The sequence below is a fragment of the Miscanthus floridulus genome, chromosome 8 (assembly GCF_019320115.1).
Source record: "Miscanthus floridulus cultivar M001 chromosome 8, ASM1932011v1, whole genome shotgun sequence".
NCBI classification, from domain to species: Eukaryota; Viridiplantae; Streptophyta; class Magnoliopsida; order Poales; family Poaceae; genus Miscanthus; species Miscanthus floridulus.
In genome coordinates this window covers 68,039,142-68,182,032 of record NC_089587.1, presented here as the reverse complement: position 1 = coordinate 68,182,032, position 142,891 = coordinate 68,039,142, and the positions used below count along the sequence as shown (strand labels likewise).

Here is a 142,891-nt window from a genome sequence, read left to right as displayed (position 1 = left end):
AAAACAAATTGAAGCAGCCATGCAGTGAGCGAGGATCAGAGCAAAAATTTCTCAAAAACAAAAACATCTTTATTTATACCAGTACGTACTTATTTGTTAACAGATGAAGGAAATATAAAGCTGGAATTTTGTTGCTACCTTTTGGTAGCGGTCGGTCTCGCCGGAAGGAAGGCGGTACTCGTTCATGATCCAGCTGCTCCTGAGCCCCTTGGGCGCCTTCCCGACATAGAACACCAGCGTCTTCTTGAGCCCGATCGGCCGCTTCACCTCAACGTACACCGTGCGGTCGGCCCCCGTGGCCTTCCAGTAGCCGGACGGCGTGACTCGGTTGGGGCGGTCGCCATTGCGGTACTTGCGGTCTCTCGGAACGTAGAAGTACCACTCCTTGTCCCCAATCGAAGCCAAAGCTGCGGTGGTTTATGTAGAGCATGAGATGAGAGCAGTCATGTAGTTAGTATAGACACAAAAGCGAAAAATAGACACCATCAGCGCATGCATGAAAAATAAAGCAAGCAGCAAGCAAAAAGCAGGCTGAATAAAGGCTCACATCAGATGAAAAGAAAAGAAAATAAAGGGGGTCGGTCACATGCATGAAATCATATATGCCAGATCCCCTTGATATTACTCCTTATTAGCAGGAGCTAGCTGGTATGGTAGCAGTTCACATGTTGCTTGCTTATGCGTCTTACCAGGGAGATCCCATGGGTCGTAGCGGTAGAGGTCGACGAGGTTGATGAGCTCGATGTTGAAGCGCTTGCCCTCCACCCTACGGCGGAGGTAGAAGTCGATGAGCTCTTCCTCCGTGGGGTGGAATCGGAACCCCGGCATCACCATGTCGCCTTCGCCTTGCTGCTGCTGCCCATCGTCGCCGCCGCCTCCGCCGTGCTGCTGCTGCTGCTGCTCTCCGGATGCTCCCCCCATGCTCGAGCTCGATCGACGGCGGCCTGCTTGTGTCATTACCTCCCCTCCCCGCAGCCAGCCTAGGTAGCTTCTTTATAGCACGCAGCCGCAGGACCAGAGGAGGAGGAGGACGACTAGTACAAGACCACCAGCCCTAACTACACCCACACGCCACACACAGAGACAGATCGATGGAGACCCAGCTAGATTTTTTTAACACTTCCTGTAAACTATTTTTAAATCTAACACTATTTAATTTTTTTTTCCAAAACTAATACTATTGGCCGTGCTTATTGTCATGGCGCGGCGAAATGCCTGTGCCGCGCCATGCATGGTGGTGCGGTGAGAGGGGTGACGTGGCAACGACCAGGGTGCTGACCGGTGACATGGCAGGGTCTGCCGCGCCACTGATCTTGGCGCGACAATGACGCGTCAAGGACCACGGCGCGGCAGGACCAGGTAAATATCGCCTGTGAGCCGCCCTCCCTCCCGCCTACCCGCGAGCCGCTCGCCCTCCCTCCTGCCTGCCCTCCTGCCTGCCCGCAGCGCCGCCCCCTCCAGCCGCCCGCCATGCCCCCCGGCCACACACGCCGGTTGCCCGCCGCGCCACGGACGTCCTCACTACAGTTCAACCCTCGCTGAAGTGAAATTTGATGCCTATTTCTTCATAATCAAAACCCTCATACCTTCATTACCCCTTTATATTAATCGTTAGTCATTAAATTAAGAGATTCTTTTAAAATATACTTTAGCTGTTAATTTATCTTATATTGTATTATTATTTATATACTTTAATTGTTAATTTTCTTACTGTGTATTATTAATTATAGCGAAAACAAATGTCTAATTAAAAGACACGTGAAATATAAATGTATTTATGTGTTTTTGTGCACTAGACATACATATATATAGCGACAAATTTGGTTGGTTGAGTTTTTATGATTTAAATTGTTATATGCTTGTTTTCTTATATGGAAACATTAATCAAATGATCATTTTACTCAAGCATATATTGAAAAGCACTAGAACCTCTAAAATCATGCACAACATTGTCGATATCGTACTGCTATCAGCATACATAAATCGTAGAATTTAGTGACCAAGGAGGTAAAATTATGACTATCCAAGCTATCTCATATTTCTCACAGAAACACCGGTGGACAGTAGGTCCATACATAGAAGTTGTTTATTTTCCTAGTGAAGATGTTTAATATGTCTATTAATGTTACTTTGAATATATACATGTGCTTTCATATTATGTTCCTACTGCATAACAAGTAGTTTAAATTTTGCAATGCTACATAATGTTAATTTGAAGATCGTTAATTTGAATACTCTAACCCTTTGTTTATCAATTTATAACAGGATGGCCCCTCCCACGCAGCACCCGTTGTACCCCTTCTTGAGGTGGAGTACGACGAGCCGCACCGAGCACACTTCTTGAGTGACACCGACGCAGAGGTGCCCTTGCCTCCTTTGAGGCCCCGCACGCACATCAGGGCGCACCAGTGGGACAAGCGTTACGCGCCGTATATACGGCGTGCTGGCTTCCTCAAGCTTCTCCGTGTTGTCAACTATGGTCTTCCGCCCCTTGACCCAACACTACTTACTGCAGTTGTAGACATGCGATTTTTTTTATTTTTAACACTTTTTATAAACTAATTTTAAATCTAATACTGTTTTTTTTTCAAAACTAACACTTTTGGCCGCGCCTATTGCCATGGCGCGGCAAAACGCCTGTGCTGCGCCATGCATGGTGGCGCAGCGGGAGGATGACATGGCGACGACTGGAGTGCTGACCGGTGACATGGCAGGGTCTGCCGCGCCATAGACCATGGCGTGGCACTGACGCACCAAGGCCCACGGCGCGACAGGACCTGGACGTAGACAGAAGACCAGCCTCAGCTGCTGTCGGTGAGAATCGGCAGCGACGCGACCATGGACCCCGGCTTCGTGTCGCAGCTGAACGGCACTTGCAGCTCCGACCCCAACGCCTTCGCCTTCCTCGACCCCTCGCCGGTGGGCTTCGACAACGCCTTCTACCGGAACCTGCAGGTCGGCAAGGGCCTCCTGGTCTCCGACTAGGTGATCTACTCCGTCATGAGGTCGCGCAGCACGGTCGACTACTATGCGTCCAACCAGGGTGCCTTCTTCGGCGATTTCGTGGCGGAGATGACCAAGCTCGGGAGGATCGGGGTCAAGACGCCAGCCACCGGCAGCGAGATACGTCGAGACTGCCGATTTCCGAACTAGTTGCTAGTTAATCTCGCCGGTAGTGCTCCCGCGACGCATTGAAACGAATATGAAGCAAATAAATGGAGTCAGTGCACAAGTTGACAAGTTGCCACATAACATTTTCATTGGTTCATGAGTCTGCAAGTTTTTCATGAACCAATGAAAATGTTATGTGACAACTTGTCAACTTGCGCACGGACTCCATTTATTTGCTTCATATTCGTTTCAATGCGGTGCGGGAGCACTATCGGTGAGATTAACTATCAACTAGTTCGGGAACCGACAGTTCCGGCGTATCTCGCCGCCGGTGGCCGGCGTCTTGACCCCTATCCTATCGAGCTTGGCCATCGCCGCCACGAAATCGGTGAAGAAGGCATCCTGGTTGGACGCGTAGTAGTCGACCGTGCTGCGCGACCTCATGTCGAAGTAGATCACCTGGTCGGAGCCTAGGAGGCCCTTGCCGACCTACAGGTTGCGGTAGAAGGCATTGTCGAAGCCCACCGGCGAGGGGTCGAGGAAGGCGAAGACGTTGGGGTCGGAGCTACAGGTGTCGTTCAGCTGCGACGCAAAGCCGAGGTCCATGGTCGCGTCGCTGCCGATCCTCACCGACAGCAGCTGAGGCTAGTCTTCTGTCTGCGTCCAGGTCCTGCCGCGCCGTGGGCCTTGGCGCGTCAGTGCCGCGCCGTGGTCTATGGCGCGGCAGACCCTGCCACATCACCGGTCAGCGCCCCGGTCGTCGCCACGTTATCCTCCCGCCACGCCACCATGCATGGCGCGGCACAGGCGTTTCGCCGCGCCATGGCAATAGGCGCAGCCAAAAGTGTTAGTTTTGGAAGAAAAAAAATTAAACAGTGTTAGATTTAAAATTAGTTTACAAAAAGTGTTAAAAAAATGCCCAGCTAGACATGTACAAGACGAGATGGATGGATTGGCCGGCCGGCCTAGCTGTACGGTTGTGCGGTTCGGTATTCTTCTCGCTAGCTCTTGGACGGACGAGGACGAATGAGGTTGATTGCTGCTTGCAAGTGGTGGTGGTGCTACTGGTACTTGTGTTGAAGGGGAGAGAGAGATAAGAGAAGATTATTTTCCTAATTAAAACTCAAATAAGACAGCACTCCAATTGTGATGAGGACCGGCCGTGTCGTCCTATTGATATGTGCTGGTATTAATGGCTCTTACTTTTAGCTAAGCAATATCTCTACATACATACGCATACGTCCAAGAATTGGAGAGAGAGAGCAAGAGATCACATCACAGTTTCTACAGCTATATATTCTCTCTAAGCACTCTCTCTCATGTATCTCTACATATGTGTCATCTTAGCTTGTAAGACCTTGTTTGGTATAGCTATTAGGTGCTCCGGCTCCTCGTGAAAAGTAAAGTAGTGGTACTGTTTGAAACAGTTCATGAAGCAATTTTAGTTTTCAAGGTGAAAAATAAACTAGGAAGAGAAAAAGTCATTGGTGCCACGTTTCCTAGCTCCACCAGCTCCGTGTTATAGTGCTACAGAATCAAGAGTCACGGAGCCGGCATCAGGTAAAAAGGAGAGAACTACTCCTAAGATTGTTCAACTGCTTGGAGGTTCTTTAGCCTATTCGGCTGGAGCTGAAACGATCGTATACGATCGTGGATTATTACTATTGGCTGGTTTGATGTGAGAGAAAAATATTGTTCTGGCTAAAAATTTATGATTGTTTACGACCAAGCAAACAGGGCGCTTGCATATATATAGTAATAGTTATTATGGAGTATACATATACTGCTGTTAGAGCACCTCTAGCAGGCTACCTAAACAAGCTACCTATCCTATATTTGACTGTTGTTAGAGCACCTCTAGCAGGCTACCTAAACAGGCTACCTATCCTATATTTGGGTAGTGGAGGCAAAAAAATGCACTCCAGCAGGCTACTTATCAGGCTACCTAAATTTGTTGGCCCAACAGATTCCCCTTCCCACTACCTACATCTGTTGGCTCAACAAATCTATCTACCTATTTTTCTTCGCTTCTTTCCTCTCTCCCGCACGTGTCTCTCTCTCCCGCAGCGCGTCTCGCCCCGACGCTGGCCGCGCGCCTCCTACCCGCCGGTGGCGCCCCTCCCCTGCGGGCCTCCTTCGCCAGCGCCGCCCCTCCCCGACGCTAGCGAAGTCCCTCCCGACGCCAAGCGGAGCTCCTCCCCGCTGCCGGTCGCACATCTCCTCCCCGCCGGTGGCGCCCCTCCCCCGTGAGCCTCCCTCGCCGCGGAGCCCCTCCTCGACGCCGGCCCTCCTCTGCCTCGCGTCCGGCCTTCCTTCCTGGCGGCGCTCCGGTGGTTCTCTGTGCCGCGGCCCTGGCGATTCCCTAGTGCGGCTTCCCGGCCGGGCACGGCTCCTGGCGGCGCTCTGGTAACTCCCCTCCCCGGCGAGACCTACTTCCGGCAACTTCCCTCCCTGGCGACAAGAAAGAGGACTGCTGGAATGAATTTAGGAGCCATATTTTAGGTAGTACTGCTGGAGTTGGAAGCAAAATATAGTTAGTATGCAAATAAGTGACTACCGAGAAATAGGTAGTATATTTTAGGTGGTACTATTGAAGATGCTCTTAGTAGCTATTGCCTACAGCTATGGAAGGACCTAGCTACAGAAAGGAGAGGGGAAAGACATGGCTACAGTGCTGTTATATATACTGCGCAGTTGAGCCTTTGAGAGAGTTTGAGGAAGGGCATACATGTACATGTTCAGTTCGGCTACAAAAATGTTTCTATTGTTTGTGTGTGTAGCTAGAAGCCACAGGGATTTTTTTTTTGCCTTTTAACCTTAAAGCAAATATTTTAACAAAAGCATGTATGCCAAATTAAATTTTCAGGAATTAGATTGTTTTTTTTAACTAGGAATTAGATTGTTGCCCTGTGTGACAAATGAATATATATGACAACACCACATATATTGCCGTGACTAAATGAACACGCTGGCATTATTGCGGACACTTTCCACGTGTGCCATTGACGTGGTATGGAGTTTGAGTAATACCATTTTATTTGTCGTGACCAATTGACAGGTCACGCCATTTTCCCCATCGTGAACAGTAAACTGAGTCATGCCATTTACTTTAGCATGGTGTGACGTCCATTCCATCCGTTCCAAACTTGCTTTTGTAGATATTTTCTTGTCTATCCAAATGAAGGGCGGTCTAAGAGCCTCCAAAGTTTTGAAATCAAGCCCAACCTATTTTACTTGGATGTGGTGGTAATAGTTTTTTAGTTTTTAATTTTTAGTTTTTTTCTCAGAATACTATATTTGAGTTTTGGTTAATTAAGCTACTATTTAGTCCCCAAAATAGTTTTCAAAATCTGGGAAAAATCATCTAAATTCACAGTTCGCAAAGTAGTTTTGTCATCTAACTTCCCAGCATATGTGTTCAAGTGAAATCCAAAGCTCCTTAACAAAAAATATGCTTAAAATTAAGTTCCATATTTGTATTAAAATTGAGAGTATTGAAAACACAAGCTCCATATTTCCATGCATTCAGAAGCATATATCTACTCTTGGAGTGACGATAAGGGATAGTTTCTGAACATGCATGCCTCTATTTATTGGTTTCTGAGTTAAGAGAAGATTATTTTCCTAATTAAAACTCAAATAAGACAGCACGCCAATTGTGATGAGGACCGACCGTGTTGTCCTATTGATATGTGCAGGTATTAATGGCTGTTACTTTTAGCTAACCTAGCTCTACCACTACAGGAAAACGCCTCTTTGCCGACTGCTTGCCCCGGTCGGCAAAGGCATAAACCCAGTTGGCAAAGGCTTTGCCGACCGCAAAGCCACGTGGCAGTCGGCAAAGAGAAGTCGGCAAAGCCTGGGTCGGCAAAGGCGGATTTGCCGACTGCCACGTGGCACACAGTCGGCAAAGCCTTTGCCAACTGCCACGCCAGCAGTCGGCATAGCCATGTGGCGCCGTCAGCCCTGACGGCAGGCTTTGTCGACTGCTGGTTCCTCGGCAGTCGGCAAAGAATTTTTTTTTCAAAAATTGTTTGCCGACTGGCCGCCAGCTCGGCAGTCGGCAAAGAAAGAAAATATTTTTTTTTTGAAATGTTCTTTGCCGACTGCTTTCGGAGTTGCAGTCGGCAAAGGTTTGACCTCTTTGCCGACTGCCTCCCATTGCAGTCGGCAAAGACTCTGTCCTAGGTTTTTTTGCCCAGCTTTGCCGAATTTTTTTTTTGCTTTTGTTTTCTGTTTTCTCGCATCAAAACCCTGCAAAATCACAAATTATAATCCAATTTCACCAGAAGCACCGGTAGCACCATTTATATCACAATTTCATCACATTTGTCGCCAACATCACCACATATATCACAATAACGCACAACATCACATATATCTCACATATATGTCACAATAACAACCACACAAGTGCATTACAACCATCACATGAAGTCCAACACGTCGAACACCACAAGTCGACGTCCATCACACGAAGTTCAACATAACAAGTCTAGGTCCATAACGAAGAAAAGAAATACATGACAACAACTTCGACGATACGGTGGATACATGATAACAGAATCAACAAGTACCTAGCTCGTCGCGCCGTCCCCGGTCTCGTCGTCCGCTCCGCCCCCAGAGCCCCTAGGGTTTGCCCACGGAAACCCCCTTGGACCAAACTGAGGCGCCTGCGCGTACTGCCACCCTCCGCGCACCGTCAGCCACGAGTACGTCGGAGGAGGGCCACGCGGAGGTGGATACGGTGGATAGGGTGCAGGTGGTGGATACGACATCATCTGATGGCCGGGACCTCCAGGAGACGGGTTCGAACCCGCCGACTGTACCTGCACAAGTTAAACGCCAAGTGATGTCATTAGTATCTGCAGCATGGACGCACAAGTTAAAGCAAGAGTCAATATACTCACCGGGGTCCCTCCAGGAGCGACAGGAGCAGGCACAGGAAAAAACTCTGGAGGAGGAGGCGGTGGAGCGAACATTGGAAGAGGAGGCGGTGTAGACGCCCTGGGCGTCTGCATGGACTAGAAGAAGCTGGCCATGTTCTGCATCTGAGTGTTGTAGTGCTGCTGCAGGCTTTGCTGGTAAGCCATCTGTTGCGCCATCATCTGCGCGTGCAATGTGGCGATCCTCTCCTCCATCTTGGCCTCCATCTGGGCCTGCAATATTACATCCGCAGTGTTGATTGTATGTACAGGTGCGAAACGAGTGAACGACGAACGAAACGACACTTACCTATGATGCTGACTGCCGCCGGGGCGCTACGGGGATGTCGCTGGAGCTCGTGGGCGTGGATCGAACCTGGGTCAGCGTAGGAACCTGGGATGGGTCGAGGGCGTTGTGGGCCATGTAGTAGCGTCCGTGCTGCTTCCCTGGTCCCAACCTCTGCAGGAGGTCTGTGTCCAGGGGCTCGGTGGTGGGGTCGAACGTCTCCCCGTAGCGCTGGCGAGCCGCGACGGTGTACTCGGTGGCCTTCTCGTAGGCGGTGGGGTTGGTGTATGCATCAGGCCCGTCCTCCGGGTTGTAGACGTTGTTCGGATCCGTCGCCTTGCCCTTGTGAGAGAGGAGGTACGCGGTGTACTCGTTGATTTCCTGCCCACCGTGCGTCTGCGTCTGCATTGAAAACACAAACTTGGTTACAAGTATTGACAATTGAGCGCAAGGATTAAGACATGAACGGACGCATACCCATCTTGTCGCGAACTGGGGGAGGGGCTGATTCCCTTGGTGGTGTGACACCCCTCGCATCTGCGCACGGCGGCCCTGACGGTCGGCGCGCCTCGCGTACGCCTCATCCGTGCGCCACATGCGCACAATCTCCGTCCAGCATTCCCTGTGGTTGTCGCACCACGACGGACACACCTGCATGACATCAAGTATTTGACATGCGAGAAGATTAGTGTAATGTTTCACTGAAGGAATCTGAACGAATGTTGTCATACTTAATTACCTGCTCGTATTGCGCTTGGGTGAGGTCGGCCTCCCTCGAGTTCATTCTCTGGCGGATTTGGGGCTTCTTGATGTTCTCTCCAAGCACGTTGGCGTGAAAGTCGCGGATGGCCTGTATGCGCGCCTCATGGTATAGGTCCTTGAGACGATCTTTGCAGACCACCTCCTGCACTCGCGCCGCCTGGGCCGCTTTACCCTCCTCGCACGTGAAGAAGTCCTGCACACAGACACATCATGTAGCATTTCCTTTTTGCAAGAAGTCCGACGAATGCGTACTATTTAGCAATGCGGTGCGATGAAAGACTCACCCAAAACTCCCTCTTTATCTTTGCCGCGATGGTCTCGCCACCCTCCTCGACGAGGTAGAAGTGGGACCACTTGGTGGGCACCTTCATCTCGCCGTTGACGTTGACAAGGCCAGGGTAGTACTCCTTAATCAGGAGGCCCTGGATGCCATTGATATGGCGTGCTTGACCTGCTCCACTCACAATCTTCCAGGAACTGCACGAGTCATTAAGAACAATTGTTAGTCTTCAGTTCGATTTTTGACATGTCATATGAACAAGTAGTGAAATCAATAATGGTTACTTACGTCTGGCCCACGGGTGTGATCACCGGGCGCTGGTGGAATTGTGGCCGCACCCTAGGAAGCTGCGTGGGCCCGCGCGAGTACACCTTGGCCACGCCTGACAAAGTCGAAGCCGTCTCGCCTGGTGTAGGCGCGTCATCGCCGTCGTCGTCGTCGTCGTCGTCGTCGTCGCCGCCGCCGCGCTTGTCGTCACGCGACGTCGTCCCCCCTTGCCAGGACAAGAACGGCAGCCTCCTGGTCGCCTGGCGACGTCCGCTGGGGGGCTGGGACCCCCTACTAGATGACCCGCGCACCAACACCTCCTCCTCCTCCTCGTCGTCGGTGGTCTCCTGCGGGGGGACCTGGTACGCCGAGCGTACTGCTCGATGCGGCCGCTGCCGCCGTCCGCCTGGCATTTTGCCGAGTGCCTGCAATGACAAAGAACAAAACTGTTAGCATAAATAAATGACAAGTACTTGTAAAGGAACATAATAATAACAATTAGTGAGAACAAAAAATTTCGGCAGCACCTCCCCTGTACGGGAAGGTTACCAAACCTGCAAGAAAAGACGGCACGATGGTCGACAAACACATATACATGTCAGGCACGATGGCCGACAACCACAAATGTATTTCCAATCCATGCAGAAGAATATAAGCAGGTATTAACAAAGTAAACCACTACTACTAGTAGTACTACTACCTCGTCGTCACGGACGGCGTCACCGGCGCGTGGAGCAGAGGCGCGCGCGAGGACGGCGAGGCGGGGACGGCGCGGCGAGGCGAGGACGGCGCGGCGAGGACGGCGACGCAGGGCCGGCGGACGGCGAACGGCGCGCGGACGGCGGACGGCGCGCGGACGACGGACGGCGGACAGAGCGGGGCACGCCGGATCGGGGCGGGGCAGCGACGGCGCCGGGGCGGGTCGGGGTGAGGCCGCGGCCGCTGCGGGGCCGACGCCGGAGCTGCACGCGGCGACGCGCCTGGCCGGGGCCGGATCGGGGCGGGGCAGCGCTGGTGAGGGGGCCTGGGCGGGGCGGCCGGCGCCGGGAGGGGCCCAACGCGGGGGGGCCAGCGCGGGAGGGGGGGACGCGCCGCGGGGGTGGCCCAGCGCGAGGGGGGGGGAGCACGGGGGGAGGGGGGGGCGCCGCCGGGGATGGCCACGCCGCGCGGGGGAGGGCGCCGCGCCGCCTGGGAGGGGGCGCGCGGCCGCCGGGGAGGGCGCGCGCGGCCGGGGGAGGAGGAGGAGGGGATCCGCCAACTCCAGCAGTACTACCTAAAATATGGCTCCTAAATTCATTCCAGCAGTCCTCTTTCTTGTAGCCACCTGATCCCAAGGTATGGTGGTATGTCTTCTGTTGGGCATTACGTTGGTTCTTTATCACCTGACTCATACCCTCTTCCGAAGTCTTGTACTGTACAAACTCATCTCAATAGGGCCTCTGCTTTGAGATCGGGCCTGGGACAGTAAAATCTGGTGCTATGTTCTTCTTGACATACGTCGTGTATAGGTGTTTCTTCCAAGTCTGAAACTGGGTGGCCATCTTCTTCATTGCCCAATCCCTAACTTGCTCCTTCAATTCATCACCATCTATTATATCATCATAACCATCTGTTTGGATCGTGAAATGTACCAAGACATCATTACAAATTAACGCCTTGTCACGATTAGAGATAAAACTGATATGAGGAGCATTGGTCTTCTTCTTCCATTCACGGGTACTAATCGGGAGCCGGTCCCGTACAAGGTAACCACAGTGGTGCACAAATTTCATTTTATTCGCCCCCCCCGGTTCTCCTATATCCACATTGAACTCCGAGATGATGAAGCGGCCCTCCAATGGCTTTTTGGGACCTCGAACATTTCTACTCTTCATTGTAGTTGTTGATGTCGATCCAGAGGGCTACAAAACATAAACATTATTTTTAATGTCATGAGCACACATAAGACATATGATAATATATATAGCTAATAATAAAAAATATATACTTGGCCAATCTGTTGTTGCTCATTTTGTTCAAGAGCTAAGTACTGACTCCCGTCATCTGCATCCTCTTGCACGTTATTTTTAGCACTATCATCGCTGGCAACTTGAGTGCCAGTGTTGATCAAATTCATCATCAACTCCTCCTCATCCATGTTTCTCGGGTCGGCCATCTAGCTTCAAAAAACAAAACCAATATATAGTACATCAACAGCGCGGTTTGCCCTGGTGTGATTGTTTAGCATTAACGATAACGATAATACGAATGTTGATCAACTAGGCCACGAGAAAGGGCGGTGTGACAAGAGTGATGGTGCTCCACTCCGCCGTATATATGTCTGTACACATGGGTGAACGAGGGCGGCGGTGCTCCGCCGTATACATAGAAACGCATGGACGAACGAGGGCGGCGGTGCTCTGCGACGTATATATACATGCATATGAATACAAATGACATATATATACGTGTCGGCATGGTGGCCGATGTGCTGACGACGACGACGTGAGGCGGGCCGGGGCGGTGTCGGTGCGTGATGTTGTGATCCTATGTACCATGTGAACCATGTAGTCATTCATCATATGAGAAAATTCTATGTTGATAATGTAAGTATAAGTCATTATGAAATGTAAGTATATGTGTCATTCATCATATTACTTTAGCAACATTAATATATTATATCTGTATATTCAAAGTTCACAAATAAAGAAACGTTGAAGTTTTCCTTCATTTGTCTGTAGCCATGCATGCAAGTCCAACCAAAACTGCTTACATCATCACATGTGATATTTTTTATAAACTAAAAAACACTTAGTTTACAAACTGGGTATCAAAATTGAGTTCCTATTTGACCATTATATATCCTACAACAAATCCTTCAAAAAAAAGACCCTACATGAATATATTTGGATAAAATTTCGTTAACAAACATTGATCTATGAAGATAGAAAAAATTCTTCTATTGAAACTGCATCTTGGAATAATGGCATATCATATAGTGATGAATATATGGCGGTTGATTGGCTGGATCATTTTCAGCTTTAGTGACAACGACAATGGTTTCCAAATAATATATAGCGTGTTTATTATACAAGCCATAGATTTACATCGATCTAATTAATTTCTAAAGTAATTTCATTGGTGGTCCTTAATTAAACTTGTCATGAGTTCAGGTCTCAGTGATCTTAAAATGTATTTTAGTACCATAAAATGTAGTTTTTGACACTCTAAACTTGCTAATTTATCCATATAATATCCAAATATTCAAAACTTGCGTTAAGATATGGTTTTGAGATGTGAGCTTGACAACTCCATCTTTCTCTCTTTGGCCTCGCTCGCTGCATATATAGAGTTCTAAATATTCATTTTCAGTTCCTAGATTTTGTGATTCAAAATTTGGAATTTTCAATCGACGTTGACATGGCTTCCACCAAAGTTGTAGTTTTCGACATGATCTATAACTCGGCAGTGGAGGGCTCGGGCGAATGTACAAAGAGATCGATGAACATATCACCTCGAGCTCGGCAGTGGAGGGCCTCGGGTGCGGTGGGGCCACGGGCGTGGTGGAGGGGCCTCGGGCGTAGAGGAGGGCGCGGTGGAGGGCCACGGGTCGCGCGGAGGAGGGGCACGGGCACGCGTAGTGGAGGCCGCACGAGGAAGAAGAGGGCGGCGCCGGTGTCACGAAAGGCGAACGGACACGGTGGAGGCGGCGCGAGGAAGAAGAGGGCGGCGGTGTTCGACGAGGAAGAAGACGAGCGGATCGATCTGCGCGAGGCGCTGGGGGTTATATATCAGAGAGAATTACTCCCAGTGACAGCCACCAACCGGGAGTAAAAACCCTTTACTCCCGGTGCGTATTACCAACCGGGAGTAAAGGTACCTTTACTCCTGGTGCGTGTTACCAACTGGGAGTAAAGGTATACCTTTACTCCCGGTTGGTAACACGCACCGGGAGTAAAGGATATTTTTGGCGGGCCACGAAACTGCAGCCCACCTTTACTCCCGGGTGGGCTTCCCACCCGGGAGTAAAGGTGGCCTGCAGTTTCGTTTCCCGCCTGTTTTTAAGCAATTGTCTTGTTAAATACAACAGAAATGCAATAGTTTTTGTTAAATACATAGTAAATTAAATAAAAGGCATAAAATTATTTTGTTAAAAATATGAATTTTCTTTTTATTTATTGCACATAGGAAAAATCTATAACCTAACTTTTTTATTTTTTGTTAGAATTATAAAACATAATGTAACTAATATTTATTATTTCGTTAATGCAAAAATGTAGTGTTTAATTAAAATTATTAAAACTATTGGTTTTGGACAGGAAATTTGTTTTCACATCATTTTAACGTTAATATTTTAATTTTTCATCACTCAGTATCCTAATTTACCTTTTTGAGAGAGAAATCCCACCAAATCAAACATTGATTTAATTTGAAACATGACATAATAAACATCTGAATTCACAATTATTACATAATATCTCAAACACACACTATATTAAATCACTATATCATCAAGTGGGCACAGCAGTGAACTTCTTCTTTACGTATGTCCCTTGGTTATGATCGCTTCGTAACCATGGAGTGTCCTCATTATTTACCAAGATGCTAGGGTCTTTGTTCACTTTAAAGGGCGGAATTCGGTCATCCTTTTCATATTCTTCTGACATGTCCGACTTGTCCTCAATTTCCACGATGACTCTTTTCCTTGAAAGAACTATGTGGTGCTTTGGCTCTTTGGTTGAGTCATTATCGTTTTTCCTTCTTTTTGGTTTGGTAGACATATCATTGATATAGAACACCTGATTTACATCCTTGGCAAGGACGAATGGTTCATCTTTGTACCCAATATTACTAAGGTCTACTGTTGTCATTCCATACTTGTTGTCTACTGTTACCCCGCCTCCGGTCACCTTGACCCATTGGCACTTGAACAATGGGATCTTCAAAGTAGGTGTATATTCTAGTTCCCATATTTCATCTATGCGTCCATAATATGTCTGCTTATTCCCATTCGGGTCTATGGCATCTATGCGGACACCACTGTTTTGGTTGGTACTCCTTTTATCTTAGGCTACTGTGTAGAATATGTTCCCATTTATCTCGTACCCTTTGTATGTGACGATATGCCATGATGGTTGCATAGCCAATAAATACAGTTGCTCATGGATGCTCTCATCACCTTGACATTTTTTTCGCAACCAACCGCCGAAAGTTTTCATGTGCTTATGCGTAATCCAAGCTTCAGTCTTCCCTAGAAACTCAGATCGTAAGAGATCCTTGTGTGTCTCAATATACGGATCTACCAAAGAGGAGTTCTGTAGAACTGTGTAGTGTGCTTTATTGAAATAATCATCATCCATACCAATATATGTTTTCCTCCATAGTGTCCTCTTTCCGCTTAGTCTCCCCTCATGTCTCGATTCAGGAACACCAATCGAGTCAAGGTCGGGAATAAAGTCAACACAGAACTCAATGACCTCTTCTGTTCCATAGCTCTTGGCGATGCTTCCTTCTAGGCGAGCACGGTTGTGAACATATTTCTTCAGGACTCCCATGAATCTCTCTAAGGGGAACATATTGTGTAGGAACACAGGACCGAGAGTGAAAATCTCCTTGACTAGGTGAACTAGGAGGTGTGTCATAATATCAAAGAAGGAATGAGAGAACACCAACTCAAAGCTGACGAGACATTGAACCACATCATTCTGTAGTTTAGCTAGATCAGTTGGATCAATTGCCTTCTGAGAAATTGCATTGAGGAATGCACATAGCTTCACGGTGGCTAGACATATATTTGGAGGTAGAATTCCTCTTAATACAACTAGAAGTAATTGCGTCATGAGAACGTGACAGTCATGGGACTTTAAGTTACAGAATTTCTTCTCTGGCACATTTATAATACCCTTTATATTCGAGGAGAATCCAGATGGTACCTTGATGTTGTTTAAGCATTCAAACATGATTTCCTTCTCCTCTTTGCTTAGAGTGTAGCTAGCAGGACGTAAGTAATGGCGTCCATCATCTGTCTTCTCTGGATGCAGGTTGTCTCTTTCTCTCAAACAACGTAGGTCCTGTCGTGCTTCAAATGTGTCCTTAGGCATTCCATACACACCCATAAAGCCTAGCAGGTTCACACAAAGATTCTTCGTCAGGTGCATCACGTCGATCGAGCTACGGACCTCCAGGACTTGCCAATAGGGTAGGTCCCAAAATATGGACTTCTTCTTCCACATGGGTGCATGACCGTTAGCGTCTTTTGGAATAGGTTGGCTTCCATGTCCTTTTCCAAAGACGACTTTCACATCATTGACCATATCAAGTACATCCTCACCGGTTCGGTTGCGAGGCTTGGTCAGGTGGTCTGCCTTCCCTTTAAAATGCTTGCCTTTCTTTCTTACGGGGTGATTTGCAGGAAGAAATCGACGATGGCCAAGGTACATGACCTTTCAACATTTTTTCAAGAATACACCTCTAATATCACCGAAGCAGTGTGTGCATGCATTATATCCCTTGTTTGACTATCCTGAAAGATTACTTAGAGCAGGCCAATCATTGATTGTTACGAACAACAATGCTCGCAGATCAAAGTGTTCCTGTTTGTACTCATCCCACACACGTACACCTTCTTTATTCCACAAAATGAGAAGTTCGTCAATAAGTGGTCTCAGGTACACATCGATGTCATTGCCAGGTTGCTTCGGGCCTTGGATGAGCACAGGCATCATAATGAACTTCCGCTTCATGCATAACCAAGGAGGAATGTTGTAGATACTTAGAGTAACAGGCCAAGTGCTATGACTACTATTCTGCTCTCCAAAAGGATTGATACCATCTGTACTTAAAGCAAACCTTAAGTTTCTTGCGTCATTTGCAAACTCCAGGAATTCTCTGTCGATTGCTCTCCACTGGGACCCATCAGCAGGGTGTCTCAACATATTGTCTACCTTACGGTCTTCTTTGTGCCATCCTAACAATTTTGCATGTTCTTTGTTTCTGAATAGACGTTTCAAGCGTGGTATTATAGGAGCATACCACATAACCTTGGCAGGGATTTTCTTACGCGGACGTTCACCCTCAACATCACCAGGGTCATCTCGCCTGATCTTATACCGTGACGCATGGCATAACGGGCATGCATCCAATTTCTCGTACTCTTTGCCACGGTACAGGATGCAGTCATTAGGACATGCATGTATCTTCTCTATTTCTAGCCCCATAGGACAGACAACTTGTTTTGCTTCGTAGGTAGTGGCGGGCAATTCATTGTACTTCGGAAGCATCTTCTTTTGGATTTTTAGTAACTCTCCAAATCCCTTGTCAGATACACCATTTTTTGCCTTCCATTGCAGCAATTCTAGTGTGGTTCTCAACTTTTTCTGCCCTGCATCACAAGTTGGGTACAACAATTTCTTGTGATCTTCTAGCATCCGCTCGAACTTGATCTTCTCTTTTTCACTTTCACATTCTCTTTGTGCGTCACGAATGACCTGGCAAAGATCATCAGCCGGCTCATCTTCTGCGGCTACCTCTTCTTCAGCTTCTCCCATTGCAGTATCATTGAAGCACGCACCATAAAGAATAATATCATTGTCGTCCCATTATTCTTCTTCACCTTCTTCCATTACAACACCGGTTTCTCCGTGCTTTGTCCAACAAATATAGTTTGGCATGAAACCTGACTTGAACAAGTGTGAATGAAGAGTCCTTGAGTAAGGATATTCCACCGTATTCTTACATATGGCACATGGGCAGCACATGAAACCGTCGCGTTTGTTTGCCTCGGCCGCACGTAACAAAGAATGCACACCGTCAATGAACTCTTGGGAGCGGCGATCAGCATTATACATCTAATGACGGCTCATCTGCATTACATGACATAAATATTATATTAAAACCTAGATCATAATTAATTATTTATACAACATGCGTGCCACCACAAAAGATACAAATTTATGAAAGCATCGCTACAATGTAGACAATCCCAACTACCACTAAAAGAACTAAAGCTAAAATACATTTCAGGAGCACAAGGATTTTGCGACCAATCTAAACTAAAACAGACAGATCCCCCGATTGTGCAACATCTTTGGGCTTCTTCGGCTGGATCACTGCCTCATTAGCCGCCGTATTTGCCTGTTGTGCAAGATATTTTTGCACGAGTTCAACATACTCTTCCTCCCAGTAGAAGCCTGAACATCGTCCACTGCCATCCCACTGAAATTAAAACAAAAAATTAGAACTTTAATCACAACCATCATGAAAATAGGTATAAATTAACCATAATCATTAAATACCCATAAAGCCACTCACATTGCGATCCGGACACTTGTAGAAGATACGATCCTTGTTGGGACCCTCCTTCTTCACTCGGTACTCCATCACAATCTTCGTCTCATCACGACGCTTGCCGCATGGAATGAGAGGAAGGCTTGGCCTAAGTCGCTTTGGAAACCCATGAGAGGTCGAGGACCCGGAAGCAGTTGCCATCTACTCTCTATACTCATTTTTTAATACACTATAAATTTCTCCTTTTATAAACAAATAAAATTAACAAACTATAAAATTATCTAGATCTCTAAACAATGATATTTTTAACGGTCATTGTGTTCTCGTCTTTTACTGCAGCAGGTAAGTAATTCACATGATATTTCCGTAAATTAACAGAAGAATGGGAGTGTACACACATAACAGACTACTGCGACGATATCGGGACATGTGAATAAATAACCATCTGTACTAGTTGACCTTGCTTACGTGATCATCTCGACGAGCATTTCTCCACCGGACGACACCGTACTTGGTCAAGGAAGAGCTCTGATTCTACGAGGAAGGGAACACGGTCTTCCATGACTGTTGCCGCTCTCTCTCATAGAATCAAAGCTCCTCCTTGACGTTCGTTACCGCTCGGCAGAGAACATGCTCGCCGAGATGAACACGGTCCGCAAGTTCAACTAGTACGGATTTTCTATAATTTTCTAAGTTTTTCATTTCATAAAAAGTTAAAATAAAAAGTACGGTGATTGACAAACTACTACGATGATATCGGGATATGTGAATAAATAACCATCCGTACTAGTTGAACTTGCTTACGTGATCATCTCGGCGAGCATTTCTCCACCGGACGGCACCATACTTGGTCAAGGAAGAGCTCCGATTCTACAAGGAAGGGAACACGGTCTTCCACGACCGTTGCCGCTCTCCCTCGTAGAATCAAAGCTCCTCCTTGACGTCCGTTACCGCTTGGCAGAGAACATGGTCGCCGAGATGAACATGGTCCGCAAGTTCAACTAGCTACTTTAACCTTCTTTCATGTAAATATGCAAGCTTGAAGTGATTTTGAGCTCAAATTGCTTACAAATGAAAAAAACCACAATAAAGAACCATATATATATATAGTGAACAAAATGAGATAAGACAATGGTGAAAAATGAAAGTATGAGATTGGTAACCTTTACAACTGAAGAATCGATGGAGAAATCAAAGAAATCGACGGAGGAATCGAAGAATAGATGGAGGAACAATGGAGGGAGGGAGGAAGCAAGAACACTACTGCAGTGAGCTTCAAAATACGCTGAGCTCGAGCTCGGGGAGGAAGAAGGAGACGGCCGATATATAAAGGGGGAACCTTTAGTCCCGGTTGGTGGATCCAACCGGGACTAAAGGTAACTTTCCAACCCCGGGCGCAGCCATGGCCCGGGAGTAGACCTTTACTCCCGGTTGGATCCACCAACCGGGAGTAAAAGTATACCTTTAGTCCCGGTTGGAGCCTCCAACCGGGACTAAAGGTCCCTGCCACCTCTGTTTGGCGCAGTAGCCGTTGGGCAGGGACCTTTAGTCCCGGTTGGAGCCTCCAAACAGGACTAAAGGTATTTCTAGTCCCGGGGGCAAAAAATTCCGGAACTACAGCCCATTTTAGCCGAGGATCAAAGGTCTGTTCTCTACTAGTGTATATGCACTCTAAGTACTTTCTCATGTATATCTACATATGTGTCATCTTAGCTTACAAGACCTTGTTTGGTATAGCTCCTATATGGTCCGGCTCTTCCTGAAAATTACTGTTGCGGTACTGTTTCAAACTGTAGCGTAGAGCCATTTCGTTTTTCAAGGTGAAAAGTGAACCAAAATGAGGAGAAGCCACCGGAGCCACGTTTCCAAGCTGCACCAGCTCGGTGCTGCAGTGCTATTAGGTGTGAGTAGATTTTGAATTATTTTAGATGATTTAATAGTATTTTATGAGAAAGAATAAGCTCAAACATGCTGGTGTTCAATAGTCACGGAGCCTGCCCAAGTAAAAAGAGGAGCAACTGCTTGGAGGTTTTTGTATATGTAGTAGTAGTAATGTTCATACACTGTTCCAACTAGTAGCTACTGCCTACAGCTAGGAAGGACCTGGCTACAGAAAAGGAGAAGGGAAGGATATCGCTACAGTGCTGCTCTATACTATGCAGCTGAGCCTTTGAGAGAGTTGTTTGTGTGTGTAGCTAGAAGCCACAGGGATTTTTTTTTGCCTTTTTAACCTTACAAACAAATATTTTAAGAAAAGCACACGATGAATTTAATTTTCACGAATTAGATTGACATGCGTGACAAATAAATATGACCACACCACATATATTGTTATGACTAAATGAGCACTTGCTGGCATCATCGTTGCAGACACTAGCTTTCCACGTGTGCCATTGACGTGTTATGGAGTTTGAGTTTTAATTAGGAAAGTGTCTATGCATGCGTTACACTACAAGTGAAAAATTCAAACCATATCACAAAGAAGTCCAATGGATGTAAACATGTTTGTGTGTGTGTGTGTGTTTTTTTTTGCTTTCAGTATCTGCAAAAGTCAACAAATCATCACAAAGAAGTCCAATCTTACTATTAGTAATTAGAGGCCCCAATGGAAACACCACGAGAATTCTCACTAGACGCGCTAGAAAAAAAAGATAAATCCAAGAAATTCTCACAATAATCAGAAACATCTGGCCTTTGATTTGGTAGACTCTAATCATCATAACCGATAATAGCAATTAGATCTATTGTAGTTTATTAAAAATTACCCACCACTGCCATTATGAAAAACACATAAAGTAACCCCTAATTTTACATATAAATTACCCACCTCTGCCATTACAAAAGATAATTCAAAATAACCCCCTATATTTATATGTATACTATCCACATCTGTCATTATAAAAAATAATTCAAAGTAACCCCTAAATTTGTATCTAAATTACCCACCTCGGCTATTATGAAACATAATTTAAAATAACCCCATAACATTGTGTCTAAATTATCCAGCTTTGTCATTATAAAAGATAATATAAAATAATCCTCTAACTTTGTATCTAAATTACTTACATCTACTATTATGAAAGATAATTAAAAATACCTCCTATGATTTTATAAATTATTCACCTTTATCATTATGAAAGATAATGCAAAGTAATATTCTAAGTTTTCATTTAACCTATCCATATATGTTGTCATGAAAGATAAAATAAGGTATTACCTTTATATTTGTATGTACCTTAGCCATTATAAAAAAATAAACAAAAATATCTAAAATCTACATGCAAATAGCAATATATATTAGTTCAAAAAATAAATCAGTATCCATAAAGTACGCATATATATTTCTAAATTACAGACTTATGTAGTCATGAAATAAAATAATTAAAATGTTATGTTCCATCATGTATATCAAATAAACATGTATATATTGGGATAAATATTTATCTTAACAACTTATGAAACATGGAAAAATGTTTGACATGTCTATATTTTTAAATAATCTGGTTTGACATGTCTATATTTTTTACATGTCAAACTTCATGATTATACTATAAATATATCTAAATGTTTATATCTAAAGTAACATAAATATATCTAAAGTAACAAAAATATTTATGATTATACTATAAATATATCTAAATGTTTAACGTGTCTATATTTTTATTACTTTAGATATACTTATGTATTTTAATTGAAATGTTTGACATGTCTATATTGGTATAATCATAACTATAAATATAATTTCTTGATAGGAAAATTCAATCATCTTGAGAAGTGTGGGAGACCATTGGTGGCTATATTTTCTTAGCCTTTTAAGAATACTTAAGTGTGAAAAATTGATCACTATAAGGTTTAAGTATTAAAATTCCGTTGAGGTTAGCACTGCTACCCCTAGCCGAGATATCACTTCAAGCTCTATGACTTATCTTAAGCGATATGGTGCATGCAAATAATGACTTCTATTATAGTACTGAACATGCTCTATGACCTAAAATCCATATTTTTTAAAAAGTGCAAAAGGGAGAGTTAATGAAAGATACAATAAGTACAAGAGTTTCAACTTAACTTGAGGAGAGAGAAAAATTCCATAGCAGTCGATAAGAATAAATTTAAAAAAACAAAATTTAGATTTATGACTTCATAAAATGCATGATGCAACAAGAACCACCATGATTAATGGTAAGGTGTCAAAGTAATTGCATATTAAAAATATATAGAGGTGCCATGTGAAGGAAAACATGAATATGGACAAAAAATATATGGATTAGTTCCTTGAAAAATAGTAATTAATAATTTTATGATAACTGGATATAGACTACGGAGTATCTACTATATCTTTTATGTTAGAAAACAAACAAAGAGAAAAAACATACTATTTAATATAATTAATTCTTTATTAGTCAGATGTACATTTACTCTTTTCATTCCAAATTATAAGACATTTTGAGTTTTTAAAATATATAGATTTTGCTATACACTTAGATGTACTGTCTAGATACATAGTAAAAACAATATATGTAGAAAAGCCAAAACTTCTTATAATTTAGAGTGAATGGATTATTAGACAGTACCTAATACTTATATATCTCCTAAAATTGTAGTCCGTGCGAGAGCACGGGTTAATGGACTAGTAGATGCAAATATGTGGGAGATCGGAATGCTTATTCCTTAATCTAAAAAAAGATGCAAATATGATAAATAAGCAAAATATGTTCCAAATTATAAGACGTTTTTTGGCTTTTCTAGATACATAAGTTTTGCTATGGACTTAGATATACACTATATCTAAATACATATTTTTTTGAAGAAAAATCTAAATACATAGTAAAAACAATGTATCTAGAAATACCAAAATGTCTTATAATTTAAAATAGAGGTAGTATGTATATGTTGTCTATTAAGTCGTCTTAAAATTATGTGGCACTACATTAGACCACTTATGAGATAACACCAATATGTACTTGCCCTAAAGAGGCACGCGCGCTCGACTTTGTACAAGTTGTCCTCTTGTGTTCACGCGTGCATGCATGTATATGGCACTGGAATCTAATCTGTAGGTAAGTACGTGTCTTTGCCTCGTGCTCCTTCTTACAAACAGTACATATTATTTGGCCGGTCGACGTCTCAAATCTCAAATCATGATGCTGGCCCAATTAATCCTTCAATTCCTGTCTATCTCAATAGATTCATACCACTTGCAAAACCTAGTCTATAGATATGCAGTAAGCAATTTTGACTTGATTGATCGTCCTGCGTGCTGCCAAGAATTATCGGTGCGCGCCTACTCCTGAACTGTTAAAAATTCAGAAATACTTTAAGGGCTTGTTTGGTTGCACTCTAAGTCTGCAATACACCCCCAATTCACATGGGTTGAGAAGAAGGATTGAGGTGGAAAATTAGACTCCATTTCATCCCAAATTTTTCACCTCAATCTCTCATGGTTAGTAATACCAGCTGTAAGCAAGATAATTTATCTATCAAGGATATTTTTTTGCTGAACTTATTTTTGGCGGTAGTCAAGAATATTGGCAAGATGCACACGGGTGGCAAACAGGACTTACATAACCATGGGAGATGAGCCTGTATCTTGCTCCAGGAAAACATCAAGCAGTGCAACATTATTCCTAAATATGGGGTGAATGAAACTAATAGAAGAGAGCATTTGCAACATACTTTGAACCCAACAGTTAACTGTTTTCACTCGAGACTGATCTGCACGTACCCTATATATACACACATATAGCTAGCTAGGGTTTACGCGTATGCATGCATGGTTGCGGGGCTGTGGACACAGGTTGGCATTTACACCTAGGATGTCCTTGTGGGGAATTTTTATTGCCATGCATGTCGGTAATTTAAGGCATGTGCCGCTGTTTGCTACGTACAGCTACTAGTGCGTCGTAGCACGTACAGAGCACACAATTAACAACACCTGTATGTGCGTAGAGTAGTACTTATGGTTTTTTTTCCTTTGGAGGAGGTTAGAACATCTCCATAATCTTGTTGTACGACCATGCATATCATATCAAGGGATACCCGTGACTTGTACGGTCTCTCTCTCTCTCTCTCTCTCTCTCTCTCTCTCTCTCTCTCTCTCTCTCTCTCTCTCTCTCTCTCTCTCTCTCTCTCTCTCCTCTCTATTTGTCAGGTGCATATGTGTGCATCGACTCAAGGGAAGTAGGTTTATTATGATCAATATGTGTACATATATATGATATTCAATTCCTTCATTTCCTAGACATGAATACTACTCAACTTAATCATGAGTCAAATCATAAATACTAAAACATATTCCTAATTAAGGGCTTATTTGATGCACATGTATTCACCTCAATTCACATGTATTGAAGTGGATTGGGGTGGAAATTAAACTAAGTTCCACTTCAACACATATATATTGAGATGTATACATTTACATCATCCAAACAAGGCCAATATACTAATAGTACTCTACTTGTCGAGTAAACTTGGTGCTAGATAGAGCTAGAGTGCTAGACTGCTAGATATTATATTCTTGTTTATTTTAAGCAAAACATGGATCTAAATCAAAGACAACTAGACACTTCTATAAGCATTTCTAGGATTCCCTACATCACTTGAAGCTTCTTGAAAGAACCTATTGGTAATCTTTTCAACAAGAAGCTTCTCCGTCCTACTATAAACAGAGACATTCTTACAAACACACACAAATGCACACATATATACGAACACATTCGAGAAACTAGGCTAGCAGATCTTGTGATTGATGGAGATTACTACAGGCATCTTGTGACTTATATATTGTCAATGGGCATATTGGCAACCACTAAAATGAATAATGGGTAGCCAAAAATGCAAGAACCCGTGGTAGCATTCAAACATATATTATTTCATGTAAGATTAAATGAAAACCATAAGGTAAATAGGTTCCTCCCATTGGTCGTTGACTATTGTTCAAAACATAATAGTCCAAATTTTAAGGCCAGTTACTATTATTGGATCAAAGCTGAAGTCAATGAATGCAGTGGGTAACTTGTTCGATCTCAACAACAATGCCCTGATAGGGTAGCTGTCACTACCAAAATGGTGGAATTCTCCTAGTGTTTTTAAGTAGTAATAAAACACTACCACTAGCATAGCACATGGGAATTTCACTAGGAGGCATTTAGTAGGAAAAATTTATACTAAATTTTGAATGCCAAAACAATAAGAGAACCCCACCTCACTAGGAGAAGTCTAAAATTCTGGTTGTGTGTACCTTTTGTACTTTATTTTATGTATTCAACGTGGAATGGTCCTTTAATTTGTTACGAACTATGAGAGCTAGCTACATATATGCATTCATTTTCAAGTAACAAATGTTTACACTATACTTTCTTCAACATTGGAATTTGGCTAGTTTTCATCTATCTAAAAGTTATAGAATCCAAAAAGAATAGCAATTGTTTCCAAGAAAATAACATGGTTGATCGAGCAAGTTGCGTACCAATCACTAGCTAGATTGAAGACATTCATGGATGATAAATTCTTGTTCCTTCTTCCACATGATGCACCTTTCAATTGAATTCGTCAAACGGGCTCCATACGGCAAGAATAGTCGCCACTCGGTTACGATATGCCAGGAAACATGTATGTGACAAAATATATGGGTGGCATAGATTTTACTAGATTAGTATAGATTGTTTAGAGGAAATCATGAAAAAAGTTTGCAACCTTGGAAATTTAATTAGTTTCTTTGACAAACCATAAATGTGTATGAAATGTTCAATGTATGTGTCAGTAATCTTAATTTACTTGAGATTGACCGATGTGAGCAATTGAGCCGTACATTGTATATGGACAAAGATAGCCAGGTAGTAATCTTGTGTACATTGGATTAATTAAAAAAAAAGTAGCGATGTGCCGACATATACATATGATGTAACATATATGGATAAATTTGCTCAGGATATATACTTTGTACACGTATAAAAAGTGCAACTACTACTTCCATTCCAAAATATAAGGGATTCTGGCTATGCACCTGTACAAGTTCAAAAAATATACTAGGAGCACCTTGATATAATCGCAGCTTAATTAATTACGCGCAAGAAAAATGTGCAGTCATGACCATTTTTCTCATTTGATGTGTACAAGTATCAAACTATACTAGCTAGGTTTGAGCACGCCTAACTTTGTTTTTCTTGCCAAATCTTCCGTTTCCACCAACATCTTCCATGACACTACACTAGAGCTTACTAAGAAGAGCATATAAGGAAGGAAAAAACTGAAATATATATAGATAGATCATATATAGACAGCTGATAGTAGGTTGGGTAATGCAATAATGCAACTAAAGCGCAGCAGCATGGCATGCATAAAGAAGCAATACATATCAGAGGTCGTCCATAGATCGGAGGTGTTGTACTAGACATGTATATATAATATATATTTATGTATTTATAATCATATTATGTACTGTATAGAGGAGCAGCATCGATCTGTGGGCGGCTGGCCGGCCGATCAGTCGGTGGGGGCAATTTAGTGAGTTCGGTGACTAGGTCCCACATGCAAGCAAGCAGGAGGGAGACGCTTGCATTTGCTTTTAATGTGGCACCGCATGCTTGCTGCGTGGAAGAAGGAAGGGATGCCCTAGCACCGAGGAAGAGTGTTCTTATTGGTCCACCCCTTGTCGTTGATAGAGATGGTTTTAATGCTGTCATTGCATGCTTTGCTGCGCATCCATCGTCTCTCATTGACATTGTCATTTTTTTCTCTCTTCGTCATTCATTATCGATCCTTCTCCGCGCTGAAGATCGATTGACGCAGTCTAGTATAATCCCAGTTTTAGTTAGACCCACTCTAATCTCTATAAGTTTTGCTACAAGTTCGTAAATTTTGGTATTCACGTACCAACACATGATGCAGGCAATAATCACTACCGGAAACGAGTGCTTTGCCGAGGGCCTGAGGATTTGCCGAGGGTCAAATCTCGGGTACTCGGCAAAGACACTCTTTGCCGAGGGCCAGCCACAGGAGCCCTCGGCAAAGAACGGCCCTCGGCAAAGAGGCCTTTACCGAGGGTATGGCCCTCGGCAAAGACAGGCCCACGGCAAATCAAATCTTTGCCGAGGGCCGCGGCCCTCGGCAAATTAGGCCCGTTCGGTGACGGCGGCCATTTCCTGTCAATCTTTGCCGAGGGCCACCCGTTAGGCCCTCGGCAAAGATTTTTTTCTCCTGTGCAATCAGGTTATTCGGCAAATTTTTTTAAGTCTTTGCCGAGGGCCCTAGACCAGGCCCTCGGTAAAGATTTTTTTAAAACCAATTTTTTGGCCAAATTTTTTTTTTTTATAAATCGCCTTTGCCGAGGGCCCGAGGCTAGGCCCTCGACAAAGAAGCCCTTTGCCGAGGGCCCAAGATAGGCCCTCGGCAAAGATTTTTATTTTTTTTAAAAAAAAATTCTTTGCCGAGGGCCACGGGCCAGGCCCTCGGCAAAGATCCCTCGGCAATTTTTTTTTTTTGTTTTTTAGCCCGGTTTTTTTGTAGTTCTACAATACATTGTTTTGAACTCAATTTTAAAATTTAGGCCGATTTTGATTTTGTTTTGTATATTTTCTTAATTTATTTCGTTTCTTTGATTTTTTTTCGAATATGTCAAATTTGAACTGCGGGTGCATGGAATATTGCAATGTAGTATTTCGAAAAATGTTATTCATGTTAATTGGTGCATGTTGAGTCCCTATCCATGAACTCGCATCAAATTTTCACGCATCTTGTTCGCGTAACATGACGACCGACTTGCCGGAAAAGTGTTTTAAAATTATATAAAATCCATACGAAGTCCGAAAATCATGAAACTTGGTGAGATGTCATGTTATCACATGTGTAGGCTGTGGTAAAAAATTGAGAAGGCTTCGAGCGAGTTGCGACGTCGGATGCCTGAAACCCAGACATCTCCACATGTGATGCTGGGAGATGTGGTGGTAAATGTCAAGGACATAGCAATGCTTGAGCGATTACTTCTAGGCAATGACGACGATGACAACATAGAACCTTCGGATAGTGTTGCCCATTTAGACAATTTTGACAGTGATGATGAGACCTATGATCCCAATCATGAAGATTATTCCTAATACATGTAATACTATGGTTTTTTAATTTGTGTTTTGTTTATATATTTTGAATCTATTTCTAATATATGTACTAATTAGTCTTGTTCATTCTTTGTGATTGCAGGTGATTGGACAAAGATGGCGAGCAGACGTCCACGCCACGACACGCCCTCGGTTTACGGGAGAGACCGCCCTCTCCTTCGAGGTGAGGGGTCGTCGTCCAGGGTAGCGTCCGCAGGAGGTGACGAGAGGAGGACCAGGGGCAGCCGCCGCAGGAGGCAGCGGTCTCCTCCCTCGACATGTGACGAGGTGCTGGAGGAGGAGCACGTGACGGCCACGGCCTCGTCCTCATCGAAGGACGAGAGGGGTCAGCAGACGGGCGAGGGAGACGAGGCGCTCGAGGGCGAGGGAGGCGAGGCGCTCGAGGGCGAGGGAGAGGTTACCGCTACCCGGACTCTCTACGAGCGAGGTCCCACGAGCCTCCCTCCGGCTCCGCTTCCTCACAACCGCTCAGTGATTCGGTCTATGGCAAAGAGGTAAGTAACTATGGATGTTATCGCAACTACTTCATAAGATATGTTGGAAATCTTAAGAGAACTGATAAATTTTCTTAATCACTTGTGCAGGGCCTGGTTGGTTTTGTCGGGTACTCCAGCACGCACCCCCGCGAGCATCCTTGGTGTTTTGTGCAGGAAATGGTACCCTGGCATTGTGCAACTGTCCGAAGAGCCGATGGTGCGGGAGCTGGCCTCCAACTGGGACAGGTACGCGCTGGTCACGGATGACACTTACCGCAACAAGCAGGAGCGAGTATTGGTAGAGTTTTGGGTAAGTCTCTCTCGCACAACATTGCTTAATACATCGCATTCATTGGTTAAATCTTTTATCAAAATAATGAATGGATACATCGGTTTTGTATGCAGAAATATTTCAAGGCCGAAGAAGGACTTGAGGCCCAGGCGGATCGGGCGGCTGCCGTAGCTTGTAGGAAGTACGTCACCGAGATGCACCACCATGGGCGCGTCCAGGTCCACATAGACTACTACAGGTCGGTACTTAGGCAGTCCCTCCCCAAGCCTCAAGCAAGACGGATTACGATGACCCAGGATCAGTACCTTGAGATAGGCGAATAACATTCATAATGATTCGTTTTGATATTAAGTAGGTTCAATTTCATCTTCTTATATGTCAAATACTTGATGACTTGTAGGTGATTCCCTAGTGGTGCCGATCGTATCCCGAATGCTGGGCCATGATCGTGGACAAGTGGTTATCACATGACTTTGTTGACACGCACGAGAGGCAGCGGGAACAGCGTCTGATGAGGCAAGGTCCAACTCACCATCAAGGCAGCCGTAGCCTCCCCGGATACAAACAAGCATACGTAAGTGATTTCTTTCATTTATTTTGACGCTCAATTCTGCTTGATTTCTCACCATCTTTCCGTCTTTCTCGCAGGAGGCTGCGCACCCGGGCGAGGAGGTCTCAGAGTTCTCTACGTGGGCTATGTCCCACATGGGCAAGGCATCGTCCTCTGTCTCCTTCGACCCGGCTGCCCCGCCCCAGGTGTACTCCGACCCGAATGTGTACACTAAAGTCCAAGAGTACACGTCAACGGTAAGGCAGATCTATGGGGAAGATTACAATGTGCGCACTGAGCCCATTGATGCAGAGGCGATCATGAGGCTTGGAGGAGGCAAGAAGCACGGGCGGCTGTGGATTGCAGACAGCGCCATCGACTCCACCATTGTTCCCTCTCTCGACGCTATCCGAGCACGGAGCACGAGCTCCAGCCAGTCCATACATCTACGGCCTTCTCCAGCACTGCAGCAGGTCCAAGCACTCCAGGTAATTCCTGTTTTACTCATCGTACGTAGATATTTACACACCTAAATTAGATTTGCATTACTGATACATTGGAGTGAAATATTGCAGGCCGAGCTGCAAGAAACAAAAAGGCAAAGTCAAGAGCAGAACGCGGATCTGACCGCACAGCTGCAGGCCCAGAAGGTCGCGTTCGAGGCCGCGCAGAAGCAGATGGCGGAGATGATGGTGATCATGCAAAGTCTTAGGCAAGCATCGGGTGTACCTGTGCAGTTTTCAGCTCCTCCACCTCCTACTCCTGTAGCTACTCCTGTAAGTATGAAAGTTCACTTTTCGCTTGTGCTTTGCATGTATGTCGGCGTTCGTGCCGTTGTGGATGTCGGCGTTCGTGCCGTCGTTTCTTGCAGGTTTTGGAAACCTCCCCGTGCAGGGGAGGTGCTGCCGAAATTTTCAATTGAGTCTAATCTTTTTGTATTTCTACAATACTAGATGCAATCTCTAAGTTCCAAAACTATTTTCTCAGATTACTCACACATGCAATCTCTGCTCCTTTGTGCAGCTTCCGTCCGCGGGTTCCAATCAACCCGCTAGTGCATCACCGGGTGATCCTGCTTTTCCTTCACCATCGTCTCATAGGCTAGCTTGATGAGGACTCGAGCTAGGTGATGTGGTTGGACTTTAGCGTGATTTGTGATTTATGGTTGTGACTTGTGCTTGGATTTCATTAACTTGTCGTAATAAACATGTGAATGATGATGAACATGTGACTTGTCGTTGTAATATATTGTGATTTGTGGTTCGCCATTATGGTTGTGATATATTGTGAGAAAATGGGTTTTGTGTGATATATATATGTATATATATGAAATGCTTGTGTCGATGGAATGCAAAAAACAAAAAAAAATTAAATTTCTGCCTCTTTGCCGAGGGCAATGACCAAGGCCCTCGGCAAAGAAGGGTCCTTTACCGAGGGCCCAAGCAATAGCCCTCGGCAAAGATTTTTTGGAAAAAAATCCTGACAATTTCTTTGCCGAGGGCCAAGGAGCAGGCCCTCGGCAAAGGGTTAAAAAAATTTCAAAAAAATCATTTCTTTGCCGAGGGCCGACCCTCGGCAAAGAATTTTTAAAAATCCTGAAAATTTCTTTGCCGAGGGCCAGGGAGGAGGCCCTCGGCAAAGAGTAAAAAAAAATTCAAAAAAACCATTTCTTTGCCGAGGGCCGGCCCTCGGCAAAGAATTTTTAAAAAATCCTGAAAATTTCTTTGCCGAGGGCCAGGGATGAGGCCCTCGGCAAAGGGTTAAAAAAAATTCAAAAAAACCATTTCTTTGCCGAGGGCCGGCCCTCGGCAAAGAATTTTTAAAAAAATCCTGAAAATTTCTTTGCCGAGGGCCAGGGAGGAGGCCCTCGGCAAAGGTTTTTAAAAAAAATAAAAAAAATTATTTGCCAACTTTGCCGAGGGCCGGCCCTCAGCAAAGGTTGTTTAAAAAAATAAAAAAAATTATTTGCCGAGGGTCGGCCCTCGGCAAAGAAACCGCCAACGGCGTCGGCACCTGACGGCTTCTTTTCTTTGCCGAGGGCCGTCCTGGCCCTCGGCAAAGGCTTTGCCGAGTGCCCGATAAAGGGCCCTCGGCAAAGACCCCTTTGCCGTCTAAAAATTCCCCGAGGGGTCTTTGCAAAGCATGCGCCTCCAGCAGTGAATACACATGAACCATTGCTTTACCGCTCTTAGATCTGCTCCCATAACTTCACTAGCCAAAAGAGGATAGCTCCAAAAACTCCCCTCCTCCAAAAAAGGTAGAGACCAACTCAATGTTTTTTTGTGGCAGAGCTACTCAACACTACTAAAGAAAGCTTTTTTTAGAGGCAGCTAGAACGGGTTTGAAGAGACGACTGCTCCACCCGCTCTACTTGTGTCTCTAGAAATCAATGATTTCTAGAGGCGACTATCCAATTGTCCCTAGAAATCGACTTGTAGAGGCAGGCTGAAACCCAACCGCCTCTAGAGATTGATTTCTAGAGGTGGGCTGAAATCTAGCCGACTCTTGAAAAGGATTTACAGAGCTACCAATCTAGTAAAACAAAATAACCACTGGAGAAGCCCACCAGGCAACCCCCACAGGTCAAAAGTTATGTGAATTTCGTGCACGTGCAGTTGTCATGGGAATCGAATTCACAACCTTTTCCTTTCTTACTACTACACCCCAAAGTCACTTGTGACCAATAGGCTAATACAAACCGACAAATATTGAGAACCTAAATGAATTCAAATGAAAATTTGTTTATGTTGTTTCTCTATCAGAGGTCATTTGAAAATTAAAAAATGAATTTCAAAATCTGAAAATAAAACATAATTTTTGGGTCTTCAATGATTTCAAATAAAAAAATTATCAATTACAAAGTTTAGATCTTTTTGAGATCTAAAACTTTGATATAAAATCTGCCTTCATCTGACTTGATTTGAAAAAGGTTATAAATGTCACTGTGTTGCACCTTTTTTCAGGGCGGACCACATCGTCAACTGCCTCTAGTAATGCCTTCATTTTTAGAGGCGGCTAGAAAGTCTAGCCACCTGTAGAATGACATTTTAGAGGTAGTTGGGCTTTTTAGTCATCTCTAAAAATAAGAGGGCATTTCTAGTAGCGTCTAGGATTTCCAGCTATCTCTAAAAAACAACTTCTAGGGCAGTGCGGCACAGAAACTTTTTTTAGATATGGTTCTTGATAGATCAATCTCTAAACTAAAGGAGAGATGCCTCTAAAAATGGTCTGTGTAGCAGTGAGAGGTATTCAAAAACTTGACTTTCTAAACTCCTCACGGTGTTGTCAGAAAATTACCCACCACACCACTAGTAACACACATAGTAGTTCATTTTCTTTTTTTTTCCCCTCCACACACCATAACTCTTCATGCACAAATTTTTTTCTCGCAATACCAAGCGTCATCGCCCTAAATCCTATAACCCTAGCGCCAACACTGCAAATCCAACTATCAAAGGCCCTCCATTGGCGAGGTGGTCACCGGAATGGACTAATCCAGTGATCTTTCACTAATACAGAGACGGGCTTTACTCCCGGTGGGGAACCCCCTCTAGTCCCGGTTCCCCACCCGGGAGTAAGCATCCGGGACTAAAGGTCCCCGGACTAACATCAACCGGGACTAAAGGTCCTCCCAGCTTTAAAAAAAATAATACCTCCCACCGCTGCGTCCCGTGAGATTCGAACCCAAGACCTCATGCATTGCCTCGCGCGTAGCTTACCACCCCACCTACACAACACATCTGACAATGGATGGGATGCTTCCCTTTTGAACTAACACATCGGGAGACCTTTAGTCCCGGTTGGTGGCTCCAACCGGGACTAAAGGGTCCTTTAGTCCCGGTTGGTGGCTCCAACCGGGACTAAAGGCTCCGACCAGTGATCTCCCCTCTCTAAATGCCCCCTCTGTCATGGCTCCTTGGTCATGGCGCCTCAATGAGCACCAACTGCACCATTGAGATGTTCTTGTGCAGGGTACGTGGTTCATCATATGATTTGTCATTTGTTACAGGGATGCAAATCTTCACTGATTTAAATAGGTTTCCTTTTCTTCCTTGTGTTTTCAGTTTGAAGATTCAAAATCAGTCAACCAACAAAATGAACTCTTTCCAGGTAATGTCTGTCCCACAATGCAGTTAGCTATTCTGCGAAATCATGTGTTCTTCTATCATCAAATCAATCAATTAGCTACCCATACTATAATGTGGAAATGGCAAGGACATATGATGCAAAGGATGAACAAGTAGAGATGCGAAGAGGTGGATGATGGATGGAGATGCAAAGGATGAAAACAAAGCCCAAGGCAAAGATATAACATAGGGTTTGTTTTTACCGGCCTAAGGTGATTAGAGAAGTGAATTGGCCGTGTTTAGAATATATAGCCGTACTATAAAAAGGAGAAAATCTATACCTGATACGGTTACATAATGCCACTACGCATGTGAGATTTAACTTTGCATATGTATTAGATTGAGTGGCGTGGTGAGGTGTAAATGAAAATCTTTTCAAATTGTTTAAAAAATGTTAACTTGGTGCTAAATGTGGTATTGGTTGTCCCATGGAAGACCTATCAGAGTTCGCCATTTGAGAAAGTTTGAGAAAAGAAGCTTAGTGGATTGTTTTCACAAGATAACTTGTATATGGATTTACAAGATTTTTAAATAAAGGTATGCTTGTTCTAAATACAAATAAAAATGGAAAAATAGAAAAATAGAAAAAAAAATTGTAGCCCACGCCAGGAATGGCCCAGGATGCACACGCACGCAGGAACGCTGTTTGCTCACCCTGGTAGTAGGCCCAATACATGAGTGGACGCGTGTAAGTAAAAGCGCGCGGTGGTTGGGTCCCCTCCAGTGCGGTGTGCGGTGCTCGCTCCCAATCTGGCAATCTGCCGCCAATCATATCAAGTGTGGCGGTCCAGTTGGTGCATGCAATGCAGCAGGCCTTGCCGATACATGCCGTGTTTAATTTAATTATTTACTCCGATATACACAGCCTGCACTGCACCTTATTACTGATGTATACGGTAATTTGTCTCGCTAGCTATCTATCTGCAGCTGATTAGCTGAAGCACTATGGAAGTTTAGCCTGTTCAGTGCACATAAATTTCTCCTCTAGCGGGCCTACCGGCCTGGGTTGAAAGCCCACGTACTCCACAGCTGGTCCAAAACCACGAGGAGGTTACAGTTACAGCCCATAATATCCCTATTGGGCTGGGCCAACTGCTTTCTTGCCTCCTGGACTTCACTTTGGTAAGACCGACCACTCAGCAGTGATCCTCAACAATTAAAAAAAATCTCAGCAGTTCAGGTAGTCACTCGTCAGGCACTTTGCGTACGAGAGTGCTACTAGCAAGTAGCAAAGCAATCTAGTAGCAGCGCAAGCATGGCGCTTGACGTCTCATCTCGAAGCAAGCACAAGCCTCCAAATGAAGCTACCTTCCCCTTTTAATTTTGCGCGTCGCATGCACTCTCACTCGCAATCGCAATCTCAAGCAACCCTGCATGCCAAACTGTAGACGCACGATCGGGAGTCAACGCAACGCAACGCAACGCAAGCGATCGCGAGCTTTTCGATGTGATCTAGTATTCTAGGAGTATCTAGCTCTGCATTGCCTCTCTCGTCTGTTCCTGCTTGCTTGCTAAGTGAGATCGATCGAGCTTCAACCACTAGCCAGCACGTACGCACCGATCGAGGCATCGACGATGGATGACGACGACCTCCACGGCGGCAACGGCAAGAACAAGCCGCCAACGAGCTCGAGGCGGCGCCGCTGCTACTGCTGCAGCGGCACAACGGCGGCCACGCTGCTCATGTTCCTGCTCACCAACGCCGTCTCCGTCGCCGTCGTCTCGTCCGGCGCCGGGCCCTCCCTCCTCCGCCGCTACAGCGGCGGCGGCTACAGGCCCGCCGCCACCATCGTCCGCCTCTGGGACGGCTCCGCGGCGCTCCACGCGGACCTCAACGCCACGCAGGCCGCGCTCGCCGCCGGCCGCGCCGACCTCGCCGACCTCCACGCCCGCGTCCGCACCGCCAACGAGCTCCTCCAGACGCTCCTCCGCGCCATGCAGGACCACGGTGGCCGGGACCTCCCTGCGACGCCTGACGGCGGATGGAAGCGCGAGCCAGCCGGCGAGCTCAGGCTGGCCGTCGCCCCGCATCACAAGGTGGGCGTGCCCGGGGCGGGGGAGGCCGTGTTCCCGGTGCTGGGCCACGCGTGCGTCCGCGTCCAGGACGACGTGGAGCGGTACATGGACTACGCGCCCGGCGGGGAGTGTCCGTCCGACGACCCACTCGTGCACAGCCTCATGCTCAGCGGCTGCGAGCCGCTGCCGCGCCGCCGCTGCCGGCCACGGTCGCCCAAGGGGTTCCCGCAGCCGTTGCCGCTTCCCAGGAGCCTCTGGACCACGCCGCCGGACACCACCGTCGTGTGGGACGCTTACGCCTGCAAGAACTACTCGTGCCTCGCGGCCGCCGCCCGCGGCGGCGGCATCAGCGGCTGCGGCGGCGACGGTGGCGGCGGAGCATGCTTCGACCTGCGGCGCGGCCGGGGGAATAAGCAGGCCGACAGATGGGCGCGCGACGACGGCGCGCTGTCCTACTCCATCGACGCCGTGCTCGCGGCGCGGCCCAACGGCACGGTGCGCATCGGTCTTGACCTCGGCGGCGGCTCCCCCACCGGCACGTTCGCGGCGCGGATGCTGGAGCGCGCGCGGGTCACCGTGCTCACCGCGGCCGTCAACTCCGGCGCGCCCTTCGGCAGCTTCGTCGCGTCGCGCGGACTGGTGCCGCTGCACGTCACCGCCGCGCACCGGCTGCCCCTGTTCGACGGCACCATGGACATCGTGCACGCGGGGCGCGAACTTGGCGGCGGCGGCGGCGTGATGCTGGAGTTCGCGCTGTACGACGTCTACAGGGTGCTCAGGCCAGGGGGCTTGTTCTGGCTCGACCACTTCGTCTACGCCGCCGCGCAGCTCAACGCGACGTTCGTGCCCATGCTGGATCGCGTCGGGTTCAGGAAGCTACGGTGGAACACCGCCCGAGGAAAGGAGAAGGGCCAGTGGTACGTGTCAGCGCTGTTGGAGAAGCCCATGGCGTGAGAACATTTGTGTGCGTGTGTTTTTTTACGGGGAAATTGTGGCTGCAATAATCCTATGAATTATGAATTATATCTTGTTCATTCTAACTTCTGGTGTACTATGACTTTTTGCCTAATTACAGAAAAATGCAATACATTACCGTACGTGTCAGACAATTGGCTGAGGTCTAAAGAAATTTCGCCGATTGCGAAATTTACTAGCAGTAGGAAAAATACTAAATGGATATTTTGCATTGGTAGCATAGAAAAAAATAACAGGCTATAGGGCGCTATAGCGGCCGGAGAGGCTTGACGCTATGGCCCCGTTCGCTGGTCTGAAACTTTAGCGTTAAAATAGTGACACTATTTCATATTTACCTACTTATCATTTGCTTACTAATTTAATTAGTTATTTTCTACTTATAATTTGCTACTAATTGGGTATTTTGAACAATTAAACACTGGAGTTTCATGAACCATGTTGTAATGTCATATTGGTAATGTTACCTAGACTTGTGGAATCTTAGAAACATATTTGTGTTCATCGAATTCCATATTTAACATGTTTTTTTTTGTATCAATTACTTGTGTTTTTCATGCTTATTTTATAAAAAAAAAACGCTATCTGTCGTAGAGTCGTTATAGCTTCATAACCGCTGAAAAAAGTTGCCGCTATTTTAATAGCCTGCTATTTTAAACTGTGATTGGTAGACAAATAATAATACTATACATTCTTTAGACAGGTTAGCATTGTATTAAACTACAATAAACTAAAACCACCGTCCGTAGAACAATTCGGATGGGCACGAAACCGAAGGCACGCACAGGCACAGCAACCAGCCTAGTATCTAGCCAATTCAGTCAACTCTTGCGAATTACAATCAGAAGCGCCTTATTATATCCCAAAGTAATATACTACCGATAATAAATTTGAAAGGGGTCAAAATTACGGTGCCTATATTGGAAAATTTTGAGGTGGAATTAGAATCAGAGATTAAAAAAAAAACTAGTTACATACACGCAAGACAGTGAGGCTAAAATGGCTCAACAGAAATGGCGTAGGAAATTGCTCAATACAACAATCAAATTTACTACAAATCTTATAGTGAGCATGTATGGCAGTCACAATGCTTACCTGAATATGCATGATTTGATCAGGGTTCCATAGAGAAAGATCAGATTTTTTATTAAAAAAAATTCAAAGGATCACTCTAGAGAAAATTTCGGCCCTCAAAAAAAAGTTTGGCTTCCATTATATTCTGGATCCTTTTAAATTCAATGTTACCTATTTGACCAGGAATCTAACTTGCCTTCTTTATATGGCCCTTCGGTCAAATTTAGCTACTAAAAGTGTTACGTAGGGATGAAATGACAATTTTACTCCACAGTAAAATAGGTAAGTTCAGTTTTCATATATTTTATTTTGAGGTTATTCAGACTATTTTTGTATGGTTTGAGGTCCTCATAATAGCACAAAATAAGGCACACATTATTTTCTGAACAATTACGCTGACCTCAAACCATGCAAAAATAATCTAAATAATCCTTAAAATGAAATATAACTATACTTACCTATTTCGCCGAGGGATAAATTGTCATTTCATCCCCGCCTAACAATGTTAGTAGCCAATTACGATGGAAGGGCCATGTAACGATGGAAAGTTGAATTTCGGGATAAATAGGTACTTCCTCAGTTCCAAATTATAAGTCGTTTTGATTTTTTTGGTACATCTATTTTACTATGTATCTAGACATATTATTTATCTAGATGCATAGCAAAATACATGTACCAAAATAGTCAAAGCGGCTTATAATTTAGAACGGAGGGAGTAACTTATATAAATTTAGTTAAACTTGAAAAGGCTTGACTTAGGACAAACCTAAAACATCACTTATTTTTGGACGGAGGGGGTAGTAGCTAATAGCTGCTACTTTTTAGCTAGCTAATTTTTTGTGGGGGCTGTTTAGATCTAACTAATTGGTGGTTGGATAGTGAATTGAAAGTGTATACGATTTCAAACCTGCTGAAACTAATAAAGACTGTCTACGAATCCGTTGACAGATTTCTGCTGCCGAAATCTGTCACATTTTTTGACCAATCAGAGAGTATTAGAAAAACTGACAGATAACTACATAAAAAAATCTATCAAATCTATTAACGGGCCGGGCATACAACAACAGAAATCCAAATACCCATGAAAACAACAGGCCCAGAATATGAAGATGTAAACTGACATAGCACAATATATGTAGTTGTAGTTCTAGCAGGTAGGCCTACCAAACAAACAAACAAAGGCCGGCATTATAAAGCCCAAAAACAAAAGGACATCTATAGAAAACGAGACAGAGAAACATAACATTAACTGATTCACAAATGAAGCTAAGACACGTACAAAAATCACACAGCCTTCTTACTGATAATTAGCTAACAAAAAAACATAATTCACCATTACAAAAAAAATTCAACTCAACTAAATTCACTATTATAACTATGGCCCCGTTCACTGGTTTGAAACTTGGTTGAAACTGGCTGAAAAAACACTGTTCCGGCTGAATTGTTGTGAGAGAAAAATACTGTTTCGGCTGAAAAAAGAAGCCGAACAAACTGAATATGAGGTAAGCCGAACATGGCCTATAAACATTACAGCTAAAACAACACAAACAAATACATTCAACTCAACTAAATTCACCATTACAACTCTAAACATTACAACTAAAAAATTACACGCAAACTAAAAAAACAACTCAGCTAAATTCACTATTACAAAACATAATGCTCAATTTCTAGTGGAGCGTGGACGGTGACCATTCGATTACATACACTACCAAGGTGCTAGCTAGTCACCTCGCAAAAAAATAAAACTGCTTGCTAGTCATATGTCAGTTTAATTTGTGCATCGACCGCCGTTGCGTTTTTTTTAATCGGCATTGCGTTTTGACTTCTACAATGGGCCTCGCATATGTCATCGCCATGCCTGCAGCTTTCTGGATGGCCACGGCGCGGCGGTGGCACCAATCTAGACCTGTTCGCGTGAATTTATCAGATTTATAAGTGTTTTTTTCGCACAACAAAATTAGCCGCAGAAAGAACCTGCCCGTGGTCAAGTGTCGCGCCGAAGCCAACGATGGTCCAGCGGCGGGTGAACACAAGCAACACAAATCTTAAAGCAAATCCATTGGTCCAAAATTCAACAGATAAATTTGTTGACAGATAAATAGCAAAAGTCAACTAATAATTAGCAACCCTTCCAACTAATAATTAATAGATTTATTAGCAGATCTATTATTTTGATCGGTACTAATTTTAGCTACTAATTTTTTTAATGCTAATGGATCAAACGGTCTCTAAAAGTGGTTAAAGAGCCACATCAAAGGTTTTGGATTATTCCTTTCCTCGTTGGTGATCAAAGCAACAGATTCCATGCGTGCACCCACAACAAGACCATGCGTTGACCTCCCTCTCTAGCAAGTCCTGGTCCTCGTCGCTCGGGAAATCGCCGGCAACCCTGCCACCCCATTGCTCGTCGCCTCACTGGGGAAATCGCCGGTCACTCTGCCACCCCCATTGCTCGCCGCCAGGACGATTTGCCAGATCTGCAAAGGAGAAGGCCCATGCCGCCGGCCGCCGCCAATCCAGGCCAGTCGCTGCTCCATCCAGCAGTGCCACTGCCCCCAACTTCTCCGCCACCCGAGAACTCGAGGTGAGGCCGTACGTCTCCTTCCAAGTCCTCCATTCCTAGCTGCTACTCTGCTAGTGCTAGCTAGCCCTCTCTCCATCTTCCATGGAAATGTGGCCAAGGCTTGCTACCGCGAGAATTTACTCTACTTTAAAATAGGCGATTTAGTTTCGATCAACTTAAAGACACGGGATAGGATATGCTATGTTGAATTTTCCATACCCTTAAAGGCCTTAATCCCCATTGTTATAGGAAGTTTCCATTAATTATACCTGACCAGATGGAGATGCTATGATTCTGTAATCTGTATTTTAATCCAAAATTTTAAGTCAAATAGGAGTATCATGCTTGATTAATACATTAAAAAATTCGCACTAAAACGTTGATTTATATTGAAGAAATTAGTAAATAATATTTAGTTCGCTCTCAAAGTGTGGTACATAGAAAGTTAGTGTACTAACCCTAGGCATGGCACATAGAAAGTTATGTACAGTACTACATAGAGTTCTACATGTAAGGTATTTGTAAACTGAAAGTTAATGTACTACATAGAGTTCTACATGTAAGGTGTTTTTCAACTGAAATTACTAGTATGTTAAGAAAGTATTCTAGGATGACAATTTTCAGAAAAACAATACCCCAAACCAATTTTTTTTCCCCCGAAGGGTTTCACATTCCTGCTGGTTTTTGGACCTTTGCTGGCGTTTTTTTTTCTGTTTTCAACCATATATTTTCTTTTTGGCATTTTCATTTGCTGATGGGTTTTCTTTTTAGATTGTGACCACATTTCTAGCGGCACATTCTTGTACCTGAGTCCACCAAAAGTTCCATATACCTCTGTTAATGCTACTTGTACCATCACGGCATCACGCGAAGCAGGTTTACCTATTCTTTTTTAGTTATCCAAGGAGGAAACCCTTTGCACTTCATATGTGAGCTGATGAGGTTGCAAATTAAATGCTTTCCATGTAGGAGTATTTGATTTGCAATCGGTGAGATAATAAACAATTACTAAGTTACATGTCGTGTCCAATTCCAGGCAGGGGAGCAATGGCTGGAGGGCTAGCTTTGTTTTGGTAAAAATGGGACATCCAAATTCTGGTGGTCCTGAGCTTCACCATGCAAGTCATCCTCCTCTTGTCTGCAGGGATTCGCCGGCGTGAAAGCTCGGCTTTGTTAAGGACCCTCCTCTGGCTGGCATACCTAATGGCTGACTACATCGCCATCTATGCCCTTGGCCATATGTCCATCAGCAGCAGGTCAGGCGGCCACCAGATCATGCCATTCTGGGCTCCCTTCTTCCTGCTTCACCTCGGTGGCCCAGACACCATCACGGCCTACGCCTTCCAGGACAACCAGCTCTGGCTGCGCCACCTGCTCACTCTTGTGGTGCAGGTGATCGGGGCGGCTTATGTCCTCTACCAGTTCGTTGCTTTTGGTAGGAACCCTGGTGGCACTCGGCAATAGAGCACTCGACAAAGAATTTTTTTAAAAAAAAAATTCAAACTTTGTCGAGTGCCGGCCGGGGAGCATTCGGCAAAGAATTTTTTTTTTAAAAAAAATTAAACTTTGCCGAGTGCCGGCCATAGGGCACTCGACAAAGAATTTTTTTTAAAAAAAAATTTAAACTTTGCCGAGTGCCGACCAGAGGGCACTCGGCAAAGATTTTTTTTAAAAAAAAATTCAAACTTTGCCGAGTGCTGGCCAGAGGACACTCGGCAAAGATTTTTTTTAAAAAAAAATTCAAACTTTGCCGAGTGCCGGCCAGAGGGCACTCGGCAAAGAATTTTAAAAAAAATCAAACTTGCCGAGTGCCGGCGAGAGGGCACTCGGCAAAGATTTTTAAAAAAAATTCAAACTTTGTCGAGCGCCGGCCAGTGGGCACTCGACAAAGAAATTTTTTTTAAAAAAAATAAAAATCTTTGCCGAGTGCCTGCAGGGTTGGCACTCGGCAAAGCCACCGTCAACGGATTCAGCGCCGTGACGGTCGCTTTTCTTTACCGAGTGCCCCCGGGACTCTTGGCAAAGTCTTTGCCGAGTGCCCGATAAAAGACACTCGGCAAAGAGGTCTTTGCCGATCAATTTTTTGCCGTGTGTTCTTTGCCGAGTACCGCACTCGGCAAAGGTTTTACCGAGTGTAATTTGGCCTTTGCCGAGTGTCACTCGGCAAAGAACCTGAATCCAGTAGTGGATGTTCTTCTCTGGCTGCCTCAAGTATGGGGAGAGGACATGGGCACTAAAGTGTGTCGCTATAGATAGCATTGCAAAGCTCTCTCAGCGACAAGGAAACGTCACCACAAGTCACTGTCCCTTATCATATGGGAGGGAGGGAGGGAAGAGGCTGGACACGGAGGAGGTCCTGCTAGGCGCCCACTACATTCGCAATGTCTGCAAGGGCATGTTGGCTGATCGGCTAGTGATGAAGAAGTCTGAATATGAAGTTGTACGCCAAGGCATCCAGTTGAACGGTGGCATGTACCTGGATGAGTTGATCGCGATGGAGCTCTCCCTCCTATATGACATACTCTACACCAAGGCAGCAGTGATCCATACGTGGTACGGTATCTGCATCCGAATCATCTCACCACTCTCTGCCATCGCAGCATTCTTGCTGTTTCAGTTCAGTAACAAGGATGCCTATGTTTTGCTGGTTGGAGCCCTGGTGCTGGAAATGGCGTCATTGCTCAGAGCCGCGGGCTCATCCTGGGCATGCGCGTCCTTCCATATATGCCAGGGGATGCCAACGGCTCTGCAGCATGGTAATGCGCCTTTGTCGGCTTCTCAAGGCAGGAGCAAGGAGGAGGACCTGGGACCTGGCTAGACTCACTTGGGCAGTACAGCCTGCTGGATGTCTGCACTGATGTGAACCATGATGACCTCAGAGGCAAGATCGCCAAGATGATCGGTCTCGGGGACCGGTGGCGGAAGCTGCATTACTCGACCACCGTCCCTGTCTCCGACGGCATCAAGGGCTTGGTGCTGGGAGAGATACGGAAGAAGAGCATGGAGGACCTGGGGAATGCACGGGGCAAGTGGGTACTCAAGGAGAGAGGCATGTACGAGGATCTCATCCGGATCGCTGACGAGACAGAGCTGGACCGCAGCATCATCGTGTCACATCGCCACTGATTTTTACCTCTCCATATGTGCCCCGAGCCCGAGGAGGACGCCGCCACCGAAGGCACGGTCCGGGACGACATCAGAGTGCTCTCCAACCATATGATGTTCCTCTTGGAGGTGCATCCCAACCTGCTGCCGGCGGGGGTCGTTCGCAGCGTCTGAAACAAGCAGAACTACATGTATTTCAGTATGCTGTGGTGGCGTGTCATGAGTCCACCAAGGAAGAGACCATGAGCTCCCCTAGGTCGACGATCATCAAGAAAATAGGCGAGTGGCAGCTCCCGGCCGATTCACGGGTGTTTTGGACACCAGAAAATCCGCCTCAAGCGGCTTGTCGTGGGGGAAAAAGGTGCGGGCGTGCCAGTGTACTAAGTACACAAAATAAAAAGATAGGAACATGCATTTTATTAACTATCACAAGTTTAACAATACAAATTCCAAGAAAATGCGCGCTCCATGGCCTGCTAGAGGCGATCTAACTTAGGCAATGTGGTCTTCATGGTTCCTGGGCCTCGAAAGGCTCCCAGTTAATTACCCCCATGAGCTAGCTCATGAAGTACCTCCGATTCTGCTACTGTGGTCGTCGTCTTCGATCTTCTCTTCACGTCTCCATGCATGGTGTTGGTGTAGATTTAGGTGGCGTCGGCGTAAGGGCGGTGTCGGTCCATGAGCCGGTACAACATGGCTGGAATATCAGTCATGCCCGCCTACGTCGTTCGCCTTGTCGATGTCGAACGCCACATGGTGTCATCGCAGTCGCACTTGCATGGTTGGTGTAGCTTGGATCGCTTCAAACTTCTTCAGCAGCATCGCCGCCGTGGAACCACGTGGAGTTGTGTACTTTGTAGTTGTTGGTGAAGACCGGACGTCGTGGTAGATGCATCATCACGTGGCTTGCACCTTGCTCGCTCGGGGCTTGTTAGATGCACCCGGTCTGGCCCATACGTGCATGCATGGTCTGTACGTGCATGCACGGACGCCCGCCTTGGCCTTGTTTGCATCTTGACATTGCTTGCATCTTGGTGTAGTACTTGCATCTTCAGGTTCTTGTCCTGGCGGCCGCGTTCGCAGCTCAGCCTCCAGCTCCACGTCGCGGGCATGTCCGACACCGGCAAGCCGAAGCCCGCCGGCGATGCTCTGTCTCCTCACGACGCGACGATTCTCGCAGTCCGGCGCCGTCTTGATCATCTGGCTGCCGTGTCATTCTCTTCTCGGCCGGAACTGTGGCACCGGCCAACGTGCATGCTGCTGTGCAAGATTGGAAGAAATAATGACTAGATTGGTTACTTACCCATGGAGAACGACGACGTGCACGCCATTTCCTCTCGCTTGTGACTTCCGGCTTCGGGAACGGACGCGCAGCGCCTTCTGGATGAAGTCCCCTGATCGCCGATGGACTCCTTCGCGGCCAGGCGTCATTGCGAATACTCGCTTCCTGCTGAGAAGCCTGGCGGCGCTACTCGCTTTGTCGATCCATGCAAAGTGTGATTAGCCTTTCCTGAGGTCCTGGGGCTCGTTTATCAGCCTGTTCGGTTGGCTGAAAATTTACGATCATTTATGACAAGCCATAACCAAACGAACAGGCTGTATATAGACAGCGTCTAGGGTAGCGTCGGGCTTGCTGGGCCGCACGCGCCGCCGGGAAGTTGGTAGCGAGCGCAAGATCCCCGGAGCCGCCTCTTTCCTTCGCACGCAAGGTCAAGCACGTACTTATCCACGTGCCGCAATGATCCCTTGTGATCCCGTTTCTAGTTTCTAGAAGGCTCTGCCAATTAGTTGAGATATTTGCCGGCCACGCGTACGCGTACACGGTGATTGCAGCACTGCTCTCATGCAGTCCATGACATGTGGACCTAGCTAGATGAGTTCCATTACATCACGTGTGTTTGAATCAACAGCTTACGGCCGATAGGCATACGCTACCTGGTAATCCACGTATTTGCTGGCCGTATACACCCGAGAGTTCTAGAATACTCTAGACTATGTTGTACCGAGTCGCGCCGCGCCGCGCCGACCCAGTTGGCGGGTCAGGAACCGGGGGTAACACCAACCTGGACTAAAGGTCCTCCCAGCTTTAAAAAAAATAATGTCTCCCACCGCTGCGTCTCGTGAGATTCGAACCCAAGACCTCACGCATTGTCTCGCGCGTAGCTTACCCACCCCACCTACACAACACATCTAACAATGGATGGGATGCTTCCCTTTTGAACTAACCCATCGGGAGACCTTTAGTCCCGGTTGGTGGACTAAAGGGTCCTTTAGTCCGGGTTGGTGTTACCAACCGGGACTAAAGGGTCTACCTTTAGTCCCGATTGGTGTTACCAACCGGGACTAAAGGTTGAGAACTTTTAGTCCCGGTTGGTGGCTCCAACCGGGAGTAAAGGTCCACCTTTAGTCCCAGTTGGTGTCTCCAACCGGGACTAAAGGTCCCCTGCCACTGTGCCGAGCGCAGTAGCCGTTGGGCAGGGACATTTTGTCCCGGTTGGAGACACCAACCGGGACTAAAGATCTCTCTAGTCCCGGACGCAAAAAATGCCGGGACTAGAGCCCATTTTAGCCTTGGATGAAAGGTCTGTTTTCTACCGGTGCGTACGATTATACAGAAAATACATGGCACCGACTGGCGTACATACGAACTCTACAGCCGGTACTGGACGTATACAGGCGCACGTATATATGGCTGTACCTGTTAGCTTCTTCTATTTGCACGTCATGAACACGTTCACGTGCATGCATGAACCTGTAGCACGTAGAAGCTTATTAGCTTCTTTCCAATACATGTACATGGACAAGCACGTACATTTTCCATATATTTTATTTACACACTAGCACACACAAATACAAGCATATGCGTGCATACGGAGGATTTTGAATTGACAAAAATCCATCAAAAACAACGGGGTAAGTACATTTCTGGCATCGGCGAGGAACGTACCGACGACGTCGACGACAGGCCAGCGGCCAGCCTATGCTATGAAGACGGATCTTGGCTGGCCGGGATGCTGCTCGGCAACAGGTGGTGCTTGCACACCGTGGACATGCTGCAGGTGATAGCCGGTGTGTGGGTGGAGCTGCTGTGCTACGCAGCCTACCACTGCGGCGAGGAGTCCCACGCCAGCGCCACCAAGCTCAGCACCGGAGGAGAGTTCATGAACGCCGTCTGGCTCCTCATGGGGCAGGCCACGGAGTACGACAGGTTCGCACCGTCTGCTGAGGCGTTGGCAGTGCTCACCAGGAGGCTTTTGCCCCTTGCACAAGCCCAAGCTCCCTGCCAGGTGGACGCAGCGACCATCGGTTTAGTCGTCTTAGCTTACTGATATAATAACTGTGTGGTGTCATGTGTGTGGACTCAGGTCATATTATTTGTACTATATATCTGTTGTTTGTACATGGCCGGCGTGCACCAAACACGCAAATATATTCATGTCTCGTTAATTTTCACATCAATCACCGAGTCCCGTTGTGATGTGTTTGATTCCGCTTATAACTGCAGTTTTGATCATGCTCACGTACAAAGGATACTTGAAACTTACTAGACCTATCTGTTTTAAATAAACGGAAAATTATGAGTAAGGTTCACATCGATCTTGATGACAACATCGGCTATGCATACAATACAGCTAACAGCGAGCTGTATTATTAGCCTTACTCTTAACTATATTTTGCAGAAGGGGTCATGAATGGACCTGACCTACATGGAATGCTAATCATGTCACTCGTCCGTCCTTGTTCACAAGCGTGTGTGACAAATGGACTGGACTGGACTGTTAATCCTAGTGGATAATTCTAGGCCTGCTGTTGTAACAACTAACTCAATCATACAACTTGCATGTTGCATCAAGACGTGCACACAAGAATAATGCACCTGCACGTTTTGTTTCTCCGTATGTTCCAATTCCAATGAATCAAAGACTGACAATCACAAGATAGAATCTACTCGCATCACTTGTGCACGAAGACGGCAAGAAATTGCTACGGATAAGGCATGCATTTCAAGGGCTTCTGCTGCTTTGTCCTCCAACTGAAAACTTGGCCATGCTCTTCCTATCGGTTGATGTTTAGATAATTAGATTGGTCACACACCACAAAGAGATAGAAAGCTCGGTAGAGGCAGGCAAAATCAGCCTAGCCGACTTTGCCATCACATAACAGCTTGTCCGCACAAACTTCACCCTTGTGCCTCCAGTGGTGACCGGTGAGTGCGATACGCAAACTAGAGGAGCTTTGTCGGGTGCGCGATAGGTAAAACATGTCGGTAAAATCTCTTTAAACTCAAAACCCCCCACATGCCCAAGAGGGACCTGTCGGGACGTGCGGGCCGCCATGTGCTGATTGGAATTAAAAGGAAATCAAGGTGTCCGTAGAAACTTTTCCAAAAAAAGGTGTCCGTAGAACAATTTGGACTGCAGGTAAAAAAAAAAACAGAGAGTGTACGCACAACAAACAACTTAGTATCTATGGCATGTTCGTTTGGGCTTGTTTGGCTGATAAGCCATGGCTGAAAGTACTGTTGGCTGGTTTGGTGTGAGAGAAAAAAACTGTTCGCTGGCTGAAAAAGTAGGACTTATAAGCCAAACACGACTAAGCGAACAGGCTGCTAGCCGATTCAGTCAACTCTTGCTAATTGCATTCAGAAGCACCTTATTATATCCCAAAGTAATAAACTGGCAATAACAAGTTTTGTAAAAAAAAAGTAAGAGAGGGGTCGAAACGAAGGTGCCCAAAAGAGGATTGCGTCAGGGAGAGATTTTTTTTTATAATGAATAATTGCAAACATAACATCTGAATTGTGAGAATTATAAATATAGTATATTGTCGGCTTCTGGATAGCCGACAGACCCCCTATTGGCAGGAGCACTATGGGCAGGCCAGTAGCCGACTGGTCACCCAACCAAGCCAGACATGACTGGTCAGGGTACCCTTATTGGCCCGATTGTCCTGTCGGCCCGTCGAGAGCCGATATGATCATGTCGGCCAACTGTGAGCCGACCGGCTACAAAATATCTACTGCGGCCTCTCTCTCTCGCTCGCCGCTCCCTCTCTCTCTCTGTCCCGGCTGCGCCGCCGCGCGGCTGGGCCGCCCTCGCCGGTGACCGCCGGATCTGGCGGTGGGCTTGACGCGCCCCCACCCCCTTACCTCTTCCTACTGGTGGTGGCTGAAACGTTGCAGCGCCTGATCAAAGAGGACGGTAACGGGATTCTACACCCTGTCACTGAGGAGTGCTTCAGTACGCCGATGATACGCTCATAGTGCTAAAAGGGGATCTGAATGGTGTGACTGCGCTGAAGACAATTATGGTATTACATATGGATGAACATCTAACTCAGAATTGTGTCCAACTCCTTGGATGCAAGCAAGAAAGCTTTCCTCAAAGCTTATCTTGGCTTACCCCTATCCACATCCAAGCTGCCAATCTCTGCATACACCCCTTACATTCAAAAAGCTGATAGGTATCTTGGATGCTGGCAGGCGCAACTACTGAACACCATGGGGAGGGCCGTGCTGGTGAATGCAGTGTTGGACAGTCAGCTGGTATACTTCATGAGTTCCCTGGCTTTACCACCGTCAGTCATACACCAAATGGATCGGAGGCGTAGGGCCTTCATGTGGGCTGGTGAACAGACTGGAACTGTGTCCCCAGCGAAATGCCTTGTAGCTTGGACTCAGGTGTGCAACCCCAAAGAGCTAGGAGGACTTGGTATCAAAGATATGGGCGTCCAAAATGTGTGCCTCCTGCTGAAACTCATTCACCGGCTTCATTTTCCTCAACATTCTGCATGGGCACGGTGGGTTAGGCAAGGCCTGTATTGCTAATCTGAAAGGTGACCTTCATGGAGAGCACTGGGAGGTGCTGCGCTCCATCCTACCGCTCTACCAAGCCATTACCACAGTCCAAATTGGTGACGGTGCATGCACCTCAGCTCGTTCTGGATGGACGTCTGGCTCGGCGATGAGGCGTTGGCAGAGGTCTACCCGGCGCTGTACAGCCACTGCACATGCAAGGATGTCACGGTCAGAGAGGTCCTGGATACTGGAATACAGACAATCTTCGCTCCAAGACTGACGACATTAACCAGTAGGGGCCAAAACCCCCTCCTGATTCCTCAAAAAAAAAAAAAAAAACTGACGAAATTGGCACTGGAGCAGCTGAGAATGGTTGAAACCAACCTGTCCGAGGTCACCCTTTCAGAGGATCAGGACCGCAGGCTGTCCCATTTCAGTACCGGCGAAGCTAGTCTTGACTCCGGGGGGGTATACAGGCTGCTCAAATCTCGTGGACAGGGAAGTGATGAAGGATCAGCGTTCATCCGGAAGAACGCAGCTCCACCGAGAGTACAGATGTTTATAAGCTCCCCCGGCCAAGCAACCTGCCACAAGATCAGTTCGGAGCGTTTGTCGCGCTGTCGTGCTGGCTACTTTGGAAAACACGAAATGCACTTGTCTTCAGGGAGGAGCAAACGTCAATCCAACAGCTACTAACTACGTGCAAGCGGGAAGCTGAACAACGGCGAGCTCGATTTCCACGACGGAAGAAGCAAGTAGCGGATCAATGGTGTTCAGTCTTCTCTGACGCGTTACAGAGCTAGGAAGGCCATGGAGTGGCCTGTAAACTCCAGTCCTAAAAAAAATCTTTGAGGTGGAAGTGGAAGTAGAATGAAGATCATAAAAAACTAGTTAGATACACAAGTGACAATGAGGCTGAAATTGCTCGACAGAAATGATGTAGGAAATTGCTCTAAGCACAATTCTTTTTTCTTCGAATGCTCTAAGTACAATCCTAGTCTTGGATATGATTATTATAAGCTCTTCTACGGTGGATGGATTTGATGATCCCTGTGAAAAAAAGCTACATAGGCTGATTTGCTAGAGTAAGAGCCCGATCGTGCAAGTCTTCATTGGTGCTGATCGGGAGTGTCCAGTTGCAAGTATTCCAACAATACTTCAATTGTCAAGGTCCCCTTGATGTCAGCCACCCAACTTCTGGCCTGTAAAGCTTGTGCCACCGTAGACCGTACGTTGTTTCAAGGCTCTCTTTGGGAATGACCTTGATCAGGTTGGGAGCATGCTCTACAATTGTTTTACCAAAAAGCCAGCAGTCTAGCCAGAATTTAGTTGAAGTTCCATTACCAACTATGGTTTGTACAGAAACACCCACGTTTGGGCAATACATGGGACTTGCACTGGTAAACCTGCCCTTTAGACGTCCCTCATCAGTCTTCTGTACTCACAGCCATCTGATACGGAGTGACCAGTCCAAAGTTTCAAGGTTAATGCCTAGCCCCCCAAACTGAATAGGGCGTTGAACCTTTTCCCACGAGACTATCAGCCACCCTGTCAATAAGAGGTAAGAGGTCAGACTTGGTGGGTTTGCGAAGAGTTAAAGGTAAGCCAAGGAAAGTACATGGAAAGTCCTTCAGCTCACATGGGAGTGTTTCTGAAATAGTTCTCACCTCAACATCTCCGCACTGGATGGGCAATACTGAACTTTTGTTCATGTTCGGTCCTGAGGTATGGCCAAATAATTCCACGATGTGATTAATAACCTCAAGGTCAGATCTTTCAGGTTTTAGAAATATTACCACGTCAGGACTCACTTGGGTGACAATAAGAGAAACAAATGGCAAGGAGTAAATGCTCCATAGTGAAAACCAACTCTTAGCACAGACAGTTCTAAGTTTCTGACAGCGTCTCTAATCAGCAATAAATATATAGGTTATATATTAGAAAAATGTGAAGAGATCTATGTCACTCCCATTACTATATGCATCCAAAATGTTGGCTATTCAAAATGTTCCAGTCATTGGGGCTTATAATTATTCTTTTCTAAATGTCAGCTCTAGCTCCTGCGTTTTTGAGAAAAAATAAATGCCAGCTCTAATGGCGGCTTTAAAAGAAAAGACTCCAAAAATCTATCAAAAGTTCCACTTGACCATGATGTGCTTTTACTGAACCAAGGAGATTGCTTTCTATGAAAATTACTTCGCATTCAGGCTGACAGAGCAATAGTGTGAACACAGACACAAGAAGAATAATCCAAGCAGTTTAGTCTTTTTTTGAACGCAATGGTAGGAGCTCTGCCTTTCAATTAAGATAGGGAAAGAAAGTTTATGTACAAGCAAAGACAAACGAGATTAAGGTTTCATCCCCCCACCCTCCATACACATGTGAGCTAAACGTGCTCAAGAGCTCTCTTCCTTTGTTGTATGTCTTCCTTTATCCTTGCAGCTACCTGCGGCACCCCAAGCAGTTTAGTCTTTAAAATCATAATACTACTTATTCAGAAAGACAGAGGTCAAGAGTCCGACATGCACTCGGACTGACTGAGTGACCATCTTCTCAACAGCACAAGCCTTGCAAACATTCAGATGTGATGTTGCCACAACAGGAACTATGAGAAAGTGGGTAAAAGATTGGCTTATGTTTGCATACATCAACAAGCAATGGAATCTTGAGGTCATGTTCATATCAACAAAAGGATACAGAAATGATAATGGGAAAGGTACGTGAAGCTAGACGATAATGCAAAGACAAGAATTACAGGTACCTGTCTCAAGTGCAGCAGCAGCATAATATCCCTTGCCAATTGATGCTAGCAAGCACAGGAATTAGTGGTTGCAATACGATCCCAAGATGGTCCAGTCGCAAGTCCAGAAAAATAGAAACTCTCTCTAACATGAAACCTGAACAATTTCAGATGTAGCAAAATTTTCAGATTAAAAAAGATTGAAGCTTTGCCTAATGAAAGCTCCAAACAAGACATCTATTTTGATCTGAGGACAAGCAGGCTGATAAAATATAACACAATTCATTCTAGCCAGGAAACAAGTCTCTGGCCAAAAATTAGAAAAGTCTTTACTAATTTATGTGACAGCCAATGATGAAAACAAATGCAAGCATCATCTTGCTTCATGTATCTGTATGCAGGCAATGCATACAGATACAGAGTCCTTCACGTGATAAAATTTAGCACAACTGACCAATCATTAAAAGGAGCAAGCTTGTTTCTATCCCTCTGCATCTACTCTATTTCACCGAAATTTTTCATTCTTATCTCATCATAACATGCTCCGTGTTACCAGAAGTATTCCACTAAAGCCTATATATTTAACAGATGTTGTTTTTGCCCCACTTTATTTTATCTCAAAATAGGAGATGAATGGAAATTTGAATTCACAACAAAATGTAGCAAGAAGTAAAAGGCAGCACCATTCAGGATGAGTGAGCTTTCTCACCTTCAGGGACATGTCCTCGAGGGCTTCAATAATCTTCCTGTCAAACATCATTGAATGTGACTTAACCGGCTGCCTGAGTCCATGCACCAAAAATTCAGGAAAAGATGCTATACTAGGCCAATCTCAGGCAAACTCGCCATCACCATGTAAAAAGTTTTCTGGTAAAGGGATTACCTTTGACTAAATCAAAAAGTGAGGGGTCGAATAGCACCCCATATTCAGGGTGCTCCAGCAAGTTCAAAATTTTGACCAGCTCAACCAGAATAAAGGCAACTGCCATAAATTTTAATGAAGCTTTAAGGCTCATAAGTTCTATTCATCGTATATTTGTAGCAGTGCAACCAAGAAAACAGGCCTTATGCCACAAGAATATGAAGTTGATTGTTCTTTATAAACTTACCATGCAAACACCAGCATCACAATCATTCTCAGCCAATATAACCCAAGGTGTACGACTCAATAAATTTAACAGCCCCTTGAATGCAGTAAACTTTCTCATAAGCAATAAGATAACCATTGTTTACCTGTCCATAACATAACAATTTATTGAGATGAAAACATGGCTAAAAAGGAACGAGGAAAAAACATAATGACTGATTGATACCTTGGCTTTTTCCATCAGACAGCCCCATTGCGCATTGGCATAGCAGCAGCCTTCTTCACAGCCTGCTTTGTAGAAGGGAACTGATTTCCACCAAGATTTGACCTTCTCTGTGCAAGAACACCCTAAGCACCAAGAAAACATTAGAAAATTGAACATGAGACAAGCTGCAAAAAAAACAATTTACAGTGTCATTGCAACATACTTGTCTAATGGTTGATCTAGATTCCATAAATTTATTGTCATTCCCTTTATTAGAGCTGCCATAAACCATAGGGGAGCTCTGCCTCTGTCCGTAGCAGGTAGCATTTGAACACCAATAAATTCAAGCTTGAGAGAAGTTAATTAAAGTATAGTAAGCCCCAGCCAAAGAAGATAAAGATATCTACTACTTCCGACTAAAAAGTAGCAATAAGACAACATTAGGCTTTTCTTATGAGCAAAACCAGCTATAGTAATTTTCCGTACCAATACAACCATGAACTGAATGCACTACATTCATACATGAAAAAACCAGTCCGGAAGACGCATACATGAACAGGACCATTGGTACACTTATATTAGTTGTATTCACCAATAATCTTCACAAGAGCACTTTCCATCCTTAAACTTGTGCAAACAATTTGAATCCTTGATCAGTATCTGCCGCTTGTATTTTTCTGAAACTAGCTTGGCAAAGATGTGACAACGGCTACACATCCTTAAGGTCTTTATTATCCGTATGCTTCTGAGAGGAGGGGAATTTGAAATTGCAAAAGCAATTGCTAGCTTCTCACAATGTATTCCAGATAATTCTTCTTTCTCTTCTTCAGCGTCAGTCCCATTACAGATGTTCAGCAATGACATTCTGATCTGAATCATAATCAACTTCAATTCAGCTACTGTACTCTCTAATGCTAAATTATCACTGGTTGAGAACAAATAGACCTTGTTCTTGATTTCAACCGAACAACTATCAACATCTTCCAACTCTCTTCCTTTGTTGTATACTGTCATGAGTGGCACATCAGCAGACTTTCCAGTTGGATCCCAGTAATTAAAAACCAGTCTTTGGATTCTAGGATCACTGGGATCAAGCGATGACAGCTCTCTTGCTGCCAGGTTTGCTAGCCTTGCATTTCCATGAATAGTTGCAGCAGTGAGCAATGCCTCCCAGACTGCTAAATTGGGTATGAGTGGCATATTATCAATAAACTCATATGCTTCTTGTAGACAACCTGAGCGGCCAAGGAGATCAACTATAGCTGCGTAATGATCTAAATCTGGAGTAATGTTGTAATCGTGGGTCATATTATAAAATATTTGTTTCGCCTCAGAAACCTTTCCCTGGAGACCATAGGCCTTGATTACAGCAGTCAAAGTTGTATGATCTGGCCGCACGCCTTCTTGTTTCATCTCACAAAAGCAATCCAGTGCTTCACTTGGAGAACCATGCAGCAAGTGTGCGAGAATTATACAATTCCAAGAAATAATGTTCCTTGATGAGTGCCTATCCAAAACAGCACAAGCACCAGCAAGATCACCAGATTTTGAATAGGCATTGATGAGTGCATTTGCTATTTTGCCATCCATTTCTAAATTGTTGTGAAATATGCAGGCGTGGATCTCCCGTACTTTGGAAAATGCAACTAGGTTTGCAAATGCTGGAATGATACTTAATATTGTGATGTAATCTGGTCTCACCAAGAGTGATTGCATCTGCCGAAATATTCTCAGGGCTCTATCAGAATGGCCATTGTGCACTGACCCAGCAATGAGTGCATTCCATGAAGCCGTGTCCCTTTTTACCCCGTAGCTTTCCATCATCTGAAATAGCTCAAAAGCTCTCTCATCATCCCCATTTCTTATGTATCCCGAGATCATTATATTCCATGTTATCACATTGCGCCGAACACCAAGGCTCTCCATCTTACAGAAAAGCTCATATGCTTTGCCGCAATAGCCCGCCTGTGCATACCCCGCAACCATTGAGTTCCAGGAGAAGATATCCTTCTCGGGTATCTCATTAAATATTCTCTTAGCTGCAACAATTTCTCCACATTTTGCATACATGTCAACCAAGGAGTTCCCTGAGAGCACATTGTTCACGCTCCCAACCTTTATTGCGTGGCAATGGAGCTCCATGCCCTGACTCAGTAACCTCAAACTAGCACAAGCTGAGATGGCACTCGCGATCGTCATGCCATTCGGTTCGACTCCAGCAAGACGCATGCGCATGAAACACCGAAGTGCCTCACCACCCCTATCACTGTAGACAAAACCAGACACAAGGCTAGTCCAGGTGACGACATCCGGAGCAACACCGGACTCCTCCATCTGCTCCAGCATCTCCATGGCCACATCAAGTTCCCCAGACCTCGCATAGCTCGAGATCAGCGTGTTCCACGTGATGACCCCAGGCTCTGTACCTTCATGCCTCATATCATCAAGCAGCCTCCGTGCCTCTTCCCACTCATTGGACTGGCAACACCCAAAAATCATTGAGTTCCATGTGCCCAGGTCCCGCTGCCCCATATTCTCAAACACCACACGTGCACGGCCCAGTTCTCCGCACTTGACGTACATCGCCAGCACCGAGTTCCCGACCGGCACGTCCCTCGCTCTCTCCACCATGAAACCACTCCGGATCGCCAGTGAATGCATCGCCACCCCGAGCTCCAGGTCCTCTGTGTACGCGCACGCCTGTAGAATCCGGGTGATCAGGAACCTATCCGGAATGACCCCCTCCCTGACCATGGTCACCGCGAGCGCGACAACCTCCTTGTACAGGCCCCTGATGGCGTATGCGCCGATCATGGCGGACCAGGCGAGCAGGTCCCTGCACGCCATTCCTTCGAACACCTTGCGAGCGTCCTCGAGGCGCCCCGCGCAGGAGTGCATCGTGATGAGCTTCGTCTCGGAAACAATCAGGGGCTCACTGGTGGAGGAAGGGGAAGTGCCAGGCAGCGGCGGGTGAGCTGTTGTTGGTCTCTGGGCGGGGGGACTGGGACGGGTACGTGGGCGTGGGGGCTGGGAGCTGCTGCTTCTTGTTGCTTCTTGGAAGTGGAGCGCAAGGGGAGGAGCCTGGGCGAAAGCAGCCATGATGGGCTCTTGGAGGCGGCCATGGCAGGGTCTGGAAAGAGGCAATTGGGGAGGTAATTGGTGGGGTCTAGGGAGGAAAGAGGGAAACGGAGCCGGGAGGAGCTCCATGGCAATGGGAGGGAAGAAGATGTCGGGATAGGGATACGAGCCAACCCAACGAGAGGCACAGACATGGGGCGGGGGCGATGAAGCTCACCGCGGGGGCCACCGGAGCTCTCGTTCCCCTCCCCTCGCACGGGCGGAACACGGAGCCGCTGCTTGCCGTCGCGCGCGCAGGAGCAGAGCACGCTCGCCTCGCAAACAGCTGCGGGGCGGTACCGCCGGTACGAGTGGCTAAAGGAGATAGAGACGACCGGATAAGGGCCCTGGCCCAAGAAGTCAAAAAAACGATGCGCTGCGCACCGGGATAAAACGGGAAGAAAATTCCGGAAAAAAAAAGTTACGGTGGTTCATTTCCGAAAAGATAAATTTTAATCGTGTTTCCGGGGCACGTGAATATTACAATGGCACCGATCCAAATAACTCTATTAGTATGCTAAAATTGTATATCGTATGTTGCAATAGTATATACGGTCACGTGGACATCTCGTATGTCAAAATTTATTAATAATCATGTAATATTCTAGTTTGTCTCGTAATCATACTTTGTGCCGTATCTGGACGTACTTTTGAGTCGTGTCTGGAGATGCGCCCTTCCGGGCACAAGAGTCTTGAAGATTTATTATTATTCAAATTGCTACACCCGTGGCCAAAATGAGAATGATGCTTATATTCTCTTTCACTGTGACTTTGCCAAATCAACATGATGGGGTCCAACAAATTTTGTCTACTATTATAACCACATCAGTATCTGACCTCCTTCAAAAAAAATTAACAAAATCTGTGGTACATCTAGAAAGCTAGAAATGATAAGAGATTTGACAAGAAAAATTGGACACCTTGGCAAGTCCACCATGCTGTAGCAGCAGACATTTCTATTGCAAATTTACCCACCAATAATGTAGATGAACAAATTCCATCCACCTAGGCAACGACAGCAGCAGATCCAAATCAGGGCCACGGTCCGGCTGGGCAACTGCAACACTCCATGCCAGGTACAAACTTTACATTGGCAGGAAACACAGTGCAAATGGGTGTTCAAAATAACTTAAACAGAAGCGACGCAGTACCACCACACCGATAGGGGCATTCTAAGTCCCCAGATTAAGGACGCGACAGTCCAATTAACCTCTCGACCGACTCCCAGAATTGGCCAAGGGCTCGGGGGCTATACCCACCGGTACCCTCAGTCAAAAAGATCATGGCTCGTCAGCCTGGGAAGCTAAGTGACCCTCGAGGAGGCCCTCGATGCTAGAGGGTTAAACCCAAGAAAGCGAATGCCACCATCGCTCAAGGCTCAGGGGCTGGGCCACCATGCGTGTGCTCCCGGCCAAGGGAGAACCCCAGCCTATCCTCTACCCGAGCAATAGTCTCAGCCTTGGCTCAGGCCCAACACGCCCTGAGCCAAGCACAGAACCTAGCTCTAGAACTTGCTAGGCACCCAAAGCCTGACAAGCGCAGAGGTACTAAACCTCCATCCCGAGCCACCACCGTGAGGCGCTGCCGGACATGCCCCCAACAGGGTCACGCTCGAGGATACAAAGGACTTCCCCAAGCCCACGGAGCTAGGGGCTTCGGGCCCACTCGTCTGGGGGAAGATCCTTGCATACCAAGGAAGCCTAGAGAAGGCTAACCCGAGGAGGCCCCGTGATGGCAGAGAACACCTTATGGATCAAGTGCCAGACTGCAGTAGAGGTGTCAAGGGGTGGTTGCAACATTGTTGGCCCCTCCTACACGACAAAGAAGTTCCCAGTGGTGCCAACCGGGAGAAGAGACTAGAAGCTCCAAGGTGAAGAACCCTAGGCAAAACCCCCCAATTTGTACCCCCCATGTCCTCCTCGGTATATAAGGGGAAGCATGGGCTCCTATAGAAAGGATCGGATCCCGAATCCTCCGAGACCGAGAAACCAAAACCCTTAGCACTGGGAGATCCCCGAAGGATCAACCAACTGTCCCTAGGAAAGTATCACGTAATCCCCTACCAATGTTCCTCTCTACCTCCATTATTGTTGTAAGAACTCTCAATTGGGCATTCCTAACACGAATAACACTATATTGTTGGATGTAGAGCCCAAACTAGGATAAAATCGCTTGTGTCCCTGAGTGCGTTTTGAGCATCCGAGCCACCTGAGACCCACACACCGACTTTCGTCGAATAACACAATGCATGTCGTGGTTACAAACCCACGACACAAAGGCAAGGCGACCAAATGGCTCATCTATTAGCAAAGCAAGGGTTTGTAGCGAACCATTCTCGGCCTTCTCATGTTTACATCACATGCACAAATATGGCTCATGCAAAATCAGTGCCCTTCAAGGAAGCACTGCAAAATGTAAATTGCAACCTTGTATCCCTCATCACGGCTTGTTACTATTGAAATGAAAGTATATGTTTGTTGTCAAAATAATAATATATCTCATTTTTTTCTTATAGTCAAGCTATGTCAGCAAATGGCTACATGGATGAGAGAGAAATTAGGGCTAGTTGTCTCAAGTTTTGATGTCGAGCGCTATCACAATTTCGTGTGGTTTGTGGAATCTGCCACCACCTGTGCTCCCATGAACCATCCCTCGAACACAACGAATGGCATCCACGCATAGACTGTCACTCCTAGCTTGTCTTCACCGCATCTGTGTTATGTGCCCTGTTGCTTGCCCACCCTCATCAGCTTTGCACCCCTACCTAGCAGGGCCAACTTGTATCACCATTGCTCGATCACTTCTGAGATTTCTCTGGTAATCCACTTCTGATTTAAGTAAGTAACATGTTTATATTATTCTTCTGGTTTGCGAGTCTCTTTTGAGTGCTTTAATCTATTGGCCTTAGGTTAAAGTATTATTCATAGTGTAAGCATGGTGCTTAGACTCGGCTAACTCATGGATGTACCCTACAGTCTAGATCGGTGGTAGCTCGCGAGGGTGACTCTTATAGCCTTGTTGAATCCTCTATAGTCCACCTCCCGTTTGTAGAACTAGTAGGATTTAGTTATTATAGGAAACATACCATGTCTATGTTTCCCTTAGTAATATCTCCAGTTGAACAATAGAAGACATAACTTTTCGAGATTAGAACTAGAAGACCTTAGCGATCTCCTCTACACTCCCGACTTTCTTAAGTCTTATTGCTACTCTAGGTTAAGTTGGACCGTAGTTAACCTCACACGTTTCCCTATGGATACAATACTTGAAATACCTCCGGGTGAAAGCTACAGCGATATCCGTGCGCTTGTGGATTTATTTGTGTACATTAAAATATACCAACAAGCTTTCTGGCGCCGTTGCCGGGGAAACGATTGTTGAATTAACTACGAACCTAGCTTAACCTTGTATCATACTCTTTTATCTTTTTATTCCTTCATTCTTTTCTTTTCTTTTCTATTATGAATTCTACTCCTATCTATCAATACACTAAACCCGCGAGCTCGAGCTTTGGGCCACCTAAGTCTGTAGAGCCTATCCTAACACCTGGCTATGAGTTGTGCCTGTGTTTAATAAAACTAATTCAGGATCAATCCTTCTCGGGAGAAGGCGGTGAAAATCCATACTCACACCTACGAGAGTTTGAGCAGACCTGTGCATGCTTGCGTATCGCTGGCATGTCTGACAAGACCTTAAGATGGAAGTTGTTTCTGTTCTTTTTTACAGGAAGAGCTAAACATTGGTATAGTCAAACCGTAGGAAGTATGCAAGGAGATTGGGAAACGTTATGCTCTAAATTTTGTTTATGTTTCTTTCCCATCTCTAAAGTAGTTAGCCTTCGGAAAAAGGTTCTAAATTTTAGACAACCAGAAGAAGAATCTCTTGGTACATTTTGGGATCATTTTAATGAACTCATCTTCACTGGCCTAGACCTTGCCATTTAAGACCCTATACTTCTTCAATATTTTTACATGGGTCTTAGCAAGGATTCTAGAGAATCCCTTGATGCAGCCTCTAGAGGAGCTTTTCTTCATTTGTCTACTAGTGAACCAAGGTCTATGCTTAATAGAATTAGTAGAACCACTCCCTGCACTAGCATTCATAATAAACTCCTCAAGAAAGAGAATGAATCACCCCCGAACAAGAAGAAGAAGTTTTGATAGCCAAATCACAACCACTCCGATCCTAGGATTTAGCTATTGATCCCGAACTATCAATACCCCAAAATCCCCCGAGAGAAGAAGGAATTTCATCTTTAGAAATCCCTATTGAAATTAAGGATGACCTTCTTGGTGCTGATTTTGGGAGAACATTAAATTCTCATCTTCATAAGAGACCTTCTAGCGAATATAATTCAAATCCTCTCAAGAATGGATCTCTTAAGAAATATTTTTATTCCCATATGGGACATTGGGAAGAATTCAAGGATGGCATGTCTAGTGATACCATAGAAAGAGAGCCAAGCTATTTAGAAGCCAATCCTATCTTCTCCCCTTCTATGCCCACATTAGATGTCTCATATGAACCCATCTTTCAACCCATCCTTGACCCTGATGATTCCTCTTATGCTCTTTCTCTTCAGTCTCATGATGACCTAGAAATCCACTCAGACAACCAAAGCATAGGAATCATGAAGGCCACAAGGAAGACCAAGAAGAGCAATAACAATGGCTAGAGGATATTAAGAACTTATGTGTTGTTACCATTGAATGGATGGACGAGGTTTTAAACAAGATCAACCCGAGAGTTACTAATCCAAGGGAAATCCTAGACAATAAAATATCCAATGAATGTCATAGGCATGGAATGATAGAGACAATGTTTTTGTCTATAGACATTCATAAAAAACACCCTTGGAGATTAAAAAGGAAGATTTCATCAGCGAACATGGAAGTTATTTCATGAACACTTCATCAAATCCATGCTCACATGAGAAATCTTCTGTACCAATTGGTAATTCCAACGTTGCCACACACGAGATCCTCAACCCCCTTATACTTTATGTTCATAAAGACTTTGAAGGGGTGGTTGTAGATGCATATGTTTATCATTAATATTGTAAATCTCATAGGCATGAATCTTGAGATAGGTACCCAAAGGTTAGTGTTGGAGGGGAAACCACTTCACCAATTAAAAACATAATTCGAAGGTTTCCCAAGGACAAGCTTCTATCCTAAAACAAGCATTTTTTGGAGATAACATGAGCTTTTACCCTTTTTGTTGTGATGCCCTTATGAAATAAGCATAGAAACATACTTGTGAAAATATTCCTTCGGGTATTATTATCACTAACCATTCCAGATCTAAAGCAAAAAGAATGAACGATGATGACTCAAGGTATGTCCAACCAAACACCATGCAACATTTAATCACATCCATCCAAACTTGATTTTTGCCTTGAAAAATTCAAGTGTGGGGAATGAACTTCTCTAAAAAATCTTATGCCATGTTGCTAATCCACATTGGTTGTTTCTACCTTTAAGCCATGCTCAATTTGCTAGATAATAATCATGCTCTTTCATCTTTATTTGAGTAAATCTCTATAGTGCTTTCATGCTACCTTTGTTTGCCATAGTAAGTTTTAGTTTGGAAGTACTTGACATACTTCCAAATGTTTTTTAAATTAAGCGAAGTGCTTAGGTTAAAATGCCTTCTTTAATCAAATTAAACATGGAGTCTAGTTTGGTTATTGAACTAAAAATTGCTTTAGTAGATATTGGATATTTTGCTGGACTAACCCCTGTAGGAAATTCTCAATTCAATTTGGGTAAGTCACGAGATAAATTCAAATCGAAGATGAAGCAAGGCACATGATGAACCCCAATAACATTGCACAAAGATGACACAGCTCATTCATCATGGATGAAAGAACTGTATAAAACAATGAGTGAGGCAGAAGGTCTAACAAGGTGACAAAAGATCGAAGAGCAGAAAGATGGCATGACAAAAGGATGAGAAAGAAAAGGTATGATCTAGGAAACAAGAAGCTCATGAATAGCTCAAGCTACGAGACTAGCCAAACAAGGAAAACTTCAAGCAAAAGGGAAGGACCATCATGAGTCATCTACCCTTCGTCATATGGTGACATCATGCCCCAATGACAAAGGTAACATCCTAAGGTAAATGGTCGTTATTTAAAAAGTTTTCCTTGATTCTGGTAGGCACATAAATAAGAAACAAAATATGTTTGAGTTACAATTTACCTGATCAAACCTGATTAGCTCAACATGTCTTGTTCTTTAAGCTTGTTCCTAGCACCACTTTCTTGATATCATTGTTTTAACCAAATGAGCTAAAACATTGCGCATCTTATCTCTAGAAGATGATAGTCATAATCATGTAAAGATTGATACATTATGTAGAGATAGACAATCCTTCCATGGGTTAAGCAATTCAACCCTTTCTGCCAAATGAACTTAAATACTACATTCCCAACCTTCTGATCTTATCACCCATATTATAATTGAAAAAAGCACACAACATCAACTTCATCTTGTTAAGTGTGCCTAAGGCTAGAGAACAATAAATGAACTTTTGGTTCTGTTGGTGTTTTCCCACCAACAGAGCCCATGTACTTGATCTCTACCTTGTTTGTATGAGCAGGACACACTTCAAGCAGAGTGTGGGAGAGTTATTGATTCCCCAATTTCTACAAGTGAAGGTTCTGAACCTGCTAAGCCAAAAATCAAAACTCAAAACCAAGACAGGTTTGATAGAAGAAGGTAACTATTGGTGTTTATTAACATGTCACTTGTTTGAGTACTTAACCACCTATTATAAACCTATATCCTCTAACTTTACTAGGTTGTCATCCCTAGTGATGATGCAAGAGATATGTGTTGGTACTACATAGTATTACTACTAGAATAACACTAAGCAGTTCTTTAGTAATTATGTGACAAGAGAGAATATATATAAATCTAGTATCCGCAAGCGTACAGATAATATACCATTGTAGCATTTTACCTAAAAGTATTCCAGGTATCGTTATTTATATTTTTACCACTGGGAAGGTCTAGCATAGATATGTATTGATAACTTATACTATTAAAGGAGAAATAAACCATAGCCATTACTCTACTCACAACATGGATAAGTCATAGGATAAGATATGTATAAATGATAAGTAATAATAATGATAAATCACTCAGAGCACTCCTTTCTATAGCGTTAGCATGGTCAGGTAGAATATTAGAGGAATAATTCATAAGTCATTCTTAATTACAAGTCAAAGCATACATTTGATTAGTGCAATTACACCTAGTAATCATGCCTATAATCATCATCATATCTACACATAAGGGATATTACTATGGAAGATTGAGGGTAGAGCTCATTCTACCTTTGTAATCGGACCCTACGTACACCTATATTAGGGGAGTAGACTACAAAGGACTCAATGGGAGTGTCACATCCGTGATCTACCACATGACCCAGAATATAGGGTGTATTCATAGGTAAATATTGTATAAGCACCACACTTACACAATGTCGACCACCCACCCCATGTACTTTAGAGTGAACGCTATACGAACTTGTGCATAAACTTAATGATAAACTAGCTATACTAAGTATATAATCAACGTTGATGTTGAACATCATAATGAATAACATAAATAAGATGAACACTGAGATTGTCATAACAATTGTAACTAACATATAAAAATAATGGAGAAACAAGAGAGAGGGGTACAAAGTTTATACCGAACCACGCTCTTGAGAAGATCGGGAATCCAAGTGAAGTCCTGCTTGCCTCCCTCTAGATCTAACCTAACTAGCTATGCTATGGAGGAGGAGCTATGAGGAAATTAGGGTTTCTATCTTTCCAAATGACTTGAGACTAGGGTTATGCCTGGGGGAGAGGCAGGGGCTGGATTATATAGCCCTGAGGGTCCAATATGAGCCCTTGGATCAAACCGACTTAAGCAACCACTTAGATGCATCCTAAAAGGCGATGGGAAACCGACATAGCGACCAGGCTGATAGGTCAAGCCCATAGGGGCTAGGCGGTCCCACCAAGAGGCTAGGAGGCCCCACCTGTCAGGGGGTGGCCCTCCGCTTTGATGACTTGGCTTCTGGACCCTTCTATAGTCTTCCCACGTAGGTACCATGGCAGAACTCTATATTTTCCTTTGACGATTAGGTCCTCCTTGGCGGTTTTTTTATTAAACCCTGCTGGAAACACAGATTCACCAAAACTTATGGAATTTATTAGTTTAAACCCCATAAACCTTTATTGGTGATTATATTTATGCCCTTATGCATGTTTAATTGATAGTTTATATTAGTTGTTAACTACCATCAACAACTCCCCCAAGCTTACCTTTTGCTAGTCCCTTAGCAAAACTAAACTTAGTAACTAAATCTGGAGTTTAAGGATTTTGAAAACATTAAAGCAACTCCTCAAAAGTACACATGCGTTCAAACAAGAATTCTCCTCTAGATTAGAATAAACTGATTTGACTTTCAAACTTACCCATATTACCTTCAACCATGGGGCTTCTCAGCCTTCACTTAGGTCTTGAGCAATTGAAAGACAGAACAATCAAGTCAAGCACTATGTCTCAAGTTCTTCGCTCAACCATTATTCCGTAGTTTTTATAGATTTTCAAAATAAACTCAAAGCTTTCCTTGTATGACACTCTCAAGTATCTCAATATATGTGATATTTATGGATCCTCACCAAGACAATAGTGGTGTTATGCCTTTCTCTTCCTACATCTAAGGCTTATGTGGAGCTCATAGGAGTGGAGAAAGCATAAAAGAGCATACTTGCAATACATATATTGTAAAGTCAAACCTCGGATCCAAAGAGAGTTGAGTCATACAATCAAATCAAGATGTGCATGTGTATGGATGTATATGGTGGATATATATGGTGGCTAACCTAATTCTACTATCCTCCTTGAAAACACATCTCTCTTTTGAAACTTGGAAACAACTTTACAAGAAAACATAGGCTATTTTATTCATCTTTTTTTAGGCGGGCATCTGAGTACCCATTGTTTTGAATATCTTGGACACTCGTCTATTTTTTCAATACTTTTCCTTTCTTTCTCTCTCTCTCTTTTATGAATAACTTTTACATAGCCACATGTTTCTTTTCTGCAACAAAACTTTTGAGAGATAACAGCAAGAACTTGGAGCATTTATTTGGTAGATATCCTATAGGGCATATTTTTGGTGTTTTCTCCCAGTGTAGGAGTAAAACATTTTTAGGTGAATCTAGACAGAATGGCATGTTTTTACGCCTACCCCCAGTGTAGGAATAGTGCATATTTAGGTGGTATGTACGTGATCTTGATTTTAAGAGCATGACAAACCTCTCATAAGGCATCAACAAAGCTTGAATAAACTCAATGCAAAACAAGCAGCATATATGAGTGGAAGTTTTCCTAATCTAAATATCATATATGGCCTTGGTAAGAATTCATGTTTTGTCATACAGAAGCTCATCATGTAAGATTTTCATATTTTTCAAAAGATAAATCTCCAGAACTTTAGTATCACTAGGAACAAGATAAACAATAGCTCAGGCCTTCTCATATCATATCCGTCAATTACTTAGACTTAGCTCAAGCATATGCTACCCATGAGTTTCAAGTTTAGAGCAAATTCTTATATCAAAATAGCCATATCCAAAACTCGAGAAAATTCAAGGCTGAAAACTAGGTACTTGAAAGGAATCGCGATAGAGCAACAAGTCATCATTTCCATTGCAAGAGATTATCCTCAGAGTCCTTTTATTTAACTCTTAAAAATAGAAAATTAGACACACTCTTTTATTTTATTTTTAAGATCACACCTTACTATTATATATATACAGCTAAGATAAACTTTTATTTTATTTTTGTTTATTATGCATCTTTTTATGACTTTAGCAAATATATAGAAAACTCAAAGATAGTAAAACTAAAAAGGGAAAGAAATACTTAGCTAGATACATGGGGGATGCTCCTCCCCCAAGCTAGATGTTGTCATGGTCTTTCTTAAAATCTCTCTCATCCTTCCAGAAGTTGTTTTCCAAATGTAGCGGGTGTAGCAGCGGCTCGGGAAAATGTACTTCGGATGGATGACTTTACTCTTGATCATCCTGTAAAATACTCCAACAAGAACACCAAAAACTCGTGGCATGAATTAAGATAAGGGGTTAGCGGTCAGCCATTCAGAGATTTGTTGTCCTTAGAGGCTAGACAGATTTCCTAATTAACAAAGTTCTAGCAGGATGTCTATTAATATATTTTTTGATTTTTTTATTTATATAATACAGAAAGAAGTATGTATGCATGTTTATTTTTATGCCACCACAGTGAATATTCCCTTGGGCTTGTACACACCATAGATCTATTCACATGAGGCTTAGGATTTTCCTGATGCAATGATGTAATGCAATAATGAAACTTTTTATTTTTCTTTTCTAAATGCAATGCTAATGTAGAAAAGTAAATATGCTAAAGTAAAAATAATTCATGCAATACTAAAAAGTAAATATGGATAACTACCAATGTTACCTCATGGCCAGGGTTCAGATTTTTAAGTCCTCCGGATAGGACTTTATTGGAGAAGAGTCCTTCACTTTTTGGGTGCATCATCAGGTCCCGAGGATGGAGACCCAGATGGCTACACATCTTGTGATGGTGATTTTGATGATGATGTCACCTTTTCTTTCCATACCTAGCTGGACTATGGACTTGTCTTAGGCGGAGTAGGTTCATCTTTCACAGGCGCTTTAGGTTCTTCATCTTCCCATCCATTCCATCGAGGTTGGTTCCTTTGATGTTGGGATGATCGACGTCTCCTCCTGGAGCGACTCTTCTTCAGCTATTCATAAGTAGTATAACTATTGAAATAACAGTGTACCTTTTCTCCAGGGAATTGGAAGTGGACTTGTCCAGATCCGACGTAGATGATCGCGTTGGTGGTGTTGAAGAATGGTCTTCTAAGGATGATGGGTGTATTGTCTTCTTCTTCTCCCATGTCCAGGACCATGAAGTTGGTAGGGGAAAAGTGGTCGTGTATTCTTACCATAACGTCCTTTGCTATTCCTTCTGGGAATCGGATTGATTGGTCCACCATCTGCAACTGCATATATGTAGGGTATAAGGGTTTGTTACCAAATAAATATTCATATGTTACCTTGGATATTATGTTGACACCCGATCCAATGTCACAGAAGGTCTTGTAGAAGATTCTTTTTCCAATGGTACACTCGATCGTCAGTACACCAGGATCATCCTTCTTAGCAAGGAATGGTGAAGCGAGGAGGTGGTCGTACTTAGATTGGAGTGTGTTGATCTTGTTGATTGTATCTTCTTGTGGCTGTCTAGCTCTATTCTTCCTTCTCCTATTGTTCTTCTTGGTCACTGTTGTCTCTTCAGGTAGGTACGGCATCTGTGGATATCCAGGAGATTGCAAGATACAATTCTTGAAAGAAAACTTCTCCTTTCTATCCTTGATTGTGAAGCAAATATTGACACTGTCTGCGTAGATGATGGCTTTAGCGGTGCTTAGGAAAGGTCGGTCCAAAATAATGGGTGCCCTTATATTTCCACCTATTTTTAAAACCACAAAGTCTACGGGAACATATGATTGCCCCACTCGAATAATAGCATATTCAAGAATTTCCTTGGGTTAATAGAGTGACTGATCTGCAAGCTGCAAACACATATTTGTATACAACAAAGTATCTTCATTAATTCGATCATAAATTACCTTAGGCATGATGTTGACACTTGCTCCGAAGTCACAGACAGCTTCCTAGAAGATGTGAGGTCCAATGGCGATGGTGATAACAGGTCTTCCTGGATTTCTTCTCAGGCAAGGTATAATCTATCCACCTTCCTGTCGATGGCTCCGTTTAGTAGTAAGCTGCATTATGAATATCAACAAGATTTACAGTTTCTAGATCTTCCGGTTGCCCTATAATCTTACCTTTATCGGACTTAGGAACAACAGCCCTAGCTGAGCTATTTGTGATTCTATTATTTTATTAAAGCTATGCTGGTTCTTAATGGCAGAAGCAAAGCTATCTTTTCTATTACTTATATTTTCTAGAATTTTATCATTAGAAGCTACCTTTCTAGATAATCCCTCCATAAGTTTGGATTGGCCAGCAATTAATTCTCTCAAGGGTGGTTGATTGAAATTATTAAAATTATTACCTTGATAGTTACCTTGATAATTACCTTGGTAGTTTGGCCTTTGTTGCTGATTCCATCCTTGATTCTGCTAAGGACAAGAGTAATTGTTGTTGTTAACAAAATTCACATCCTCATGGGTCTTAGGACAGATATTCCCTGAATGCTCAGTGCTTCCACACACTTCACATGTCATGCAGGAATCATGAATGTGCATGACTTCTTACTTCTCATTGGCTCGATCTTTGAGCTTCTTCATTAGCAGGTCCATCTTGGCAGACAACATGTCTACTTCCTTGAGTTGATGTATACCTCCACCTCTTTTGTGGGTTTGAGTACGTTCTTCATTCCAACCTTGATTGGAGGCCATATTCTCCACAAGAGCTGTCGCATCTGGTATGGTGAGTGACATGAATGCACCTCTAGGAGCAGCATCCATAGTCTCACTAGTATTGTTGGTTAATCCATGGTAGAAAGTCTGCATGAGTAGCCAATTCTCCATCCTATGATGAGGGCATTCCACAATATAATCTTGAAAGCATTTCCATGCCTCAGGGATAGATTCATTATGTTGTTACTGAAAGCTTGAGATTCTCCCATGCAGAGCATTGTTCTTGCCCATAGGAAAGAACTTTGCTAGAAAGGTAGTGGAGCAATTATTCCATGTAGTATTTCTATCTTTATTGGTGTAGAACCACTGCTTTGTCTTCCCCAAGAGTGAGAATAGGAAAGAGGCAAAGTAGTATGACATCCTGGGTTACTCCTTTGATGGTGAAGGTGCTGCAGATTTCCAGGAAGTGTTGGAAATGTGCACTTGCATCTTCATGTGCCTTTCCACAAAACTGATTTGCTTGCACCATATTGATGAGAGCTGGCTTGAGCTCGAATCCATTGTCTCCAATATTGATGGTTGGTCCAGTATGGATGTTGGCTGTAGGTGGAGCAGAGAATTTATGGAGAGTCCTATTAGCCATGGCTTCAAATTCTGGTGTTAAGCTTCGCCTTATATGGTTATCTTCTAATTTCTTAGCTGGAGTCTTCTTGAGTTTAGCTCTAGTTCTCCTGATTTATGCTTCTGGATCTTCAACGTAGTTTGTCAAAAGGTCAAAACCGGTCATACATTAACCTGCATAAGATACACGAGTAGATAAAACAAGGTTAAACCTGTTCAAGCAGAGGTCAATGGTTTTCCTCGATCACATCAATAAGTATAAGTTTATCAATACTTCCTTTGCTAGTTACCTTTCCCGGCAATGGTGCCAAAAATGCTTGTTGGTGTTTATTAATGTGTCACTTGTTTGAGTACTTTGCCACCTATTATAAACCTATATCCCCTAACTTTACTAGGTTGTCATCCCTAGTGATGATGCCAGAGATATGTGTTGGTACTACATAGTATTACTACTAGAATAACACTAAGCAGTTCTTTAATAATTATGTGACTAGAGAGAATATATATAAATCTATGAATGAAAAGTATCCGCAAGCGCACAGATAATATACCATTGTAGCATTTTACCCGAGAGTATTTCATGTATCATTATTTATATTTTTACCACTAGGAAGGTCTATCATGGATATGTATTGATAACTTATACTATTGAAGGAGAAATAAACCATAGCCATTACTCTACTCACAACATGGATAAGTCATAGGATAAGATATGTATAAATGATAAGTAATAATAATGATAAATCACTCAGAGCACTCCTTTCTACAGCGTTAGCATGGTCAGGTAGAATATTAGAGGAATAATTCCTAAGTCGTTCTTAATTACAAGTCAAAGCATACATTTGATTAGTGTAATTACACCTAGTAATCATGGCTATAATCATCATCATATCTACACATAAGGGATATTACTAAGGAAGATTAAGGGCAGAGCTCGTTCTACCTTCGTAATCGAACCCTACGTGCACTTATATTCGGGGAGTGGACTACAAAGGACTCAACGGGATTGTCACATCCATGTTCTACCACATGACGCAGAATATAGGGTGTATCCACAAGTAAACAATGTATAGGCACCATACTTACACAATGTTGACCACCCACCCCGTGTACTTTAGAGTGAGCGCTATACGAACTTGTGCATAAACTTAATGATAAACTAGCTATACTAAGTATATAATCAATGTAGACGTTGAACATCATAACGAATAACATGAATAAGATGAACACTGAGATTGTCATAACAATTGTAACTAGCATATAAAAATAATGGAGAAACAAGAGAGAGAGAGGGGTACAAAGTTTGTACCGAACCACGCTCTTGACAAGATCAGGAATCCAAGCGAAGTCCTGTTTGCCTCCCTCCAGATCTAACCTAACTAGCTATGCTATGGAGGAGGAGCTCTGAGGAGATTAGGGTTTCTGTCTTCTCAAATGACTTGATGACTAGGGTTATGCCTAGGGGGAGAGTCAGGGGCTAGATTATATAGCCCTGAGGGCCCAACGTGAGCCCTTGGATCAAACCAACTTAAGCAATGGCTTAGATGCATCCTAATAGGTGGTGGGAAACCGACATAGCGACGATGCTGATAGGTAGGTCCCACTGGGGCTTGGCGGCCCCACTAAGAGGCAGGAGGCCCCACCTATCAGGGGGTGGCCCTCCACTTCGGTGACATGGCTTCTGGACCCTTCTAGAGTCTTCCCACGTAGGTACTACGGCGGAACTCCATTTTTTCCTTTAACGATTAGGTCCTCCTTAGTGGTTTTCTGATTCAACCCTGCTAGAAACACAGATTCACCAAAACTTGTGGAATTTATTAGTTTAAACCCCTAAACCTTCATAGGTGATTATATTTATGCCCTTATGCATGTTTAATTGTTAGTTTATATTAGTTGTTAAGTACTATCAAGAGTAACATCATCATCAAAGACACCGTCACAAGACATGCAGTCATCTGGGTCTCCATCGCTGAGATCGGATGATGCACCCAAAAGGTAAAGGACTCTTCTCCAGCCGAGTCCTGTCCAAAGGACTTAAAAATCTAAACCCTGGCCGTGAGGTAACATCGGTAGTTATCCATATTTACTTTTTAGCATGGCATGAATTATTTTTACTTTTAGCATATTTATTTTGCTGCATTAGCATTGCAATTAGAAAAGAAAAATAATAAAAAGTTTTTCATTACTGCATTACATCATTGCATCATTAAAGCTTAAATCCCCATGTGAATAAATCTATGGGGTGTAAAAGCCTATAGGAATATTTACTGTGGTGGCATAAAAATATAAAAATACCATACATACACATTTCTTTCTACAAATAAGAAAATCTAAAAATATTAAATAGACATCCTACTAGGACTTTGTTAATTAAGAAATTTGTCTAAACCTCCAGTGACAACAAATCTCTGAATGGCTGACCGCTAACCCCTTATCTTAATCTATGCCACGAGCTTTAATGTTCTTGTTGGAGTATTTTGTAGGAAGATCAAGAGTAACGCCATCCATCCGAAGTACATTCTTCTGAATTGCTGCTACACCCGCTATGCGAGGAACACAACTTCTGGACGGATAAGAAAGACCACGACAACATCCAGCTTGGGGGAGGACATCCTTCGTGTATCTAGCTAAGTATTTCTTTTTCTTTTTGGTTCTACTATTTTTAAGTTTGCTTCATATTTGCTAAAGTCATAAAAAGATGCATAACAAACTAAAACAAAATAAAAATTTATCTTAGCTATATATATAGGGACAATTGGCCACGGGACATGCCAAATGAGCACCGACGGCTGGTGGACACCCCAAATCCGCAAAGTTGCTGCTGGACACTGTGTTTCCACTTTGAATTGCCAGAAGACACCGCGCCCCGGTTTCAGCCAAGAAAGGTGATGATTTGCCCAAATTGCCCTTGGCCCAACTGGTCAGCCCATTCTTCTTCCTCCCCCTTTCTTTCTCTGTGCCGGCCGCCGGCCTCCCGCCGTTGAAGGAGAAACGGAGGAGAGGGCGCCGGCAGCAAGGCAAGCTCCGCGCGGACGCGTCATGAATTTGGGGCAAAGGAGGCGCCGGAGCCCGCTGTTCCCGGCCGGAGGAGGCTTCCCGGCTACGGTGGCGCACACATGCGCCCATGAGGCCATGGCGGAGCCGTAGCTCACACGCGCGCCCATGAGGCCGCAGCAGAGCTGCTGCTCGTGCGCGCTGGCGAGGCCATGGCGGAGCCGCAGCTCGCACGCGTGCCCATGAGGCCGTGCGGACCGGCTGCTCGCCCGTGCCGGCGAGGCCGCGGCGGAGCTGCTGCTCGCGTGCCTACCCGCGAGGCCACGGCGGAGCTGCTGCTCGTGCGTCCGCGAGGACGCGGCGGAGCTGCTACTCGCGCGCGTGCCCGTGAGGCCACGACGGACCGGCTGGTCGCGCGCGTCGGCGAGGCCGTGGTGGAGCGGCTGCTCGCGTGCGCCCGCGAGGCCACGGCGGAGCTGCTGCTCGCGAGCGTCGCCATGCGTGGCCAGCTCAACGGCGGCGCGCGACGTGGCCAGTTCGGGAGCGGCCAGCGTGCTCCCGCAGAGCTGCTCGGCTCGGCTGGAGGTGGTCCGGCGGCCACAGGCACTGGCGGCTACGACCGCGTCCTCGCCGCGACGGGCTAGCATCGGCGGCGGCGACCGGGGAGGAGAGGCGCGGGAGCTGCGATGCGCCGATAGGGAGGCATGGTGCGGTCGTACGGAGGAAGGGCGCAGCAGCGGGGCGACGGTGTGAGCTCGACGGTCGGCGGCAGCGAGGGTGGGTTCGTCTAGGAGGCTGTCTGGCTCGCTGACGAGGACCGCGTCGCGGCGGATGGAATGGGCTGACCAGTTGGGCCAAGGGCAATTTGGGCAAATCATCATCTTTCTTGGCTGAAACCGGGGCGCGGTGTCTTCTGGCAATTCAAAGTGGAAACATAGTGTCCAGCAGCAACTTTGCGGATTTGGGGTGTTCACCAGCCGTCGGTGCTCATTTGGCATGTCCCGTGGCCAATTGTCCCATATATATAATAGTAAGGTGTGATTTTAAATCATGAAAACAAAATAAAAAGTATATATCTATTTTTTTGTTTTTAAGAGTTGAATAAAATAAAGAGAACTTAAAAAAATCTCTTAAATGGAAATGCTGAATAGATGCTCTGTTGTAATTCCTTTTAAGTACCTAGTTTTCAGCCTTGAATTCTCCCGAGTTTTGGGTACGACTGATTTGATATAAAGATTTACTCTGAACTTGAAACTCATGGGTAGCGAATGCTTGATCTAAGTCTAGATAATTGATGGATATGATATGAGAAGATCTGAGCTGTTGTTTATCTTGTTCCTAGTGACACTAAAGTTCTAGAAATTTATTTTTTTTAAAACACAAAAATGTTACATAATGAGTTTCTGTATGACAAAGCTTAAATTCTCACCAGAGCCATACATGTTATTTAGGCTAAGAAAACTTTTATGTATATGCTGCTTGCTTTTGTATTAAGTTTTGTCAAGCTTTGTTGACCCTTATGAGAGATTTGTCATGCTCTTAAAATAAAGATCACGTACACACCACCCAAATATGCACTACTCCTATACTGGGGGTAGGCGCAAGAATATGCCTTCCATCTAGATCCACCCAAAAATGTTTTACTCTTACACTGGGAGAAAACACCAAAAATATTCTTGATAGGTTTATCCACCAAATAAGTGCTCCAAAGTTATTATTGCTATCTCTCAAAGTTTTGTTGCAGAAATGTGACATGGGGCTATGCAAAAGTTATTCATAAAAAAGAGAGAAAAGAAAAAAATAGTGATGAGAAAAAAAATGGATACAAAAGTGTCCGAGATATTTAAAACAATTGGTACTCAGATGCCCGCCTAAAAAAGAAGAAGAGATGAATAAGATAGCCCTTGTTCTCTTGCAAATGTTTCTAAGTTTTAAAAAGAGAGATATATTTTCGAGGAGCATAGTAGAATTAGGTTAGCCATCATATATATCCACACACACGCACATCTTGATTTGATTGTATGAATTAACTATCTTTGGATCCGTTGTTTGACTTTACAATATATGTATTGCGAGTATACCCTAGCTTTCTCCCTACCTATAAACTCCACATAAAGCCTTAGTGGTAGAAAGAGAAAAAGGCATAACATGTTTATTGCCTTGGTGAGGATCTATAAATACCACATATATTGAGAGACTTGAGAGTGTCATACAATAGAATCTCTGAGTTTTATTTTGAAAACCTATAAAACTCCGAAATAATGGTTGAACAAAGAACTTGAGACATAGTGCTTGACTTGATTGTTCTGTCTCTCAATTGCTCAAGACCCAAGTGAAGGCTAAGAAGCCCCACGATTGAAGGTAATACGGGTAAGTTTGAAAGTCAGATCAGTTTATTTTACTCTGGAGGAGAATTTTTTATTGAACACCTGTGTACTTTTGAGGTATGAAAGCATAGTAGCAACTCCTGATCCATTGTTGAGTTTAGTATTGCTAAGGGACTAGCAAAGGTTAAGCTTGGGGGAATTATTGACGGTAGTTAACAATCATTATAAACCGTTAATTAAACATAGATAAGGGCATAAATGTAATCATCAATGAAGATTTAGGGGTTTAATCTAATAAATTCTACGAGTTTTGGTGAATCTATGTTTTCAGCAGGGTTTATTTAGAAAACTGCCAAGGAGGACCTAATCGTCGAAGGAAATTATAGAATTCCACCGCGGTACCTATGTGGGAAGACTCTAGAAGGGTCCAGAAGGCAAATCACCAAAGCGGGGCTCGACCCACTGCCATGTAGGGCTGGCCGGCCTATTGTTGGTATTTATTAACGCAAACAGATAAATCCACAAGCGCATGGATATCGTTGTAGCTTTCACCCGGGAGTATTCCAAGGTATCGATATCCATGGGGAACGTGAAGTGTACTAATTAAGGATCAAGGTCATCCAAGGATAAAGATATGTGTTTTTGTGGACAGAGAGGAATTTCCTAAAGTTTCTCTAGTTTCTCTAGGAATCGAAGTTACTATAAGTTTACTTACTTCGGGACATCAAAACACTAGCCTCAGACTGAGATGAGAAAGGGGCTAGGAAGTTTTGACTATGGTCCTACAAACACCAACCTAAACATGGTGGACTACGTCAGCCGTCAGGGCTGTCACCACCTGGGGCTACCATAACTATTCGTAGGGATGGGTGTAATTCCAGGTAATCGCAAGACTAAGCACCACGACTAATCTATTGATTACTACTCTAGTTTTGTAAAGACTAGAGCACTTGATGCAAACGGGAATCCAATAAATAACTTAAAGTAAATACTGAAATTAAGTAAATAGAGAACTTAAGAATAGTAATTGAAGAACCTGGAGATTACTCAAGGATGAATCCAATCTGTAGAAGTGCAAATTCGAGGAAGATTCGATAGATCTAGCTCCCCCTTAGCTCTCTCCTCTTCTCTCTCCCATGCAAATTCGAGGAAGATTCGATAGATCTGGCTCCCCTTAGCTCTCTCCTCTTCTCTCTCCCTATTTTCTATTTTACAACTAGATTAAAATCATCTAGAGGGGCACTACTACAAAGGATATAAAATTATGAAGCTCTGAAGCGTAGGGTATGTAGAGGTGTGTCTCATGGAGGGGGTCTAGGGTGCCTTATATAGGGGGGGAGCTAGAGTAGCAGACAAGGAATCGAGGTGGAGTAGAGGGCAAGGACTCTAGGTCGAGTAAGGGGCAAGGAATCACCATGTCATCGATCCGCATCAACTCTCCCAACCACCATTGGATAAACCGACCTAAAATTGCCTTAAAATCAACGGTGTAGATCATAGGAAGGAGTACGAGGTGGCATGAGGTGATGGGCCACCCCCATGGGCCAGGCGACCTCCCTAGTGGGCCGGCCGGCCCACTATGGTGCCAGGTGGGCTCCTCCTTCTAGTGGTGAGGCTTGGGCTCCGTCTTGAGTCGTCTTTCACAGGTTTCACGGGTTGAATCACTCGTTGTCTTCGGTTTGCTTGTTTAGAGTGTATGATAGTGGTTCTTGGAGCTGTTTTCTGGATAAATCCTCCTGCAGTCATGAAATCACCAAAGCTCGTGGAATTCATTAGTTTAAACCCTTATACCTATGTTTGGTGATAAAATTAAATATAAATGCAGGTTATGTTGATAGTTTATAATTGGTGTTAGTGACCATCAACAAGCTCTCCCACACTAGTTCTTTGCTCATCCATGAGTAAAGGTTAGAATAAAGTAAACATAAACATAGCCATTCAAGATATGGGACTAGCATATGGATTATTCCAAAATATTCCTTGTACCAGCGGGATATGTGGAGTGGCTAACATATCTCCTTGAGCGGTTGAAAAGTGGAACAGCTCTCAAAGCGAAGTCATCTTCCCAAATTCTCATCTCAGTAACTTGGAGTTTTTAAAATTTTTACAAGAAAAGCATAGTTCACTTTATACTCCTCAAATGATACTCTCGAATCACTCAATGGTGTAGATAGGCCTTTTCTCTCCATTCTTCAAGCTTAGATAGTTGCATTTGTCGATTCTTGCCAGCTAGGTGGAGATCCATGTTCCATTTCTTGATTGCCCAATGAGCCCTGAATTCCAATTCAACAGGCAAATGGCATGTTTTTTCGAATACAAGTTGATAGGGTGACATGCCGATGGGTGTCTTGTATGTAGTTCGATAAGCCCAAAGTGCATTAGGGAGTTTGTCCTTCCATCCCTTCCCAATTTCATCAACAGTCTTTTGCATAATATTCTTGATTTGTTTGTTAGATGTTTCTGCCTGTCCGCTTGTTTGAGGATGGTATGGTGTTGCGATGTTGTGACAAACTCCATGCTCCGCAAGGTACTTCTGGAAGACTTTATCTATGAAGTGGGATCCTCCATCGCTTATGACCATCCGGGGTGTACCAAAACGAGAAAATATGACTTCATGGAACATTCTCTTGGCATGTTTTGAATCGACAGTTCGACATGGTATTGCTTCTACCCATTTGGACACATAGTCCACTGCCACCAAGATGTACTCACAATTCCTGGACTTGGGGAACGGCCCCATGAAATCAATCCCCCACACATCAAAGAGTTACGGTTCAGCCCTATAGGGTGAGGCCAGGGTTTGGGGGTTTTCGCGGCTGGCTTCGTTGAGGTTTCTTCTTAGTGCAAAGCCACGGGGTGATGGGGGCGGTCTTTCCCCCACCGGTTCAGGTCTTTTTTATTCTCTAGATGCATCCACTGATTTTTTGTGTGCTCAATTTAACTGCTACATAATTTTTTTTCTCTCCAATGGCACAGGAGAACTGCTACGTAATCTCCTTCCAATATTTTCATTTCATTGGCTATAAATGTGTTCTATGTTATTTAATCTTGTCTTGTACAACCCTAATCTGTTTGCGGTAATACTAAGTAGGTATCCCAATTTGTCAGAAGAAGAATTTGCTGCAAAATGCCCATACTGTCGCAAGAACTGTAATTGCATGGCATGCCTACGAAAGCAAGGAGCTAAAGAGGTTTACACGTGGCATCCTGTCTCCTGTTTTGCCTTTTTTTTTAATTGAACACTCAAGAAAGCTGTGTATCATTAATATTAAGAAGATAATATCCTGTTTCGCCTTACATTTTTTTCCTTTCCTTTTTTCCCCCTAAATTGCCTGTCTAGACTTCCCTAATTACTATCCATTTCACATGCTGCAGCCTCCAAAGATGAACATTTCTGAAGTAAATCGAATCCATTATGCTCGTCATGTTCTGCACTTGTTGCTTCCCTTGTTGAGAAAACTGCTACAGGAGCAGATGGAAGAGAAGGAATTAGAGGCTAAAGTAAAAGGTACCATGTTCTGTTGTTGCATGACACATTCTGGTAACTGAGTTGCTTTACATGCTAATTTGTTTTTATCTGCAGGTGTTTTGGTAAATGAAGTGAGGTTAGAACAAGCTAAATGCAATCTAGACGACCGTGTCTACTGGTTCGGTCCTTCTACTTCCTCGTTTCCTTAAATGTTATTGCCGCAAGCATCTGATGTCTTATCTATACAATAGTATAATAAGCGTGCAATCCAAAACTCCGTCTCCTCTCATAAAACACTGTTACCGGCACCTGATGAACAGTAACGGGTTTTTGTAAACAGTAACCGTTTTTGGAACAGTAACGGGTTGCTATGAACAGTACTTACCCATTAAGGAACAGTACCACCCCGTTTTTTATCTTTTTTTTTTTGACGCAATACAAATCTTTTTTCCCCACTATTACCCGCGCAAAGCGCAGGGTTCCCTGCTAGTTATTCTTATTCTGCAGCAATAAGTGTAGAACTTCTATAGTTGATTTTCATAGAAGCTGCAAGTGCTGTCCTTACGATTTGTGCCTTGCATGCTGCTCTGAGATCCGCAAAGGTGAGATTCCGGAGAAGAGGTAGAGAGTGTGCGGATACTGCAGAATGAAGTTAGAGGCATCAATTGTAAGAAACTACTGCTTTCTTTGAACACAGCAAAGGAAGGCGGCGTCGAAAAGCCCACTGCTGTGATACTGTAGCCGCTGCAGGTGCAAGCGCCGCACGGCTCACCTGCAGCACTGTAGCCACATGCAGAGGTTGGCGCAGAGTCAGCCATGTATATTATCTAGTTACTGTTACAGCATGTGCGCTGTACTAGGACTAGATGGATAGAGTTGTATAAATAGATTACCACAGCAACTCAGTAAAGAGAGTTCAGATTTGTCATCTCACAGACATGGCTTTGGCCAACGCTAGTGTCTTGTATTGTACGTGCATGCTCTGTTCTCACTTCTTCCTCTAGCTCCAGCCATAGTGTGCGGGGACGGACAACGTCTGTTCGTGGTCGGCACGACTAGTGAGTGCTCGGCAACACTAGCGGGTGCTCGACAAGACTGGTGAGTGATTCACTCACCTTAGCCGGTGATCCTGTGGGCCAACAAGTGGTATCAGAGCCGTACAAGTACCGTCGCTAGACTAACCGCTGGCGATGACGAGCGGTTCAGAGTTGGGCGACAGCAGTGGCACTGCTGTGGCTGCCCAGCCACGACCGGAGGTCGTTGTTCGCACGGTGCGGGAGGTCAGCGGCACTAGTTGGCCGACGCTGACTCGCACCAACTATGGAGAGTGGTCGGTGACCATAAAGGTCAAGCTCAGAACCCGACGGGTCTGGAATGCTGTTGACAAGGGCACCGACAATGAGGAAGATGACATGTCAGTGCTGGAGGCTATCCTTGCGCTGTACCGGCGGAGTAAAGAGAGCCGTTGGGGGCGAAGAGCTTGGCTAAGGAGGCGTGGGAGGCTATTACGACGATGCGCGTCGGTTCCGACCGCGCAAAGAAGGCAACAGCCCAGCTTCTGAAGCAGGAGTATGCCAACCTCAAGTTCAAAGATGGTGATATGGTGGATGACTTCTCCCTCCGCCTGCAGACGCTCATTAGTAAGCTGAAGAGCCACGACGTCACCATCAATAAAGAGGAGGCGATCTCCAAGTACCTCCACTCCGTGTCGGCAAAGTATATCCAGATCGCTCTCTCCATAGAGACGATGCTAGACTTGTCCACCCTCACCATTAAGGATGTGACATGCCATCTGCGGGCGGTGGACGAACGCCTGGAGCAGGCGACAGCAACGAAGGACAACGGGAAACTCCTGCTGACGGAAGAGGAGTGGGCTGCTCGAAGGAACTCCAGGAAGGCAGCCTCCTCCAGCCGCGGTGGCGATGGCAAGCAACGTGGCAGGGCTTCTTCAGAGAAGAAGAAGCAAGTCGACCCCAACGCCTGCCGGCGCTGCGGGAAGATGGGCCATTGGGCATGGGAGTGCTCAAATCGTAAGCAGGAGAAGAAGACTGAGGCTCATCTGGCCAAGGCGATGATGAGGATGAGGCCACTATCCTGATGACGATGTTCTGTGCACTGCACGACGTCGAGGCCGAGGAGAAGGAAGAGGCGACGACGGTGGAAGGCCCTGAAGACTGTCAACCTCGACAAACCATACGCCCAAGTTCACCTCGGACATGTGGGCGCCGACCAGGAGCAGCGGTGGTATCTAGACTCTGGTGCCAGCAACCACATGACAGGCTCCAAGGCATCCTTCTCCAAGCTCGACGATGATGTTACTGGTACGGTGAAGTTTGGTGACGGTTTAAGGGTGGCTATCCAAGGGCGCGGCACCATTATCTTCAGATGCTAGAACGGGGAGCACCGCGCGCTAATGGATGTATATTACATCCCGCAGCTGCGTTCCATCATCATCAGCATTGGTCAGCTGGATGAGCGTAGTATCGAGGTACTGATCAACGACGGAGTCCTTAGGATCAGGGACCGGGAGCAGCGACTTCTTGCCAAGGTGAAGAGGTCCTTGAACTGGTTGTACCTGCTCGACCTGAAGGTAGAGCGGCCGGTGTGCCTGGCGGCAAGGCACTCCGAGAAACCGTGGATGTGGCATGCCCGGTTCGGACATCTCAGCTTCGACGCGCTTGATCGGCCGGAGAAGATGGTCCGAGGGCTACCCCACATCAAGCACGGAGGCGAGCTATGTGACAGCTGCCTGGCCGGGAAGCAGAGGAGGCTACCATTCCCAAAGGCGGCCAAGTATCGCGCAAAGGACACTCTCGAGCTCGTCCACGCGCGACCTCTGTGGGCCGATCATGCCAGCTACAAACGGTGGTCGGTGGTACTTCCTCCTACTCATGGATGATTGCAGTCGCTACATGTGGCTGCAACTCCTGACGAGCAAGGATGAAGCGGCGGCAGCGACCAATAAGTTCAAGATCGCGGAGGCCAAGAGCGGCAACAAGCTCCGAGTGTTGAGGACTGATCGCGGCGGCGAATTCACTTTGGTGGAGTTCACTGCATACTACGCGAATCAGGGTGTGGAGCGACACCACACCGCGCCGTACTCGCCACAACAGAATGGCATGGTGGAGTGATGGAACCAAACGGTGGTCGGCATGGCCCGATCCATGATGAAGGCCAAAGGCATGCCAGCAAGGTTCTAGGGGGAAGCGGTGACCATGGCGGTGTTCATCCTCAACCGCGCTCCTACCAAAGCCCTGGCGGGCAAGACGCCGTTCGAAGCTTGGTATGGGCGCAAGCCGAGCGTGTCCTTCCTCTGGACATTCGGCTGCATTGGCCACGTCAGAAAGACGAAGCCGAACCTCACCAAGCTGGAGGACAGAAGCACACCGATGGTGTTCCTAGGCTACGCGGAGGGTACCAAGGCATACCGGCTCTACGACACACGTGGAGACAAGGTGCTTGCCTCACGTGATGTCGTGTTTGACGAGGAGGCGGCTTGGGACTAGAGCAGTCCGAGCACGGGGGAAGCTGGCGGCTTCACCAGCACTTTCGTCGTCGAGCACTTGGTCATCCACGGTGGTGGAGACGCTGGGGAAGAGGTGCCGAGCACTTTGGGAGGAATGTCGAGCACTCTAGCGGTAGAGCCAAGCACTTCTGGGGCAGTGCTGAGCACTTCGGGAGGGATGCCGAACACTCCGGGAGGAGTACCGAGCACTCCTGGAGGGATATCGAGCACGCTAGGAGTGGTGCCGGGAGGTTCTGCAATGGTGGCGACCACTCTAGAACGGGTGCCGAGCACTCCCGTGGCGGAGCCAAGACGTATTACAGTGGTGCCGACCACTCCAAGACTAATGCTGGACACTCCTACAGTGTGGCCGAACACTGCAGGAGTTATGATGAGCTGTCCAAAAGTAGTGCCGAGCACTCAAGGTGCTGTGCCGAGCACTCCGACGGAACAGGGAACTCCATCGACACCGTTCGAGTTCGCCTCACCTCCAAGTGACATCACTGAGTTCGTGGACGCCTACAATGAAGGTGAGAAGGTGTGGTTCCGCAGGCTGGACAACATCATCGGTGGCATAAGTCCCTTAGATCTGGCGGGCAGGCTGCTCAATGACGCAGAGCTACTACTCGTCAGTACAGAGGAACCACCCATATTCGCGCTAGCCGAGCGCGATGGAAACTGGTGACGGGCGATGCTGGAGGAGATGAAGGCGATCGAGGAAAACGAGACTTGGCAGCTCGTCGATCCACCTCCAGGATGTCGTCCGATCAGCCTAAAGTGGGTATACAAGGTCAAGCGGGACAAGCTTGGCACCATTGTAAAGCACAAGGCGTGCCTCATCGCCCGAGGCTATGTTCAGCGCGAGGGCTTAGACTTCGAGGAGGTCTTTGCACCAGTAGCGCGCATGGAGTCGGTCTGTTTGCTACTTGCTTTAGCAGCAGCAAAGGACTGGCGCGTTCATCACTTGGATGTTAAATCGGCCTTCCTCAACGGCGAACTGGCGGAGACGGTCTTCATCAGGCAACCTCTAGATTTCGCCGTCAAGGGAGAGGAGCACAGGGTGCTCCGACTGCGCAAGGTGCTCTACGGGCTACGACAGGCCCCACGAGCATGGAACGCCAAGCTTGACGCCACGCTGGGCGAGCTTGGGTTTCAGTGGTGTACAACCGAGCACGCGCTCTACACGCGGTGATGGGGGAAGGAGGAGCTTGTCGTCGGCATGTATGTGGATGACTTAATCGTCACCGGCGCTCACGGAGAACATCAACGGCTTCAAGTGCGAGATGACGGCTTGTTTTTGAATGAGCGATCTCGGCGCACTCTCCTACTACCTCGGCATCGAGGTGAGACAAGGGAAGGAGGAACTCACGCTCGGTCAGAGCGTGTATGCCTCCAAGCTATTGGAGAGGAGCGGCATGGCTGAGTGCAAGCCATGCGTGACTCCGATGGAGGAGCGACGGAAGCTGACGAAGGCTAGCACCGCGGCGAAGGTGGATGCAACACTCTACCGGAGCATTATCGACGGTCTACGCTACCTAGTCCACACGAGGCTGGACATTGCGTTCGTCGTGGGCTACGTCAGTCGCTTCATGGAGGATCCCAGAGAGGATCACTGGGCTACGGTGAAGCGGCTACTGCGCTACGTCAAGGGGACGGTGGATCATGGAATCATCTTCCCAAAGACTGGTGGGAGTAGGCTGCAGCTCACTGTGTTCAGCGATGCAGACATGGCGGGGCACATCGACGGATGACGGAGCACCTCTGATGTGCTTGTCTTTCTCGGATCGACCCCAATCTCATGGCTGTCGCTGAAACAAAAGGTGGTGGTGCTATCTACGTACAAGGCAAAGTACGTAGCGGCGGCCACAGCGGCATGGCAAGTTGTGTGGCTATGCCGGCTACTGGGCGAGCTGACCGGCGTGGAAGCTCACCCACCAGCACTGATGGTGGACAACCAGCCGCCATCGCCATCGCCCAGAATCTGGTTCTGCACGACCGAAGTAAACACATCGACGTGAAGTTCCACTTCCTCAGGGACTGTGTCGATGGAGGGCAGATCGTCATCGAGTTCATCAAAACTGGTCGGCAACTCGCGGACGTCCTCACCAAGCCGCTCGGACGTCTTCGACTCACGGAGCTGAAGGAGATGATCGACATGGGGGGTACAAGGGATAGCAGTAGGTTTAGGGGAAGAATTGTTAAAATAAACTACTGCTTTCCTTGTGTGAACATAGTAAGGGAAGGCGGCGCCGAAAGGCCCCCTGCTGTGATACTGTAGCGCTGCAGGTGCAGGCGCCGCACGGCTCACCTACAGCACTGTAGCCACATGCAGAGGTTGGCGCAGAGTCAGCCCTATATGTTATCTAGTTACTGTTACAGCATGTGCGTTATACTAGGACTAGATAGATAGAGTTGTATAAATAGACTACCATGGCAACTCAATAAAGAGAGTTCAGATTTGCCATCTCACAGACAGGGCTTCGGTCAACGCTGGTGTTTTGTATTGTGCGTGCATGCTCTGTTCTCTCTTCTTCCTCTAGCTCCAGCCATAGTGTGTGGGGACGGACAACGCCTGTTCGTGGTCGGCACGACTAGTGGGTGCTTGGCAACATTAGCGGGTGCTCGACAAGACTGGTGAGTAGTTCACTCACCTGAGCCGGTGATCCTGTGGGCCAACATGAATTATGTTTTATCAAAGGATTGTAACATAATGGGTTCCTCAAAGAGGCACACTAGGTCCCAAACCACCAAGCCTTGCAATGACATAGCTGATAGTGAGGACCCAAATAACACTCGGCTACTGTGGAAAGTAAATAGTGATGGTAGCATACCTTGCCCACCAGAGGAGCTAGGAGGTTGCGGACGCTCAGTTTTGGACCTCAAACGCTTGTTCCCACAGAACATGCTTTCCGAGTTAGAAGAACGAGCAAACAGAATTGTTAGGAGTGAAATATTTGTAAAAGCAGTAGCCAAAAGAAATGATCAGTGCCCTTGCTATGATCATTGAGGAAAGGTAAGAAAACATGTTGTGAGAGAGGCTGCAAATAGGAAAGGACTGAGTGGTAACCACCTCTACTGTCCAGTTGCCACTGGTATCAAGGAGGATGACTTGGTGCACTTTCAGATGCATTGGGAAAAGGGTGAACCAGTTATTGTTTCTGATGTTCTCCAGTTAACCTCTGGTCTCAGTTGGGAGCCGTTAGTTATGTGGCAGGCAATGCGAGATGTAAAGAAGAGCAGCAACATAAAAGATGGTCACTTTGCTGTCAGGGTATTGGATTGCCTTGATTGGTGTCAGGTTTGGAGTTCTATTTCCCTGCATGTCTGAGTGCAGTTTAGTGGATTCTTTCTTATTCGAGTCGCGGTCTCCTCGCATTGCACAGGCGAGGGTAAGGCTTGCTACTAACACCCTTTCCCAGACCCCGCACAGAGCGGGAGCTCTCTGCATTGGGTACGCCCTTCTGTTTGAAATTTTCCTTGGAGTGTGCTGTTACTTTTCCTATTTATTGTCATTATATGGGGTGGGATATGGACATGTTCATGTCCCTGCATTGTCGATGCTTATGATCTGTTGTGCATCTTTTTTTCCCACGTCGATTTTCATGGTGATGGTATAGTTCTGTAGAAGTTTTGTTTACCATGTCAAGAAATAGGACATGTTTTTCTCTCCTGGAGAAGATCTCTCAAAGATGAAGCTCGACTTCAAGCATATAGGATTTCTGAAAACAAGCGATCTTTTTTTCTCTCCTGGGTTGATTCTTGTGTTTAGTGGTTCTTTGTTTTTCTTCTTGTTCTAGCATTGCTAGGGCTTAGCTGAAGTGTTTTCCTGTTTGTTTGGCTCAGTCTTTGTTTTTTGTGTTTTAATAAAATCTAACAGTGGGGGCTTCCCCTGCTGTTTTCCTGGTTCAAAAAAAAAAAGGACATGCCTTACAAGTAGTAAAGGAGCTCGTTGATTGATCAGTGAATTTAACTGCAATTTTAGTATTCAAAGGATGGTGTTATTTGTATGCTGCAGATAAACTATGTGATCTATTGTTCACAGCGAATAGTAAAGTATTAACCACTTTGAATCACAATTTATTATTGCAGGTGGACATAAGTCTACACCAGTTTTGTTTGAGATATAAGCAAGGCAGAACACACTCCACGACACACTGGCCTGAGATGCTTAAGCTAAAGGATTGGCCACCATCTAATTTGTTTGATCAGAGATTGCCTCGCCACAGTGCCGAGTTTATCAGTGCGTTGCCGTTTCCTCAGTACACTGATCCTCGATATGGTCTGCTAAATCTTGCTGTCAAGCTTCCTCATGGTGTCCTGAAGCCAGATCTTGGGCCAAACATTTGCATAGCTTATGGATTTCCCCAAGAGTTAGGCAGAGGTGACTCTGTGACCAAGCTTCACTGTGACATGTCTGATGTGGTATGTGTTGTGTTGTTAATGGTATTCCTTTTTTTTCAGTTTATAGCATTTGCGGATGTCTTGTACCTTCAAAGTAGATTAGAACTTATGCAAAGGTATGTCTTTATTACTAGATAACCTGCATCTTGCTTTCTTCATGTCTCATTGCTTTTGTTTCTCGAACACGCTTTATATTGCTTTCTCTGATCTGATCCTCAAGCTGTATGTGTATACACTAACAATTGATAGTTCTATATTTCTTATTTAGCAGTTGATTGGGTTTCATTAGTTTGTCATGGCAGTAATTGTGAGACTTGTCTGTTTTACCAGGTAAATATTTTGACACACACAGAAGAAGTGTCCTACGAGGAACATGAGCTTTGTGAGATCGAGAAGACCAGAAAGAAAATGAAAGAACAAGATCTTCGGGAACTTTACGGTGTTTTAGAAGCAGGCACTGAACATAACCTATCACAATCTTCTACTGAATCCAGTAATATAGCTTTTGATGAAACATCAAATACCTTGTGTAATCCTCTGATGCATAAGAGAACTGGTGGTGCTTTATGGGATATTTTCCGAAGAGAGGATTCTGATAAATTACAAGATTATCTTAGGAAACATGCCTAGAGTTTCGGCATATCTACTGTAATCCTGTGAAGCAGGTATGTTTCCCTGTGCACTTTTTTAGAAATGTATTTCTGATATTTTTCCTATTGTGACCAACCATTATGTTAATGAAGCAGGTGTTTCACCCAGTTCATGATCAGGCTTTCTACTTAACTGACGAGCATAAGAGAAAGCTCAAGGAAGAATATGGTTAGTGAACTTGTTTGTGTGACGTATTCAGACCTCACAAATGCAGTGTCTGTCTGGTGCTATTATGCATTTTCCCCTATGTGGTGGCATGCTCCTTTCAGGTTCTGAACCTTGGACGTTCGAGCAGAAGCTTGGTGAAGCTGTTTTTTGTTCCTGCTGGATGTCCTCACCAAGTCAGGAATTTGAAGGTGTGACATACTGACACAGCGTAGACTGCTATAATGTTTATTTTTAATACAAGTTGAAACCATATGAAGGGCGGGCCTGGTGCAAGCAGTAGAGTCTTACCGTCTGTGACCGGAAGGTCGCGGGTTCGAGTCGCGGTCTCCTCGCATTGCACAGGCGAGGGTAAGGCTTGCCACTGACACACTTCCCCAGACCCCGCACAGAGCTCCCGCACTGGGTACGCCCTTTTTTTTTTACAAGTTCAAACCATTTCCATTGTGCAGTCTTGCATGCAGGTTGCAATGGGCTCTGTTTCCCCTGAAAATGTTGGCGAGTGTATTAAACTGACTGGAGAGTTTAGATGGCTTCCATCTTATCATCCGGCAAAAATGGATAAACTGGAGGTTGGCATGGCATATTATGAATCAACTGGTTTCTGCATATGATGCTTTACTATTTGATTTGATGACTAACCAGGAGGCAAATGGTGTCATCAGATTAAGAAGATTGCCCTTTATGCTCTGAAGGAAGTGATAGGTTTCTTGGATCCTTCTTGCTCTGAAGGGTAAGCAATACTAGGCCAGCTTTAAATGTTCAATCTTGAAGGTCAAGAACTGTATGAAAACAGAGAAATTTCGGGGGATTTTGGTCAGTGGTCACTGATAGTTGCATGATTGATTGATCAGGTCAACGAGTGGGGCATAGCGATCATTCTGTCATGGATAGATTGATCGAGATCAAGTATCAAACGAAAAGAATGAAGAAGAAAAGGCTTGAATCTACCTGGATCAACAATTACTAGTTAGTAGGAGATCACTACTCTTGTTTCCTAATATATGTGGAATCCTAGATATGCATGTAGCTATCAGGTCAGAGGTGGTCTGTTGTGGGTGCCTAAACTGTAAACACTACTACTGATCTGCTTGTTAGTCGACTTAGAGCAGATTCGCACGCAAGAAGCTGAAGAAGATGGGTAGTCAGCTTAGAGACTTGCTTGTCAGTCGGCCTAGAGATATTAATGTTTGGTTATGCAAATCGAGCAATTGTAATTGGTTGTTTAGAGATAAGATAGCTATAGTTGCATTGCATGAGAGAGAAGCTAATGTAATCGTTCCTCTAAATATCGACACATCTGTATCAAGGCAAGCTAGCAAGAATTTTACTTAAGGCTTTGTCTGGCTGCACTTGGGTCCCAATGTACCTCGCTAAATAGAATTGACCGACTTTCTCGCCGGTTTAACCTTTTGGGTTGAACTGAATGCATACATAAATACACACACTAATCAAGTAACTCAATGAGAAGCACGGTAACACAGAAAGTTGCGAGTTGTGTGGTTCTCGGATACGTCCAGTGCAGGTTCTTCACCTCCTGGGCTTCTGGAGCAGTGCGGAGATGTACCACTCGTCCATGTGGATGCCCCTGTCGAGCTTCCTGCCGGCGTGCCACCGCAGCTTCTTGAACCCGATCCGGTCGAACATGGGCAGGTACGTGGCGTCCAGCTGCGTGCCGAGGCAGAAGAAGTGGTCCAGCCAGAGCACGCCGCCGGGGCGCAGCACCCGGTAGACGTCGAAGAGCGCCGACTCGAGCATGGCGTCGGGGATCCAGCTGCTGAGCACGTGCATGGAGTGCACCACGTCCAGCGTGCCGTCGAAGAAGGGCAGCCGGCTGGCCACGCTGAGGTGCATGGGCACCAGCCCGCGCGACGCGATGAAGCTGTTGAACGGCCCGTCGAAGTTCATGGACGTGGTCACCACCGTGACGCCGCGCTCCCGCATCCGCGCCGCGAACGTCCCGGACCCGCCGCCGATGTCAAGCCCGATGCGCACGCTGCCCTTGGGAAGCAACCCCAGCACGCCGTCGATGGTGTAGTCGAGCGAGTTCCGCTCGTCGTCCGCCTTCTCGCCGGGGCGGCGCACCCAGCGGCCTTTCTCCCGGCCGCGGAGGTCGAAGCAGTCCTTGCAGTCGTAGCTGCCCTTGGCCTTGCCGCGGTTCACGAGGCAGCCGTAGCTCTTGCACGTGTACGCGTCCCACACGATGCTGGTGTCCGGCGGGATCGCCCACAGGCTCGCCGGCAGCGGCGTGGGCTCCACGTACCCTGCCGGGGTGGGCGGCCGGCACCGCCGCCGCGGCAGCGGTTCGCACCCTTTAAGCATCAGACGCTGCGTGGACACCTCGTCGGAGGGGCACTCCCCTCCCACCGTGTAGTTCATGTACCGCTCCAGCTCGTCCCGGTACCGGTGGCACGCCTGCCCCAGCGCCGGGAACATCACCGCGTCGCCACCCCCGCCCCCGCCGGCGCCTCCGATCATCAGCCGCCGGTGCGGGAGCCTGTGCGGGCCGACCGCCAGCTTCAGCTCGCCGCCGAGGTCCTGGTCCCGGTCCCGCTGCCACAGCCCGCCCGCCGCCGCCTCCCGCTGCTCCTCCCGGGCCGCCTCCATGTCGCGCTTGGCGGCCTTGCCGCCGAGGATGGTCTCCATGACCTTGTTGGCCGCGGTGAGGCGCTCCGACAGGTCGACCACCTCCGCGTGGTTGGCGGCGAGCGCCAGCCCGGTCACGTTGAGCTCGCGGAGCAGCTTCGCCGAGCCCCAGGCGTGGACTACGGCCGGGTAGTGCCGCCCGACGTGCGCGTGGAGCGCCGCGCCGGCCCCGGAGAAGATGAGGATGGAGGCCGCGTTGGTGAGGACCAGGAGCAGGAGCATGGTCCTCGACTTCCTGATCTGCTGCTCCCTGGGCTTCTTGTCATTGTCGTAGTCCATGCTCCCCATGGTGCAGCAGCAAAGCCGCTCCAGTTCTTGCACGTACGCCCGCAGTGACATTTTGCCATGGTGGTGGTTTATAGGGGCGTGGTTTTGGTTAGTGCGTACTACTCCATAGGAGGTGAGGGTGAGGTGACGATCAGGGAAGGAGCAACTGAGCTGAGCTGTAGCTTCAGAAGTGAACAAAGTAGAGATGTGGCCTCAACTTGTCAGATTTCTTATCTGGAGTTGGAGGATTTCAGCGGCTGCTGACTGGCTGAGAGCTTGCATCGGTCCATGGTCATGTCACCCTACCAGCCTGCACTGCAGTACTATTCACTTGCAACATGCAGTGGTAGTCAACGCATACACCTTGCCGTTTTGGCACTCCCTCGCTGAACACGGCCATCCACGAATGAGACGCGAGGCTTTGCATGATGCCATGCCACGATGGCGATGGCTTTACGTATACAGGCAGTCAGCTGCTGCGTTGACAGGAAGACACACCCCTACGAGCCAGCTGCTGTTGTTTTCCCGGCTCAATTTAGCACTTCTCTTCACAACAACAACAACAAAAAAAACCCAGCAGATTCAGAACTGAGGATGCAACCAGGAATCAGGATCATGCATTTGTTATCAAACTCGTGTAACATAATCTCGCCAAGTTCCCAGTTGCTGGCTTCTTTGATATTGACACTTCTGTGCAAAGCCACAGCAACTGCAGCATGTCCCTGTTGCAGCCACCTGTGGTGGCAGCTATGATATTGACGAAAGGAAAATAAGCTCGTGTAGTCGTTTTTGCTTGCGAATGGGATTGCTTGGCAACCTCAACTAGAGGAGGCACCTTTTAGTAAATGACTCATAAACTTCACCAATCACGGTTCATATAATAAAAAGCATGGCATGATTGTGATGGAATCAGCTCGAATCACCATTTCCCCTCCCTCTTGGTTTACTAGTGGGCAAGCCGTTCTACATCTGATAAATCCTATAGAATTCTGTTGATTGCCTAAAAAAAACAGCAGTCAGGAATTCAGACACTCAACTTCACTTCCTTTGGTGTACTGTTTACAATTAATATCATAATAGCAAAGCATCTCATATGTACAGGCAGACCAACAACTGGCGAAGGTGAATCTGTACACAGCCATCCCAGATTAAAATCCACCCACAACAGTAAACAAAAATTCCCACCGTCAAATCTGACAGTAGCCAAAACCTGCATCGCTAATCTTACCTCCAACCCCGTATGTAAAGCAATCACCTAATCTTGTAAGCCCAGCCATGCTCGCTCAAAAATGCATGTACAGCTTCCTTGATGGCAAGATTCGGAACCAGCTGGTGAGGTTCAAGTGGCTCACGGGTCACGGGGTCAAACTTCCCCACCTATATAAATTATTACAAAGTTCATAAATTTGATATGTAAAACACAAGGGCTTTGCAAGAAACTGTCAGTGCTTGTGTCGGTTACCGTTTGAAGGTGGTCAAGAAGTACAGCCCTCTCATAAGTAACCCCACTTGGGGTGATCACCGGGTCTCTGAATATATCAAGTGTAATTTTGCAACAGATGGTCAGGAACCTGCAAATAAGATAGGCTGAGTGGCTAGACCAGACAAAACGGCCAGAGTAAATATTGTGTGAGGCAGTGTAGTACTTCTGCTGGAGTATCAGCTTTTGCAGCCTTCTTGAAAACTTCGTCGAGCTCATTTAGCTGTTCTACTGGTACACCTGCAGCTGGGTTATCAAGGCTGTTGTAACACCTTATGGCTTCTTTACATGCTACTCTGGAAAACACGGAACAAATACATTAGGGTACTACAGTATAACCCTGTCCGGCAAAGATAAATTCGTCACGCACTTTAGCTTTTGCAGTTGAGAAGTTCGCTCTCTTGATAAGCTCTCCCATTCGATGTATTTTGCTTTGGAAAGTTCTTGCCATATCTCTTCAACCATGTAGCTTGCAGGATGTGCACCCCTTCCAAGCTCCAAGGACTAGTTTTGAAAAGTTTGGTTCATCATTAAAAATGGAATGAAGAGAAATTGAATTCTAAATTTCTAACTCAAACAACATAATTTGTCCAAAGAGAGAACTGCACTAAAGGTGGTGGCACTAGAAATTATAGTTTCCCTGCTTTTTGCATGTGCTGTCTAATTGTCAGTTCAACTATTCGTAATTCAGACTCAGGTCAGAACTCAGAACTGTTGTCCTTACCAGTTGGAAAAATACAAGAACAGTGTATCTGGATGATAATATTTTGTCAAAAGTGGTGTTCTATGCTCTTTTACCAATCCTGTGCCGAGACAGCTAACATTGTATGTGACAAGATGTAGCAGGAGCAAAGACCAGCTTGAGGCCTTTATTTATACATAAAAGTTCGATGCTAGGACCAAAGAAATAAGATCGTCAGCCCACCTTCTCCAGTGATTTTATTCCTTCTGACAATCTTTGGCTGTTGACAAGAGCTAGCCCGAGCATGTAATGCGCCTGCCAACAAAATAAGCAAGTTATCATCTTAAGACGAGATTAGGAGTATTAACATTGTTGGATAGGATAAATGTGATGTTTTCCTCATCCAGGAAAGAAAAAAGAACTATGCTGAAATGCACTGCCACCTCAATTTCAACAGTGAATCAAGTCCAATTCAAAATGATTAAAGCCAGAGAGTCCAGATGGATTGAAGTTTGCAAACAAGTAAAAAAACAGATTCTATGGTGTTTGGTTTTATTTGGGTCATATGTTCCTTCCCTTGACACCATAATATCACATCCCAAGATGTACTTATAAACATACATTACACGCTCCCTCGAAGAAGTCAAAGAATCTTGGAATAAACCCTGTACATGTATGAAGCATATATCTTACTAAATTCGTCACCAGGTCATCACTAGACGTTGTGAAATTAAGGTCAGTTTCATATTGTGCTAAGTCGTACAATCAAGTTAGCATACAGAATCATAACAGGTCCAAAAAATAGTTTCGTTTTGGCTCTAAAATAGATATTCTTAGTTATCACTTGCATTGTGGTGTGCCCACGAGTGAATGTGAATAGATCATAAAAAATGCAATACAAACGGAAAATTCATGGATCAAATGTCTACAAGTTTTTACTTCACCTACTTCTTGAAAAGAAGTTGGTTCCCACAAATACCAAATGAAGCATAACTCAGCTGCTGTTGTTTTCCCGGCTCAATTTAGCACTTCTCTTCACAACAACAACAACAAAAAGCCCAGCAGATTCAGAACTGAGGATGAAACCAGGAATCAGGATCGTGCATTTGTTATCAAACTCGTGTAACATAATCTCGCCAAGTTCCCAGTTGCTGGCTTCTTTGATATTGACACTTCTGTGCAAAGCCACAGCAACTGCAGCATGTCCCTGTTGCAGCCACCTGTGGTGGCAGCTATGATATTGACGAAAGGAAAATAAGCTCGTGTAGTCGTTTTTGCTTGCGAATGGGATTGCTTGGCAACCTCAACTAGAGGAGGCACCTTTTAGTAAATGACTCATAAACTTCACCAATCACGGTTCATATAATAAAAAGCATGGCATGATTGTGATGGAATCAGCTGGAATCACCATTTCCCCTCCCTCTTGGTTCTTACTAGTGGGCAAGCCGTTCCACATCTGATAAATCCTATAGAATTATGTGGGCATTTATATATTTACCATTATTACGGATGACATCTTACACTGTGTGACTGACATGGTATTTTTTATACCACTCACACCATAATGATGGTAAATATGTAAATAATCCGTTGATTCCCTAAAAAAACAGCAGTCAGGAATTCAGACACTCAACTTCACTTCCTTTGGTGTACTGTTTACAATTAATATCATAATAGCAAGCATCTCATATGTACAGGCAGACCAACAACTGGAGAAGGTGAATCTGTACACAGCCATCCCAGATTAAAATCCACCCCCAACAGTAAACAAAAATTCCCACCGTCAAATCCGACAGTAGCCAAAACCTGTATCGCTAATCTTACCTCCAACCCGGTATGTAAAGCAATCACCTAATCTTGTAAGCCCAGCCATGCTCGCTCAAAAATGCATGTACAGCTTCCTTGATGGCAAGATTCGGAACCAGCTGGTGAGGTTCAAGTGGCTCACGGGTCACGGGGTCAAACTTCCCCACCTATATAAATTATTACAAAGTTCATAAATTTGATATGTAAAACACAAGGGCTTTGCAAGAAACTGTCAGTGCTTGTGTCGGTTACCGTTTGAAGGTGGCCAAGAAGTACAGCCCTCTCATAAGTAACCCCACTTGGGGTGATCACCGGGTCTCTGAATATATCAAGTGTAATTTTGCAACAGAGATGGTCAGGAACCTGCAAATAAGATAGGCTGAGTGGCTAGACCAGACAAAACGGCCAGAGTAAATATTGTGTGAGGCAGTGTAGTACTTCTGCTGGAGTATCAGCTTTTGCAGCCTTCTTGAAAACTTCATCGAGCTCATTTAGCTGTTCTACTGGTACACCTGCAGCTGGGTTATCAAGGCTGTTGTAACACCTTATGGCTTCTTTACATGCTACTCTGGAAAACACGGAACAAATACATTAGGGTACTACAGTATAACCCTGTCCGGAAAAGATAAATTCGCCACGCACTTTAGCTTTTGCAGTTGAGAAGTTCGCTCTCTTGATAAGCTCTCCCATTCGATGTATTTTGCTTTGGAAAGTTCTTGCCATATCTCTTCAACCATGTAGCTTGCAGGATGTGCACCCCTTCCAAGCTCCAAGGACTAGTTTTGAAAAGTTTGGTTCATCATTAAAAATGGAATGAAGAGAAATTGAATTCTAAATTTCTAACTCAACAACATAATTTGTCCAGAGAGAGGGCGTACCCAGTGCAGAGAGCTCCCGCTCTGTGCGGGTTCTGGGGAAGGGTGTCAATGGCAAGCCTTACCCTCGCCTGTGCAATGCGAGGAGACCGCGACTCGAACCCGGTACCTTCCGGTCACAGGCGGTAAGACTCTACCGCTTGTCCAAAGAGAGAATTGCACTAAAGGTGGTGGCACTAGAAATTATAGTTTCCCTGCTTTTTGCATGTGCTGTCTAATTGTCAGTTCAGAAGGGCAGGCCTGGTGCAGCGGTGAGAGCTGTCTCACTGAGTCACCAGGTCATGGGTTCGAAGCAGCCTCTCCGCAGATTTTGCGGGGGGAAGGCTTGCCTCGGTTTTTCCCTTCCCCAGACCCCACTGATGTGGGAGCCTCCGGCACTGGGTCTGCCCTTTTTTTTGTCTAATTGTCAGTTCAACTATTCGTAATTCAGACTCAGGTCAGAACTCAGAACTGTTGTCCTTACCAGTTGGAAAAATACAAGAACAGTGTATCTGGATGATAATATTTTGTCAAAAGTGGTGTTCTATGCTCTTTTACCAATCCTGTGCCGAGACAGCTAACATTGTATGTGACAAGATGTAGCAGGAGCAAAGACCAGCTTGAGGCCTTTATTTATACATAAAAGTTCAATGCTAGGACCAAAGAAATAAGATCGCCAGCCCACCATGAGAACATTATTTTTATTTATACACAGGCATGCACAGCTGAAGCAAGTAACTGTGGGAGCTCAGCTTGATAAAAGTTTTGAAGAGGGCAACTGTTGATGGTTGGTAAAGGTGTTCAAAACTGATTATAAGTTAAAACAGCAAACTAGAAAAGTAATACAAGCACACAGACACATGCTTGTGAGGGAGAAGGATACCTTCTCCAGTGATTTTATTCCTTCTGACAATCTTTGGCTGTTGACAAGAGCTAGCCCGAGCATGTAATGCGCCTGCCAACAAAATAAGCAAGTTATCATCTTAAGACGAGATTAGGAGTATTGACATTGTTGGATAGGATAAATGTGATGTTTTCCTCATCCAGGAAAGAAAAAAGAACTATGCTGAAATGCAGTGCCACCTCAATTTCAACAGTGAATCAAGTCCAATTCAAAATGATTAAAGCCAGAGAGTCCAGATGGATTGAAGTTTGCAAACAAGTAAAAAACAGATTCTATGGTGTTTGGTTTTATTTGGGTTATATGTTCCTTCCTTTGACACCATAATATCACATCCCAAGATGTACTTATAAACATACATTACACGCTCCCTTGAAGAAGTCAAAGAATCTTGGAATAAACCCTGTACATGTATGAAGCATATATCTTACTAAATACGTCACCAGGCCATCACTAGACGTTGTGAAATTAAGGTCAGTTTCATATTGTGCTAAGTCGTACAATCAAGTTAGCATACAGAATCATAACAGTTCCAAAAAATAGTTTCGTTTTGGCTCTAAAATAGATATTCTTAGTTATCACTTGCATTGTGGTGTGCCCACAAGTGAATGTGAATAGATCATAAAAAATGCAATACAAATGGAAAATTCATGGATCAAATGTCTACAAGTTTTTACTTCACCTACTTCTTGAAAAGAAGTTGGTTCCCACAAATACCAAATGAAGCATAACTCAGCTAGCATGTGGATATGCGCAAGAGGTGTGATACTGGTATACTAACTATATTACATGTTTGATCAATGAAAAATTTTGATCAAAATGAAATTCCTTTCCTTATGAGAAAACAAGGTATATAGAATGCACAGAGTGCTTTCTCGATAATTTGGTATATGCTCATAGTCAGATGGGAACAAAAATGCATACATGAATTAATTTAATGAAAGACAAGTCAAGGCACCCACTCACCTTAACAGACTGGCTGTCAAGCTGGATAGCCGTTCTGCAATCTTCCTCAACTTTAGCCCACTCACTGGCCATTTAGAGAGGAACATAATACAATGCAAACACTCAGATTGTGCACCAAATTATCAATAATACGAAACAATATAAAGGGCTAGCAATTTTATACTTCCGCTTCCTATAGCAAAGTGCTCGGTTGGTCCAGTATACTGCAACATTTGGGCAGAGAGTTATGGCCTGTCAACCAAAATAGGCATTGAAGTTAGCAAGGGATGTGCAAGATATACAGGGTTTCAACTACAGATGACATCTGTTTTACTAACATTTAGTGTTCATTGATTCAACTATGTATGTGCATTTACTACAACTGACATCAGTTTCTTGGAAATGCCAGACAAAAGCGGCTACCCAGGTAACTAGAGCAAGAGGTAGGCTATAACCTTAGCTGAGTGGCTAAAACCAACTCATCTGATGTCACGTTCCTTAATCTAGAATCAATTTTGCAATAAGTCCATGGTTTGCAAGGATAGGAATGTTATAAGCCTATGATGTTTGTACACCCTGGCAAAAGATTGGAAAAATCTCTATCAACGCTCCATTCAATTTTGTACCTCTCCCAGCAACCCCCTCTTAATCCATTTCCCTGCCTAACATTAAATGTCTAGCAAACTACAAAGGACAGCACATTAGCATTGCCTAGTCCCACAATAGCCTAAAAGGTAAAATTCTCTGCAACCTGCATTGTTGCACAGCAACTCTCAACTAGATAGCAAGTATCTCTGTATTAACTTTTAAGCAAACAAACTACTCCATATAGCAGGAAGCAATATTTAAAATCAGTAATCGAACAACCTAACCACTGCCCACAAATAAGCCTACATCAACAGCCAACAGGTAACCGTCTTCAATCCAAGTATTTTTCTTTAACACAAGAGGCAAAACATATCACGTGAACCATTCTGAACAGCTGTGCCAACACCACCAACCAATTCACCAGGCCATGGTTACTACGCAGTAGCATTCAGGAAGCAATCTCGGATAATTCAGCATAGATTCAGAGAATCTATCAGCGGGACGCACCAGACGCGCTGCCGCGCTCAGCAAAATGCTGCGCACCACACTTGTAACCCACTCCACAGCGCACCGATTGAACACGGGAACAGAAAGGACGCCTATATAACTGGTATTTGGAACGGCAAGCGCGCAACACGCGAATCAGGCGGAGAATCCGGCCGCCGGGAGTGGGGAGTCAGTCAGGCTTACCCCGGTGTAGGCGTCGATGGCGGCGCTGAGGCGTTCCTTCCTGAAGAAGGCGTTGCCCTCCTGCTTGAGCAGGTCCGCCTGCCGCTGCGACTCGGCCCCGCCGTCCGGCGCCGCCGGCGCCATATCCGGCGGCCCGGCTCGCCTCGCCTCGTGCTCCGGGGAGGATGGGAAGGGGTGCGTGCGCGGGGAGGAGGCGGCGGGATTTGCTCGTGTGAAACCGTGGCGTGAGCCTGGAGTCTTCCCTTCCGGTGGGCGCGGTGGAATGCAAGAGAAGGGAAGAACAATTGGGAGGGTTCCCCCGGGACGCGGGGATTTGGGGATTTTACATTGAGGTCCCTGGATTTGACTATCAGGAGCTTGGTTGCAAATACGGATAGATATATGAGTATATCAGGAACGGTTGAAGGTCTCCATCGCAAAGCAGATAAATGTAAAGTACAAACATCAACTTCTCGTTTATAAAAAACTTCTCAAATTCCAAACGTCTAGTCTACCTAGAATCTAGAACATATGAATTTCCACACGGAACTCACGTAGAGAGTGAATGAGTAGAGGATGCCACAAACAAAGCCATGATGTGACAAAAAAGTCAATAATGTTATTGTTGTTTATTAGATGATTGAAATCTTACCGCTCTTCGGCCCTGTTCGCTTATCTTATAATCTGTACTTTTCAGCTTATTTTTTCAGTCGGAACCGTGTTTTTTTCTCACAACAAATTAGCAGGAACGGTGTTTCGGCTCGTTTTTTCAGCGAAGCGAACGGGGCCTTTGATATGTTCAACGGTTGCAACCAAGTATGTATTAGAAATACAAAAAAAAAAAGGCTTTTTGAAATAGTCATCCATTGCACAGTATTTTACCAAGTTGCCCCAACCAGGGTTTCTTTTGATTACACTAGCTCTTATTCATGTTTATTTTCGCGGACAACTATCATCTCACAACACAGACATTAAAACAAATATTTCAATGATACTGTGTATGATATACATGAGCAATTCTAAGAGTGAAGCCTGAACTTGTATCATAGGTCCCCCAACTTTAAAAATCGACCAAAATCACCTAATAACCATTCTAAAACGATTTTATTTTGGATAACGTGGCATGTGAACCCCACACATTATCAATTTTTACCTATTTTATTTTTATTAAATATCTGAGCCCCTTAACGATGATCTAAGAAAAACAATAAGAAAGCTTTATATTTCAATACGTTTTTTTCACATGCTTTTGGCTAACATGGTTTGTGGACCCTATAAATTATGTTGTTTTAGCTATGTCATCGATTATTGAATATTTGAGCTCTTAAATAATCTAAAATGAAAACAAGAAACAATAAGAAAACTTTATATATCATTGAGTACTGTGAGATCATTCATAAAAAAAATTGAAGCAAGAAGTCACTGACCTATTTTTGTCAAATGGACAAGCAGCCTGTTCGGCTGGGCTTATACGATTGTGAATTAGAAGCTGAAACAATATTTCTCTCGCACCAAACCAGCCAGCGATAAATAATCTACTATCGTTTACGATGAAACGAAAGGTTCTTTCTGAAAAGAAATCAATTTGTGAACTGCCCTTGTCCGGAAATTATAGAATTGGGGAAAACGAATCGACCTCCACCTGAGATTGTACAGTCGAGCACATTGGCACACGGGCACGGACGAGAGACATGGCGACGGAAGAGGAGCTGCCGGAGGCGGCCGAGGCGGCCCCCGCGCCCGAGCCAGCAGGTGGAGGAGGCGGGGACGACGCGGAGATGCCCGATGCCGCCGCGCCCTCGGGCTCCGACTCGGACTCGTCGGACTCCGACTCCGACGACGAGGGAGCCGCCGCCGTCGACGAGCTCCGCATCCAGACCCTAGAGCAATCCCTCAGGGAGCAGCCACTCGACTACGAGACCCACGTGCAGGTATCCTTCGCCCTCCCTCCCGCGCTCTCCTCTCCGGCTGCCATGGCGCGCTAGGGTTTTGAGTGGGTTTAGCCACTAGTGTTGGTTTGGGCATTTGCTGGCAGCTTCACTAGGGTTGGAATTATTGCGTGCTCTTACGCATTGGGTCCTAGTATTTCTTAGTCTAGTTGGGGCCATTTGGATGCTGATTTTGGTCCGTGGCGTGAGCTCCATTTGAGAATTAGTGTGGAATCTTATCACTGGATTATCTGCCTAGTCATGGGTAACTGGAATGCTTCCCGATGTTAGTAGCTGTTAGTTGCTGCCTTGCATGGAGATGGAGTGGTCACTGTTGATTGCGATTTGAGAAGCTTCCCGTACCGTTAGCTTGCTGCTTGCTGTTGGTGAGTGTTTTGCATTTGTTGTTGCAGTATATCCAGTGCTTGAGGAAGTCAGGCAACATTGAGAAGCTGCGCATGGCAAGGGAGGAGATGAACAAGTACTTTCCTCTAACCCCTAAGATGTGGCAGGAGTGGGCTAAGGATGAGATCTCATTGAGCTCGAGGTTTGTGATTGTTTTCTACATTTACGCCTTCATGAAGTACCCAAATCGTGTGCAGTCTGTGCATAAAATACTGCTCTTCAATCTTGTGGGAAAATAAGTTTCATTCTGTTTTTCTTTTTCTGTCTTGTTTGTGTTGTCGCAGTGAGGAATCTTTTGGTGATATTGAAAAGCTCTACGAGCGTGGGGTGCAAGAATACCTGGTATGTTGGATCGTTATTGTGATATTGTAGTTAAACCATTGAGCATGTGGGCTGTGGAGTGCTAACTTATTGTGGTGGTTCTGACATTGCAGTCCATCAAGTTATGGCGGGATTACCTTGACTATGTTGAAGAGCATGATCAGTCGGTATCTCAATGTACACCATCTGGCCTCTCCAAAATGAGAAATTTGTTTGAAAGTGCTATTACCGCAGGGGGGCTGCATGTTACCGAGGGTAGCAAACTATGGACAGCTTATAGAGAATATGAGATGGCCATTTTGATCACCATCGCTGATGCCAATGCCGAGGAGAGGGAAAAGCAAGTTCAGCGTATACGCACACTATTCCACCGCCAGTTATCTGTTCCTTTGACTGATATGGAATCTACACTTTCTGAGTATAAGAGCTGGGAGGCTGAACAAGGGAATGCAAACGATCCTGGTGCAGATTTTGATGGTGTCCCCTCAAATGTCGCATCTGCTTACAAAAAGGCCAATGATATGTACAATGAAAGGAAGCAATACGAGGATCAACTAAGCAATGCAGGCACATCTGAAGCTGACAAACTGCAGGAATTTGTGGTATGCTGAACATAATTAATGATCTGTCATTGCTTAACTTAAACCTTGTTTACAGTTCATCCTGCTACTATTTACTTCATAGTTGAGATGCTAACCTATTAGTGTGTCATTTCGTTGCATATTTTTTAAATCAGGTCTGTCTGAGACTCTGAGCAGTTCTCTTGTCTCAAATCTGTGGTGAAAGTTACATCTGTGCCGAAAAACTTGTTTTCTTTGAATTTCCTTTTTTTTTTGGCTTGTTTCACTTTGTAGATTTACAATTTCATTTGATGATCTTGCTGGAAAAACATTTTATTCTTCAGTTCTTCCATTTGAGATTTATAGTTTCTTTATTCCAGTTGTTTATGCTTTGATCCGTGGCCCTGCTTGATAAATATTTTTGTGGAAAATTTTATTTGGAACCAGAAGGAATCAGTTTGCCCCTTGTATTGTGAATAACACTATGTGAGTTGTTAGGTACTTAGGTTCCTTGTGTTCTTTCCCGATTTTCTTCTGCTTAATATAATGATACGCAGCTCTTGTCTGGGTTAAAAAAAAGAGTTGTTAGGTTCCTTGCCACCTTACAATCTTCCCAAGCTTAAGTTTCATATGGTGGTTACTTTTTTTTTCAATTGCTATTTCACCAAATTCATTGCCATTTACTTCCCGATTATTGTTATTAGTAAACTCAATGTTTTTTTTGTGTGGGTGGAACAGAAATACATCAAATTTGAGGAGTCTTCTGGTGACCCTGCTCGTGTTCTAGTCCTGTATGAGCGAGCTGTTTCAGAGCTTCCTGTTTCAAGTGATATATGGATGGGATATACAAGTTACCTGGATAGAACCCTGAAGGTCCTTTTAAAAATTTCTTTGGCAATAGATGTAGATTCAGTCATCATGATATTTTTCTCTTTATAGTATCAAGAGATGCTCTTTTGTGCAGGTGCCTTCTGTACTCAGAAGTGTTTATTACAGAGCCACAAGAAATTGTACATGGGTTGGTGAGCTATGGGTCCATTATTTGTTGTCTTTGGAGCGTATTCATGCTTCTGAAGAAGAGCTGCAGCATGTAAGTTCTATATAACTACATTGTGTATCGTGAATGTCTAATGTGTTCACTGCATTTCTTTTGTTATATGTACTCTTTTTGTAGTTTTAGAAGATTGTTATTTGTCTTCATCTGTTTCTTTTATTTATAATTGGGAGCTAAGTGTACATGCTTGTATGTGCTTTTAGGTATTTGAACGGGCAATACAATGTTCCTTTTCAACCATACAAGAGGTGAGCAAGAATGTGCATGGTTTATTTTTGTTCTAGTCTTCTAGAGTGTTGTGGGTGTTTGTATGTGTGAGTGTTGGGGATTTCTTCCTTGTGTTTCAGACCTTTCTTCTTATAATGAAATGATATGCTGCTCTCCTGCATGTTCTAGAAAAGCTTTCTACGTAAAAGCAGACAACTCATCAAGAATCTGTTCTCTCCAACGTCTGTTGCTTGTTAACTGTTCTGGTGGGAAGTGGTTCTCATTTATCTTTATTGGGATGTCTGAACAATTGCAGTATCTCAATATTTATCTTACTCGAGTTCATGGTTTAAGACGGAGGATTTCTGATGGGTTGGATTTTCAACTGATTAGGCAGACATTAACGGTACATTATTTCTATCACCTCATCATTTACATATTTTCTTAATTCTTACTATAATTAATAATGTGATTTAATATCAGGATGCTGCAGAATTCCTCTCATCTCAACTGGATACCAAGGAGTTACTGCGCTTATATGCTTATTGGGCAAAACTAGAGCGTAGTCTTGGCAAAGATCTTTCTGCAGCTCGTGGAGTTTGGGAAAACGCAATCATGAAAAGGTTTATTTTTTACTCTGCAAATTATTCTTTTGTTCTTTTACCTGACATCCTTAAATCAGCTATTATTCTTCCAGTGGGTCTGTTTTTGAAGTTTGGGAGCAGTACATTTCAATGGAGATAGAAATGGGCCATGTACATGAGGCGAGATCCATTTATAAGCGTTGTTATAGCAAAAGATTTGCTGGTTCTGGATCAGAGGTAATCTATTCTCAAACAAATATGAGAATATGTATGGTTACTTTGACGCTACCTGAGCTCCTGTGTTATGTAGCTACTGATGTACTCCTGCTGCTTCCTATTCACCAGACTCTTAAATAGTAGCTTAAGTATTGATGTTTCAACATGATAATTCTCATTAATACTGATGATTTATTTTCGAATGCTGTGATCTGAAACTTGCTAGGAGGTATGTCACTCATGGATAAGATTTGAAGAGGAGAATGGCACCTTGGATGATTATGACCTTGCTGTAAAGAAGGTATTCTTCTGTTTCGCTTGTTCACTTGGCTTTTCTGGTTGCAAACTGGATTTTTTTCATGCAAACATAAAGTTAAACTGGCTTGGTGTGCCCTGCATGGTCCTTCAGCATGTGAGTGATTGTTTCTTCAGTTTGTCATCTACACATGAATCACTTATTTTGGTGCATTTGATAAAAAGGAGCAATACATAAGATCTGGCATACCAATTATTGATTAATAACCATGGGAACATAATTTTCTGACGATTCCTGGTTCCTTCTGCATAAAGTTTGATTAGTCATTGAAAGCTTTGACATCATTCAGATTTTCATGTGATTAAATCCTATGTGCAATCATCAGCTGTTGGCCCCTTGGGTTTGTTATTGAATCTTTGCAGGGATTAAAGTTCTAGCCATGATAAGTTGATATCTATTCAACTGTTTAATGTGTTTCTAACTGAACTGTGTACATTTGATGATAGCATGGGTTATCAACTTATCATGTCAACTATAGTCCGCCGCCTTATTATCCTTCTATTTGACCAGGTTACGCCTCGGCTAAAGGAGCTTATGACGTTTAAGTCTCAAGAGGAGGCTAAAGTTGAGGCTTACCCTAACCCCAATGATAATTCTAATGCAAATGATTCCTCTCAAAAAAGAAAATCAAGTAAGATGGCCAATAAACAGCAGCCCCTTGCTAAGAAAAGAAAAGAGAATCCACCAAAAAGCACCATGCCATCAAATGACCAAGGATCAAATCTACAAAGTGGGCACAGTGGTGCTGTTACTGCTGTAGAAGTTGGAGAGGCCAGCAGGGAGAAGGTCGTGGCATCTATGGAGATGAAAGTGGATGGTGACAGCCAAATAGGGAAATCAAGTTCAAATGAACCAAAGCCATCCTTCTATAATGACAAGTGTACAGTTTTTGTGTCAAATATTGACTTGAAGGTATGTTATTTTCTGTTTCTTAGATGCACTTAGCTCCTAAAATTTATTAAACTTACCCCTCTCTCTACAGGCAAATGAGGATGATCTCAGACGATTCTTCTCTGACATTGGTGGTGCCATGGCAATAAGATTGCTGAGGGACAGATTCACCAAAAAATCAAGGGTATATGTTACACTTAATTCTACTTTTTTTCTTTTTGCCTCTAGTATCCCATAGTGTAATATGCATTGCTTGTTTGTTGAAACCGGTACAGTGCATCTCTGCAGGCTGCAGTATAAAATAAGGCCCTAGTCGATTATTCTTGCTCCAGGATTAGTTCACTGGATGCTCTGGTAGTTTGTATTTCTTATGCTGACACTACAATATTAGGTTGAAGAGCGCATGGCGTATCAAAGTACAGATTTGAATGTATCTTACCCCTCCTAGTCTGCCTGAAAAACGCAGCTTTCATCCTTCTCCAGCTTTTGTGATTCTCCGCAGCTCCAACTTCCAGCCTGCCCAGGGACCTACATTACCAGCTGAGCTGAGGACCGACCCAAGCAGCACCCCTAGTCTGCCGATGATGGGTAAAGACATGGGGCTGTTGCTTGCTGAGAAACCCACTAGATGCTCTTTTAATTCCTAGGTCAAAATTGCAAAGTCAGGTTGCCAATAAGTGTTCTTGAAAATTGACTCTAGTGGACTTTTATGTTTCACCATTTTGTTACTGTATTTCCCAAATGTGCAAGACTATTTTATTCAAATAGCGAAAGGGCCTCTAGCTAAGTTGGTTAGGTGGCTCTAGTAGCACTCCTTAGGTCCTCGGTTTGACACCCCATGGGATCAATTTTCAGGTTGGGGTTAAAAAATTCCCTTTGTCTGTCCCACGCGAAAGCATAGGTCTAAGGTTCGGCCCCGGTCGTGGTTGTTCTCACATGGGCTATGGTACTGCTGTGTATGGGTGGGGCAGGGTTTGGGTGTTTTCTAGACCTGTGTGAGAATGTCTTAGCAAAATGCTCGGTGTGTGTATGGGTGGGGCAGAGTTTGGGGGTTTTCTCAACATGCGTGAGAATGTCTTCTTAGCAAAATGGTCAGGGGCTGTCTTACCCCGCTGGTTGAGTTTTTTCTTTTCTTCAAATGGTCCTTGTGAAGTTGTGATCAGCGCATTTTAAAGTGCCCCGTCGTTGGTGCTACCACTATCACCATCTTGCTTTCTGTTTATGTTCATGGGTATTGCTTTTAAGTGCAGAAAATCTGAGTTGTTGTGTTTTAAGGGTGTTAGTAAAGAATTTGAATTACACTTTTGTTGATTTGTCTTCCCTTATCATTTTTACAGGGGTTGGCCTATGTGGACTTTTCAGACAACAAGCAGCTTGAGGCAGCTATTAAGAAAAACAAGCAGAAGTTGCTTGGAAAGAAAGTGAGTATCGCGCGATCAGATCCAAGCAAGGGTAAGAAAAGCCGCGAAGCAGGTCAAGCTAGCCAGGGTACGTTGTTTGCCAGTGGAAGACATTCAGTCTGGCATTTTTTATATTTTCAAAATTGCATGAATGGATCAACCTAAAGCAAACAATTACTTTGTAGAACAAAAAGGATTAAGAACTTTAGAACTGCTATATTGTCCCTGGAGCGTGAAGATTGGTGCCAGCTCATTAACAGATGGAACACCTGACCTTTTACTCTTTTGCACTAAAAGTAGTAGGTAAAATATGGATGGAAACCACCAGGTAGGCTCCATAAGCTATATGCGGAAGTTTTGAAAATAAATCTCAAAAATACTAGTTAGCCACAGAAATTTGAAGATTGAATAAACTGCGCATATGGTTTTCTTTAGAAGAATGGTGTATCTTCTGTACATGTGCATCAGACTAGAAATAGAGACCTGCACCACTTCTGCATGTACTATATTGTCACTGATGGTCTGGGCTACATGTACATAGCTTCAGATTCTCTACTTATCCGAATCTTGTAACATATTCCTTTCTCCAGATAATTTACCTCAGAGTAGTGGTGATGATGCAAAAGCAACAGGATCCAGTGGACCAGACAATGAAGTACCCAAGGGTGATGCAAAAACCACGGGGAAGAATACCCTTTTTGCACCACGAGCTGTGGTTAAACCTCTTGGATGGACCAACAAGGATGAGAAGAAACCAGATGGCGCAGGGGAGTTGAAATCAAATGAGGAGTTCCGAAATCTGTTGCTTAAGAAGTGATATCAATAGGCAGGTTAGTTTGGTATCTTACAATGCAACTATGGCCTCGTGCTTGTCAAATAATTATCACTCACCATTTCACGTTACACTCTGGTGATTAAATTGCTCGTTTGACTTTTCCCCGAGTTATTTTTCACATTCACACATCACGAATATGTTTGGGTACTTTGCCTACTTTAGGCCATAAATGGATATATAACAGGAGGTCCTGCCATTCTGTTTTCTTTTTCTCAGCTGTAAACTTCAAGAATCTGACACATGCACAACCATACTTTGCCTATTGTATATCGCATATATTTCTTGGACTCAGCTACTCGCATTGTGTGCAGCCGTGCAGGTGCGTGGATCTCCATGCCTCATCCAGCTTGATCTGCCCAGACTTCTGGTGGCTTCATGCCTATGTTAGAATGATGGACCTGTAGTAGCAATTTGAACTAGGGATCTACATTGTTCGGTCTTAACCCGATGGAAGAAATGAATATTTCTTTTCGCCCGGAGTCTAAATCCACCTTTGCGGTGTGGTGAATGTGACGTTGCGTCCGCTTCAGAAAAACCTGCCCATGTAAAAAGACAACATCGACCTTACAATATGTACTGAGTTTTTCAATCCTATCCTCCGCAGTGCTGGTGAAACATCACAGCATCTCAAAGATGTGTAATCTACTCTACGTGGATTGATTGGAGATGCTGAAATTTTGATTGTACGTTGGACCTTGCAACTGCATTTGGTACCTGATATCTGATAGGCTAACATCTTTTCAGAGCGGCAGCCCAACAATACCTTGGCTACACGTTTTAAATAGTGATGGTTTAACTCTAAAACCATATGGTCGCTGAAGAGGGGATTTTGAACTTTTTGAGCGATCAGGGACTTAAAAACAGAAACTTGGTAGTGGGCTATAGAGATTTTTACGGGTTTTCAGGGGAAAAAAACTAAATCTCTAGAGAGATTTCAGCGGGTTTTCAGAAAAAACTGAAACCATGTCTACTGAGATTTTTGTGGTTTTTCATTAAAACCAAACCATCTTTGCAGCCAAGTCGAAGTGGCGAACAATATCTGCACATTGGAATCATACGGTCGATCAACAGAAGCCATTACACAATTGTACGTTTTTTTCATCTTAAGACGTTCCTTGAAAACTCTGAAAGTTGCATCGAAGGCATCAGATTACAGCAGCATTCCTCACACGACACAATGGAAATTTGAAGCTAAAAAAATATCCACCACGCATGCCAACATTTTTATTAATGCCCCGGGCGGAAAAAAATTGAGGACGTGGACGTCGAGGGGCGACGTGATGGAGCAGAGTGGCGGCGTGCGTGAGCGTCTAGTTGGCCTTGGCGATGAGCTCCTGGGCGGTGGCAACCGTGGGCAGCGCCGGGATGGCGCCCTTCTTGGTGGTGCAAATGGCGCCGCAGGCGTTGGAGAACTTGAGCGCCTCGCGGAGCTTCTCCTCGTTCTGAATAAAAACAGTACGTGATTGATCAGCAGCACGTTCTTGACGACATTTGTGATTGGTGAAAGCAGCAGATATATAATTAAGATGGAGATGGAGATCGATGTGTGTGTGTCTTACGTGGAAGATGGAGTCGTCCTTGGCGACGTTGACTAGCAGGGATCCAACAAAGGCGTCACCGGCGCCGGTGGTGTCGATGGTGTCCACCTTGAAGCCGGGCACGCTGCCCTTGAAGTCCTGAAAGCATTGGTACATTGGTGGACAATGTCAGTCAGCATTCCTTGGTTGTTCATTCATCCTCCAAAGAACAATCATCATCAGAAAGAAAAACAATATATATAAAAAAAGAATCCAACAAAACAAACCTTTGTGAAGTATCTGCACCCCTTATCTCCATCGGTAACAATGAGGAGCTTAAGCCCCTCAAACCAAAGCGACAGCACGTTCTTCTCATCATTCGCATCCCCCTTGGTAAGGAACGCGACCTCATCATCACTGACCTTAATAAAATCCGCCTCCTTCCAGATACTGAGTATCCCCTCCCTGGCGGCGTCGGGGGACGGCCAGAGCGGGAGGCGGACGTTGGGGTCGTAGGAGCAGAGGATGCCGGCGGCCTTGGCGGCGCGCATGGCGGCCAGGTGCGCCGACCGGACGGGGTCCGCGATGAGCGAGATGGAGCCGTAGTGGAAGATCTTGGCGCGCCGGATCAGGTCCAGGTTCAGCTCCGCCTCCGTCAGCAGCATGTCCGCGCTCGGGTTCCGGTAGAACATGAACTCACGCTCCCCGTTGTGTTTCAGGGTCACGAAGGCGAGGGCCGTGCGGGCGTGCTGGTCGAAGAGGCAGCCCTCGGCGTTCACGTTGTTTTGCTTCAGGATGTTCACCAGCATGTGCCCGAACTCGTCGTCGCCGAACTGCAGGTCAGCAGTAAGCCATTAGTTTTGCAGCATGATTAATAGCAGCAAACAAACAATGCGGTTGAATCGAATCGAAGAAGCAAAAAAAAAAAAAAAAACTACTGTGCAGATTATGAATTGAGTGTGTTTTCAATTTATATAATCAGGGATGAAGTAACAAGTGTTGGCTTCGTCCAAGTTAGTATATCAGGGCAGGTGGGACAATTACATCACGTACATTGCTTAGTGATTCAGTTTAATAACCAAGCAAACAGAAGGTAAAAACAACGTTTTTTTTAATCTATAATGTAATGTAATCTAACTGATTAATTAACTCTCTCGTTGGGCTGTTGGTTGGAGGATCCGATTCGGAAGACGACCCCAACTGCCAAGCGGGTGTCAGATCCGAGTCAGCCGGGCACTGAACGGAACGGCGCGCAGTGACACATCGTAATCCCAGAGGTCAGAGGTCAATAATAACGTTAATAATGGACCGTGCGTGTGCAGTACTAGCAAAGACACGACACCAGTGGCAGGCAGGCAGAGCGCAGCAGAGAGTGTGTGTACGTATGCGTAAGCGTACGCACCCACGCGTGACCCCAAAGGCCAACGACAACAACGACGAGCTGGCCTACTAGGTCAGGTCCGTCCGTGGAAAACCACCCCCACGGCTACCACGTGCTGGGTCCCATCCCATGTGTATAAAGAAACAACAACAAAATCATAGATTGCCTTTTTCAGATTAATTTTTCCTTTATAAAGAAACAAAACACCTTCTACAACTATTAGCATGGTGATTGAGAATAAATATAAATAAATAAATGGTTTTTTTTTCGGATCATCAAACAAAACGTAAGATCGAGTAAAGTTAGCCGGCTTCGGCTGCCGCCGTCGGCGATTAGAAAATGGTGCGAGGCCGCAAGGGGGGTGAGGTCACGCGGCGACAAGAACAAACGAGTCCTTTGTCTGGCTCCGGTGCCCGCCCGCCCACCCACTCCCTCCTCCCAACAAACAAACGCAGGTCCAAACATCTCCACTATAGTGGCATCCGTCGAATGACAAGGCACAGCTAGCTGCAACGATGTTGCCGCCCAAGAAATATAGTACGCATCGGCATCGGTCAACTTTAGAAACTGAAAAATACCAACAAAAATCATGGCATGCGCGAACTAAATACTGCAACGCAGCAGGTCAACGCCCGGACTTTGCCGGCGATCAGGAGGATCCGCGGCCGGCCAGGGCGCGGGCCGCGGGACGATCATCAGATCTGGGTCGAGATCACACACTACACCACCAGATCCGCCCGCCGGCCGCCGCGGCATCTAAGCTGGCGGCTGGCTGGACCGGATCTAGAAGACGCGAGGATCGAAGTACGTACTACGACTAGGAAGAAGCAATGGACGGACGGGGCGGGGCTGGATGGGGGTGCCGCCGTAGGAACGTACCTTGCCGAGGAAGGCGGAGGAGCCGCCGAGCATGGCGATGGCGCAGGCGACGTTGGCGGGGGCGCCGCCGGGTGCCTTGACGAAGCCGCCCGACTCGGCCAGCGACAGCCCGGCCACGTCGGGGACGAAGTCGATCAGCATCTCTCCGAACGACACCACCAGGTTGTTGGCCGCCGGCGCAGCTCCGCCATCTCCTAGGGGCGCCATTGCTTGGCTTGGCTTGGCTTGCTGCGGGGTGGACGCGACTACGCGAAAGATATGATTCTTCTGCTGCTGCACTGCTGCACGCGAGGAGAAGGCGATTGTGATGTGTTGCGGTGGAGGACGGAGAGAGGGAGGTGCTCGGGTTTTATAACGGAGTTCGTCGACGGGGATCAGATTAGGATTACCGTCTTTATCCGATAGTAATAACACCTCCTCCGCCTGTAAAAAAATACTAATAATTATCCTACTCGGAGTAGAAAATAGATAAATTCAGATATCGATTTCTTTTTCTGCACGCTGGGCCCCGTCTGTTGGTGTCAGTACTGCGTGCGGTGGCGCGGGGCCCACCGGTCGGTAGGCGCGGATTTCGGGCGCCCCACAATCTTATCCTATTCCTGATTTCCTAATTTCCTATCTTCTCCTCAAAACGCGCGCGGTAAATTTTATCTGGATTTTTATCCGATCCAATCCATCATCGCCTATATTTATCCCCTCCTTTTAAGGAAAAAAAAAGTCTACTTCAACCCCCGCCTTTCATACTTGGTCTACTTCACCCCTCGAACTATGAAACCGTCTGTTTTACCCCCTGAACTTTACAAAACCGTCTATTTTACCTCTGGGCGGTTTTTGGCGGCGGTTTTGCTACAGTAACAGCGGGTTTGCTACAGTGTCGCTGGGTTTTCTACAGTGTCGGCGGTTTTTAATTTCTTTTTTTTATTTATTTTTGGTGAATTTTTGAAAAATCATAGTAAATCATAGAAAAATCATAAAATGAAAAATCTAATTTTATTGGACTCCACATGAGTAGATCTACACAATGAATATATAATACAGTATGCTTTAGTACAAATTTTTTTTGTAGCTTTAGATTAATTGGAAAATCCAATTTTGTCTGTAATTAATTGGAATAATTCATAGCTGCAGCTTCTATGGTCCAATTGTGGTGAAATTTTTATGCTACGCTAATTATTATATGCTTGAACTATAGTAAAAATTTCGTACTCATTGGACTATGTATAACTTAGTTATAGATAAATTCTAATTAATTACAGATAAAATTGAATTTTTCAATTAATCTAAAGCTACAAAAAAAAATTGTACTAAAGCATACTGTATTATATATTCATTGTGTAGATCTACTCATGTGGAGTCCAATAAAATTAGATTTTTCATTTTATGATTTTTCTATGATTTACTATGAGTTTTCAAAAATTCACCAAAAATAAATAAAAAAAAGAAAATTCAAAACTGCCGGCACTGCAGCAAACCCACCGGCACTGTAGCAAACCCGTTGTTACTGTAGCAAAACCGCCGCTGAAAAGCCGCCCAGGGGGTAAAATAGACGGTTTTGGAAAGTTCAGGGGGTAAAACAGATGGTTTCATAGTTTGGGGGTGAAGTAGATCAAGTATGAAAGGTTGGGGGTGAAGTAGACTTTTTCCCTCCTTTTAACCTCTTCTTCACGCACACGTTTTTCTTTTTCTTTTTTTCCCTTCCCTATAATCTCTTATATATATATATATATATATATATATATATATTGGAATATCACCACAAAATGATCATGATCGTGATCCAAATCTTATTCGTCGTCCTTCGCGTTGCTTGTTGACAACAAATATTTTTTTTCCAAAAAAAATAAATTATTGGCATGCCTCATGCGGGCTAGGATATTATAAGGCTGAGTATACATGTTTTGGCAAGGCAGAGCATGGATAAATTCAATTCGATGCTTAGCAATAAATTTTCAGCCTTTGAGGCAACTAATGTTTATCGTAACTTTCAGATAACAAGCTCTAAACCTAGCTTTTATTTTAGATTCATTACGATAATGAATATGTTTCTAGACATTATCACTCAGATCTAGCACGAGTGCCTCCACCTTCTTCATTGGAAAGAACATTTATCCCTTTCCCGCTGCGCATTTCTCCGCCCTGAAAATCAAATCAAGCGGAGTCTGGATTCCTACGACTGAATTTACCATAAAATTGGACAGAAAAACAACTATAAAGATCACAAGAAACCCAGGTCAAAGTGGCCTCCACCATCTCCTTGGATACAGCAGTGCGTCGCCGCCTCTGTCGCGGCCCCCTATCGTAAACTACATAGATTTCTTAGTAATACTTTAATAATATATATATATAGTTCACGTGTTATTAAACTACATAGATTTTTGAAAATTAATTACTAAATCTAGTAATATTTGATTTAGGATAAATCGAAAAAGACATGGAGATCTGAGCTGACCTGGCGCTGCAGGGCGTCTTTGTTTGGGTTTGCAGCAAGCAAAGTGCACGTTCATCGATATGATCTGCCTGGGACTGCGAGTAAAGCCAGCAGCCAGAGGTGGTTTGGACAAAACCATCATTGACCAATGCAATACCGTCGGCGGCTCCCGCGGTTAGTTGGTTCGGTTGATATTATAAGTCGACTTATAAGTTATGATATAATATTTTTCTCTTTTAACAAATCAACAGTATAAATCAGTATAAGCGATTTTACGAGCAGCCGAACAGAACCATGCTCTCGATCACTTGTACTATACTTCTTTTATTTAATTTAATTAATTTCAATTCGACCCAAACAAATCAGATCTGGCAAAACGAATGAGGCGGCCGGGTCATGAGCCGCATGCATGCCGAGAGCTGCGCTGCTCACCACCAAGAAAAAACGTGGAGGAGATAAACATTTTTGTTTACTAGCAAACTTTTATATCTAAACTTAATCTGTCTCGGAACTGCACTCCATATCATTGTTGTACGTTGGTTGTTCTAACTTGTATAAACACAAGTTGCACATGTGGAACACGGAAGGCACAAGGACAAGTAAACAAATACAGTTGGAAGAATCCCTTCGGTCTTTAATACTCACTCCATTCCAATTGTAACTTTCTAAATACGTAGCTTTTGCTACACACATAGATAATTATGTCTAAATACTTGGTAAAAGCTATATAGAACGACTTACAATTTAGAACGGATGAAGTATTAGATATAGATAACACAAGCTGACAATTTTGTTTCTTTGGCCATCCAGTAAGCTAACAAAGTTGTTTTGGAACATTGTTGTATAAACTTGGGGAATCATAATTAAGTCAGATCATCAAGCATGCTTTACTTCTTCTTTTTAACTAATATAAAAACATGATTTACTACCTACACAAGTTCACACACATACATGTAAAACATACATAGGTAATAGGTTCATATAACAGAAGACTTATAGTGTGGGACTTGCAAAAAAGTATAATATCGTCAGCAATTTCTGACGACCAAAAACAATATAGGCCTCGTTCGCTTGTCTTAAAGTTCGGCTGGTTTTTTCGGCCGGAACAGTGTTTTTCTCTCACAACAATTCAGCCGGAACAGTGTTTTTCAGCCAGTTTCAATCAAAGTTCAGACCAGCGAACGGGGCCATAGAAACCATTACCAGTTTATCATCATATTTGTGGTTTATGTTCCCATTTCCAGAAGAACACATTAAAATTTAAAACCTAGGAAATTAAACAAGCACCAATAAAGAAATAAACGATAATATGTTCCATGTCTGCTTTCATCATCCCTAATACCACGACTTCTTGATTCTCTGGAACCGGGTTCCGTTCCAAGTGGCTGTCATCAGCAAAACGCACCAGGACGTACAGTTTTGAGATGGTGCCTGTCAATTCGTAATTCCATCCATTTCCATTCCATCATGAGGCGAGGCACAAACTTCTTGATACGATATATCACAATCCGTCCACGAATGAAAGCCAAAAAGTTGGGATCTGTCGTGTGGATGTTTAGTTTTGAGAGTTTTTGTATTCTAGAAAAAAAAGTCGTCCTCTATATATATCTCCCTTAATTATGTTGTAGACTGATTTACCTACTTAATATTAGAAAATCAGTTGTTTTGCCTTCACAAACTATTGAAACCGGTCGCTTTCTCCTTGGGTGATTTTTAAGGCGGTTTAAACCGGTCGTGACACCAACATCAAATGTCCAATGTGGCGCTATAATGTAGAGCATGATCTTAAACAAAATTTAAAACACTTCTAGGATTTTAAGATGATTTCAGGCAATAATCTTGTACCACTAACTAGTACAAATAAATTTTTACTTTTGTGATTTGTTATTTGTCTTTATGTAATAACATATGATTTTTTTGTCCTTGTCTATCTATAGAAATAATTGTTAATTGTTAATTGTCTTTGTGCCAACACAAAACAAATTTCGTCGGATTTGTAGTTTTGCCTAACGGATTTTTTATTCTCGGTATCAAAAAATTGTAGATTACGCCTACTAAAATTACAATGAACGAAATCTGTAATTTTAGTATAAAATATATGCAATAATCGTCGTCTGAAAGGAAACTAAGATTCAAGCACATGAATTTTAGCGAGTCCCAATTTAAAACTGATTTCATATCTTTGTAAACTAAATTAATTTACCTAGCGTACGTACAAAATGGTGCTCATGAACGTACCCGATCACGGTCATCGTGCACAAGTGAGCTGGCCTCCTGGACTAGAGGTTCGCTGAGTTTTTCTAGTTTGTTTGGAAATCTCTATCTCTACACCTAAAAAATACCGACGGTTATCGTCTGACCGCCCCGCTCACAGTCGCTCCTCGCAACGATACAGCCCCACTAAGAAATGACTACCCCACCCTGCTCGTAGCCTCCCCCATGATACGGCCCTGTTCGGAAATGAGTCCTAGAGCTCGCAGCCTCGCCCACGTCTGTGGGGCTCGTTTTCGACACTGACTCACCCATGTCCCACTCATTACATAATCAATCAATTACATATACACGTGAAAAAAAGAGGGATTACAACATCAACCCCACGATCAGCAGTTCCTACCGCCTGTTTCTCGGCCGGTGCCTACACACAACCCCGGCCGTTGATATTGCCGGCCTCTAGAGCTTTGAATCCTGCCCGCTTGGTGAACCCCCGGCCACCGTGACTCCATCATCATCTCATCTCATCTTGGTGTGGCTTGGCAACATGAACAGGTAAGTGCTGCTCACGAAATCTTTAGCTAGCATTAATTCAGTTCATGGCAAAAACCAATTGAATTGCTAAGGACCATATTTTAGTCTATTTAAAAAAGATCGGCAATATCTTTCAACTGGTGTAAGCCCCTTGTTTGTAATAATAATAGAGTAGTTCAGTGGCCTGCATGAGTTGTGCATAAATAGAAATATGAAAAATATGATGTGGGTACTCAAAATCACCCGGACCAACCTAACACACAATATGAACATGAAAAAAAACTCAAATTGGCCATGAGAGCACTGAATTACAAACTCGTAGTATCATTATCTGCTGCTACTTAATTACGTACGTACGCACTAGGCCGCATGCAAGCGTGTATGTTCGTTTTTTAGATTGATTGATCGTGCACTTTATATAATTAATAATTATTATTATTGTATATATACCCGCCCGACCCGGATTAGACTAGTGCACCGTAGCTCTATAATCTAACTATACAATGCTACTCCGGTCATAAAAAAACAACGGCCGGATCATACGGAATGACTGTGAAGGGAAACCAAACCAAAACAAAACGTAATGTGTTGGGACAAGCGTCCCGAACAGGGTTGAGAGGTGGAGGCTCCTTGGTGAAGGCCGGCGAGAGAAGGCTCCCGACGGGGGCCTGGCGGGAGAAGGCTCCCGGCGAAGGCCCAACCGGAGAAGGCTCTCGGAGGAGGCCGGCAGGAGAAGGCTCCCGACGAAGGCTTGGCCAGAGAAGGCTCCCTGCAGAGGCTGGCGGGAGAAGGCTCCCGGCGAAGGCCCACCCGGAGAAGGCTCCCAGCGGAGGCTGGCGGGAGAAGGCTCCCAGGGAAGGTCTTCGGACGAAGGCCCGGCAGGGGAAGGTCTCCCGACGGAGGTTCGGGGCGAAGGCTCGGAACGAAGGTCTCGGATGAAGGCCAGATGATTGTTTTGTATAAGGGCTCTACGGAGAAGGCTCCATGACGAAGGCTCTGCAGAGAAGGCTCTACAAAGATGGTCTAGTGCGGAGGTTCCACGAGAAGGTCCGCCGACGAAGGCTCCAACATGCTAGGGGGATAGTGAGGTGGCGGCTAGGGTTTGCGAAAAAATAGTGAGAGAGGAGAGCCCCCTTGCCCTCATGATCTTAGCATTATATAGGCAAGCGGAAATTTACAAGCGACCCATCGGTGGGGGTGGGTTTTACATGCCACTCCAATGGCGCTAGTTGGGCCTCTTCTAGGGGACTTGGCCCATATGAATATGGTATGTCCCAACATAATAAAACCCCCATCTGCTATGTGTGGCCAGTGCACGGTGCTCTGTAAAAGAGAAAAGAAGCTAGCACCGGCAAACGAACGCAAACAAGCAAGCGTTTTTCCGCTCCTCTCCACTCCCTCCCAAAACCCTCTTCGATATGTTCTCCCATCCAAGTCCAAGTCCAAGCCAAGCCATTTCCTCCCTCCCTCACTTTTTTTCCTCCTCTTCGATCCCACACCACGACCCTTCTTCCTCCTCTTGGCACCAATACTCTTTTTTCGATTTTGTCGCTAGCTGCTTGCCGCGGCAGCGAGGTACTACCCCAGCCCGACGAGCGAGGAGACCCTGCTAGCCACTCCCTCCATTTGATCGTCGCCATTTAGCACGGGCATAGATCGAACCAATGACACACGATGATGTCGATGGGTGACACGGATGAGGACTGAAGCACGCGACCGCACCGACCGGCCAGAACCTAAGCAGCCCAGAGCGTTCCTCGGCTGGCCACGTATGCCACCTTCTTCCTCTATAGCAAGTCGGCAACTTTCATTGTGAACAGCGACTTCACCGTGTACCTAGGCCACCATGCACTTCCACCAGCCCTGGCCACCCACGTCGATCGACTAACTGCCTGCCTTGCTCTCTAGCTACCTGCCATCTTCATGCTTGACGGTGAGCACGCCACGACGCCGTGCCCTTCCCCCCTCTTCCCTGCCTGCTACTACTCATTAACAAAGTTTTCTCAGTAACAGAGTTTTGGTAGAATGGAGGTACTCATCTGATGAAGGGCTATTCATTACATGTCAGAGGAAAGGCAATGTTGGAAAATGGGGTGTCCCTAAGACCCACTAGACTAACAACCTACACCTAAGACACACCAACTCACCCTAGGTCTTTTAATTTCGAGTTACACAAGAGCACACATCTTTAAGTGGCTATCCTAGCACCAATCACTCTTCTCACATCTACCATGCTCTTGGATGGTATGGCATGAAGGAGGGGTGCCTCTATTTATAGGCTACAGGGGCTCATAGTAGGATGACACATGTGTCCCCCCCTTCTAGTTAGTTCTATGATATAAATATCTATGTTCTACATTATTCTAATTTTCCATGGTGATAATAGCTAGTAGTTTCATGCCAAATATATAGCATCAAGAGATGTGTAGAAGCTTCTAGAAGTTTGCAATGTAGTATTCAACTCTCCCCTCAATGCAAACTTCCTTCTATTGCAGTCCTGCAGACCATGTCGAGCGCCTCTTGAATTTTTTCAAACTTGGCTTTGCTGAGTCTAATCCTTTCGTGAGTATATTGATAATTTGCTCATCTGTCTTGTTGGGAACCATTTCAATCTCTCCCTCAAGAACCTTTTCTCTTATGTAGTGGTAGTGAACTTCTATATGCCTAATCCTTGCATGAAAGATAGGATTTTTTGCTAGACGTATAGAAGATAAGTTGTCACAGAAAATTCTTACTTGCTAACCTGTCAGTTGGTGAAGGTCTTCCATTAATTGCTTGAGCCAAGTACTCTCGTGTGCTACAATTGCTGTTGATCAATACTATGCTTTAGTACTAGATATAGTACCACGATAGGTTGCCTCTTGTTGCACCATGATATGGTCCCTGATCCAAGAATGAAGAAGTATCCTGTGGTCGACCGCCGTGTGCCACAGTCTCTAGCATAATCGACATCATGATATCCATTTACCTGATAGTCCCTTGTCTTTTTATATAGGATACCAAAGTTGATGGTGCCCTTGACATACCTTAGTATCTGCTTGACTGCATCAAGGTGATGCTTCTTTAGATTGCTCATGTATCGACTGACGACTCCAACTGAGTAGGCTATATCAGGCTGGGTCAATGTGAGATATATGAAACTCCCAATAAGCTATCGATACATAGTGGCATCCTCCAAGTCTTTTTCTTAATTTATCCTCTTGTATCCCCACATTTGGATCCATAGGTGTGGAGATAGGTTTGCAGTAAAGTAGCCCATACCTCTGTATAAGATCCTTGGCATATTTCTGTTGTCCAAGAACCATCCCTTCCTTTGTACGCTCCACTTCCAATCCAAGGAAGTGCTTCAGCTCTCCAAGCTCTTCGGACAGAGACATATTCTCTTGCCCTCTGTATCTCTTCAGAGTAGTCTCCCATGATGATCGAGTCATCAACATAGACTAGGACTACTGCATTGAGAGAATGGGGCCTAACCTAAACCTTGCATTATATTGCACAATGGCTCCACCATTTACTTTGTGACATTTATTTTGGGTTGGGTAGCTTATACAGCTGTCTATACAAGTATATTTCACTACTACAGAACTGACCTTCACCGTCAGCTCATCACTGTCGGTTTCTTACGAACCAGCAGTGATAGTGCCTGTTGGCTCATCACTACCGGTTCACGGCTTGAACCGGTAGTGATAGGACCAATTGGCAGTGATATTGGAGTCATCACTACCGGTTCCTATTACTGCCGGTTTGGGACATGACCCGACAATGATAGACTGCATGAAAAATTTCATAACTTTCTCATATGATGTCCAATAAAGATGAACTTTATACTAAAGTTGTAGTACTTGACGAGATCTACAACTTTGTAGTTCACAAGCTTTTCATTTGAAGTCGCTTTGATGTCAAAATATTTGATTCACATGATTATATAGAGTTAATACCAAAGGAATTGATATTGTAGTCACAAGTGAGTGTGTAGTGGTAGTGAAGGATCTCATATGGAGAAACAACCAAAATAAAAGTTGTAGATCTCGAAAAGTTATACAATTTTGTAGTTCACAACCTTTTTAGTTGAAGTCATTTTGATGCCATAATATTTGATTCACAATATTGTATAGAGTTAATGCCAAAGGAATCCATATGCTCTATACTCATAAACTCAGTGTGTAGTGGTAGGGAATGATCTCAGATGGAGAAACGATCAAAACAAAAATGGTAGATCTCAAAAACTTATACAACTTTGTAGTTGACATCATTTTCATTTGAAATCATCTATCTAACGGAAGTTAGTTTGATTTCTCACATTTGGAATTCACATTTTTTAAACGACCTCGGATGGAGAAAAGATCGAAACAAAAGTTGTAGAACTTAAAAAGTTATGGTAAACAACATTTTCATTTGAAATCATTTATCCAAGAAAAATTACATGTGAACTTTTTTCATATTTGTAATTCAAATTCTTCAAATGACCTTGGATTGAGAATTGACTAAAATCAAAATTGTAGATCTAAAAAAGTTATAGAACTCTTATGGTTGATTTTTCATTTGAATCCATTTATGGTCCCAAATACTCATTTTAAAACCAAATGAACAAAAAATAGGGAGGACGAATATTCCAATTGAATAGAAGTGTCTTATGGATGGAGTAATTAGGGGACGAATGCGCGAAGCCTTGAGGTTGTGGGTTTGAGCACTGGCGGCCGCGAAGCACGAGGAGTAACTTGTGATTGCCCGTGAGGTCTCCCCTAGTATTATTTTTTTGCTATTTTTCAGCCTTTTTTGGTTTTCTGGAAATCTCATCGCTGTGGTTTTCCTACTGCCGGTTTAAAAAACCGGTAGTGATACTAGTGTTTTGTGCACATACTGTACGTACGTAGAACCAGCATGCATGCATGCGGTTTCTGTATGCCGCCAAGCTACCATGGCATGCAGTACCCATGTACCACCAGTACGTGGGCTTGTTCGCTTAAACTTATCAGCCGGTTTATCAGTTAGGATTTTTCTCTCACAACAATCAGTCGATTTTAATATCAGCCGAACGGTTTCTTTAGGCTGCATTGCATCGAGATCTAGGTTGTGCTGAGCTGGCACAGCGTGGCGTTTGGCGCCGGCCGTTGTTTGAGTTTGCAAGCAAAGTGCACGCTGCTGCTGCTGTCAGTTGGCCACACCCACACTTGACAAAATATCTGTTTATACAAATCAGATCAGATCTAGCAAAACGCAGGATATTATACAAACTTGGGCCCTGTTTAGTTCCCTCCAAAACGCTAATTTTTTCAAGATTCCCCGTCACATCGAATCTTTGGACGCATGCATGAAGCATTAAATATAAATAAAAAATAAAACTAATTACACAGTTTAGACGAAATCCACGAGACGAATCTTTTAAACCTAATTAAACTATAATCGGACACTAATTGCCAAATAACAACAAAACGCTACAGTAACGTTTTGCCAAATTTTTCGCGAACCAAACTGGCCCTTGATTCATGGACCAACGTAACCGGACCTGCAGGCTGCAGACGATGCAGCAATCCATCTGCCGATCCAGCTCCATGCCTCCATTCAGGTGCGCACTGATTACAATAGAGTTTTATCAAAGAAAAATTAAACGTGGAGATGATTAGAGACGTTTCCCCCCTTTCTTACGGGAAAGAACAAAGATGATGAGCGAATAATGCTGCATTAAAACAAAATGAAATTAATTAACATACCATCGTGAGGACTAAGGAGGAGTGACGTTTGAATTCAGTGGGAAGGAGGAGATGGATCATTCATATTCATATTCCATCTCAAATTCTCCACGACAAGAGGAGCGCTTAGCCTAGATTCATCATTCATATTCGATTCCATGCCCACGAGAAGTGGAATCCATATTATGTGTGGAATCTCTGGAGCCAGCAGTCAGGTTGAATTCCATTTTGAATGGGCGTCAGCATCGTGCAGCAGGACAGTTCCAAGCATTCCAATTCCATTTAGTTCAATTCCGTCACGACTCACGAGGCATTCCGTGCGCGCGAGCGCAATCGCCTCGCCCGAGACTTCTGAATCACGTGGAGTAACGGGGTTTGGTACCGGGTGTGGGAAGTGGCCGCTCGGAAGGCCCAGCCCATTTTGCCGCTTCTTTTCACCAACGGCCCGACAGCTGGTTTTGCATTTAGACGGCCAGCTGAAAGGTCTCACACTTCCCCCGCCTTCCTTCCATGCAAACTTTAGTTTAAGCGTTTATTAGGTGTTAATAACTTTTTTTGCCCACGACCCGCTGGTTGAGTGTCTTCCTTGGTAATTGTTTTGGCCCAGGGAGGAGAATCCACCTGACCGAGCCGAAAGCACACATGGACATGGTGCCTTTTAAGCTGAGTATATGGATGTTAGCAAACTACTAGTTGATATCACTTCTTTAAGATGTGATTACTTTATTATGCATAGTCTGTTTTTAATTCTATTTACACTGTTGTATTTTCTGCACTGAGACGTACACCATCTCCGTAGGAATTTTATGCAAACTACTAGTTGGTGCCTTCGAGGCTGGGTTTATGCCTGCTCCGTAGGAATTGATTTGTTTTTTTGAGGTTCCGGTGGGTGCGCGCGAGCGCACCCGCCGGGTGTAGCCCCCGAGCCCCTGGAGGAGTGAAGTTACTCCTCCAGGGGCTTTCTCCATTTTCGCGTTTGAGCGATTAGTTCTTATTGCATTTGCCGAGCCCATAAGCGTAAGTTTGGGTTGCGGGGGTCTCGGCGAGGCTGCAGAAAAAAGAAGCCCTCTAGCCTCCGCACGGAGCGAGAGGTTCGTCAGGGGTCCCCCTGACTTTGGGTATGTCCCTCACGCTTCCTTTCGCTCGGAAGGAGGGGTGGAATGTGCCAGGCTACCCTCGATGGGCGCGAGCGTGGACACTTTCGGTGAGCTGTTATCGGGCAGTCCGAGTGGAGGCCCGAGCCCCGTTCGCTAGGGGATGGCTAGCGGTCCAGAGACGCACTCCAAAAGTACCGGAGGGTTTCTCTAGTGGGTGCCGAGGCCGTTCGCTGGGCCTCGGTGGCTCGATGCCTCCCTACGGTGGGATCCCATTCGGATACTTCCCTGCTGGTCTCGGACACGACTTAGGACGCCCCGAGCGACTGTTTGCTCGGGCCTGGGCCATTCGTAGGCTCGCCCCGAAGTCGTCCCTGACTCTGTTGCCCTAGGGCGGCTGTCGAAACCTCTTGGAGGCCCAGCCTTCGAACCCCTGGACCGTAACGGGCTCGGTGCCCTTTATCGTGTTTTGTAATGAAACCTCTAGCATGGCTTTGAACCGTTTGTCTTGGTCTTTGGGTGCAAGAGGAGCCCCCGAGCCTCCGCCTGGAGCAAGAGGACGGTCGGGGGTCCCCTGACTTTTTCATTCGCCCCTCACATATCCTTTTCGTTCGGACGGAGGGTTTATTTGCCGAGCCCATTCTGGTCTCGGCAAGGTTGCAGGAAGAGCCCCTAGCCTCTGCGCAGAGCGAGAGAGCCGTCGGGAGTTCCCCTGACTTTTTATACGCCCCTCGCGCGTGAGGGTTTGTTTGCCGAGGCCCCTTTTGGGCGCGGGCCTGAGTTGTGGGGTCTCGGCAAGGTTGCAGGAAGAGCCCCCTAGCCTCTGCATAGAATGAGAAGGCCGTCGGGGGTTCCCCTGACTCTTTGTGTGACCCTCGCGCTTCCTTTTCGCTCGGAAGGAGGGGTGGAATGTGCCTCGCTACCCTCGATGGGCACGAGCGGTGGCACTTCCGGTGAGCTGTTATCGGGTAGTCCGAGTGGAGGCCCGTACCCCGTTCGCTAGGGGACGGCTAGCGGTCCAGAGACACACTCCAAGAGTACTAGAGGATGTCTCTAGTGGGTGCCGAGGCCGTTTGCTAGGCCTCGGTGGCTCGGTGCCTCTCTACGGTGGGATCCCATTCGGAGACTTTCCTCCGGTCTCGGACACAACTTTGGGCGTCCCAAGCATTTCGCTTGCTTGGGCCTCGGCCCTGTATGGGCTCGCCCGCGGTCGTCCCTGACTCTATTATCCTAGGGCGGCTGTCGAAACCCTTTGGGGCCCAGCCTTCGAACCCCTGGATCGTAATAGGTTCAGAGCCCGATTCCTTCATACGAAAGGAATAGGCCGCAGGGAATATCTTCCCTATTGGCTCGGTACGGGCGGCGCGCCTTTTGAGGCAGTTTCATTGGGAGTCGAAATGACACCTGCTGCCGTAGTGGCCGAGCGTGGCGTGGTGGATGGGACGTAATTGTCCTCGCATTTAATGCGGGAGACGTGGGCGCGTGGGCCGGCGAAATCGGCTCGTGGTTAACCGCGCCGGATTAGGGGGAAACTTCCCTGATTTCATCGCCATAGACCAGCCACCGCTCCAGGGCCGAGGCTGATACGCCCGAGGCGCGGGCGTTAGGCAAACGCGCTGTCGGCCCGGTAGGCTCGGTGGTCGTGGTGGAGCAGGTGGCGGCGGAGGCGACGCCACCGCCCCTACAGAGGACCGAAGGGGCGCCGGGGTCCGCTGTAGACCGACCGACGTCGATGGATACGGAGGCGACGCCTCTGCCGCCGCCTCCGCCGCTGCGGATGAGGTTTGCCGTGGCGAAGCGGGGGCCGCCCCGATCAAGGCAAGTGTATTCTTGGCAGGGTCATGGTGTTTTTCAGTCGCTTTTTTAGTTTTGCGCTGACCCTGTAGGTTAATTTTCCTTAGTCAGAAGCGGCCTGCGTACGACCTCCCCTTGGCGCCCCTTAAGGCGCTTAAGGCAAGCCCCGGCTCCTCCGCACACTAGGTGGCGGAGGCACAAGCCGCTATCCAACGCGGCGTGGCATCGGCGAGGGTCGACCCAAAGGGGCCGGCCGCCCAAGGAGGGGCTGCCGAGGCGGCCCCTACACAGACGAGGGAGGGAGCACTTCCGCCTCGTGGGGGCGAGGCTCACAAGTCGGATGGGGCCGGCGTGCCCTTTGTTGCCGAGGCTCCCGGGGTCTCCGAGGCTGAGGCGACGGAGGCTACGGCGTCCACGACCGCCGAGACCGCGGTGGCCGTGGTCGGTGTCTCTGCGTCTGCCGAGGCCACGATGGCGGAGGCCGGAGCCCTCGAGACCGCCGAGGCCGTAATTGCAGAGGCCGGAGCCCCCGAGGTCGCCGAGGCCATCGTGATGGCGGCAAGGCCGTCTGTGCAGGAGGCAGAGATGCAGGCGGCGGAGGCCTCTGTGGTGCCCTTGGTTCAGGGCCTGCCGCTGTTGCGAGAGAGCGCCCGGGAGGCGGTGGTCTATCCGATCTCCTCCGACGATACTTCCCGGGCGCGGGAGGTGGTCGACGCCGAGGAGACCGATGCCGTGGAGCAGTCGGCGCCGCTCTTGGGCGAGGGAAGCTCGGCCCTCGTGCGGGTCCGACCCGAGCCTTGCGGGTGGGATCACCCGTGGGTACTGTGGCAGAGCCAGGACGACCCTGAGGGGGAGCCTCTGTTCGCCCTTGAGGACGCGGCCAAGGGCGGGCGCTGGAACACCTTCGAGCAGTACCGCCAGCTGGCGGAGCGGTCGCTATGGACGGCGCTGTCCGTGGTGGCCGACGAACTGCCCGGAGTCGCCCAGGTTCGTGTTTTCCTTTCTCGCGCGACGTTTCCTTTCCTGATTTTGTTGCGACCAATGACCCTCATTCTGCTTCCCCAGGAGCTCGAGACCCGGTCGCTTGGGAAGTCGGTCTTTCTCCGACGGGAGAGGGGCGTCTGGGACCAGCTTCAGCGGCAGAGGGGCCTTCTTGCTGACGCTAACGAGCTTCTGTCGGCGCGAAGCGCGGGGGTGGAGGACCTCTGCCTTCGCTGTGCCGACATGAAGGTCGAGGCGGCCACAGCCCAGACGCAGCTCGCCCCCTTGGTGGCGCGGGTCAAGGAGCTGGAGGAGGAGCTTACCCGCGCGGTCAGCAATCGGGATGCCTTCAGGTCCCAGGCCGAAGAAGCGACGGCCTCGGGCAAGGCCCTCGCCGGGCAGCTGGGGGCAGAGGAGAGTGCACACCGGCTGACCAAAGGCGCTCTGAACGAGGCCCTTGCTGCGGTTGAGGCCTCGCAAATCAAGGCTGTGGTTTTGAAGGGGACGGTCGAGGGTGAGTTCCAGTCCCCTTGTTTTGTTTCCTTTTCCTTATGTTTGCTCCCTGACTTCCTTGTATGATGCAGAGCTGGGCAGTGAAGCTTCCAGGGCGGCCGAGGCCTCTAGGTTCGAGGCCCAGCGGTTGAAGGAGAAGGCCGAGGCCTGTCAAGCCGAGACCCGTCGCTGGGAGCAAAAGGCCAAGGGTGAGTTCCGTGGGCTTCCGTCCCCAACTTAGGTTGTCCTTTCTCTCGCTCGACCTCATTCCATCTTCCGCGGTGCAGAGTCGGAGGCAGAGATCATTCGGGCCGCCGAGGCTTCCAGCGCGGTGCAGACGATGCTCGAGATTGAGATCGGGGAGCACGAGGCGCTGAAGCGTGCTGCCCTTTCCGCCTGCGAGGCCTTGGAGGTCGAAGGGGTTCAGTCAGGCAGCTCCCTTGGGAGCCGCTTGATTGCGCTGAGCAGCCAGATGCGCGAGCGGCTTCGAGGGGCACTGCACACGGGTGTCAAGCGGGCGCTGGCCGTCATCTCCTCTCACTACCTTGGCGTCGACCTCCCGGCCATTAGTGATGGCTATGTTCTACCTGATGATGACGAGGAGGCCGACGCGGCGGTGACGAAGCTGATAGAGGTGGCGGAAGGCCCTAGCACGGCGCTGGCGATGCTCTTCGAAGAGGAGGTGGTTCCTCCCTTACCATCTGCCGGTGCTGAAGGCCTTGAGCCTTGATCTGGGCCCCGGGGGCTATGTAAAAATAGAATAGGAGTTATTTTTTGTATCGTAACGCTTGTGGCCGTCGAGGCCTTTACTTTTGAAGTACTTGTGTTTCCTAGTTGTTTTTCTTGTGTTTCCGAGCCTCTGCCCTCTGTCACTCCTGATCGGATTTCGTTTGCAAAACACCCCCTTGGGGCCTAAGCCGTCCCTTGAGCGAGAGGTAGTGAGGGAGTGTCGTAGCCCGGAGGCGTAGGCCGTCTCGCGACTCTACCGGCCTCTTGCTTAGGAAACAGACCTTGGTCCGAGGGGTTTTTACAACTGATTCGTCAGAGCCTGCTAGGGACTTGGCGTAGGATTTTTTGCGAAAAACAACTGAAGAATGGTGCATGGGACCTAGGGGACGCCTAGGGAGGGGTCCCCTATCTAGCCCCCGAGGGAGGCTTGGTTCTGCTGAGGCAGAACCGAGTTTCCCTTGCCGTGTTACTATATTGCCGAGGCCTATGATGGGCTCGGGGGGTTTCTCGAAAAGTTAGACGAACTAAAGAACGCTTTTTAATTGTACTTCGAGAAATGATATATACAATGCTTGGAAATTTAGGGATAAAAGCGACGTAGCTGTTCTATGTTCCAAGCGTTGGTGAAGACTTCGCCCTTCTCATTGTCCAGTTTGTAGGTCCCAGGCTTCAGCACTCGGGCAATGATGTACGGTCCTTCCCATGGCGGGGTCAGCTTGTGGCAACCCTTGTTGCTCTGTGCTAGCCTCAACACCAGGTCGCCTACCTTCAAGTCTCGGCCTCAGACGCGTCGGGCCTAATAGCGCCGCAGGCTCTGCTAGTATTTGGCCGAGTGTAGTAGCACGACGTCTCGGGCTTCCTCCAGTTGATCAAGGGCGTCCTCTCGGGTGGTGCGGTTACTTTGTTCGTTATAGGCTTGCAGCCTCGGGGAACCATATTCCAAGTCGGTGGGGAGGATGGCCTCGGCCCCATAGACTAGGAAGAAAGGCGTGAATCCCGTGGCTTGGCTTAGAGTGTTCCTCAGGCTCCAGATGACCGATGGGAGCTCGGCGAGCCATTTCTTGCCAAACTTTTTCAATCGGTTGTGAATCCTTGGCTTGAGGCCTTGTAGGATCATGCCGTTGGCACGCTCTACTTGGCCATTGGTCCTTGGGTGTCCTACGGCCGACCAGGCCACACGGATGTGGTGGTCGTCGCAAAACATCAGGAACCTTTTGCCGGTGAACTGCGTCCCGTTGTCGGTGATGATGGTGTTGGGGACCCCAAACCTGTGGATGATGTCAGTGAAGAACAGCACCGCCTGCTCGGATTTGATTTGATTGATCAGACGAGCCTCGATCCATTTGGAGAACTTGTTGATTGATACCAATAGATGGGTGAAGCCCCCGGGGGCCTTTTGCAGAGGCCCGACCATGTCGAGCCCCCACACGGCGAATGGCCACGTGATGGGGATGGTTTGCAGGGCCAGGGCCGGGAGATGTGTTTGCCGGGCATAGTACTGGCATCCTTCGCAGGAGCGTACCAGCTTGGTAGCGTCGGCGACTGCCGTCGGCCAGTAGAACCCTTGGCAAAAAGCGTTCCCTACGAGCGTCCGAGGCGCCGCATGGTGCTCGCAGGCGCCTGCGTGTAGGTCCCAAAGCAGGGCTTGGCTCGCTTCGGAACTGATACACCGTTGGAGGACACCTGAGGGACTTCGCCTGTACAATTCGCCGTTGTAGAGGGCGTAGGTCTTGGCTCACCGCGCAAGCCGTCGTGCTTCGGTTCTATCGTCAGGAAGCTCCCCCCGATCGAGCCAATCGAGGAACGGGACTCGCCAATCCGCGTCCTGATCAGTCTGTGGAGGCTCGGCGTTGACTTCCATGACCTCAGGCTTGGTCGAGGGGGTCTCGGCAGCAGAGGGGGCGTCGAGCTTCGCCGCGGGTTCCACAGGTGGGCCCTCTTCTGTTGCCGAGGTGTATCCAATGGAAGGTTTGTGGAGGTCTCTAGCGAAGACGTTCGGGGGGACCGGGACTCGTGCTGAGGCCATCTTTGCCAGCTCGTCGGTGGCCTCATTGTACTTCCGCGCGACATGATTTAGCTTGAGACCATCGAACTTGTCTTCTAGGCATCGTACCAGCTTGCAGTAAGCCTCCATTTTGGGGTCGAGGTAGTTTGACTCCTTCATCACTTGATCTATGACGAGCCACGAGTCGCCTCGGACGTCGAGGCGTCGCGCCCCAAGTTCGATGGCGACTTGCAAGCCGTTGATGAGGGCCTCGTATTCGGCCACGTTGTTGGAGGCGGTGAAGTGGAGCCGCACCATGTAGCGCATGTGTACTCCGAGGGGCGAAACGAAGAGCAGACCCACGCCTGCCCCGGTCTTCATCAGGGATCCGTCGAAGTACAGGGTCCAGCACTTCGTCTGAATTTGAGCGGGTGGCAGTTGGGTATCTGTCCATTCAGCCACGAAATCAGCCAAGACCTGAGACTTGATCGCTTTTCGAGGCGCAAAGGTCAAGGCTTCCCCCATAAGCTCGACAGCCCATTTGACTATCCTACCCGAGGCCTCCCGGTTATGAACTATTTCGCCCAGGGGGAAAGATGATACCACAGTCACTGGGTGTGACTCGAAGTAGTGACGCAGTTTGCGCCGGGCCAGGACCATGGCGTAGACCAGCTTCTGGATGTGGGGGTAGCATGCTTTAGTCTCGGAGAGCACCTCGCTGATGAAATAAACAGGTCGTTGGGTGGGCAGAGTGTGCCCCTCTTCCTGCCTCTCTACCACTATGGCGGCGCTGACCACTTGGGTTGTTGCGGCGACGTAGAGCAAGAGGGTCTCGTTCATGGCCGGGGATATCAGGACGGGAGGATTCGTGAGCAGTGCTTTGAGTCTGTTGAGGGCTTCTTCGGCCTCGGGAGTCCAAGAAAAACGCTCGGATTTTCTCAAGAGTCGGTACAGAGGCAAACCTTTTTCGCCGAGGCGTGAGATGAAGCAGCTCAGGGCCGCAAGGCATCCCATGACCCTCTGTACTCCCTTGAGGTCCCTGATTGGTCCCATGCCGGTTATGGCCGAGACCTTCTCTGGGTTGGCTTCGATGCCGCGTTCCGAGACTATGAATCCCAAGAGCATGCCTCGGGGAACCCCGAACACACACTTCTCAGGATTGAGCTTGATGCCCTTCTCTCTAAGGCATTTGAAGGTTATTGTCAAGTCGTCGACGAGACCCTCGACCTTTCTGGTCTTGACCACGATGTCGTCTACGTAGGCCTCGACGGTCCACCCAATGTTGCTGCCAAAGACCTGGGTCATCACCGCTGGTATGTGGCACCTACATTTCTGAGGCCGAAGGGCATCGTCACGTAGCAGTACATGCCGAATGGTGTGATGAAAGAAGTCGCGAGCTGGTCGGACTCTTTCATCTTGATTTGATGGTAACCAGAATACGCATCAAGGAAAGACGGGGTTTTGCATCCCGCAGTGGAGTCAATGATCTGATCGATTCAGGGTAATGGGAAGGGGACTTTTGGACAGGCTTTGTTCAAACCAGTATAGTCTACACACATCCTCCATTTCCCACTTTTCTTCCTAACTAACACGGGGTTAGCCAACCACTCCGAGTGGGATACTTCCTTGATGAACCCGGCCGCTAGTAGTTTCTGCACCTCCTCACTGATGGCCCTACGCTTTTCCTCGTCGAAGCAGCGCAGGCGTTGCCTCACCGGTCTAGAGCCGGCTCGGACGTCCAAGGCATGCTCGGCGACTTCCCTCGGTATGCCCGACATGTCCGAGGGACTCCATGCAAATATGTCGGCATTCGCACGGAGGAAGTCGACGAGCACAGCTTCCTATTTGATGTCGAGGGTGGCGCTCATCCTCAGCGCCCGGTCGTCGGGGCAGGCGGGGTCGACCGGGATGAGTTTGATGGTTTCCGCGGTCTCGAACGCCCCCATGCGACGCTTGGAGTTAGGCACCTCACCACTGAGTTGGTCGAGGTGGGCGATGAGGGTCTCGGCCTCCGCAAGAGCCTCGGCGTACTCGATGCATTCAACGTCGCAGTTGTATGCATGTTCGTACGTGGACTCAATCGTGATGACACCACTAGGGCCTGGCATCTTGAGCTTGAGGTAGGTATAGTTGGGCACTGCCATGAACTTGGCGTAGCATGGCCACCCCAGAATGGCATGGTAGGCTCCCCCAAACCCGACTACCTCGAAGGTGAGGACTTCCTTGTGGTAGTTGGAGGGGGTGCCGAAGCAGATAGGAAGGTCAATGCGCCTGAGGGGTCGCGTGCGCTTCCCTGGCACGATGCCATGGAAGGGTGCGACGTCGCCTCGGAGCCTCGACCGGTCGATCTCTAAGAGCTCCAGGGTGTTGGCGTAGAGGATGTTGAGGCCGCTGCCTCCGTCCATCAACACCTTGGAGAGTCGGGTGTTGCCGATGATCGGGTCGACAACCAGTGGGTACTGCCCGGGATTCGGAACATGGTCAGGGTGGTCATCTCGATCGAAGGTGATCGCCTCTCGAGACCAGTCAAGGTACTGGGGGCTGGCCACCTTGACCGAGAAGACTTCTCGGCGTTCCCTCTTGCGCTGCCGCGCCGTAAGGCATGCCGAGGGCCCACCGAAGATCATGAAGGCGTTGCGTACCTCGGGGAAGCCATTGCCCTTGTCCTCGTCCCGGTCGCCGGCGCCCTTCTGCTTGGCGTCGTTGTCGGGGAGCCCGAGCCTGGCATAGTAACGTCACAGCATGGAGCAATCCTCGAGGGCGTGCTTGACCGGGCCTTGGTGATAAGGGCATGGTTTCTTGAGCATGTCGTCGAAAGGCCTAGGGCCTTTGGGGCCTCGGGGATTCTTGCATTCTACGGCCCTGACCAGATCAGCCTCCATGACCTCCTGCTTCCCTAGGCGCCCCTTTTTCTTTCTCTTGGGGAGGTGGGGGGCTGAGGCCTTGGGTGCCTCGTCCCTCCGCTTACCCTTGGTGTCGGTGTCGGGGAAGATGGCTCCAACAGCCTCTTCACCTGAGGCGAAGCTGGTGGCGATGACGAGGAGCGCAGCAGCGGTGCGTGGCACGTTCCGACCTAACTCCCGAACCAGGTCTCAGCAGGTGGTGCCGGAGAGGAAAGCCTGGACGATCTCCGAGTCACCGACGCTGGGCAACTCGGGGCACTGCTTGGAGAAGCGCCGGATGAAATCTCGGAGAGACTCGCCTGGTTTCTGGCGGCAACTCTTAAGGTCCTAGGAGTTTCTGGGACGTACGTATGTGCCCTGGAAATTCCCAACGAAGACCCTAACCAAGTCGCGCCAGTCGTGGATTTGTGAGGGAGGGAGGTGCTCGAGCCAGGCTCGCGCCGAGTCTGACAAGAGCAAGGGGAGGTTGTGGATGATGAGCAGGTCATCATCCGCGCCACCTAGCTGGCAGGCCAGGCGATAGTCGGCAAGCCAAAGTTCGGGGTTGGTCTCACCGCTGTATTTTGCGAGGTTGGCTGGTTGCCGGAAACGGGCCGGGAACTGGGCGACACGAATAGCTCTGCTAAAGACTCGAGGGCCAGGTGGCTCAGGAGAAGGACTGCGGTCTTCCTCGCTGTCGTAGCGGCCACCTTGGTGCACATGGTAGCCTCGGGCAGGCCCCTCACCATCGTGGCGTCGTCGTCGGCCGACCACCTCATGGTCTCCCTGCACCTCGTGTCGATTGTCGAGGCGGTCAAGAAGCACGGGGACCCTATGGGCTATCGGTGCTCGAGCAGGTTCGGGGCGAGCCGAGGCTTCCCTATCCTGCCGAGGCGGTGCCGCGGGTAGGTTCGAGACGCCCCCGTGCCGTCGGGAGGCGAAACTCTCGGCCTGCTGAACCGCGGCGGTCTCTAGGAGATCTCGGATCTCACCGCGGACCCGCCGCCCCTCCGTGGTAGAAGGCTCGGGCATTGCGCGAACCAGCATTGCCGTAGCCGCGACGTTCTGGCTAGCGTGATTGAAGACCGGGGGTTGCTCACTCCCTTTGTCGTTATGGATGGGGTGATGCATGTCGAGGGCCCTCCGTTGGGCTCCCCCGCCTTCGCCACGACCTCGCTGTTCCTGTTCGAGAGAGTCTCGAAGCTGCTGCAGAAGGAGTTGGTCTTGCTCGACCTTGGCCTGGAGCTCACGGAGCTGTTCTAGGTCTGGGCGCTGAGGTCGCGCAAGAGCGACGTTCTCATTTTGTGCGGCCGGCTGGACGGCGCGTGGAGGTGTGACGGCGCCCGCGCCTAGGCGAAGCGGGGAACGGCTACCTGCCCCCTCGTCCTCCTCACCCGCCCTTGGCATCCCGAGCTCGACGTGAAAACACTCGCGAGTGGGGTTGTAGGTGCCTTCGTCGTCGGAGTCGAAGTAGCCGAAGCAGTAGTTGCTTGCGGCCAGGAACTGGCGCAGAGCCCCAGGGTTGTTGAGTCCGAAGAAATCCACTCCGGGCCATGCCTCGTTCTCATCCGAGGAGTCGGCATGGGTGCTCAGGTCGAGGGCGAAGCGCTGGCTGCGTTCCGAGGGGTGCTCGTGAGCGGCAGTGTAAGCGTAGGCGTAAGAGGCGGTGGCATTTCTCAACCCAAAGGGGTATGGGGACGGTGCCGTCGCCAGATTCTGCCCCGCCGGGGTCGGCTCTTCAGGGAGTGGTGGAGCGGAGCTTGACGACTGGGCATCGCCGTGTGCCACAGGTAACTTTCTTTTGTCCAAGCTCAGGCTAGACAGGTCCCCAGCCAGGGACCCTGTGCCAACAGCTGGTCGTAGGATATCGGCGGGGGGTGGTGTGTCACCCCGGATTCGCGTAGCGTCGGGGTGGCCTTGTTCGTGCCGTGCTTAGCGAGCGCGGCAAGAGCGGCCGCCCGGATGCCGCCTGCGCCTGGGCTGCCGGGGCGTAACTTCATTGTCAGATGGTGGGGCTCGAGGAGTGAGGAGTACCATGTCGTACTCATGCCCTAGAGACATGAACTCTAGGCTCCCGAACCAAACCACGGTGCCGAGACACAATAGTCGTACGGGGTCTGCCATCCGGAACCTGCTGGGATGACGAAACCGACACGCAGCAGCCCCTACCTGGCGTGCCAACTGTCGGTGTTTCGGACCGGGGGGTCCTCAACCAACCAGTGAATTTGTTCTGCGTGCTCCCGATTCTGGATGGTGATGCAAAGAGACATAAGGTTTATACTGGTTCAGGCAATTGAGGCCCTACGTCTAGTTTGAGAGATCGATCTTGTATTCCTTGTACCGGGGTGCTCGTAGTAGGGGGTTACAAGCTAAAGGAGAGAGGGAGCTGGTCCCAGGTCTCGGCAGGGTGTCGTGCGAGCCGCTTGAGACGTTGCTCTCAGGCGGCAGGGATGTGCGTGTGTGTGTTACCAGGTGTTCCTCGCCCCTCTCAAAATAGCCCAAGTCCTCTCCTTTTATAGCATGAAGGGAGGACTAGGACGGTACATGAGCTAACTATACGGCGTCGTGTGAACAGAGGCGGCGTGCCCGGGCCCTGTAGCCTATTCCTGTGGCGGCGTAGTCGTCGGAGTGGTCCGTCCTTGGAGAACTGGGGCGGCGTGGCCGTCCCATCAGATTCTGTGCATTGTGGGAGCCCCGGGACTGCCTCGGAGTGGGTGCGGCGGTGGACGTGCAAGCCACTGTGGACGGACTGCGCGCGAGGCCGAGACTTGGTCGGTGTCGAGGCTGCACCGTGGTGGAGGGGTCTTGGCAGGCACGAACCCCAAGATAGCCGAGACCTTGGTGTACAGTGCCGAGGCCTCGAGTGGGCGGCTGATCATGGGTACAGTGTTAGGACACAGTGGCCGGTAATCCCCGCCGTACCCTGTCCCAGCCGGTATGGCGCCGATCGTGGACACAGCGTTAGGACACAGTGGCCGGTAATCCCCGCCGTACCCTGTCCCAGCCGGTATGGCGCTGATCGTGGACACAGCGTTAGGACACAGTGGCCGGTAATCCCCGCCGTGCCCTGTCCCGGCCGGTATGGCGCTGATGCGACCTCGGGTCGCGTCGGCCATTCTGTGGCGTTGAGCCGTCGTCCGGCTGAGATTGCGGGAGTGGTTGAAGCATTAATGGGACATGACGCGTTGTCTGGAGGGTCGGTCGAGGCAGGGGGGTGACAGGCTGTGGGCGACCCGGCCTCGAGCGACACGAAGACTGAGGCCTCGCGCGAGACGAAGATCGGGCTCCTTGCCGAGGCCTTGCGTGAGACGCCTCGCGCGATACGGAGAATGTACCCCCCGCCGAGGCCTTCCCTGGAGAGCCTCGGGCGAGACGGAGACGGCGCTCCCTGCCAAGGCCTTCCCTGTGGAGCCTCGCGTGAGGCGGAGTTTGTTCCAGGATGCCGAGACCTCCTGCTCGAGGCTCGAGGCGAGGTGGAGGAGGACCCAGTGGGCTCGGTCGTGGCAGGTGAGAGGCCCACGGCTTACCTTCTAGCTTTATTTTTTAGATGGGATTTTAGCAACCCATTTGATGTTTGCTTGGGGTACCCCGTTCTAAGGTACCCGACAACTACCAACAAACTACATGCGTAAATTGCTACGAAGGATAATTTTTACTGGTTTATCAACTAAGGCATTTTCATAATTTGCCACACTATATTCCTAAAAGTGATCAACGCACTATAGGTTGTTGCAGGTACTCCATAGTTTCTTCGAAAGGGATCCTATATATATCATGCCCTTGTATTTAAGAGTCGATAGAGGTTATCAATATGTGTCCTGTGGACTTTTAAATTAAGGTTTGCAGTATCCATATTGATTAGGGACCGTATCGTCCATACTAATTAGGGTTGTAGCACACATACCATCTCCCTCTCGTGCCGCTCACGACTAGCCCTGGCATTCGGTTAACCGAAATAGATCGGTTCGGTTCCTCGGTTCTTTATAAAATTCGGTTAGCATAAACTAGGAACCGATCGGTTAGCTAGGAAACTTGAAAACAAGGAAATTCGATCTCGGTTAGTTCGGTTCGGTTTCGGTTAGAACCGAACTAACCGAGCCATACATTACATCAGCGAAATAGAAGGGAAGAAAAGGGAAAAAATGAAAAAAAAACGGCGGTAGTCGCCCCTTCGTCCAGATCCGGCCTCCCGAGTCCTTGCCGGCAGCAGAGGTAGAGGATTCCTGGCAGACGCGACCGGAGGGCTTTCGCGCGTAGGGGGTGAGTGGCGGCAGCTCGGCGCCTCGGCCTCCAGTCTAGGCCGCACGGGCCATGGCCCCGCGCCTCGGCCTCAAGGCAGCGAGCGGCAGCAGCTCTGCGCCTTGGCCTCTAGGCAGCGAGTGGCAGCGGCTCTGTGCCTCGGCCTCCAGGGCAGCGGGCACGCACCGGATTCGGCCTTGACCTCCAGAGCAAACACCAACGACAGGGGAGGACCGGGGATAGGGGAGGAGGCGTCGTGGGGCTAGGGACAGGGAAAGGTCGGGTGGGCGCCTGGGTGGTTAGGATGGGAACTGAGGGGCTGTGTTATATACCTAGGGTTGGAATTTGGGATGGGCCTCTTTTGCTATTGGGCCAATATGTACAGATTCGATTCTTTGGTTTTGTTTGGTTAACCGAGGTCTGGAACCAAATTACCCGACATTATTTCGGTTCCTGAGAACTGAGAACCGAACTAGGAACCAAAATTTTCGGTTTCGGTTAATTTGGTTTCGGTTCCAGTTATTTCGGTTTGGTTCTCGATTCTCGGTTATTTTTGTCTAGGGTTACTCACGACAAGCATGAGAACATAATAATTAAGTGGATAAGACACAATATAGGTGAAGTTTTTCTTTATTTCACCTAATCGATATCTTATATTACTGTGTATATATACTTCGAACCAAGTCTAAAGTTTGGAAAGAGCCCACAAGCAACCGGGGATAAGGATTATAACTTCTAATCGTCGTTCCTTCTGGACTCTCCTTCTAGAGACTAGGACCAAGTCGACTGTTTTAGCGCTAATGCTCACGCTCGGGCATCCCTCCGTCTGGACCCGAAAAAAACTCAAACTCCCCCACGCCGCGTCGGACCAGAAAAAAAATCAAATCTCCCCACGCCGCACTTGTCTCCCAACTCCGTGCTCATCGGTCGTGTGGCTATCTGCCCGCCCCGCTCCGATGTGTTGCCTCTGCCACCCCCGCGGCGCGTCCATCCCACAGCACGGCCCACTCTGGCGCGCCGCCGCTGCCATCCCTTGTGGCGCCCCATCCCCCGCGACATCTCCATCCGTCGTCGTGCCAATGTAGTGCTTGTCCTTCCTCTGCACCCAAGCCAGGTGGCCAGAAGAGGGGGCATCGCTAGCCAGGCCTAGTCCAGGCGCAGGCGCAGCTGGCCGCTGCCAGGCCTCACCACCATCCTTGGGCGCCGGGTGGCCGGAACCGGCCATTTCCCTGCTCTACGCTGTGTCATGTGGAAGAAGGGTGAAAAACGCATGTTGCAAGCCTTATGTTTCAAGTATTTCAGATGTTTCATAGGTATGTTGCAAATGTTTCATATGGATGTTGCAAACGTGGATCGGGCTGTTGCATATATTGTAATGGTTGTACACGCATGGTACAAGCTTCTGTTCCCAATATTTCATTGGTTTTTATACGTATGTTGCAAGTGTTTTTATTTGGATATTCCATATGTTTCACACATATGTTGCAAGTGTTTTTATTTGGATATTCCATATGTTTCGCACATATGTTGCAAGTGTTTTTATCTGAATGTTGCATATATTTTGCAATGACTTCTCAAGTGTTTTAGGTATTTTTGCAATTGTTTTAGATACATGTTTTAATTGTTTCATCTATCTTCATACGCACGTTGTGAATGTTTCATCTAGATGTTTCAAAAGTAGATCGGGTGTTGTACTGCCACAACCACCTAATGCAGCTGTTGGGGCACCGTGCATGCGTGTGGGAAGCAGATAGAGCGTCGCGCGGCTGCAGGCGTAGGAAGCGGAGAGGAAGCATGAAGAGCGGCATGGGCGATCCCCGCTTGGCATGGGCGTGCAGCAGCCGTGGGCATCCGAACGTCCAACGCTAGCACTGCCCTTGTTTTAGAGCACTTCTATCTATCCTCTCTTAAACGGCGGTGCTCCTGGCTTTACCTTACAAAAAAGAAATAAAGCACTACGAGTCCATTTATAGTGTGTTGTGACTAAAGATGGCCATTCGGGCCGCTCGGCCCGGCCTGGCACGGGCTCATGCCAGGCACGGCACGGTAGAGCATAATGGGCCGCCGGGCCGTGGTGCCCCAGTCCACTGTGCCTAGCCGATAGCCCAAGCATGGCCCATCGGGCCACTTTCTGTGCCGGCCGGGCCTAGAAAGCACGGCCTTTTTAACAGGCCAGGCCGGTCTGAGGCCCGCATCAACACGGGAAGGGAGAGAGGACGGAGGACGAGGTCAAAATAGCGGCAGCGGCTCCAACGGCGGCGGCGGTAGCTGGTAGCACGGAGGGCAGAAGGCCCATCTCCTGCGTCGCGTGTGGGGAGAAGTGGGGTGCGAGTGCGGACCGAGCCATCTCGAAGCCCGCAACCATAGCCCAAGAGAGAGAGAGAGAGCGAGGTAGAGGAGGGGAGGCCGTCGGCGCGAGCTGCTCGAGTTGCGGGAGGTGGCGGGCTGGCGGCGACCGCTGGATCCGATGGTAGAAGCCAGGAGGAGGATGGAGGAGGCCGGATCCATGGAGGATGGAGGAGGCCGCCCGCTCGACGCTGCTGCTGCTGCCGAGCTCGACGCTGTGGTAGAACCTCCTAAGAAATCGGGCCCACGTGCACCTATCGTTGTCTTACCAGACCTCGGATAGCGTTCACGAGTTCCCAACAACTCAACAGGTCTGTCGGGTGTCATCGGGAAACCCGAATCATCCACGATTCTCTTTTCAAACAAGATCCCAATCACAGACATTGCAGATTACAACAGTTTATTCAAATATATACATCAGAGTAAAAGATAGCGGAAGTCTTAAGATAACATAGTTTACAAACCAGTTGTTTTCAAACTTACAATACCATAAGTGTCATACAACCATAGTAGCGGGATAATATTACATTAACTTTATTTATCATACAAACTAGTGCCTTGTCCAAAGGCCATTCATCACTCCTCATCGTCATTGACTTCAAACATAGACATGCAGCAGGGACCAAAACAAGCCTACGCATGCGACTCACCTGCAACAAGGGTTAACAAACCCTGAGTACAAAAGTACTCAACAAGACTAACCCGACGTAAAGGGGTGTAAGACTTTTAAAGATGCAGGTGTTGGGGCAAGGTAAGGATGTAGCAAGATTCAAAAAGTTCTTTGCCAAAAGCTTACTATTCTTCATCCTATTTCCACGTTTTATCCCTAAGTCCTTTTAGTTCATTATCTCAAACTAAATGTATATTTCCCATATTCCATTCCTTCTCATTCCATTCTTTTCTCATATTTTAGTAATTCACCAGTCCTGCATTGCTTCTGTAATGAATCGAGTCTCCATATCCGCGGAGCACCGGCAATTCGAATTGATTCAAGTCCCAGCTGGGGATTCCTTATCACACGACATATGTAGAACTTAATCTTGCATATATCAACCTCGCTACCGGATCCTCCTATACTAAGCCGTCTCCACGCCACCCAAGAGCACAGCACACCTCAAATCCGGCCACATTCCAGCCACGAGGGTACACGCTACTCCCGCCATCTCTCCACTCCCAGTGCATGGGCATTCGTCTTAGTATCGGATTAGCCGAAGTAGGCTTACCGGAGTATGTGACCAGTGCTACAAAGTGTCTCGTTCAGAAGATCCACAATGAGTGGCCTTTAAGCGACATAGTCGGCAACATTACCCAAAATTCAAGATAAGTCACCCGACTAGTCTGTAGTTCATTTCTAGCTTCTTTCTTTCTTTGGCCAGCATGCCATCTTTGATTGTATCAAAACTTTTACTTTGAAAACCTACCATAAGCATACTAAGCATACTACGCCTTTGTAAATGAAAACATCTTCAAGGATGGTAAACAATTAACAAGGTAGGCAATGCATCAAGTAGGTAACATTTGAATTAATCAACTTAATGCAATAAGTAACATAGGTGATAAACTTTTCAAAGTAACAAGGTAAGGGTTTAATGCATAAACCGGGGCTTGCCTTCATTGACAATCTCAGGTTCCAGAGCAGTACCACAATTATCGAATCCCGTGACAACCGAGGATTCTTTCAGAACTTGCTCAACTAGAATCGTTTCACTCTCGGATTCTACACGAAATAATAGCATATGCTTCAACATGATGATAATGTAAACATGATGCTTTCATGGTGCGTGAAATATAACAACACCTTGAATACAACTTTCCTACATGGTACAGTTACAAGCCAAACTAACCAAACCATATTCATAATGGATGTGACCATGCCAGCACCGACCACTTCGGTGAGCTCTCTGACCACTTCGATGAACTCTCCGACCACTACGGTGAACTCTCCGACCACTACGGTGAACTCTCCGACCACTACGGTGAACTCTCCGACCACACTGATCTTGAAACCCTACTGGTCACAAAACATGACCAAAACAAGATCAAACACTAATCAAACACTTAGGGTTTGCTTTTATTTATTTTTGAATTACTTTGGAAATAAGCCCAAAAATGAACTTGTTCCAAATGACCTCAAAATTTTATTTAAGCTTCCTTATGCCAAATTAGTGTACCAAAACAAATTTCATAATTTTTGGAATTATACAATGGCCTACAAAAATCATGGAAATTACATTTATCAATTAATGGACTGAATATTTGAACATTAAAAATATATTCAAATTTCAAGTTTCAAATTTTTGAACCATACTTGAGCATGTACAGAGGCTACACACAAAATTTCAGAATTTTTGGAGCTATGATTATTTTCCTACAAATTTCCAAAGATTCAGCACTATTTAAAATCAGAAAATAATAAAACCTCACTGTTCTTCTCCTTCTTTCTCACTGACAGCCCGACCCCACTAGTCAGTGACACATACAGGCCCGAGCTCACCACGGTGCCAGCTGCGTCTCACCGCGCGAGAAAGCGGTGAAGAAGGTCGGCGGCGAACAGTAGCGTGTCGCCGGTGGCAAACAGGTGATGTCGATTTGATTTTTGAAATATTTACAGAACTACCACTGAGTCTATTTTTCAAATTACTCTCAAATGTTCTAAAGAAGTTGAAAATCTCCAAAAATGAAAGTTGCTCAACTTTTCAAACTCTACAACTTTGCTTCAAGGAACATTTTCAAATTCTGGCTCCATTTTGAAATTTGATTTTGGGGTGCATTTGAGCATTTGAATCATTTCAAAATTACTCCAAATTTTATATGTAAACTTTAAAAACTTTGAATACCAAAGTTGATCCTTATAAAATAAGCTTCAACTTTTCTTTTTGTCACAACCCCAAATTCCACATGGATTTTGAATTTAGACATAAGGGGCAAAAATGACCTTTATGATTTGAATTTGAATTCAAATTTGATTTGTTTACCTTTTTACTTTAACTTTGATTTTTGACCAGTAACATGGCCCATTAGGGTTATTTGAGTCAAATGACACATGGCCTCACATGATTACATGAAATTTGACCCTTGTGGTCATGATCTTTATTTAGAGTTTTGAATCACTTCACATAAAATAACAACATTACGAAATAAAGCTTATTTAGGGAATGCATTCAAAATTTTCTACTTTATGAATGCTTTGCAATGCATATGATGACATGTCAAATTTTAGTGCTAGGTCAAAACACCAGAGGTGTTACAACCCTTCCCCCTTAAAGAAATCTCGTCCCGAGATTTAAAATCTAAGGCTAAGTAATGGAAAAGGAAGTGTGTCAAGCAAACACATCATAACTTTATTCAAAAGGCTAGTGAGGGGGTTTTCCATTCCGTTGACAAATGAGACAAGTTACAATATAGACAAGGTATTGCAACTAGATAGAAGCGAAGAAGTCAGGAAAATTTTCTTCTAAGTAATCATCGGACTCCCAAGTAGCTTCATCTTCAGTGTGTTGATTCCATTGTACTTTGTAGAACTTGATTGTACGTCTTCTAGTGACTCGATCTTTTTGATCTAAGACTCTAATAGGGTACTTGGCACAAGTCAAATCAGGTTCTAGTTCTACATTACCAAAGTCGACCACTTGGTCAGGTACTTGAAGACACTTCTTTAACTGAGATACATGAAAGATATCATGCACCACTGACATGTGATCTGGTAGCTTGATGCGATAGGCGATCGGTCCACATCGTTGTTGGATTTGAAAAGGACCTACTAAACGGGGCGCCAACTTTCCCCGAATCCCAAAACGATGAACTCCTTTCATCGGTGATACCTTGAGGTAGACATAATCTCCCACTTTGAATTCTAGCGGTCGTCTCCTCTTATCAGCATAGCTTTTCTGTCGGGATTGAGCTACCTTCATATTGGCTTGTATGAGTTTAACTTTCTCTTCAGCTTCCTTGACCACATCTGGTCCAAAGAACCAACGTTCTCCAGTTTCTGACCAATTTAAAGGTGTCTGGCATCTATGGCCATACAATGCTTCGAATGGTGCCATTTTAATGCTCTCTTGATGGCTATTGTTATATGAGAATTCAGCTAAAGGAAGGCATTCATCCCATTTAGCACCATAGGAAAGGACACATGCTCTTAGCATATCTTCAAGAATTTGATTTACCCTTTCAGTCTGTCCATCTATTTGCGGATGATAAGCAGAACTACGGATAAGTTTAGTTCCCAAAGACTCATGTAGACTTTTCCAAAACTTGGATATGAACAATGACCCTCTATTAGAGACAATGGTCTTGGGTGCCCCATGTAGACTGAAGATTCTATCAAGATAAAGCTTTGCATACTGTTCTGCTCGATATTTATCTCTAACTGGTAAGAAATGAACTATCTTGGTTAGGCGATCAACAATAACCCATATTGAATTGTAGCCTGTAGATGTCCTAGGCAATCCCACGATGAAGTCCATACATATATCTTCCCACTTCCAAGATGGAACTGGCAATGAATTTAATGGACCTGCAGTCTTCATATGAACCGCTTTGACTCTCTGACAAGTATCACACTTGGCTACATATTGAGCTATTTCTATTTTCATTTTGGTCCACCAATATCTCTTTCTCAGATCATGATACATTTTGTTGCTACCTGGATGAATGGAGTATCTTGTAGAATGAGCTTCATCAAGAATCTGCTTTCGCAGCTCCAGACTTTTGGGTACTACCAATCTATCTTTGAACCATACAACATCTGATTCATCAACCTTGAAACATGTTGGTTTTCTAGATCTGACTTTATCTTTGATATGGGCTATGCCCTTACTTTTCTGTTGAGCAGCAATGATCTGATCTTTGATAGTGGACTCTACTGTAATATTGGATAGGGAACCTTGTTCTATGATTTATAAATTCAGATGCTCCATCTCTTGACACAATGTTTGTTGCATAGGTTCTACAATCAGACAATGGCAATGCCTCTTGCGACTCAGGGCATTGGCAACCACATTAGCCTTACCCGGGTGATAATGCACTTCTAAGTCATAATCTTTGATAAGTTCTAACCATCTTCTTTGCCTCATATTCAACTCTGACTGAGTGAAGATGTATTTCAAGCTTTTGTGATCCGTATAGATATGATAGATATTGCCCAATAAATAATGTCGCCAAATCTTGAGTGCATGAACAACAGCGGCTAATTCAAGATCATGGGTGGGATAATGTTCTTCATGTTTCTTGAGTTGTCTGGAAGTGTATGCTATGACTCTGCCTTCTTGCATCAGAACACAGCCAATACCAATTCTGGATGCATCACAATGGATATCAAATGGCCTCTCGATATCAGGTTGTGCTAATAGTAGTGCAGTTGTCAACAACTTCTTCAATGTCTGAAAGTTCTCCTCACATTCTGTCAACCATACAAACTTAC

The 142,891-nt window shown here is 46.1% G+C and overlaps 8 protein-coding genes, 1 non-coding gene and 4 pseudogenes across 22 annotated transcripts in view; 6 read left to right on the top strand and 7 right to left on the bottom strand.

The window, feature by feature from the left end:
* The window catches only part of LOC136472439 (NAC domain-containing protein 35-like), a 2,881-nt gene extending 1,843 nt beyond the window's left edge, over positions 1 to 1,038 (bottom strand). The window contains exons 1-2 of the mRNA XM_066470147.1: positions 690 to 1,038; positions 139 to 407 (exon numbers count right to left, since the gene is read on the bottom strand). Of these exons, the coding sequence (XP_066326244.1) occupies positions 139 to 407; positions 690 to 957 (537 nt within the window). The 5' untranslated portion in view covers positions 958 to 1,038. The remainder of the gene's footprint in view (positions 1 to 138; positions 408 to 689) is intronic.
* A 33,990-nt stretch (positions 1,039 to 35,028) lies between these two features.
* Positions 35,029 to 36,423, top strand: LOC136469302 (probable methyltransferase At1g29790). The gene has a single exon (XM_066467543.1). It carries the CDS (start codon positions 35,029 to 35,031, stop codon positions 36,421 to 36,423), a length of 1,395 nt encoding a protein of 464 aa, XP_066323640.1.
* Positions 36,424 to 41,128: 4,705 nt separating this feature from the next.
* Positions 41,129 to 43,176, top strand: LOC136473301 (uncharacterized; annotated as a pseudogene).
* Positions 43,177 to 43,222: 46 nt separating this feature from the next.
* Positions 43,223 to 46,515, top strand: LOC136469301 (uncharacterized; annotated as a pseudogene).
* A 2,578-nt stretch (positions 46,516 to 49,093) lies between these two features.
* On the bottom strand, positions 49,094 to 56,448 carry LOC136476609 (pentatricopeptide repeat-containing protein At1g19720-like). Of its 14 annotated transcripts, none has more exons than XM_066474511.1 (8): positions 53,239 to 56,448; positions 53,037 to 53,158; positions 52,833 to 52,956; positions 52,607 to 52,705; positions 52,433 to 52,505; positions 51,745 to 51,880; positions 50,651 to 51,429; positions 49,843 to 50,531 (listed from the first exon to the last, which is right to left on the bottom strand). In XM_066474511.1, the coding sequence occupies exon 1, from the start codon at positions 56,220 to 56,222 to the stop codon at positions 53,604 to 53,606; it is 2,619 nt and encodes an 872-aa protein (XP_066330608.1). In that variant the 5' UTR covers positions 56,223 to 56,448; the 3' UTR covers positions 49,843 to 50,531; positions 50,651 to 51,429; positions 51,745 to 51,880; positions 52,433 to 52,505; positions 52,607 to 52,705; positions 52,833 to 52,956; positions 53,037 to 53,158; positions 53,239 to 53,603. The 14 variants fall into 14 exon arrangements, with proteins under 14 accessions (XP_066330615.1, XP_066330608.1, XP_066330610.1 ...); XM_066474513.1 differs by having other exon boundaries at positions 50,651 to 50,793; XM_066474515.1 differs by having other exon boundaries at positions 50,651 to 50,756.
* A 10,505-nt stretch (positions 56,449 to 66,953) lies between these two features.
* Positions 66,954 to 67,523, bottom strand: LOC136469300 (uncharacterized). Its single transcript, XM_066467542.1, has 2 exons — positions 67,269 to 67,523; positions 66,954 to 67,214 (listed from the first exon to the last, which is right to left on the bottom strand). The coding sequence occupies exons 1-2, from the start codon at positions 67,521 to 67,523 to the stop codon at positions 66,954 to 66,956; spliced, it is 516 nt and encodes a 171-aa protein (XP_066323639.1).
* Positions 67,524 to 68,769: 1,246 nt separating this feature from the next.
* On the top strand, positions 68,770 to 68,878 carry LOC136478759 (small nucleolar RNA R71). Its single transcript, XR_010764470.1, has one exon. It is a non-coding gene; the product is annotated as a small nucleolar RNA R71 (small nucleolar RNA).
* An 8,540-nt stretch (positions 68,879 to 77,418) lies between these two features.
* LOC136472437 (lysine-specific demethylase JMJ26-like) lies at positions 77,419 to 87,902 on the top strand (annotated as a pseudogene).
* Positions 87,903 to 88,263: 361 nt separating this feature from the next.
* Positions 88,264 to 89,667, bottom strand: LOC136472438 (probable methyltransferase At1g29790). Its single transcript, XM_066470146.1, has one exon. The coding sequence runs from the start codon at positions 89,665 to 89,667 to the stop codon at positions 88,264 to 88,266; it is 1,404 nt and encodes a 467-aa protein (XP_066326243.1).
* A 928-nt stretch (positions 89,668 to 90,595) lies between these two features.
* Positions 90,596 to 92,180, bottom strand: LOC136472436 (E3 ubiquitin-protein ligase CHIP-like; annotated as a pseudogene).
* Positions 92,181 to 93,420: 1,240 nt separating this feature from the next.
* Positions 93,421 to 97,871, bottom strand: LOC136476608 (E3 ubiquitin-protein ligase CHIP-like). Its single transcript, XM_066474508.1, has 8 exons — positions 97,593 to 97,871; positions 96,499 to 96,566; positions 96,336 to 96,399; positions 95,352 to 95,423; positions 94,257 to 94,390; positions 94,053 to 94,182; positions 93,867 to 93,977; positions 93,421 to 93,781 (listed from the first exon to the last, which is right to left on the bottom strand). Exons 1-8 carry the CDS (start codon positions 97,713 to 97,715, stop codon positions 93,656 to 93,658), a joined length of 828 nt encoding a protein of 275 aa, XP_066330605.1. The 5' UTR covers positions 97,716 to 97,871; the 3' UTR covers positions 93,421 to 93,655.
* Positions 97,872 to 99,227: 1,356 nt separating this feature from the next.
* On the top strand, positions 99,228 to 106,993 carry LOC136476605 (uncharacterized). The gene is made up of 16 exons (XM_066474506.1): positions 99,228 to 99,502; positions 99,913 to 100,046; positions 100,189 to 100,246; positions 100,339 to 100,827; positions 101,524 to 101,658; positions 101,750 to 101,875; positions 102,043 to 102,087; positions 102,363 to 102,452; positions 102,530 to 102,669; positions 102,744 to 102,867; positions 103,073 to 103,147; positions 103,673 to 104,074; positions 104,145 to 104,237; positions 105,391 to 105,541; positions 106,044 to 106,283; positions 106,600 to 106,993. Exons 1-15 carry the CDS (start codon positions 99,263 to 99,265, stop codon positions 106,268 to 106,270), a joined length of 2,529 nt encoding a protein of 842 aa, XP_066330603.1. The 5' UTR covers positions 99,228 to 99,262; the 3' UTR covers positions 106,271 to 106,283; positions 106,600 to 106,993.
* Positions 106,994 to 107,314: 321 nt separating this feature from the next.
* On the bottom strand, positions 107,315 to 110,401 carry LOC136476607 (fructokinase-2). Its single transcript, XM_066474507.1, has 4 exons — positions 110,066 to 110,401; positions 108,093 to 108,638; positions 107,848 to 107,964; positions 107,315 to 107,730 (listed from the first exon to the last, which is right to left on the bottom strand). The coding sequence occupies exons 1-4, from the start codon at positions 110,270 to 110,272 to the stop codon at positions 107,599 to 107,601; spliced, it is 1,002 nt and encodes a 333-aa protein (XP_066330604.1). The 5' UTR covers positions 110,273 to 110,401; the 3' UTR covers positions 107,315 to 107,598.
* Positions 110,402 to 142,891: the final 32,490 nt, after the last annotated feature.

Coding starts and splice junctions, on each gene's coding strand:
- LOC136469302 (XM_066467543.1), top strand. CDS start 35,029: ATGGATGACGACGACCTCCACGGCGGCAACGGCAAGAACAAGCCGCCA.
- LOC136476609 (XM_066474518.1), bottom strand. CDS start 56,222: ATGGAGCTCCTCCCGGCTCCGTTTCCCTCTTTCCTCCCTAGACCCCAC.
- LOC136469300 (XM_066467542.1), bottom strand. CDS start 67,523: ATGCCGTACCTACCTGAAGAGACAACAGTGACCAAGAAGAACAATAGG. Junction 67,215..67,268: donor GTGTCAACATAATATCCAAG/GTAACATATGAA, acceptor ACATATATGCAG/TTGCAGATGGTGGACCAATC.
- LOC136472438 (XM_066470146.1), bottom strand. CDS start 89,667: ATGGGGAGCATGGACTACGACAATGACAAGAAGCCCAGGGAGCAGCAG.
- LOC136476608 (XM_066474508.1), bottom strand. CDS start 97,715: ATGGCGCCGGCGGCGCCGGACGGCGGGGCCGAGTCGCAGCGGCAGGCG. Junction 95,424..96,335: donor TTGACAGCCAGTCTGTTAAG/GTGAGTGGGTGC, acceptor TTTTGTTGGCAG/GCGCATTACATGCTCGGGCT. Junction 93,782..93,866: donor TTCTTGGCCACCTTCAAACG/GTAACCGACACA, acceptor TAATTTATATAG/GTGGGGAAGTTTGACCCCGT.
- LOC136476605 (XM_066474506.1), top strand. CDS start 99,263: ATGGCGACGGAAGAGGAGCTGCCGGAGGCGGCCGAGGCGGCCCCCGCG. Junction 101,876..102,042: donor CTGAAGAAGAGCTGCAGCAT/GTAAGTTCTATA, acceptor ATGTGCTTTTAG/GTATTTGAACGGGCAATACA. Junction 104,238..105,390: donor GATTCACCAAAAAATCAAGG/GTATATGTTACA, acceptor TCATTTTTACAG/GGGTTGGCCTATGTGGACTT.
- LOC136476607 (XM_066474507.1), bottom strand. CDS start 110,272: ATGGCGCCCCTAGGAGATGGCGGAGCTGCGCCGGCGGCCAACAACCTG. Junction 107,965..108,092: donor GGTGCAGATACTTCACAAAG/GTTTGTTTTGTT, acceptor CAATGCTTTCAG/GACTTCAAGGGCAGCGTGCC. Junction 107,731..107,847: donor AGGACGACTCCATCTTCCAC/GTAAGACACACA, acceptor GTTTTTATTCAG/AACGAGGAGAAGCTCCGCGA.